Raw genomic sequence first — 144,179 nt, forward strand, 5'->3', positions numbered from 1 at the left:
AAAAAATGAGGGTATAAAAGTCTTTTTATGTATCTTAATAATTATGAAAATGTGAAATGTGACAAATATTTAGGGGCACCCAAAATGGCAAAAGTGACTATCAAATGGGCGGAGGGAGTAGGTTTTTTTGGTCGCATTAGTCAATACATAAATACAACTATTAATATCTTTAAAACTAATGAGCAAAAATTATTGATAATTTTAAAATATATATATCGTGACGAATATAACGAAATCTCACATGACAAAAGTTTCCATTACGTATATTTACTCCATTTTTAAAATGTTGCGCTACACTTGAGTTTGTACATTATTTGCCAAGGAAAATTTTGACTATTAATACCTTTAATTAGATATTAATAAAAATTATAATTATATATATATATATATATATATATATATATATATATATATATATATATATATATATATATATATATATATATATTATAAAAGGAAACATTGTGACAAATTCAGCGACATACTATATGATTATATTTGAATATTTTATATTAGTTTTAAAAAAATTTAAGTTAAAGATACCATATATATATAATGCAAAATTGCAAGTGTAGCATTTATTTTAAAAACTAGGTTAAATTTTTACTATTTACTATTAGTTTAACACTATATTTACTTATAAAAGTATTTATTTCTAATTTCAAAATAAGATGAAATAATGTAATTACAAAATTTTAAAAAAAAATTATATTGTACCAAAGAAAACCGAGGGAGTATTAAATGCACAATTAATAAAAATATCATGGATTACATCAAAGTTAGATATAGGAAAATATTATTTCATAGTATTTAAATATAATTAAGAATGATATTTTTGTTTAATGTGTATAAATGGAATATAATTACCAAGAAGGAAAATATTATTGCATAGTTATAAATATTTTCTAAGAAGTTTTGGGGAAAAAATAAAAATCTTTTGGCGGATAATTTTTAACTAAGAAATGACATGTATCATTTCTAGTTTCACCTTTAATATATAGTTATATAAATAGATGGATAGATTATCATTAATCGTTCACTACTCCATTGTTTTAAGTTATCAAAGTTACTGTTATAAGAGCATTTGTAATTTTTACATTAAAATTATTGAACACACATACTGTTTTGTTATCAAAAAACACAAACTTGTAAAAAAATCGGGTGTACAATAATTATTGTACATTCATTATAAAGATAGCTTAAAGTGATAAAAAGTTACCCCTAAAATGAACAAAAGTTACCCCAATAGGCATAAAAGTAACCTAATATAAATAAAAATTATCTACACTTTATTAGTAAAGAATCACATTTTAAATGACTAAAAATCAATTATTAGTGATTGAATGTTATTAAATTACCTTTATAAAACTTTTCTTGTTGTCTATCTATATAGAAAATTATATTATGTTTAAAGTTACTTAAAAAAAGGCAAAAAGTTACCCTAAAATTAGCTAAAAGTTACCCTAATACTGCTCGATGTACACTAATATTAGTGTAAACCAGGTGTATACAATAAAAGTTTTTCATCAAAAAAAAAAAAAAAGAGTAATATTAAACACATTTTTTTTAATACATATCTTTCATTTACTTCATGTTAATTAAAATTATTTAATTTAAGATATATATTATTTGAAATATGATGGTGAATATTTTAGGCTAAATCTAGTCTAGTATAAAAAGTAGAGAAGATTGTTGAAAAAGAATAAACATACTCTTGCTATAATTGATTTGCTACATAAATTATTGCTATAATTGTTTTGCTATCATCAAGGTTATTTAAATTTTAATTAATTCTTTTTTAACCTTATTAAAAATTTACTCTTAATAGTTTTCACCCAAAAAAAAAAAAAGAATACACCAGGAGATGACACGTGCCATTGATGGTGTGTCTTTTAGTATATAGTTACTAGGTTAGATCCCGTGTCATGCACGGTGATCTATAGTAATATATAGTCATATATTATTGGTTGAGAAGTATTATAATCATAAAGTTACTTGCATTGAGAAATTATATGTGATATCTTGTTTTGGTATTTGCATTTTTAAAGTGTAGCTTCTAATATACAACTAAAAAAACAGTAGACAAAAAATCTAAGTTATGTTTTTTCTTGTTGTAAAACAGGTCACAAATTATTTAATAATATGATTTTGATTTTTGGTTTGTAGTTTTCCAAATTTTTTTAAGAAATATTTGTGAAATCTTTTTATTTTAAATATAATAATTACTACGTATTAATATGAAATATGTATTAAAAAAATAATATTATTTTTGTAAATGATTTGTTTACTTAATTAATAGATAAAAATAATTTTATTTTTGTAAATGATTTGTTTCCTTAATTAATAGATATTTTTTTGAAAAAAAGACACACCAAGAGATGACATGTGTCATGACTGGTGTGTCTTTTATTATATATTATTGATTGATTGATTGATTATTGAAATCACAAAACACAGTCTTAAGTTTTTTTAAAAAAATTAATTATATCCAACAACTAAAATTTGGTAAAACATACCTATTAGGGGATATATAGAAATTATATTGTCATAATCTATATTAAAAAGTCGTTTAAAAGTAATTTCATATATGAATCAATTTTATTGTTATTTATTTTAGCAAAATCTAATAATAATCCTTAAAAAGATATTCAAATAAGAGTTGAAATAATATATTAGGTAAATGTGTATGTAAGAGAATTAAGAACACCAAATAAATAGAAATATACTGATTATATGAAGATATAAAAGATTTGGAATATTATTATTATAGTTGTATTATATACAAATATATTCTACAAAAATTGTCTAAAAAAGAAGATGGAGTTTTGGAAGGAAAAAATAGCACCAGGACGTGACACGTGTCAAGTCTGGTGTCTGTTTTAGTATTAAGTTATTGATTGATTATTGATGATTATTGATATGGAGGGAGTAAATCACAAAACACAGTCTATGAAAGTGTGTGAATAGTGCCTAAGTCAAAACATATCAATTAAAAAAATGGAGGTTATATATACTTTCTCCATTTTTTTAATATTATTGAAAGATATGTCTTCGATAAGTGCAATTACTAGATATATCAAGGATCACTATTATAGAGATAATCAGTTTGTTCTTTTGGGTCGTCATTGTCTATTGCTAGATTATGATAAATGATCTATGGGCTAGTCAAGTAGTCCAAAGCCCTCTAGAATGGATCCTATGAAGTCACACAACAAGGGTATTGGGTTAAACAAGTAAGAGGCCCATTAATGGGCCTCATCAGGATATGAGTAACCATTAATAGCATTGGGCTACAGTAGTTAAATTAGGATTAGGAATTTGGGCTTGACATGGACTCTTATTTAGAGATGTGGTCTATAAATAAGATCCATGGGGTTGCAAGTAAGTCACAATTAACTTACAGTAGATTGTGAAACAAGGCAACCAATCCCAAAACCCTAAGCTATCTCTCTCTCTCATGCTCTCACGCACACCCTCCCTCTCACCCCTCCGTACGGCCGGTCACCCTAGGTGGCGCGTGGTGTCTCGTAGTGGTGGTTCTTGGTTGGCTCATTCCTCTCCTCTCCGTAGAAGGTTGATTGAAAGGTTCAATCACGACTAACTAGCATTAGTGGAGGTTTAATCTGTGCCCGTGGACCAAGTAGAGGAATCACGCTTGAGGTTCTTTATCTCCCATTGTTCTTGCTCGATCGCACGTGGAATCACGCTTCAAAGGTACAATTACTTGTTCTTTATGTGTTATGCAATGATCTTGGTTATTAGATGCTTATGAATATGATTCATGAAATTCCGCTTAGAGTATCTAATGTCCTACAATGGTATCAGTTAGCCTATTGCATTTACGCATATTGAATTATTAATTCTTTGAATGTCCACAATTTTAGTTCAATTAGGAGGGAGAATAATTTAATTATGGTTCAATCTTTATATTAAATGGAGATTTAAATTTTGAATATGTTTAAATATGATTTAATTGCTCAATTTTTCCTAGCAAAATCCGAAATAAGCCCTAGTTTTTCGAAAATTTTGATTGAAATAAAGCCCTAAAATTTTGATTTTTATGCTTAATTTTGATAATTTTTGAATATATATGCTTCATAAATTTGAATTAATTTTGTGAAAAACCCTAAAATTTAAATTGAATTATGAATTTGATTTCAAAATTGAATTATGCATAAATGTTGTGTTTTAATTCAAAAGACCCAATTTAATCTAATTATACAAAAGTTTTTTAATTAGATTAAAACTTAAAAAATAAAAATAAAAAAGATTTAATTTTTGGGAGGGGGCAGCCGTGGCTGGGTGGGCGAACCACCGTCAGGTGGCAATGGCGGCTGCCTAGGTGGTTGAAGAGAAGGGCAGGGAGGGCGCAGGCGGCAACAGCGTAGTGCAACTGTTCTACTGCCGCCTGCGGTCTGCTTGTGGCTGGGGTCCAACCTAGCCATGACGGTCGCCAACAACCCTCAAACAACATACACTGGTGGCAGGGCGCAGGACGCAGGTGGCTGGAATGGTTCACAGCTAGCTATAGGTTGCACCGTGGCTGGGCTTTGCCCCTGGCTATGGTTGTGCGTTGGTTGGGGTTCTCCCTGACTGACGCACAATGCAGATTCTATTGCTGCGTTGGCTGGTTTCCTCCTTGGTGACGTGGCAGTAGACTTTAATAAAAAAAATGTTTTTATTAAAATTATTTGTTTTGTTAATTTAATTTTAGATAAACTGATTTTATCTAAGATAATTTCAAATCTTAAAATTTGTTTTAATCTTTAAAGGATTATTGAGCAAGATTCATAATGTGATTATCCCATAATTAATTTTGGATATAATTGATTTAAAATATGTGATTGGCTAGTAATTAGGATAGAATCTTCTAAGTTTGTTAAGATAATCTTTGAGGATAAATATGATTTATCTTTTAAGATTAAAATAAGATTTGATTCTATCTCATGACTAATTTAAAATATACGATATTTTATTGATGGTCATGAATAATATATGATATTATATAATTGCAGTAATTTAATTAAAATATGAGATATTTAGGTGCCACGTTTCCTTAATTATGAACATTCGATGTTGTAATTTAGAAAAGCATGATGAGTGATTTATTATGTGCCATTTTTATATATGATATTATCTTTGCTATATAATGACTAGTATGGCCCAGTAGATTACTAAATACGATCTGCGCATCGTGATGTATTTTTGTAATCTTAGTACAGTATACGTACCGATAAACTATTTTTGTAATTTTATTTCATTTTATTTAAGTAGTAGATAGAATAGATTAGAATTACAGGTTGCAGTTAATCCAAGAAGCCCATGAAGTGAAGGCCCAAAGGAGCGAGGTAGATGAGATCCATGATTGTTCAAATGGGAGCATTTACTTTGTTAGTTTTCTTAGGATTAGGGGCCATGCTATGTCTTGTTTATACAATCAATTGATTATGCACGTTAGATTTTATTTATGTTGATTGATGATGTGCTAGAGTTCACTAAATAATCACAACATAATGAATCTTGGTCCCGGTAATATTGAGGTTGCTTTTCCATTAAAAACCTAATAAACCTTTGATATTGATGATCGGTCATGACAAACCTGGGTGTCATTTTATATCTTGGGAGATTTGGGGTAAATCAAGTTTTACAATTTTAATTGGTTATACTTAACAAGGTTACCTAAAGAGTTTAGAACCTTGAATCAAAGAGTAATAATTAAACATGTAATGGTTAATTATTCAACCAAGAGTTACAAGATTTGTAATCAATAAAGAGTTTACTCACCTTGAAAATGTAATGGTTGATGGTAGGGACAAAGTCCGGTCAATTATTACACGAATAAAGGGTCTTGGAATCACTTAATTCAAATAGGGATCATTTAAAATTGAATGAAGTTTTTTAAAGTTACCTATTTAATACACTTAAGGTGCTTTAAATTTTATTAAACATAATTGAATTTTGTGTTTACTTATAAGTAACATGTTGTTCTAATTTTATTATTATATATGATCTCCTCGATTGAAAATAAAGTTGAGAAATGTTCTCAAAAGTTTAAAAGATAATGCATAAACCTATATTCTAATTTTGTTAAGATGTCTCTAAAAGGCAAGTTTTAGAAACCCATGTCACATGTCTAAGGTTGATTTCATTGGACTTAAAACGTTTAAGTAAAATGCAAGCACATCTTTATTTTGAAAAGTGTTTCAAGGGATATAATGAGATGGGAGGTACAAACCCTCCAAAAGACAAGTATAAATCCAATAAAATCTCTTATCTTCAATATGATTGAATACAATAAATTGATTGGAACTCTCTATGATCAAAAGTTGATCAAATGACATTATTCTTCATCCATTTAATATAGAGTTAAATAGTTGATTAAACTCTGATATGAATAATGATTGAATAGACTTAGAAATATCACGAAATGTGCTTAAAGTAGTTAAGCAAAGTATCATTTTGAACCTAAAAGAAATGTTCTAAGTGGCTCAAATGGGAAAGATTTAAGAATATATGAGGATTGCATTAAGAAGTTATAGGCTAAGAAATGCAAACAACTTGTTACTTCTCAAACCTAGAACTACTTACATGCTAAAAGTTATTATGAACGACAAATGTTTCAAATTAAATGGACTAATTCCAATTGATTAGAAACTACTTCATACAGTTGGAAGGTAAAAGAATGGAAATGTTCCAATTTAAGAATTATATTATAGAAATTGATTTAGCATATTACCACTTCTTGGACATATGATGTCATGTTTAGTTCTCTCTCATTGAGAATGTGGTTGAACTAAATGAAGAAGTATGGCTATAGGAGAAATAAATCTACAAGTTTAGAAGCAAATTTTGCTACTTCACGAGTAAAATCTACAAGTCTGGAAGCAAAAGTTGCAACTTTACTAGTAGATACTATATTTCACCTTACCTAGTTATTGGCTAGAATTAAATAAATGTTATTTATTCTTATCTATATCAAAACATACAAAATTCAAAGTTTTAATGACTGAGCATTGAAGATTCAAAAAGATGTAGTAAATGTTATTCTATGCTTTATTGAGTCACGATGTGTTTTAAATTGCTAAATAGGTTTAAAGTTCTATATGATAGAAATAATTAAACCATTTCTATATATAAATTGTCTCTAATATGTAAACTAATTCGAATGAAAATGAACATTACATGCGGAAGATCCAAAGGGATGGACTTTCAATATCATTAAATTATGAATCCATTGATATATGTAAATATCATTCTAATTTGAAAATTTTGACAAAGTCACCATTTAGAGAAATGATGATGTGAACTCAAGGTCGAATACATGTCGATGTAAGAAAACCAAAGGTTCAAAGGCTAATGACGGACAATGAAACTTTATTTGTGATATGATCACTTGTGCTTAGTTAAAGATAAAGTGTGAAAATTGTGAAAAGTTCAAAAGGTTCAGTAAGAAGTTCAGAATCAACTTGACAAGATAATAAATACACTACAATATGATTGTAACGGTGAAAGTTTGAGTCAAGACATTTACTTAGCAATATATTCAAAGTATTGCGATATGATCGTAATAACGAGTATTTAAGCCAAGACTTTGATAAACATCCAAGACTTGTGAAATTTTTTTACAACAAACTCCTAAAGAAAACCTTATGAAGTGTCAATAAAAGGAAGCTATCAATATATATGAGATATATTTTGATAATGGATGAAAATTACCTATCTTCCAACCATTATTCTAGGGATATATTTTTAAGATGAGCTACAAAACTAAACAAATTAAAACTACATACGTCAAATCAAAATGTAGCAAAGGCTTCATATGTGATATGGATAAGAAAAGTTCTTATAAAGTTTTCTACAAAGTAAGGAATAAAATGTGTATCAAATCGTTTGATACACGTTCAAGAGCACAGGGTACTACTACACAAGTCATACTTAGCACAATATGTTTGTTGCTCAAGTAGGTGTCCTTATGGAAAATTGCTCCAAAAGGTCAAGTGGGAGTAATATAAATCTCAAAAGAGTTCGAAAAAAGCAACAAACAAACATGGTTCAAACCATGGTTGGTTCACCCTATGCTAAATGTGCCTCATCAAAAAGGCAAGTGGGAGTATAAGAATCTTGAAAGAGTTCGAGAACCTTGATAAGTTCAAGAAAAGTGAATTCGAAAATCTTGAAGAAATTCGAGAAGAAATCGAATGAAAGCAACAATATGAGCATGATTCACCGCTCATGTTACAAATGACAACGCGTGGTCTCATTAAGTGTAATGGGAATAATAACCATGTGTCGAAGGTAGTACATTCCAAGTGCACATCCTCTATTGTCGTTTCTCATTGAAAACTAAACAAAGTTGTTGTAAGTTTCAATTGTTGCATCAAAACCCACTATGATGACTAGCATGTGTAAAACTTAGCCAAAGAAATATGATTCCATATTGACTAAGAGTTCTAAAATATTCATTTTGGAACATGATGATTATGCAAGTAATAAAGATGATTTGATAAGTGATAACTCCAAGTGGTTTAAAAAAAACCAAGAAATCTGAAATAGATTTTAAGTCTGTAAGAAAGTGTATGACACTTGATTAATTTGCCTAATTGGGTGAGACCCATTATAAGCAAAACAGACAAGAAAGAAAAGTGTTTTCTAAACAAAACAAAGACTTGTTAAAGGATTAAACTAATTCATAATATGACTATAACTACGATGAAATCTTTATATTAGTCATGTTGTAAAGATCTATCAAAGATATTTAATGATTTGTGCCTTATGAGATTTGGTAGATGGATTTCAAAACACTTTTTTGAAATTGTTCATGAAAGAAGATTTGTATATGATACAATCAAAATATTTTGAAAATCCAATAATCCTAGGGATGCATAAAACACTACTAGAAAACACCTTATTTCCGACGGAAAAATTTCGTCGGTGAAGGGTCAATTTCCGTCGCAAAACATCTTTCCGACGGAATTCCGTCGTAACGGTTCGTCGGAAAACCCTTCGTAGGAAATCAGCTATTTTCCAACGAAAATTCCGTCGGAAACACCTTTCCGACGAATTTTCCGACGGAATTTAAGGCCTTGGAAAAAACATTGACTTTTGATCATGGTCCGTCGCAAATCTGCGACGAACTTTTTCCGTCGTTGATTAGTCTTTGCGACGGAATAATCCGTCGGAAGATCCGGAATTTGCGACGGAATATTCCGTTGCAAAAGGGGAAAAGTTGCGAGGGAATTGTTCCGTCGCAAATTTCCGACAGATTGTTCCGTCGGAAATTTGCGACGGAACAATTTTCTCGCAAATTTTCCCCTTTTGCGACGGAATTTAAGTGCCATAATTCCGTCGCAAAAGAAGTTTTTCGACGAAATTTTTTTGCAAATTTCCGTCGGAAATTTGTGAAAACAAGGCATCAAATGAGATTATTTTTTGCCATAAAATAATATTAAAAACCTATTCCTGCACCTAGTTCCTGTTTACAAAATTTATCGAATATCGAAAATATTTTTATATATATTTCCACAAAAGCCATGCACCTAGTAGAACATAATAATATTTAGTTATTTCCAAAAGAGCGGAAACATAATCAAAAGCTATACAAATAAACTTAACTACATGTCCGTACTAAATGAGACTACATGTCCATACTACTATAAACAAAAGCTAGGCTACACAATGGCCGGGGTACCCTGACCTGCTCCTCCACTACCCGGGTCATCCCTGGGGTCTCGATGCTGAGGCTGAAAGGTAGAACATGAGTTGTTGCTAGAGAATCGACTCATAAACTCATCCCACCGCTCCTTGTTTTTCCTCTCTATTTCAGCCACTTCACTTTAAATTCGGAGTTGCATCTCAGTTTCCATTTCACTTCTGATTTCATCGCGAAGAGCCTGAACCCTATGCTCCATCTGATCCTGCATCTGAGAAACAACGGACGGTGTGTACTGCTGTGACGACCTAGAAACTCGACCCATCCGGTTGCTGTAGTACAACTCCGCACTTTGACCAAGACCCCTTACTCGACCCTTCTTGTTGCGGCCACCCACACTCTCCCAATACAACTCATTGGGACTCTTCTTAATCCCTTGAGTACTTGCTTCTTCAGCCTTCTTCTGGTAGGTTTCCTACAAGATATTCATTATACAAACATATATTAAATAAAAAAGACATGAAACAGCATAAGTTAATAGTTTTTAAAGGTGTCCATGACTAGAAATGAAATAAAACAACCAAATACTTGAAATTAGGCACCACTTTCACCTACACACAGCCAATTATGGGCAAAAGGCCTTCTAGTTTGCCTATTCTCTACATTTCTAGGATTATGAACTCATTCTTTCTCAAATTACTTCACATTTACATAGTTATAGGTGATCATAGCTTCAAATGACATTAAATGATGTATTTGCTAAGTATAGGAGCCATTTTACCCAAAATAGAGCCAAATAAGGCCAAAAGGCCTTCTAGTTTGCCTATTCTCTACATTTCTAGGATTATGAACTCATTCTTTCTCAAATTACTTCACATTTACATAGTTATAGGTGATCATGGCTTCAAATGACATTAAATGATGTATTTGCTAAGTATAGGAGCCATTTTACCCAAAATAGAGCCAAATAAGGCCAAAAGGCCTTCTAGTTTGCCTATTCTCTACATTTCTAGGATTATGAACTCATTCTTTCTCAAATTACTTCACATTTACATAGTTATAGGTGATCATGGCTTCAAATGACATTAAATTATGTATTTGCTAAGTATAGGAGCCATTTTACCCAAAATAGAGCCAAATAAGGCCAAAAGCCTTCTTGTTTGCCTATTCTCTACATTTCTAGGATTATGAACTCATTCTTTCTCAAATTACTTCACATTTACATAGTTATAGGTGATCATGGCTTCAAATGACATTAAATGATTTATTTGCTAAGTATAGGAGCCATTTTACCCAAAATAGAGCCAAATAAGGCCAAAAGGCCTTCTAGTTTGCCTATTCTCTACATTTCTAGGATTATGAACTCATTCTTTCTCAAATTACTTCACATTTACATAGTTATAGGTGATCATGGCTTCAAATGACATTAAATGATGTATTTGCTAAGTATAGGAGCCATTTTACCCAAAATAGAGCCAAATAAGGCCAAAAGGCCTTCTAGTTTGCCTATTCTCTACATTTCTAGGATTATGAACTCATTCTTTCTCAAATTACTTCACATTTACATAGTTATAGGTGATCATGGCTTCAAATGACATTAATTATGTATTTGCTAAGTATAGGAGCCATTTTACCCAAAATAGAGCCAAATAAGGCCAAAAGGCCTTCTTGTTTGCCTATTCTCTACATTTCTAGGATTATGAACTCATTCTTTCTCAAATTACTTCACATTTACATAGTTATAGGTAATCATGGCTTCAAATGACATTAAATGATGTATTTGCTAAGTATAGGAGCCATTTTACCCAAAATAGAGCCAAATAAGGCCAAAAGGCCTTCTAGTTTGCCTATTCTCTACATTTCTAGGATTATGAACTCATTCTTTCTCAAATTACTTCACATTTACATAGTTATAGGTGATCATGGATTCACTATAAAAAAAAGTTGGGAAAAATAATAATGCTCGATTGGTAGTAAACATGTGTGCATTGTTAAATTTCATTTAAAACATCTTTTAACTTGATTTTAATATTCTCTTTATAGTAAGCAGTTTGTAGCCAATTCGTTTATAAGCGGTCCGGTTCATAAATGATTCGGTTTGCAAGCGGTTCGGTTTACAAACGATTCTGTTTATATACAGTTCGGTGCAAACGGGTCGCGGGTTGAGTTGTTTGGTGTAAACGGTTTTTATCTAGGTTCAAACGGTTTCGGGTTAGAAACAGTTCGGTTCTTTTTTGGTTCGGTTTTATTTCAGTTCGGTTTAGAACTTGTTTGGTTCATTAACGGGTTCGGTTCTTATACGGTGTAACGTTATTCGGATCGGTTCGGTTTCGGGTTCATTCACATACTGTTCGGGTCGGTTTTTGATTTAAAAAAAACGGTTTCGGTTTGAAATTTGACAGCACTAGGTTTAGTGGTCTAGTGGATGTTGTTGCCATTTGTGCTACTACGTTTCTACAGTTTTACTACGGTCATACCGAAGCAAATTACTCTTAAGTCGCGGGCTGCCCTTGGTCAAGTTGTTTAGCATGATTTGGATATATTTTGTTGGCTAATTAGGTCCTGTTGCTAGTTGATTTCCTTGATAATCATGCTTAAGTATATAGCATAATCCCGGAAATGTCAAAATGGTAAGGATAAGTACTGAACTAAAATAAAATTTATCCTCTTATTACCCTGTGAATTTTACTTATAGAGTGGACTAGTGGAGTAATATTTTGGTATGCAAAGTTTTATGGGCAACAACTCACAAGGTATCAAATAAAGTTTTTGCTGAATATCCTATGAGCTAAACCTTATTTCACAAAAAAAAAGTTATTACTCCATACCAAACAAAATATATCATGGGTGACAGTCAGACAACTAACATGGTCTGCAAAATTTTCGGTACAAATAATATTGATGTGACCCATGAATGCTACCGGATAGAAAAAATGTACATTTCTATTTCTTATTTTGCATGAGAATTAAAAAAGTTAAAAATTTGTTAAAATTAATAATTGGGCATATGAATATGCATGTGGGGTTAGAGATAGATAGAGAGAAAGAAAAAGTGGTTGGAAATTAGGAGAGAGAAAGTATTGAAAATTGATGTTAAAGTACAAAAAAGAAAAAGAAAAAGGGTGACAAATCATCAAAAAGAGAATAATATTGTAAAAAAGTACAACCTATAAATAGAAATAGGCACTTAATTTTGGTTACCCCAAAAAGAAATACAAACATGTAATAAAAGGACAGAGGGAGTATAATTGAAGGGGACACGGATGACTGGATGACTGGATGACTTTACTTTTCTGTATTTCAAGTCTTACTATACTTATCTTTCCAACTAGTAATGCTATTACTGTAAAATCAGTTTGATAGTTCGGTTTCGCTTTGGTAATCAGTTCAAGTGTTTTACAGGTCGGTTTAATTAATTATCGGTTCGATTCGGTTGCGGTTTATTCTTGAGCGGTTTTAATTTGGTTCGAGTTGTAAACGGTTTGGGTTGTAAAAGATTCGATCGATACAGACGGATTGCAGTTTGTTAACGGTTTGGAGTAAATGGTTTTTATATCGGTTCAAACAGTTTCGAGTTAGAAATGATTCGGTTCAGTTTTATTTTAGTTCGGTTTATAACTGGTTCGGTTTGCTAACGGGTTCGGCTCTTATACGATTTAACGTTATTCGGATCAGTTCCATGTCACGTTTACTAAATTATGGTTCGCAATGGTTTTTTATTTCAAAAAGTCGGTTTTTTATCGGGTTGTTTGGATTCGGGCAGTTAAACAATTTTGGTTTGAAATTTGATAGTACTTGCTAACCTTTTGCTGGTTAACAAGTTTTATATTAAGCCGAGACTTCATCACTTCATATTTAGGCATTATATTATATACAAATTCTCATCGATTTTATAAATACATATCATGTTATTTTCAAGTTTAGTCATACTGATCTTAGCTTACTAGTTTATTACGAAGTAGATTATAAAAGTTTAGTGTATTAATGTATTATTATTGTTTTACTATCAGGTTATTAGCTGCTTCTTATTTAATCATTTAATTGATACGGAGTATGTCATAATCATGATTTGATAAGTTGTTGTGATATCGAAATTACAGTTTAATTTATAAACGGTTCGGTTTGTAAATGGTTCGGTTTATACACGGTTCGATGTAAATGGTTTTCACCTCGGTTCAAACGGTTTTGGGTTAGAGATGGTTCGGTTCTTTTCGGTTCGGTTTGATTTCAGTTCGGTTTAGAACTGGTGCGGTTCTTATATGGTTTGACATTATTCGGATCAATTCGGTTTCGGGTTTACTTAAATATGATTCAGGTCGGTTTTCGATTTTAAAAAATCGGTTTTTAATCAGTTCGGTTCTCATTTGGGTCGATTGATTTTGGGCAGTTAAACGGTTTCAGTTTGAAATTTGACAGCACTAAATAATGTTGTACGAATTTTTGACAACGAGTTACCATACAACCAAAGCAAAAGCACAAAGTTTTTTTAATCTTTATACACTACTCTCTATATGTTTTAATAAGTGTTACACCTTGATCGTCACATAATTTTAAGCAACTTAATTGACTTACATGCAATAGAGGCGAGTGGGGTAGTTGGAGTATTACAAAATCGTAAAAAATTGTAAGAGTAATAATTTATTGAAAAGTACAAAATGTGAGAGGAAATAAATAATACTCCCTTCGTGCTTTTTCAAGTGTTACAGTTTGACCGACACATAGTTTTAGGCAATTTAATTGACTTAAATAAAATAAGAGGTAAGTGGGGTAGTTGGAGTATTAAAAAATTGTAAAAGAAAGATAGTGGGGTTAAAAATTTATTAAAAAGTAATAATGAATGTGAGAGGAAATATATAATAAAAAAAGTAGTAGTGGGTTTGAGTGGGGACCATAAGAGGAGAGAGATATAATATTTTAATGTAGCTTTTTTGCCAAAAAAGGAAGTGTAACACTTGTTAAAATACGGCCGGATTTGGTAAGTGTAACACTTATTAAAACACGGAGGGAGTAACAAAAAAAGTAACAGTAAGTTTGGGTAAGGATCATGAGAAGAGAGACATATAATATTAAAATATAGTGTAAAATTTGTTAAAACACGAAAGGAATAGTTTATATTTTTTCCGTTTGTCAAGTACCTTATTTTTCAAAAACTATGTATTATATTCTCTACGTTTTTCAAGTACCTTATTAAAGGCCCTTCATTTACAATTTTCTCGCATTTTTTAAAATTTTTTTATTCCTAATCATACCCACTTATCTATAATTTTATTTTTTTGCCTAAAATTCCATGCACACCCCTATGAGGCACTTAAAAAACGGAGGGGGTAACATAATGTTTTCCGCAATGAGTTCCCTTTTGGTTTAACGAGTTCTCTCTAAATTTCTCTTTGGAAGGGTTTTTCTTCTTCTTTCTAGGGTTTCTCTCCCTGTTAGGATTTTCTAGCTAGCCTCTATTACTAGATTTTTTTTGATTTTTTTTTAGGTTTTTCTTCGCTTTTCTCCTTTTCTCTCTTTCTCTTTCATTTCTCTTTTTCTGGTCTTATTTGTAAATTATTGTAGGAGTTTCCATTGGTTATTCTATTAGGTTTAATTTCTTTTTTGTTCCTAATGATTCAAGATTTAGGATTTTGTAATCTCCGAAAGTATCTAGAAGACCATGTGAGCATTTTTGCTCAAACAACTATTTATCAGTAGATCTCTTAAGCTAAATTAGTGCTAACTTACATATTATATTGCTTTCGAATCTATAATATAACTAGTTATAAAGTGATCTGTACTTGTGTTGGAATTTTAGAATTCTTAGGAATTGTTTGCAAGTAACGTTTGACTATCTTTTATTAATAAAATAATTTTTCAAAATAAAACTAAAAAAAAAAAAAAAAAAGCGTTGGTAGTGGAAATGGATTGAATCACTTCTCTATTTAATTAAGAGGACCACTTCTCTATTTAAAGAGGGAAGTAGAGCTAATAGTTACTACACTACTCCGACCAGAATAACAAAAAACTTGTTAGCCTTCATACTTTTCTTTGCTCTCTAAAGTTACATTCAGCAATCAGCATGGACGCGGCAACGGCACTGAGTGTTGCTCAGACACTATTTGCAACGCTGCAGTGTGAGGAAGTGCGTAAGTTATGCTCCATGTTGAATTACAAATCCGAGCTTAAGGATCTGCTTGACACTGTCGATACCATCAAGACCCTCCTCCTACAGGCTGACTCTGAAAGCCTGGAGCTCAGCAGTGTCGGTCAAGACTGGGTCAACAAGCTCAAGGATGCTGTCTACGACGCTGATGATTTGTTTGATGAATACAACACCATTGCCGAGCAGCATAAAAATAAGAAGCCTGGTCGTAATATCTCTAAGAAGGTACGCCTTTTCTTTTCCTCTAAAAAGTTAGCTTTTAAGACGTCTGGAGAAATAAAGAAGCTTAGGGAGAAGTTGGATAAAATAGCAAAAGATCATAAGGATTTTGGGTTTAGTAAGCTGTATAAGCCTGTGAAAATCAGAGAGGAAACCTGTTCTTATGTGTATGAGCAGGATATTATTGGGAGAGATGATGACAAGGAGGCCATTGTGGATTTGTTGTTAAAAGATGAGTCGGAGAAAAATATTTCTTTTGTGACTATTGTAGGGATTGGAGGGTTGGGGAAAACCGCTCTTGCCCAACTTGTGTTTAGTGATCTTAGGATTAAAGAAGCATTCGAAAGAAATATGTACTGGGTTTGTGTCTCTTTAAATTTTGACACGAAAGATATCCTAGGTCAGATGATCAGTGGGAGGGAGCTTGGATTCGAGGATCTGCAAAGAAAAGTTCAAAATAAGATAGAAGGAAAAAGGTATTTTCTTGTTTTGGATGATGTGGGGTATGATGGAGGTATAAAATGGGATAAGTTGAGAGACTTCTTGAAATTAGGTGGAAAGGGAAGTAGAATCTTGGTGACCAGTCGCAGTCAAAAGGTGGCAACAGCTATTGGAAATTATCCAATGCACAAGTTGCAAGGTCTTTCTGAAAAAGATTCTTGGAAATTATTTAGAAAAATATCACTTGGAGTTAAGGAAGACGAAGTCATTGCTGGTTTTGATGTAATCGGCAGAGATATTGTGAAAAAATGTGCTAATGTGCCTCTCTCTATAAGGGTGGTCGCTAGTTTGTTGCGTGGTCAAGATATAAATGCTTGGCAGTCGTACAGAAGAATTGATTTGGCTAAAATGCGTGACGATGAGGATGACTACTTGATGCCAACTTTGATGTTTAGCTATTACCATCTTGATCCCGCCCTAAAAAGTTGTTTTAGCTTTTGCTCGGTCTTCCCTCAGGATCATAGAATATATAAAGAGGAGTTGATTAGGATATGGTCAGCACACGGCTATCTTGTTCCTAGTGGTACAGATAATAGCATGGAAGATACTGGCGAAAGATACTTTTCAATTTTATTGCATAGGTGTTTTCTCCAAGACGTTCAGAAGAAGAAGAAATACTCTGATGAAGTTGAGTCAGTCAAAATGCATGATCTCATACATGACCTTGCTCGAAAGATAGCTGGGAAGGAATCCTTGACATTGAGTACTCGTAGTACACTTGAATTTGAAGGAAACGCTCGTCATCTGTTTATTGATAGTGAAGAATGCCCGGCTAACTGGTCAAGTTCAAGTAATTATACCTGTAAACCATTGCGTTCTTTTTTCCTTGAGTTCAGTCTAGTTTTGAGTCCTGAGGGAGCGAGTGAGGGTATTATGCACGCAGTTATTTCAAAATGTAGTCGTTTAAGGGTATTGTCTATAAAACCTTTTCATGCCTTTAGAACTTTACCAGACACACTAGGTAGATTGTTACATTTGAGGTTACCTTAATCTCTCATATTATTATAATTTGGAGATGCTCCCTAAATCGATCACCAAGCTTCACAACCTGCAAACTTTAAAATTGGTTGATAGCATGAAACTAAAGGAGTTGCCTAAGGACACTAGCAAACTGGTAAATCTTAGGGTGTTGGATATAAGGGGATGTAGGAGCTTGACCCATATGCCAGCAGGGATGGGTAAATTAACAAGTCTTCACACACTAACAACATTTGTAGTGTGTGAGGATGATGAACTCAAACAAGATAGAAAAGGCAAGCTCATAGACTTGGAAGCTGTTATCAATAACCTCAGAGGTAAACTTTGCTTTGGGGATGTGAACGCAAGCAATATGCAGAGTATGTTTGTTGAACTCGATTCTTTGAAAATAGAGTATTTCTATTCTTATCATGAGAAGAAATTGCTGGAGTTCCTGTTCTCTAACAGCCAATCTAGGGAGTTATCGATTAACAACTATCATGGTACCAAATTGCCAAGTCAGGCGTCAGTTCTTGTGAGTATCCGGTTGTTAGAATGTAAGGAGTTGCTAAATCTGCCATCATCACTGAGTCAACTTTGGCATCTCAAATATCTTCAGCTTTCTAATATGGAGAGTATGGAGTACATAGAGAGTGATGCCGATGCACCATCTCCATCTGCGAAATTCTTCCCGTGTCTTGAGGAATTAACGCTAATTGGTATGCCGAAATTGAAGAGATGGTGGAGAGATATAACATCATGTATGGAGAGGGAAACTGTTTTCATTCCATCATTTCCTCGGCTCTGTGACTTGGATATTTTGGATTGCAAGAGATTGACATACATTCCTCAATGTCCACATGTAAAAGAACTGTATCTTACCGAAGTCAATGAAGCACTGACATTTTATAAGAAAGGAGGCGGTGTTGAAAGCAATCCAATCGATTTGGACAGTTTGATAATAGATAATTCATTCGTTTTCAATTCCCTAATTAGGGAGTTTGTGGGAAGCGCTGTTAGTATCAGTTTCTGTAATATAGAAAATCTGGGTACAATTAGGGAGACATTTCAAAGCTGCTTTCCTTCTCTTCAACGCCTCAGCATTAGCGATTGCAGGGGAATAGAGAATATGGGAATAGAGCATCTCACCAACTTGAAATCACTCGCATTAAAAAAAAAAAATACAGAAAAGATACCATGGAAATCTTTTCACTCTCTTTCTACCCTTTAGTTAAAAAACCATTGTGACCCTCAAGATCAAGGAGAAAAAGTTAAAAAATAGAGGGGGATACTGACTTGAAAATATCTGTCTTCTTTTTTGTATAGATGGCTGTAAACTTGACTGATTGTCTGGTTTGACATTGGTTGACGTTTATATTGGAATAATGAGAAGATGGAACAGTCTGAAGGTATTTCGGTTACAAAATTTATCAAAAATCAAAAGCTTTATATTTTAAGCCTGAAAGGATTTCTAACCTTACTGAAAAACACAAACACGCATAATTAAACGACTTTTAAGATATGACGGGGGAACCTAGAAAATCATATATGCACCGTAATAAGCTCCTATTATCTGTTCAACTGTTCTCTGTTGTGTAAGTGATTATTTAGTAACTTTTATTTTTGCGAGCCTTTGTAGAAACATTATGTTGCAGTGGTTTCTTGATGCAGTGGTATTCCGTTTGTAATATGAAATGAAGCCTTAAAAACTGGAGGAAAATGACACTTATTTCTTGCAGGTTGCTCTTGTGATTATAATTATTCCAAAGAGAAAGAGTTGGAGATGCAGGTAAATATATGTTTCTTCCTTACATGTAGGCTAGGCTTCTCTTTCTTAAAAAATTGATTGCAGCAACTAAAAATACTTCATACTAAATAAATCTCTAAATTTTGCAGTGCCTTAAACCAGAGATGCTCCTGTATGCTCAAAACCTTTGAGCTTATTTAAGTCCAAAGAACATGTACTTTCACTTGAATTTGGTTTTCATTTGTTTACATTCACTCTGATTTTCTGGTCACTTCTGCTACATTCATCTCCGCATTACGGCGTATAACTCTTGCAAGTACTGGTTTGTGGATGTCTCTACCATACTTATATTGGAAGCCCTGAAGCATTGGATTCTTATCGGTTTTGCTTATGCTCTTTCCACATGATAACTGGACGAGTTGAAATTTAACATTAACGAAAACATGCAGGTTAAGAAGCTCTCAATGTTTGTTTTTTCCCTGTCTAATATTTACTTTACAGTTATAACTTGTATAATGTGAAATATGGCTAATTATTTACATGCGTTTGTACAATGGACAGTCCAGCTGCATGGAGTGCATGCACACAGAAATCCCTGACGACTCAGCTGATAGATAGCAATTTCCTTGCCCTTGACAGTTTATATCGGAATGGAAGTGCTGGTTACTGCTCTGTGAATGACCTAGGGGATCATGTTGCATACTTGAGACTATAATGTTAACAATTTTAGACTCAGCAAGTCAGCAACTTTGGCTCTAGCAGCATGTTTCTGACATTAAATGCTCATGTTATTGGCCGGCTTGCTCGTGTTGATGGACATTGTGACCTGTTCCTACATGATGCAATTGTACCTGATGAAGAGATGGTTCACTGATGCACGTTAACTGTTTTCATTTGAAGTGGATCATGGTTGAGCTGTTGCTGCATGATGCTACCATATCAGTCCCTATCGGATGATGCAGAGCTACCTTAGCTTAGCTTTCTGTAATTTCTTTGCAAACTTAAGTGCTTGTATTCTAGTTTTACGCTCTTACCTAAGCACATGATGTGGGGGCAGTTGACTACCCTTCCTAGAAGGTGGGTTTTCTGTCCTTCTGATGCTTTGTACAGGTGAGAAGATCAATACAGCAATGTTGCTTTATGTAATGCCTGATGTTGAATTTGTAGTGTCTAATGGTGTAGATATGTCTCGAACTTGTAAAGATTACATTCGGGCTATGTTGCTATGTATAACCTATCATGATTCACGAGCATCAAATTGAATAGAGAGACCCACAATTGCATTCTATCTATGACTATCCAAGGTTTTCCTATGTTTTTTCTATGTGCTTCCTAAAATTACTCCATCAGAAGGATTCAGAACTGATGGATTTTGCATTCTAGTCTGATTGATTTTCTATTGTATTTCTATTAAAAATCATCAACCAAGGCTACCAAGCCCTATGTTAGTACAGACATATGTTACTCGTACTATTTATCTTACTTCAGGTTCCCATGTCCTATCCCCAAAAAGTGTACTTAGAATCTTGGATGTTGTTCTAAGTGAGCTACGATGTATATCTACAGAGTATATCATGATTCAGAAAGTTGAAAATGTCTCAGCAGATGACAAGAATTTTCGTGAAATTAACCACTCCATGATCTTTAATTATAGGAAAAGCTAATGGGCGCCCCCGAGGCGTTAGATAAGAGAATTAAAAGTGGAAATATTAGAGTAAAACTAACATTAATTATACCAAACAACGCGTGGTTTTGTCATGCATTCCTAACTTAATACTATTTCAATCAAATTTAATTATTCTTTATCTAACGCCCCGAAACGCTCGTTATCAAGATCCTTAATTATAAAATGTTTCAATATTCCATTTCATGTTGTTTATCAAGCAAGGCTTGGTCCACAAGTCCTATACCAAGGCCTTATTTATATCAAACCCCCCCCCCCCTCCCCTATTCTTATCATTTCTTGTTTGAATCTTGCTAGCAAAATTACAATGATAACCTTTCAAACTGAACAAAATCATTTTTGTTGGGTAGGTGATAACAATAAAAATATGTCATAAACAATACAAACCTCATAAATTAAAGGAAAATTTGAAAAATACCACCATCTAAAGTAGTCAAATTTGGGGGTTTTCTCAATTCAACAATTAGGGTTAGTGAAATCAATTTAGGGGTTTTCTCAATTCAAAGACAACAACAAATAACCCTAATTTTTTGAATTGAGAAAACCCCCAAATTGATTTCACTAATCATAATTACACTTGTTCAACCCCTTGATTTTGAAATTTCAATTCGTTGAAGGTTTAATTGCATAATTTAATACCCTAATTTACGAAAAACCGATAAATGAAATCAAACTTGCATGATGAAGAGATAGAAAGAGAGAAGAACAAGGGATATCGAGAGAAGAGAGAGGGAAAATGAAAGGAAGGCCATTTGTGGGACCTAGGATGGCGTCACTCAAAAAGTGGTGGTAATTTTTAGCGTTTTGGAAAAAAATAGGTGGTATAATACAACAAAAAGAACTTGAGGTGGTAATGTAAAAATTGGCTACTTTAGATGGTGGTATTTTTAAAATTTTCCTAAATTAAAAGTAATATACTCCGTATACACGAAGAGAGTGGAAGTTAGGAAAACAAATGTACTACTGTAGTAATATTTCTCTGTTCCAAATTAAATGACACGTTATACTACATAACTATATTTTTTATTATTTATAATTCCCAGAAGTTTGTCAAGCAGAGTATGTAGATAATTTAGAAGTCAAAATATGTTACAGTAATTGATTTGGAACAGAAGTAACACCTTTATCATTTACAAAAATGTAAGCCAGTGATTCCCTGAATGATAAAACCTAAAGTTTTGTTACCCTGTATTTTGGAATATGTGGATCAAAAGTAGAGGTGTCAATTCGGATAATCGGATGGAGTTTGGGTCGGGTCTGTTCGGGTCGGGTCTGCTCGGGTCGGATATGTTCGGATCAAAATTATCCTTTTAACTCGGATCAGGTCGGATCGGGTCAAATTTGGGTCGGGTCAAATTCGAGTCATGGTCTATCGAGTCCGGGTCGGATATGGGTCGGGTCAACTCCAGATCGGTTCACTTTCGGTTTGGATAAATTTGGATCGGGTTTAAAACGGGTTTAACCGGATAACTTCGGGTCGGATGAATTTGGGTCGGGTTGATTTCGGTTCGGTCAAGTTCAGTTTAATTAAGATAAGGTTGATCCGTTGATTCATTAAATGGTCAGTTTCGATTCAATTCCTTTTTGTGTTTGGCTGGATTTTGGTCGAGCCGACCAAATTCATATCCAAATAAGGTTATTTTTAATCTAGAGATATTATTGAGTTTTTACCTTATTATTGGTTCAATATGATTATTAATTATGAAGCACGAAGTTTTAGTTTTCTCATTTGATCAAGTTATGTATAATTTTTATCTTAAAGGAAAATTGAGATTGAATAATTATCGATAACTTATCGTACCTATATAAGTGAGACCGAGCTAGTGATTGATGAGTAATAATAGTTACATATGGTGATGTATACAAAATAGAATATCAATTTTTTAAGGTTATTACAAGGCTACAACTCTTCATCAATTGTACAATCTTGCGAGGTTATGAGTTCTGTACTATTAGTTTAGTTTATTACTAATTCAATTTGTATAAGATATTTGTTAGAGTTGTTAGAATTACTTTATCACTAATTCAATTTTTATATTAAAAACTTGACATTATACATAGTGATAGTTAATTGTTACTATGTACATTCTTTTTATTTGAGCATAAATTATTGCATAGTGTGTATATAACCGTATGATGTATAATGCCTATAATTCTAGGATAATGCACAGTTGTAGAGGAAGTAGTAATGAAGGAATGTTATTTGTAAATACATAACAACGATTAAAATATTCTAAAAACACATGGTAGAGAGAGAAAAAAGGAGAGAGATAGGAAGAGAGGGCTCTTTATATGGACCCCACCTACTTTTTAGTCAGATTGTCTCACGTGATGGGTTTGTAGTAAACTTAAGACTATTTCTTTGTAGTAAAAAAGTTAACTTATTAATAATTAGTAAATATATAGTATAAGAACTTGAATAAAAAGGTCAATAATCAATCATGGTCGAGTTAAATTCGGATCGGGTAAAAATCAAATCGAGTTAAAATCGGGTCGGGTTAATATCAGTTCGGGTCAAAACAGATCGGATCTGATCGGTTATTTGTCGGGTCAATTTCGGATCGGGTTGAGCTTGGGTCGGGTCAAATCGGTTCGGTTTGAGTTCAGGTCGGGTCAAATCGGATTCGGGTTGAGTTCAGGTCGGATCAAATCGGTGCCGGGTTGAGTTCAGATCGGGTCAAGTTCGGATTCGGGTTGAGTTCGGTTCGGTTACAGATCGGGTTTGGGTCTTGAATTTCTCGGATCAAATCGGATCGGTTACAGTTCGAAACGGATAATTTTTTTCGGATCGGTTCGGGTTTGACACCTCTAATCAAAAGGCCTGGCTATTTAACATTGATAATTTGTGATTATGTTCAGTCAAATATGTGGCGTAGATCAAAAGGTATGGACAGTAACAAGGAAATAATCTTTCATTTATTTATCGGCATTAAATTGATATTAACAATCCATAATAACATAATGAAATTTTAAACAGTATTTTATCCTTTCAGTTCTACATAATGACATTCATACAGAAAATGCAATTCAGATGGAAGCCTGCCCCCTGCCAGTTTCAATTAGATGTTTGGTCCTCTACATCCAACTTCCATCGAAATGGCATATCAGCTGATTAGTAGCACGAAAGGATTATATCAATGTATCAGCACACAGCCACAGGCCGCAGCCATCTCGAAACGAGCCATCAGCGATGATCTCCATTGGCTGTTAAATTAGATAAAGCCCTGCAAGAGCCACACATCATCAATTTATATAAAATACTATATGCTACTGTGCATGAAAGGGAAACGCTGATGAAGCCTAAAGTCAGTAGAATGTTACTTGGGCTAAATCATGCCAGACACGGGAATGTATCTAGCTATCTTAAGAGATAGAGAGTCCAAGTACCACAGGACACAGGCCTGATAACAGTCCAACTAATGTGGAATTTATTGCTTTACATATCAAGATTATCAACCATCCATTTCGGGGGTAAAAAAGAACAGACACAAACACACACAAAAGGGTACATATATGAAGTAAGAAGTAAAGGCTATCAACTTTGCTCATCCAGGGACAACCGGGTATTAAATGCAGTCTCTACCACAAACATGGAAATAAAAATCTATAGAAAAGTGTCACAGAAAAGCCCTGACCTATGAAATACCAAGTACCACTGATGGATCATATCAGCATTCAAATGAACAAAATTATCATTGTACTGCCAGTGATAATATCTTGAGTGTAAGGGCATGTGAATACTAGGTAACCATTTATCAACTATAAGACAACGAATTTAGAAGATGCTATTAAAATATGACATATAGAATTGCAAATAAACAAGAGCAGAAAGACATATCAGCCAAACCATAGGATTCCTAAAGCTAGACCACAAACAAGTTGATTAAATTTGACTAAATAATCACAGCTGTCAACCTCAACCAGCACCTTTCAGATTATGTATGATGGGGAGAAGCTCGGGTGAATTGTTCTAAAAGGCCATGTAATACAAGGAAGACTGAAGAGTTGAGTTAGGAAAAGTGAAACTGAGAGGGGTTGGGGGGGTTCAAATTCACAAAATTCAGTCACTTTATAAAAATTAAGTGAAATTAGAATTTGATGTAACAAGAAACACTTTGACTCTCCCTTTCTAAATGGTAGTGTTGATCAGAACATTAAAATTCAAGATGCTGAATTATTGATTAACCAGTCAAGGACCTCCTCAATTATTGGGTTCATCAATGCGGGGTTCAGGTCATGTATCCTATCGGGCTCGGGTCGGTTCAAATTGGACTCAGGTTGACTCAATTCGAGTACGATACGAATTTGTAGCAGGTGATTTTAGGCCAGATCATCATCGAGTTCAAGTCAATTTTGGGTTGGGTCATTGTCAGATCACGTTAAACTTGGATCAGGTCAAGTTTAGGTAGCGTCATAGCTGTCATTAGCATGTTTGTGTTTGAGACATCATCCGTGTACATTTTCATATAGTATTAAACAAATTCTGAAAGGAGCATGTATGTAAGTAATGTAATTGTATAAGATAAAGGCTATGTAGGTTGTATTAGAATTGAGTTGAATACGGGTTGTACTATTGACAAGTCCAGATGAATTTGAGTTGGGTCAATTATAGGCCATGTTGAATTTGAATCGGGTCAATAACAAGTTGAGTAGGTCAGGTTGAATTTAGTATTCAACAGGTTAAGTTTGGGTCATCCTCGAGTTCGGGTTGGGTTTGGTTCAAAACAGTAATTTGGGTTAGGTTGATTGGTCTAATAAGGTTCAGGGTTTGGGTCTCGAGTTCGGAGGACAACCCAGGACTCAGGTTGATTTCAAGTTGAGTCATATTAGGTCCAGGGGTTGGGTTTGGTTCAAATCAGTAATTTGGGTTAGGTTGATTGGTCTAATAAGGTTCAGGGTTTGGGTCTCGAGTTCGGAGGACAACCCAGGACTCAGGTTGATTTCAAGTTGAGTCATATTAGGTCCAAGTCTGGTTTGGGTTAATTTTACAGGTCAGGTCTACTTTTGACAGCTCTACACACTATGATTGTTGGCCTGTATGGCCCTCATAAGTGAATAAAAGAGAGATTCCAGTAGCTACAAAACTTGTTAGATTTTGCCAATATAAAGTTCAGCCTCTTAAAATGTAATGTATTATAGCAGTAATTACCTTATATTACAAGGCACTATTAGCATAGTACAGATATCATCTCTGATCAAAGCAGGCACAAGTAGCACTCAACGGAACCACCATTCTAACATATTACTTCTCATACAAACAGATAAAAGTTGCTATTAACATCAAACACAACTTCTTTTAAGCAGCTATTTCATTCAACAGTTCAACCAGCTGGTGGCTAATGATTGTTTACCACACCAGAGATTAACTTATGAAATTTATCGTACTAATCAATACTCAGTTATTGCATCATTCTTAGTTTGACAGTCAATAAAAAGTATGTCCCTAATTTTAAAAGAATATTGGAGCCTTATCAGGCTTCCATCAATAAGCAGCAACTAAAAGGCATCAATATATCTTTGATTTGACAAGCCCAAAGGAGAATAACAACCTTTCTTTACAGATTGCAAAAGAACATATTCTTTTGCCCCAGGAGGAATGGATAATCCAACAAAGGGGGAAAAGAATAACTTTCAGGCCACCAATAAAAGAGGACAGGAAAACTACAAAGACATAAAAGCTTCCTATATCGATAACATTTGAGAAAAGAAAATTAGGAGATTGGTGCCAAATAAATTATGTAGCACAAAGTATTAGTCCTGGAAAGAAAAGAGTTCTGATGTAAATAATACAAACATGCAGGAACACATCTTCTGATGCATGTGCAGACATATTAAGACTAAGAAACGGAAACTGCATCTAAAAATAGCTAATGCGTCCCTCCTCCACACCCTAATTCAAAATCACATATCCACAGTCACAGACATATGCATGTAAGCACATCCGCACTCACACAATCACAGATACAAAAACTAAGACTAAAAACAGTTACTGCAGAACGCCAGAACCTCCTCCTCCAGTTTTTTCAATGTACAACCTTATATATGATAGGACTAAAAATTTTCTGTTAGTCATAGGCAGTTTCAAATCAAGGATCACCTTAATGGTGCTCAGAAGATGATATATCCTAAAGCTAATAGTTATTTCCAAAAGTTAAGGTACCAAACTCATTCTAGAAATCTGACCTGACTACGAAGTTTTTTCCTAACATCAAGAGAGCATACAGTTTCGAGTCTGACATGTATTATGTAAGACATAAAGAGAAGCTGGAAGCATGATGCCGAGCGTAGAAGCAAACTGGAGATATGACCTTTATCCATACATCATCAAGAGCTAATAGTTATCATTGCCCCCAACCACATTTGATGGCTCTTATTAGTTATAATTACATGATGGTAGCAACTTCCATACTTTATCAAGTCAAACAAAACCATAACCCACCAGGCTCTACAGCAAAATAACCCCAAAGCAATCCTTCATCATCTGCATACCCATTAAATACAACTGTCATATGCCCATAATCAAGTGACTGTGTGCAGTTCATTCGGCTATTATCCCCCTGGATGCTTCATCATACACCAACCAGTTCAATCAATATTTTGACTACTCCATTCTCTGTCCCTCTCATGATCTCATTCCAATCCACAAGCACTCCAACAACTCACAGTTTCTTAACAAGTAGTTAAGATACCTGATCTAACCACCAAATAAAAGATTTCTGACAGTCCAGCCTTGGACCTCAAGAAACAGCCACAATCAAAATCTCAATTGATCGTGCCATCACAGGAAGCAGTAAAAATTGCACACTCAAGAATTTATGTTTCAAGTAGATATTTCAGAAAGTTCCCTTGTATGTCCCTTCCGTTAGTTTAACACCAAGGAGAGCCCTGGTGACTACAGTACTTCACAAAATACAGAGAATCCAAGCTTATATGAGATAACAACAAAGCACATATTTTTAAATATAAAATAAAATAGAGGTCTTAGAATTAAGGTTAATTACATAATTTGTTATATATCAGTGAACAAGCAAAAACAGATTTTTAAACAGCAAGATTTTGACTACACCATCAGAAAAGGGGGGAAAGAAAGGGAAAGGAATTTGTGTTGTTCTTAGACACTGATGGAGCTTATATAAAGGCCATCTCAGGAGACAAAAGGAAGTAAGAGTGAGATAACATCAGGTTTACTTGATAGGTGATGGCCTTGATGGGTGTTGGAATGAAGAACAATGGATGAGCTTGAAGAATATATGGCAGAAGCACAAAGGATGAAAGAAGCATGAACAAAATTATTTCAAGCACAATCTAACTCTAAAATCCCAAAAAACATACAAGGGAACCTGGGGAGCAGTGTAACTGACAGCAATCAAGTTATTACAAACTTGATCCGGATTGGAAATGGAATTGAGAGTGAGATAAAGACAGGTTTAAAAGTAACTGAAGATTGGTGCAATAGCAAAAGCTCATTTGTCATCTGCAGTTCTCTCTGATTTCCACACCAATCACAGGCATAAACACCTTAACTTTAAGGGATAGAGAAACTAACGGTTATTAGTAGTCACCAGAAGTCCACAAATAATTCTAAAATCCAGCAGGTCACAGTACAATAGCCCTAAAGGCCAGTAGTCAGTCAGAACTAATCAACAACTAAACACTTCACTTGAGCACCATTTCTGTTAAGTATATATGCTCTGTAACCTGCTTCTGCAACTCTGTTTTACTATCAACCGACCACACCAAGTAATATAAATGAAAATGATATGCCAGTTAGTAGTTCAAACAACAAAGCTAATGAATTTTTTCGTTTCATTAGACAAAGAGGGCACAAGGGAGGGAATTGTTCACCTAGAATGAGTTAGGCATTTTGAAGACAGAAACAGAAGGCTAAAAACTAACCTACTCAAATGATAATATTGTTTGAACAAAATACTGTAGTTCTCTGACTCCACCACACCCTCTCTGGAATGACTGCAAGTAGAATGGATATGATGATGAAGAATCCAAACATCAATCCTACTGTCATTAATCTACATGGGCTAACAAAACTTTAACCAACAAGCTGATAGCAGATAGTTTCAGTGATGAAATTGCGAAAGCATTGCTTTAGGGTAGTGCAAGACTTTATTGGCCGGACCTATTAGAAGCTTTACATTCTGAGCCTTAACGGCAACTTTGAGATTAACAATACAACTAATGGCAACCCCTATAATTAAACTACACCACTCTACAGGTTACCAAATGAATTTGAACTGGATAAGCTTAGAAGTAACTATGTAACCTATGTAACTATTGAAATACCACTGAACAATATTCATCAAATAACAAAACACAAGTAATGACACAAGTTTCTGGCTTTTTTCATGCTGAAAGCAGGTCAATCATGAATGGATAATCCGCAAAGAATCCAGTAAATGATTGATTTCGAACAAAATCAACAGAGAGAATTCAAGAATACTCAATATGATATTACAACCACATCAACATATATTTCAAAATCATCAAATATAATTTCAATTGGAAAACTCAAATTACTTCCCAAAAAAAAATCAATCAGTACATAATTCTATCAATCCATTGATTCAAACCCCAAAATTATATCAATAGTCAACTAACCAATTAATCAAAATTTCAATATCTAAAACAAAAACCCATGATCAAAAACCAAAAAGAAAGAAATTGCACTTACTTTTTATGCTTTCTCCCTTTCTTAGGTCCCCAACCGATCAATTTGGCAATAGGGCACCCACATTTAGCACGAAAAAGAAGAACAGCACGACCATTAGGCGGCGCCATCTTCCTCAACTCAGCTCTAAGACACTCATAATCAGGATTAGACTCATTCCCACCTTTCCACGGCAATTTATCAATATCATTCGGCCCCGATTTCAAGCAATCCTCAGTCTGCAACTGCAAATCAAATTCCAGAGCCTTCTTCAACCCTTTACACTTAGGGTTATGACATTTCCGGGATCGAAACCCAAATCCGCCGCAGCAGCAAATCTCGAAAGAAACAGCAACGAGTGCGAAAGAGAGGAGAAAACCCAGAAGGTAAATAAGGGGGAATTGGTGGAGGAGAGAAGAGTGGGAGAGGAAGAGAGGGGGAAGGAGGAGAGAGAGGGAGTTGAAGATGTAGGAGAAGTAGGAAGTGAGGAGGAAGGTGCCGGAGAAGAGGACGAGGATGAGGATGAGGAGATCGAGGGTGGCGGTGGCGGAGGGGGAGTGGTGCCGGCAGAAGAGGGTGGAGGAGTGGTGGTTGACGGCGGAGGAGGTGGAGGAAGAGGAGGAGGATGGTTTGCGGGGTTTGGAGAGAGGAGAAGAGGAGGAAGAAGGAGGCATGGTTGTAATGGTGGTGGGGATGGAAGTGAGGAGAGAGAAAATGGGGTGTGGGTTGGGGTGAAGGTGAGGAAGGTGATGGCGCATGTTAGTGTAACAAATGGAGGTGGGGTGATGGGTCAAGGTAGTGGCTTTTTTGGGGTGAAATTATTCACAAGGAAGGTGGTCAGTTTTTTTTTTTTTTTTTTTTTTAATAAATAAAAGTAAAAGGAAAATGATAAACATATACTTTGTATATAAGTGGAATTAATTATATATACCCGAGTGCACCGTATACCCATAAGTATTTTGTTCTCATTTTGATGATTGTTTTTTATTTAATCATCAAATTAAAAGCAAAAACCAATTTTGGGTTAGTCGGTATTCGGCATACCCGGGAGTATATAAAAATCTCTCGTATATAAGAAACTAAAAAAAGAAATAATAAGAATATATTAACATTAATTACACCTATTTGCGCATGATTTTATGATGAATTTCCAACTTGATTCCATTTTAGATTACATATTTAATGCTTATACATAGCTATATATATTATTACCCAAAATAAAATTGGGGGATTTTTTTTTTTTTTTTTTTATATTGGGTGGTTTTTTTTTTTTTTTTCTTTATTTTTTTTTTTTTTTTTTTTTTTGGAGGGATGGTTTACTTATTTTTGTTTTTGTTTCTTAAAATGAGTGATTTTTTTTCCCGTGAAAAAGAAAAAAAAAAAATATATGAGTGATTTTTTTGTCAAGTTGGAGGGTTGAGATTTGTGGTGAGGTTGGGTGGAGAGAGGGGAAAGACATGGGGCGCATGTTAGTGAAAATTTGGTTGAGTAGAATATAAACTGTGGTGACATTTGCAAGTAAAGAGTACACTTTATTTTATTTTACTGTACTTTTAATAAATGGTTTATTTCATGGGATATATTGTTTGTAAAAAAAAAAAAAATATTAAAAAAATTTGAAATTCTTTCATTTTATAATAATCACAACACTTTCTTTTTAGGTTTGTTTTATAATAATGGCAATATTTCTTTATTTGGTAAAAATATATTAATATTTTTTAGGATTAACTAAATTATCCCTGTACGATGCACGTTTTTATAAAAAAAATTATAGTATAGAATTCGAATATATAATGAATCTTTTCAATCATATAACTAATATATAAAGCTAAACTTTTAGCCAGATCACGAGACAGCGACACTTGGCATTTCAATTTTTCGCCAAGTGCCGCGCCACGTTGAATAGATTTAGATAGACTTCATAAGATAAAAAAGTTAGTTTAGAATTTTATTTGGATAGCATTTTAGGATAAAATTGTAGTTTAGAGTTTTATTTTCGATAAAATACCAATATTTCAGATGTACAAATCGAATTATAATTTTATTCAAAAAAAGTTATTAGATTATAATTTTCAAAATTTATCATATAAATTTATTTTTTATATCATAATATTTTTTTGGAGCGAAGGAAGTACTACCTCCGTTAACATTTACTTGCAACTTTGGGGTATTATTTGAGAGACATAAAATATTCCAAAGTTGCAAGTAAATGTTAACGGAGGTAGTAATTCAAAGCGTAAAATATCCATTTATAATATATATTAATCGGTTAAAATAATATACTTCACAATCTAATAGAATTTTATTACTATGTAGACCTGTCAATTAGGGTTGGATCATGAGTCATATCGGATTGAGTCACTTCAGGTTATGAGTCAAGAAATGTTCAACCATTGCCCAAAGTTTTGGGTTCGGGTCAACCCAGCGGGGTTTGAACATTTATTTTATTTAATTTATTTTTTGCTAATTTTTTATATTTATTAATGTATTAAATCGAACATTTCCACCAACATTATTATTAGTCATTACATGCTTACTAGATAGCAAATCGTCACAAAATCACATCAATTCCTAATTAATTTTGTATCAATGATATATTTTAAAATTTGATACATAGATTAAAATTTTATCTTAAAATTCAATAAATAATGGGTAAGTCTTGTATGTAGCTAGCCACACGATGTGACCACATTAGTTTATAAGAGTAATCTTCATTTATATGTATGAGTAACCTCAATTTTTTATAAGAGTAACCTCATGTTGTCCATAAAATTAGCTCAAATTCATTATACGAGTGAATTCAAGTAATTTAGAAATAAGTAACTCCATTTGTTCATTCGAGTAACCCCTATTATTTTGTTTTAAAAAATGAAAGAATAATTCCACTTATTTAAGAGAGTAACCCATATTTCTCATTTAAGTAACCTACATACGCGTTAAGGTAACCCCATTTGCTCAGCATCGTAACACCCAATTAGTGAATTAATTGTCTTGTATGTGATTATGTGAAGTGGCCACATCATGTGGCTAGCCATATATAAGACTTTGTAATAAATAACCTGGGCATCGCCCGGGCACAAAACTAGTTTTGTCATAAATTTATTGGAAGGAGAATTGTTAAATAAAATTCAGTTTGAATATTTTAGGAAATTTCTGAACGTTTGAATATTAGTGTTAAGGAATTGAGGAGAGGGAATGATAGATCTTTCAATCAAAATAAAGGAATGCAGTTGCTATTCAATTTACCAAACTTCGATTTACTAGATTAAAGTTGTTGAAAGAACTTACTTATCTTGTTTCCGATTTATCATACAAAGAAAAAAATAATCATTTCAAAAAAAAAATAAAAAAATGACATCATCAATGGTTTTAGCCTTTTAGCCGGAAAAAAAAATTATAAGAAAGCGACACGTATACAGTTTTGAGTAGAGATACGTCAGCAATATTTTGTTTTAATAATACGTAGTAGTTAATAGACTCTTCTACTAATCCCACTTTCACAATATTTTATTAATTTTCTCTTCTACTAACTCCACTTTCCCGATACCTTACCTTAACAATTTTCACTACTAAAAAAATAATGACATGCAAATCGAGACATTAACGTTATTTTTTGTCAAATCTGAGCTCAATTTGGATCCATAAGGATCAAAATGGCCCCCTTTCTAAAATACAAATCAATAAAAAATTATTAATAAGTGGAGAGTGGGCCCATTAACAGTGATTAAACAACATAACGGAATTTATTAACAACAAGATAACGATAAGGTCATTATATAGTTACCAATTATACAGGTACAATGTGTAATTCGCCATATGCAATGGCACAACGTAAAAAGTGAAATTAAGAGTGTGACTATGTAGAAAAACCCATAAATTATTCAATCACTCACAAATTTATGTATTACTTTCCTTAAACTCCGCACATCACCAAGTGATGTATTTAGGGGGGAAAAATAAAGAGAGGGAATACAAAAGTAACTAGCTGTTGTGGACGCTCTAGCCTCTAAGCTGATGCAAAAACTCAACATATAGTTAGGATTATTACAAAGTCTTATATGTGGCTGGCCACACGATGTGGTTAAGGGTTACTTAGTCAGTATTACAGGGGTTACTTAGTCAGTATTACAGGAGTTACTTTGTTTTTTTATAAGTGGTCGCATGGTGTGGCCAGCCGCACACAAAACACATTGCACGATTATAGAATGGATAAATGGATTGATATCAATAACTAATTATTAAGGGGGTGTTTGGTTCACATAATTAAGGTATAAGGTATGGGATTAGAATAATTTGAACCCATACCTTATTTTTGTTTTATGATTTTAAGAGATTCAAACTCATACCTCAAACCCCCAAGGTATGGGGTTTAGAAACCTTAGGGGGTGGATTTGGCTCCTTCTCATACTTTTACGTATTAAATAAAAAAAAAATTGCATTTCGTATTCATACTAAACATATGCTATTAAGAATCAAGTTCCAAACTCATACCACTATGATTTCATTCCTGATTCCAACCCCATATCAGTTTGCGAACCAAATGCCCCCTAATACTTGTATATTCAGCTGGAGTAAAAATTATTGAAAGGACAAGTTTAATACCCCGATTACATGATTAGATGCGAAATTAACTAGAACTAGTTTAAAGACAGTAACTTGGACTATAAATTATACTCCGTCGTGCTATCTTGATCAGAAGCCATGATCATCACTCCAATATCCCACCCTTTCTTCTCTCATGAATAAATCACTTGAATTTTTCAAATGAATCCAGATGAAAATCCCTGCACTCACCCAAATCGTGCAGATTTTTACCCAGACAGAAGACCAACCAATATCTATAAGATATGGACTATCGGATGAACTAGTCCAACCCGAGAGAAGCATGGCAGAGTGCATGGAAGCGAGGGCAAATATCAGATGAAACTTGGAGTATGACAGACTAACAAGCCATGATTTTAAATCCCTTATGTCTTCAACCGCTTCTGTATCCTCAGAACAGTCAGACAAACTGCTCCATCCCGAGAAGAGCATGTCAGAGTACACACCATGAGCAAGGGCGGCATCTAAGTGAGTTGCACCTGCAGCGAGCAACCAATAATGTGCAAAGGTTATTAGATGGGCAAATACTGTCAATAAGGACATACACGAAATGGTGTAACATAGCATTACAAAATAGTCCTTCCACTTCAATAGATAAGGGAGGGTACAAAAAATTTCACAAAGTTGTAACCTCAACCAACTTCCTCTCATGGTTAGTTTAATGTGAAAACGAGTGCCAAACCAAAATAAGTCTTGAATTGCTGTAAAATAGCTGAATGCATCCATACCTGCCCTTGGATATGATAGGGATGATAGCAAGGCCTTTGTCGAGCCAGCACGAAGAGCTGAATACAAGACACAGAGTATTGTACTGATCAGTCCGATGATAATGGTGCTTGTGGAGACGCCTTTGGCTTTGTTGTCCAGGCCATTGCAAACATAGTCATGGGGTTCGCTAAAAAGGCTAGTAAAACACACATAGGTACAGTACACAGAAATTGCTGAAGCTGGGAAAAGGCTCCCTTGCACCTGTTCACGATTGTACAAAGACATCAATATTACGGAGTAATTAATTGATAAGCATTGTCTCTCTAGTAAAATCCTATAAACTATAAAGGCTATAATGATGAAGCAACTTTTCTCTTTGTTAATAAACAAAAGAACAAAAGATAAAAAAGAGAAATGTTCTTTAGGAAGGGCAAAAAGACCAAACTCAATTGTTATACAGTTTAACAAAATGAGCATTTCTCTCACCTGCAATACAATCAGAGCGAATACAATAAAAAGAATCAAGTTCACGACAATGAAGATCACATTGAGGCCACAGTCGTGACCAGAGGGGTTGAACCAAATGAACAAAAATATGGAGAAAGTAAGAGAAGCAATGTAGCATCCCACCGATATTGCAAACAAGGCATAGAACCTGAAAAATCAATGTTATATTCTTTGCATAAGAATGTAAGAAAAAGGAAGAAATTGCAGCTGCCTAAATGAATTAAGAATATACCATTTCGTATCATCATTCTTAAGACAAGCATCATTCCAAGTGTAAGTGAAATCCAATAGTAAAACAAACTGAACCAACAAAAATAGCCCAGTGCCAAATTTTGACAGAAACCCTGCAAAACACACAATTGCGATTTGAGACCAGCAGAGTAATTGAACTGATCTGATAAAATAAAAGCTAAAAATCGCCCTCTTACTTCAATGGAAATGCAGCAGAAAACTTACTGCGATAATAATAAAATTACAATGAATTGAAGTTGTAGCTTAAGTATATTTATTATGAGAAATCGAGCAACATAGAGAGCTTACCATACACATCTACAATAACGTTTGGCAACAAAAACATAAACATGATCAGTAAAAGCCAGATAATTATCTTTATTGTCCATCGTCCATGGTGCCATGAATCAGGTTGGTCATTTTGAACATTCATAACACTCACTATCAAGGCAAGCACTGTGAAAAAAAGAAAATTCCCTAAACTGACCCGAAGAATTGCATTTATCTGGTACCACTCCTTTGTGTGATCAGCATTATGTATCCCTTCAAGGTCAATTCAAGTTAACAATGTTAGATAATGAACACAACGTTTGTCATCATAGAAGAAACTCAAGCATCTCACTAGCTGTTTCATTCACTTTTGCTGTCCGATGCTGGGAGTTCAGAGAGGGGTGATGAAAGAACATCACTCATATGATAAACGTTGTTAGATGGCCCAAATGGACTAAAACATCAGAATGCATACTACATGATAACATTAAATCCTTGTACTCCAGGAAAAGATTGAAGTCCTAGCTTAGGAACATCAAAATAACAAATATTCCAAGTCGCTGCTCATTTGGACTCACTAGATGATCAAAGCAATAGCTCCCGAAAAGAATATAATGAGAACAGAGCTAACACATTGCATAACTGTCCTTATAGTGGATTATTGCGACAAGGGACAGAGGGAGTAATTAAAATTCCAACTGCATTAACTCAGGCACAGTTGCAATCATTATGAACATATTCTATTGATCTTCCATAAACTACTTCCTCCTATACCCAACTCACAAGCATCATAATAAACCAAAGAAGCAAAGAAAGACAGTTGAACAAACAAAAAGAGCTAAGGATTAAACCCAAAAATGAATGATTTCATACGTAACAAAAATATTCACAAGCTTAAGAACAATTGAGATAAAAGTAAATAAGACAGTAAAGAACATACAAGGGAAAATCTGCATCATAGGAGCTAAAACCTGTGAAAGAATCAAGGAGAGAACAATAAAGCCAGTAAAGAGGCCACAATAGGCGATCCTAGCTGACTTCTTTGTCATCCAAGAGAACCCTGGCATTATCACTCTCTCTATAACAACGATTGCTAAGTATTATTATATTCACCTGAATGTTAATCAAGGACAAAACCGGGGAGTTTCTCGTGTTGTTAAACCCTTCAATTTCCTTGATGATGCGAGTCAACCCTTCATATTGACAATGACAAGTTTGGATTGCCAGGTTGGTAGTTTGGAATCGAATTTTCACCAAAATCATACATAGTAGTACATTATAACTATGAATCTTCATCTTGTCACTATCATGGAAAAAAATATATAAATAAAGCTCTAATCATTCTGTTGATGTTGAACTTCTCCATCTTACAATGTTTTTTTATGTGTCTCGTTATCCATCACCATAATAAATAACAATTATGGTGTGATTCTTGACCATGTTACTGGATTGTGTTAGGAATCTTTTAAGACGGAAGGAAAACCATAGAAAAATAAATAAGCCACAGTTAGTACATATGGTATGAACATTTTGATTCCTGATACGCAAATACAACTTGTATACAAATTGAACCAAATTTCATTCATTCAATACGTCTGTCACCTGGCAACCCAAACTTGTCATTGTCAATATAAAAATTGTCTAAATAATTTCATTCAAAATTTTAAGAACCAAACTATAAAAATGTCTTGCGAAAATTTAAGAATCTCCCACGAAGGAAAATGTCAATCCTTGTAGCGAACCACATTCCTTGCACACTAGATTTATATACACATAGTTATTAGAGGTCTAAGATTTGCTCTACTGGATAGTTTTAACATATGAGGTCTAAAAGAGGGCATAATTACACAAGCCTTACCTAAACACTGTACATGCTTTCTTACCTATCTTAAGTTCCGGAAGCCAAACATTCATTGGCATGAAAGTTTGAGAATCGAGCTATTGATAGGCATGGTGAGCTATATAAGAATTAAAGAACATAATTCTCATAAATTAACTAAAGAATTCGCGATCTGGCATCAGTATAGGCGCCAAAAGAGACCAAATGTAAAGTCCTGCAGTCACCCATTCTGTGCAGATTTTCACCCAGACAGAAGCCCAACCAACATCAATTAGATCTGCGCTGTCAGACGAACTGGTCCATCCCGAGAGAAGCATGGCTGAGTACATGCTAGCGAGGGCAAATATCAGATGAAAGAAAGTGTATGAATAACTGACAGGACGGGATTCCGAATCTTTTTTGTCGCCAGCTTCTGGGTCGTCTGAGGTCAGAAGAGGGGTAGTAGCACCTGCAATGGACACCAAATTCAAGAATTGGTGAATAGTCAAGAAACGTGTCAGAATTCAGTTAAATTTTACTCTAGTCAGCAGAAGGGTAAGACAGCAATGAGAGAACATAGAAGACCAGGTGACTGTAGGATTACTGTAGGATTGAGAAATCCTTATAAGCCTGCAAGATCTAATCATGCGTACATAAAGCATTGAATTTCTGTGAATACATTTGGGTATTTATACCTGCTCTTGGAGATGAGGGGGGTGATAGAAATGCCTTTGATGAGCCAGCGCGAACAGCTGAGTACAAGACTGAGAGCACGGTTGTGATCAATCCAAGGACAAGGGTGCTTGTGGAAACAGCTTTGGATTTGTTATGTAGGCCATTGCAAATGTAATCACGAGGTTCACTAGAAAGACCAGTATAGCACACATAAGCACAGTAGACAGAGATTACTGAGGCCGGCAAGAGGCTTCCATTCACCTGTTCACAATTAAACAACACGTCATTAACTTAATCAGAATTGTCTTTCCACACAAAAATTAATCCTAAATAGATAAAGCAACTTTCGCACATCATGCATAAATACTGATCTTTGGCATCAAGCCGTTAAGGCCAATTGTGCAGAGATCATAGCCAATTCAACATCCACTGTTCAGAGAGAAAGAGAAAGCATACAGTTATACAAACCTAACTAAAGGCCAATTATTTTCAGATGAACTCAAATATTGCACAATACTTTTGCACATCTTACCATGGGAATCTCCTATGGGAATAAGATCACAATTCAAACTGATTCACAAGGATAATTAAAAAAGAAAGTGGTTCCACAAGGGTACAGGTAAGCTTGGCGATCAGGAGAAATAAATCTACCAGGATAAGGGGTTACTAAGAGGTGTAATGCAAGCAATCAAGCTCTTCAGTTTTCATGAGCAAGACAAAGGTTCTATGTCCTTTTCATTCTGATTTGCAGAATGGTCAGTTCCAATGCTGAGACATATGATGCACGTGAACATAATAGCCTGATGCATGAAGACATAAAGAATCTAACCAGAAATTTAGTGGTATCTTTTAGACTGAGTATTTTGATACAAGTCCTACAGTTCTTCAATCCAAAGGGTTTCGAACAAATGTGGAGCTGGAATTAATGCAAAACAAGACACTAAGTCCTGTTGTAGAGTGAAATGTGTAGGATTTCCATAAAGCATAAAACCAATATCGATTGGTCAAAGAAAATTCAAATCAACTATAATTGTTCTGCAACCCTTATCACTAAATAGCTAACAATTGAAAACTGTGACTATAAACGGTTCCATAGCCTTATAATGTGGCAAGGCACATATAAAAAAGTATATAAATGGAGGCTTGGGAGAAAAAAAGGGACGGGGGGGGGGGGGGGGGGGGGTCATTGCCTCCTATTGGACCTTCTAGATAGACCTTCCAAAGCAGTTACAAATGTTAATGTTGAAGTTAAGAGGCATTATAATAGCACAAAAATGCTACTTTTTTTTTAAAAAAAAATCATACATTATATCCATTGACAAATGAGTGCATGTTACAAAAGAACCGAGAAAAGTTTCAAATCTACTAAAACAATGGTTAAAGCCCATACATGTAAAAACTGTGTAAGAATTAGCATTGTGCTTACATAATCCTTCAAATTAGAATGTTTGTAACAGGTCATTTGGCAATTTTTTTTTCTTTTTCCCTTTCCCTTGTTTGACTTGGGTCAATATCCTTTAAGTCAATGTCCTAGGTTTAGGTGATGTGGGTTGTACATACTTGATGGACTTACCTACAATTATTGGGGGAAGGGGAGGAAGAGGGGGGTTTGTGGGATCACATATATAGTAGTTAAAAGCCCATCAAGGTGTGCATTTTATAAGACTTTGCTATAAGGTGCTTTCTCACAAATTTTCTTTAAAAATATTAATGTTTTGAACCTACACAGGAGTGTGTGTGTGTGTGTGTGATAGTGTAAAATCCTAAATATTGCGATTGAAAAAAAATATATAATGGAAATATAGTATCAAGCAAGTACTAGATTCCATTCACATAACTGTGTAAAGAAGATTCCGAACAAATACTGTTATTAATTATTACAAAAATGAAAACTAGAAAAAGACAAATATAAACAGTAAAGTTTTATAAGTCAATACCGGTCCAACAAATATCAATTAGATTAAGAATCTTCCTAAATCAGCATAAAACAATTCACTAAAATAAGTTGACGGGGCTTCTAACAATTTTCACTTTTAATCCAAACTTTAAAAAAAACACTCAAAACTAAAGTGTTTACAAAATTGTACTTATTATTTTGGCTTTAGCCTTAGATTTAAAAGAATTACATTGATATGGGTCAATAACTGATTTGCATCTTGGTTCAACGGATTCAGATAACACGTTGTGACACAAATGGCATCCGATCCCCCCCCCCCCCCCAAACACACACACACACACACACACACATAATAACCTGACTTGTACAAAGCATCAATATACATTAAGTTAATAGGTTCCCGCAACAAGAGGCATTCCCCGTGATAGGAAATATAATTTTTGACATCATATTCATATTCACCGTCTCTCAAAGTCTCAAAATTCATATACTTCCTCTGTTCCACAAATATTGTATCATTCACCTTATTAGGAATTTCATATTTACCTAGTGCATTTACCAATCTACCCGTACTAAAACCCATGTAATACGTCCCCCACCCACTTGCATATACTTATGAATAAAAGTAATTCCTTAAAAGTACAAGGACACTTTTGTCAATTTGCCTCTCTCCCCCATGGTGCAATATTCATGTAACAGAGGAAGTAATACATTTGAGATATAGCTTCTACTTCACCCTTTAAGTTAGTTGCCTGCGTAGCAAGGCTAATTCTGACTAAGACTGGTTCCACCCTTCCGCCACATAACAAGTTATCTAGAATCAAATTAATTGTTATTACACTCTCACAAGTCCATATTATGCTAGGTTCTCCTTCCATCAATATTTCCTAAATATGGAATCGGTTGGAAGAATTCACTGTTGCCAATAATGTGTAAATGACACCTAAAATAAGATCATAGTTGTCTTACTGTTTACTAAGCTTACAGAAAAGTAATACTATGGTTTTGCATATTATCTGTGCCACCTCCAATTAGCCACAGTCTCAACTCTCAAGCCTATAATTGTCAGCATAGTGTCCTTTGAGTTAGCAAATGAAGCTTTGATGCCAGAATTGACCAAATAACTAACATATAACAAACTAAACAAAGCGAATAAAAAGTACAATGTAAGGAAGGGCCAAAAAGGCCAAATTAACTGCCTTGTGATTAAACAGAGAGAGATAGCATGAGCCTCACCTTTGGATGCAAAGCAATGACAGCAAATGCAAAAGCAAGTATCATGGTCATCACAATGAAGAACACATTGAGGCCACAGTCTTGTCCAGGAGGGTTGAACCAAATGAACAAAATTCCAGATAAAGTAAAAGCAGCAATATAGCAACCTACTGATACTGCAAGCAAAGCCATGTACCTGAAAAATCAATAAAATTTTCTTCAGACAAGAATATCAGAGATAAGTAACAGCTTTAGTTGCTAATTTACAATAGTATACCATTTATGCTCATCTTTCTCAACCCAAGCATCATTCCATGTGTAAGTGAAATCCAATAGTAAAATGACCTGAACCAATAAAAACAGTCCTGCACCAAATTTTGACAGAATACCTGCAAAGTACAGAGGAATGATAAGATAAAATTGTGATACAAACAGAACAATGCATGCTGATTCTACACCCTGTTATCACTGGATGTGCCCCTTAACAGACCATTTTATTTTGTCATACCCTGACAAACATGCCCATTTATCCACAAAAGAATATATAAATTGCTTAAATACCCTTTTAATCAGCAGCATTACAATATTAGTTTCCCATAAAATCCTCTATAATCAAATAGCAACCATAAAATAGGTGAATGTTAGAGCATAATAACTTCAAGGAGTTACACAAATCTAAAAAGAAAAAACTTGGTTGAGTCCCACAGTAGATATTCCACTATTACTTAATTTGCAAGTACAAGATTGAGTATATAATAATTTACTCCCTAGTTTAGTAAATTAGGCTAAAATGTACTACTTCGATGTGTAAATTCGTCCTTTATCCGACTCATAGTTGACAGGGTTTTAATACTTTTTCAGACAGATCTCCCATCCCTACAATTTTAATTAAGATCAGGGGAGTAAGTGACGATATTTTAGAAGAGTTAGGAAACTTCACTTGAAAGGCAACAGTAAGTTTGCTAAAATAATGTACTGTAAGTCAAATGATTTGAAAATGCAGCCAAGTAAATATCAGGAGGCAAAAGATATTATAAAATTTTGTTTACCATGATGAGCTTACCATATATATCTACAACGACATTTGGCATAAAAAACATGAGAACAATAAGTAGAAACCAAATAATCATCTTCCCCATCCATCCTCCATGATGCCAAGAATCTCGTCGATCGTTCTGGTCTTTAACACCAATCATTATTATGGCAAGCACCACGAAAAACAGGAAATTCCCCAAGCTGACCCGAAGAACTGTACTTGTTTGGTACCACTCTTTCGTATGATCAGCATTGTTAATCCCTTCAAGGTCAAATCAATTTGATATGTCAGAGTGTCAGACACAGATCTAAGACACAAAGTTAATTCAGCAGGCATGCAGACATTATATCTAGCTCACATCTGCTATCTCGAGCTAAAAATTAAGTCCTAAACATGCACATGGATACATCCCAACAATTTGCCCGAATTATAGTGATTATGCTGATACAGATATAACTCTTCACATTTCCTAGATCTGCATGAAATTTTATATAGTTGTGGTTGTTTTCACCTGCCACATGTTTCTTGTTGTTTCTACTTTTTTCCAATATTACAGTATCACCAAATACTTCCTCCATTTTTATATAGTTGTGGCATTTTTATTTTCACACTTGTCAATGCACAACTTCAACCATTAAAATCTTTAGTTACTCATAAATTTTTAAAAAAAAAAATCTTACCAATGTTGATGGTCTGAAAGTATATGTTGAGGTGTATCTAACAAGATCTCATATGACTATATTTTTCCCTATGTCACCAAATATAGTCATAGTAGAGGTTGCAAATAGTGTAAAGTGCAACTAAAAAAACAGAGGCTTTATGGTTACCCTCATATGTTCTACTTCAACCAATCCCATTCTTGGATTCACGATAAACACATCAACAAATTGCTGAATTCTGAATAATCTTGTTTGCAAAGCCTGGATGTTGGGAAACATGACCATTTACGGCGCAAAAGGGGGAGGGGGTTTCCACATCCCAACTACTGGTGGCCAGGAAACAAAAGACTACTAGTGCCAAAGGAACCCGCCAACTGGTTAACAATCAGAAAGGATCATAATCAAGTTAGAATTTCAGGTTCAACTCTTAAGATTTTAAATCCCCGCATCATTATGCCTACACCCCTGGTATGAGCTCTTGATACTCCATACATCCCTAATATATACTCCTGCTTAATTTGATAATGATTTGCTTTAAATAAATTCAATTGAAATATCATAACTAACCTTCCCTCTTTAAAGTTTCACTTCTCAATCATACCAAAGAAAATTAATCCTTTGCTTCAAGTTTTCAGTTAATGAATTCATCAAGTATAATATGAATGTGGTTGCTTAATGCCTACACCTGCCATATCTATCTTGTTGATCCTACTTTCTACCAGACTTCCAGTGTCACCATATATTTTCCCCGTTTTTAATAGTTGCAAAATTCTATTTTCACACTTATCAATGCATAATTCAACCATTAATATCTATATTTATTGAAAAATAAATTTTTTACAAAGTTGATAAACTGAAAGTATATGTTGAGGTGCATCCAAAAAGATCCCATCACCGATGACAGTCATAATAGTGTGTATGAATAGTGTATAAGTGCAACTAAGAAAATTGGAGGCATTAGTCTATACCCTAAAATGTTCTTCTTCAACCAACCCCGTTCTTGGGTTCACCATAAATCCATCAGCCAAGAGTGCTGAATTCTGAAAAGTCTTGTTTGCAAAGCCTGCATTTTGAGAAACATGCCCCACTTAAGGGTGCAAAAGGGGGAGAGGGTTTCTCAACCCAATCATTGGTGGCCAGGAAAAAAAAAAAAAAAAAAAGACTACTAATGCCAAAGGAAACCCACCACTAGTTGGTCAACAATTGGAGAAGATCATAATTAAGTTTGAATCACGGGTTCACCTCTTAAGTTTTAAAATTCCCGCATCACTATGCCTCCAACCCTGAAAAGAGCTCTATATCTGCAATCCATCTGCCACAGCCAAGATATATAAAAGATACTCCCTACATTCCTAATAAATACTTTGTAAGTCATACTCCGTATTTGATAAAAAAAAATAATTCATTTTTAAGATATTTAATAGATTATCATAACTAACCTTCCCTATATGAAGTTTACTTCCCAATCATGCCAAAGATTTGCTTTGCTAATTTGCTTCAAGTTTTCAGTTAATGAATATATCAGGTGTAATATAAAATTTTAAAAATTTGAACTTCCTACAGAAAATAACCTAATTTTATAAGACGGCTTCAGTTAGAATTATCGCCTACAATATAACGAATCATCTGATCAAATATACAAAATCAATGCCACGAAACCATTCTTCTGTCACAATGCAGATACTATTGTTCCAAACTGCATTAGCTCAAGCACAACTCAAATTCTTCCGATTGTGATAGCCTACCTAAGGGTATAACCCCCTTTTTTTAGCATGTTGCTTTCCTTATGCCTAAGTTAGCCAGCCATATTTATACCATTCGCAACATAAGAAGACTATTATCATCTTCTAAAATCCCACCAAATTGTACTAATTCTTCTACAAAATTTTCCATCTCAAGACTAAATCTTCTATTCCCATAAACTACTTCTTACCCCCTTTTACCCAATCAATGACCATCAAAAATGATTGCAAATTTCAACAATAGATAGCAAAATCAACAGCAAAAAAAATGACAATTCAACAAATTGGGCAATCAACACCAAATTCCAGCACAACACCCATAAAATCAACAACAAATTAAACCCAAAAAAACCAACGAATTAATAAAAAAAAATTGCAATTCAAACATAATTGAAGGAAAATGAGAGATACCCAGATGAAATTAAACAGTAAAAATGACAAAAACATACAAGGGAATTTCTGCAGCAAAGGAGAAGCGACTTCTCGAAGAACCCAGGAAATAACCAGAGAAGCACCAAAGAGACCACAATAAGCAATACGAGCAGACTTCTTTGTGATCCCAGATGCTACTGATGTGCAACACCCGCACGCAAGAGATGCGCAGCAGGAAAACAAGCACGACATCTTTTTCTCTCTCTTCTGATTTCTGGGTTTTGTTTGTGTTTACTGTTTAGCTTTTTGTGTGCTATTTTATGATGAGATGAGTTTCTTGATGGGATGAAATAAGAAGTATCTGGAAACACTGACGAGTTCTGTTTTACAGAGTTTGAATTTTGACTTGAATTATTGGAGGATTACAAAACATGTGGCCTTGTATTTCTTCTTTAATCCATGGAAAATTTGCAAATTGCATTTATTTAAAGTTCGTATTTTGCAAATTGCAACCATTTAAAAAATAAATTGCAAATTACAGCCCAAAAGTTTGTATAAATTATAAATTGCAGCCCGATTCAACTTTTTCATCGGTTTACAAGTCGAAAAATCTTCTATTAAGGTCTTAGGGGCCAATTTAGGCCTTACGTTATTTTTTTGCTAATTCAGAGCTCAATTCGGGTCCCTAAGGACTAAAATGACCCCTAAAACCTTAAACGAAAATTTTTCAACATGTAAACCGATGAAAAAGTTGAATCGGGCTGCAATTTACAATTTATACGAACTTTTGGGCTGTAATTTGCAATTTTTTTTTTAAATGACTGCAATTTGCAAAATACGAACTTTAAATGGCTGCAATTTGCAAATTTTCCTTAATCCATGTAGATTAAACTCTATTACGGCATAGACTAATTTCGACTGTGTCGTGTATATCTATTACGAAGTATAGAGTATTCATATTATTACGTACTTTTATTCCTCTATTGCTTTTATAAAGTACTTGTACTTTGTTATCTATGTTGCACACAAATTACACATATTATCTAATGTTTTTCAATAGGTCAATCTTAATTTCATAGGAGTTGGTATCATGATTTTGGTTATTTTGAGAGGGGGGGGGGTGTTAGGTTTTATGGAGTGTTTGATTTCTTGTTTTCGACACTAAAACCAATTTTGAGAAATTTTGGGCTATTGATGTTTTGGCTTTTGCTGTTTGAAGATGATTAATGAATGTTCACATCTATGGAGTAAGAGGTACTTTGGAAGATTGTGGACCTTGTGATGAAGATTACAATCATGATGTTTGTGATGCTCTTGTTTAAAAAGTAATTAATTTATGCTTCATTTTGCTATAATTATAATTGAATATTTGATGTTTCAAATTCTCAATGATAAATTTCTTTCCTCGAGATAATCAACTTTTTAAGGAAAATATGTTTAGGGTTAGAGTTGTACAGTTGTGGGTTAATGATTGTTAATGCTTGGATTTATATGAAATCTTGATTACTTTTGTAAATGAAAAGTATAGGAGAATATACAAGTTCAGGCTCCATATTGATATATAATTACAAAAGTTCCATGATGATTGGATATTTTTGTTGAGTTATTTACAGTTTTGCCTCGATAAACGAATTTTGTTTATCAAGGTGATAAATTGGGCTCCCTCAAAATACAGAAGAAGTACCCCCCACATGCCTTTTCTCTAATGTGTGCATAAGAATTTTCTAATGTAATTACTAGATATGTGTTTGGTTGGAATTTAAGGTGATTTTGGAGATAGATGGTTTAATTTGTATGAAGATTGAGTATACTTGATGTATTGTGAAAAATTGCTTTCATTTGGTTGTATTGTGTTATGAGATTATATTATGAAACACAGCAACGACGCATGTATTTATTCCTTGTTTTACATGCTAGATGTCTAGTTATTATATACTCATGCTCAAATAATTGTTTGAGGTGGATCAGAGCTCGTTCTCTTGGTGATGACTTCTTTGGTAACTTGTTATACATATATCATAGATGATTTTTTTTTTCCTTCTTTTTGTTGATTTCAAATCAAGGTGAAGAATCATTTTAAATCAACAAAGAATGGTAAAGGGATGACTTTAAATAATGCACTTATTTCTCAATCTAAAAATGATTTTCGAGGTGATTTAAGTTAGACTTGTTTGAATTATTTTCAATAATTATTCATCAGCTCATTTATAGCCTAATACCCAAAAAATGCCAAAGCGGAAAGTTTCTACCCAAACCTTCGAACGTTCTAGGAAGACTATTAATTCCTCAAATTTCCAATTTTATTCTAGATATTCTTTCTTATTTGTAGGGTTTACTCATGACATCTAAAAAAAGGAATAATATAGAATTTATTTAGTGTTTCCTTATTTTATAAAAAGAATCAATAGTTGAACAAAATAGAGCACATGAACTTTATATGCCTGTGAAGCTAATTTAAGTAAAAAAGTAAAAAATAAAAAAAGTCAAAATGTAACTCCTGCTTATTTAAAAGGCAAGATTGGCCTCACCACCCTAAACTATATCTTGGGTACACCCAACACCCCCGTGTTCCTGCTTATAGCTAGCTCAATCAATGCGCTGGAGTTCTATCTCAAATTTAGGAGCCATACTCCACATATGAAAGTAAACCTTGACTAATTGCATCGCATGGCACCAACAACTATATAGTATATATTGATTAGGGTGCAACTTATATCATCAATAGAAAATTTTCGACACTTGAACTGAGATGTACATTTCTGATCTGATTTATTTTAACGATCCAAAATGATGTTTTAACCCAATCACGAGGAGATTTGTGCGATGTGTGCTAAGCCTTTGAGAAGCCATACATCGATTTTCTATTTAATTAATGCCATTAAATTAAATTTGTAATTTTGAAATAAAAAGTTGCCACCAAGTTTTTACTATAAGGTAACTCGAAGACCTATTAGAAAATGAAATGAATATTTCTCCATTTGAATGATCAAATTAACCAAAGAAACAGATTTGGAAATTACATATCTATTTATTTGACTCTTGGATGTTTCTACTTTGTCATTTTTCGAAAAAATGACACCATAACATGATGATGAGTCATGTTATGATTGGTCCTTTTTTTATTTATTTTTAAAAGCCTAAATATATATACTATACATGTATGTATATATAATTGTAAATACATGTATTTTTTTAAAGAATACATAATTACAGTTTTTTAAAATCTATTATTTTCTTATTAAAATCATTTTTGAAAATTAAATTATAATTAAAATTCAGACTTTAAAAAATTTATCATTGTTCTTCATTCATGATAGTAATCAACCACTCCCATACAATCTTGTATAATCTATTCGCAACGCAGACCAAAATTCCGTCCAAATTCGTTTACAAATTTTGTTTTAGGGTTCGATTGATAATTTTGATCAATCTAAAAATCACATTATTTGATAGTTTTGAGGATGAAAAAAGCATTAGGAACGTGTATTATGATGTAAAATGCAGATCTTTCATTTTTTTAAAAAGATGAATGGATAACGAGGGTTTGCTCTTCGATTTAGAGTTCAAGTTTTTTTTTTTTTTTTTCCGCACTGTTTGATCCAGAATCTTGTTTTGCGATTTTTGTAATCAATTTGTTGTTAGGTCATCACCTGTATTTAGTTAGATCATTACCTTAAAATTTTAGTTTTAATTTTGTAGTTGGAATCTACTTTATTTTTTTTTTTTTTTTAACAAATAGTTGGAATCTACTTGTACGCTAATCGTATAACAAAAAAATGATTTATGGAATTTTTTATCATGTAATTTTAGCAAAATTGTTTTTGAGATTATTATCTTATTATATTTTTGGAATTTTTATCATATCATTTTAGCAAAAAATATTTATGGGATAATTATCTTATTATTATATTTTGGAAAATATATCTTTGGAATCTTGGGCATATTAGTTAGTGGCTATAATATTGGGATATTCCTAATTAGCTTTTATTCACCTTTTTTTTAGCTATATATTAGATAATGATAACTTTCTTAAATTACATGTCGTATGCCCGTATACATCTACATCCATAATTTTAGGACCCATCCTTTTTATCATTGTTAAGAAACACGTTTTTTTGCCATTTTTATATATATATCATATATTTATTTTTTTTGCTTACAAAATTATACAAATATAGCTTTGTTATATGATTTGCCCGTTTATGTAGCAATTTTATAGAGAAATATTCCGATTCTCTCTCAAAAAATTCGTTAATGACATTTAAGAGAATATTTAAAAAAATCAAAAAACCTTCACGTATAAGAGTTCACCAAAAAAATTCAAAAATTAGCTTTTATTGTCCACCTTGTTTTTTTTTGTAATTAGCTTTTATTCACTTTTTTTTTATTAGATATATATTGTTCTTTATCAAATCCTATGTAATGACCAAAGATAGTTTAAGTCATTACCTAACCCACAAACAACTTTGAGAAAACTTAATTACATTTATAAGATTAAACAGGGGTTGCGGTAGGTAAAAAAATTCGACCCACTTTATCTTCTACAAACTTGATACTCCTTGTTCTTTGACAAAATTGCACAATTTTAGTCCACATAAATCATATTTTCGAATCATTTAAAACGGAATTTGTCGTTTGCAAATACATATAAATGAGATTGTTATTGAGATTTTTTTACGAACGAAAACCTAAAATTAAAAACCGCAAAAAACAAAATGCAAACACACAATTTTTTTTCGAATTTTTATCATGATTTTAGTTGGGATTTGCGAATTTATCAACAACTAACATTGCATTTGGGAATAGGGGGCTAATCTATGACATGATTGATGAACAATGATGAACGATGACAATCGAACAATGATGAACCATGATGATGAACGCAGACCAACAAAGATCGAACAATGATGAACCATATGATCGAACGATGATGAACGATGATGATAGAAAATTGATGACAATGAACGATAATGATCGAACAACGATGATGATGAACGATGAACAATTTTTATCACCATGATTTCTAATTATAATTATAAATTTGAAAATTAATTTATATTATAAAAATACATTTTCATAATTTATAATTATGTATTTCTAAAATAATACAAAAAAAAATACAATTTTAATACATTGTCAACATTAAAAATAATTCAAAATAAAATAAAAATACAAAATATAGGCCAATTTTATTTTGCCACATCAGCAAATTGTGGTGTCATTTTGAAAGAATGACATTGTAGAATTTTTTCTCTTTATTTGACATAAAACAATATTCACAAAAGTTTAAAAAAATCGGGTTTACAATAATTTATTGAATGGCGGTGGTTGAGACCTGGCTTACATGTGCAAAAGTTTTAAGTTTCTATTTTTCTCTCTCCTCCTGGGTTTCTAATTTCTATCCTCTTTTTCTGCTCTTCTTCTCTCTCCTCCACTCTTCCCTCTCTTCTCTCTCCTCTACTCTTCTTTAGTTTTCTTTCTCTCTCCTTTGTTCTTCAATTTCGTTCTTTTTTTTCGATTTAATCTTGATTTTTAACATAATTTTCTTGTTTTGATCAATAATTCATCATCTACGGCCAATTGAGGTATGTATATTCATCTAATTTTGTATTTTGGTTATTTTAAGGTATGTTCATCTAATTTCTATTTTAATTTTAGTTTTCGATTAAAAATTTATAATGGCAAATGTTAAGCTTTCAAAAAAGGAGAAAGCTTTCAAAAAAGGAGACAATTGCTCCTCCTACTAGTTCAATCATAAAAATTGAAGGTATATTTTCTGAATTTTGTGACCTTTTTTTTTTTCAAATTTGCTGTGTGTTTTTGTTGTTTTTCTATGTTTTTATGTGTTAATGTATTGTCATAAGTGATTTAATAAGTTGTTGATGTTTCTATGAGTTATTGGTGATTTTTATTTGTTATTTAATCGATTAGGTGTTGATGTTTGTGATCTACTTTGTTATTGTTTTGATGTATTGTTGTAAGAATTGTATGGCTTTATTAGTATACTTCGTATGTGATGGTGGCATTATAATAAGTCTTATGGTGATAGTTTAGCTTGGACCTTGAGCATGTTAGGGGTTAGAATTGGGATTGTGTGTGATTTTGTTTTTCATGTTCTTCCAATTACTTCAATTATCAATCTCTCTAGAAAACAATTGGTAGATATGTCAGGCACCCAGGGCACTGTAGGAACTGGAGGTTAAATATATATGTGGAAAGAAAAAAGTGTGTTGTGCAAAATAAACCTCTTATATAGATTCTGTAAAATTCTACTGCAATGCCACTTATGTAATGTATACAAGTATTTGTTTCATATTCATTATTTGCCTTTTGCCATCCTTTTCATGATTTTTAAATCAAACTATTGTTTAGCCTGGATGATCTGGGTTGGTTCCTTAAAAATACTCCTTTCGTGTTTTAATCGTGATTCTAGTTTTCTAACTAAGGGGATGGTGATAGTTTAGCTTGGACCTTGAGCATGTTAGGGGTTAGCTTGCTTCTTTTCACACTTGAATAATTTGTGATAGGATTACATTACTAGCTCAGATCCTAAAATACCTACCTTGGTCTTCTTATAGGCTTGCTCATAAATCTGGTAATGTATGATCGTGTAGCCTTTTTCTGTAAACTCTTGTTCCTCTCTTAGCTTTGTGGAATTTCCTTGACCGTGTGAATATGTGATTGTCTTGTGATGGTTATGATAGAATGACAAAGTGTCCAATTTCAAGGCTATTAGCTCAAATGGTAGAGCGATGTACAATAGTGTGCATGGTGTGGGTTCAAGCCCTACATAGCCCATATAGCATACGTGTATTGGTATATTCTTATTGTTGGTGTAGTAAAAAACATTGTTATAACATATATTGAGCATAGTGCACATAGTTAGAGTCAATTAACTGCTTTTGGTTAGGTTTATTTTTGCCTTGGTTAAGGTCACTTTTGTATTTGGTTAGGGTCACTTTTTCTTTTGAGTAAGGTCAGTTTTATTGTTGGTTAGGGTAACTTTTTACCTTGAGTAAGGTCACTTTTGTTGTTAGTTTGGGTAACTTTTTATCTTGAAAAGGGTCACTTTTGTCTTTGGTTAGAGTCACTTTTGTCTTTAATTATGGTCACTTTCACCCTTAAGGTCAATTTTATTCTTGTGAGGGTAACTTTTGTCTTTGGTTAAGGTTACTTTTTCCTTGAGTAAGGTCACTTTTGTGCTTGATTTTGGTAATTTTCACCCTTAAACAAGGCCACTTTTGCTATTGGTAATTAGGGTCATTTTTGCCTTAGGGTAACTTTTACCCTTAAGAAAGGTCACTTTTTCTATTAATTAGGGTCACTTTTGCTATTGGTTAGGGTCACTTTTTCCTTAATTAGGATCACTTAAGCAAGGTTACTATTGGTTAGGGTCACTTTTCCTTTTAAGTAAGGTAACTTTTGTCTTTGGTTATTACTTTTTTTTTTCTTTTCTCATTAGGGTCACCTTCACTATATTTGCACTTTTTCTAATTAGTAGGGTGATTTTTTTCTTTAAGATAGTGTCACATTTAGGATTAGTTGATTAAAATTTACATCAAAGACGACATTTATATTATTGGAAGTTTGTATTGATTGGAAGCTGGTATTTGAAGTTAAATTGTTAAGCATCAATTGTTATATAAAATACAATAGCCTATGTAGGATTCGAACCTACATCCTCTGTGGAAGCATAGAGTGTTCGCCCAATTAAACTAATAGGCTTATAGACACCACAATATATAAAATAACTTTACGTCAAATATATACCTCCTATACAAGAAAGAAAACCTATATTCAAATTCAAGTAGATCACCCGTAAATTTACATAGCTAACCTAGCATGCAGCCATAAATCCACAATTGATGAGTGTATGCTAGTGTGCACAAATACAAGTATCAACTTTGGCAGGGACTTGTTTATATGTTGTAGTGACATATTAGACGTTTAGAGCTCATTAGTAAATCATCATCATCATTGAGCAAATCTATAGCTTAATCGATGGAATCAGACATCTCTAGTTCTTGTTCCACAATTTGCAGCAACTCTTATTGTGAAAGGGTAACTTAGAGATATAACACAGTAACTTTAGTGAAAAAAGGGTAACCTTTGCAAAAGAGGACATGAATACAATGAATTCATATCAGCATAAATTGTAATAATCATTTCAATCCAAAAAGATTGTAGATTAGCTTATTTATTCATACATGCACAATTCATAACCAAATCACAATAATTCCTAACCAACATCATACACGCACCAACAATTTATAGTGAACTATCAATAAATTCGAAAACTACAAAGTACCATGATAATTGTAATGTAATACACTATAACAGAAGTTTGCTTAAAAATGGAAAAAAGAAATCCCAAATTCACCAGAACAATCATCATAAATGTTTGTAGGAAACACCATAATGAAGACTAACATCGTAGCGAAAAGAAACGAAGATTAATTTGCCATACCAAATAGCCATTTTTGTGCTGCTTCGATAATGATTTGAGATGAAGCCAATCATCTAATTTTTGTGTCTGGAGTTTCATAAATGTTGATAGAAACAATCGATTGAATTTCAATTATATAAATCAAAAACCCAATTTAAACAAAATTTTGAGAAAAAATAGACATTTGAGAAATTGGTTTTAGGGTTCGAAATTTTTTGATTAACAAAAGATCAATTGTAGGTTGAAAAATTCAGAGTAGAGGAAGTGATTTCTTAGGAAAGATCGTGAAAACAAATTTCCATAGATTTAAGGAAAAATTCATTTTATAAATCCCAACTTTGGGGGGTTGACTTTAAAAAATCCCAACTATGCGTTATCCTGGAAAAATCCCAACTTTAATACCCATTTTCTTTTAGAGGACCCATCAGGTCACCAAACCTGTTACTCCAGGTTTCTAGGCCACGTGTCACACTCTAATTGGTTCAAAAAATAAAATTAAAAATCAAAAAATTAAAAAAAAAATCAGAATTTTTTTTTAAAAAAAACAGAAAATTTAAAAAAAAATTAAAAAAAATAAAAACAAAATCAGAAAATTAAAAAAAAAAAACCAGAAAAAAAAATTTAAAAAAAAAATAAAAAAAAAACAACCAACAGCCCCACCCTTGCCCCCATCCCTCGGAAAAAACCCCTCCCTTGGTGGAATTCCCCCCTCCCGGAACTACCTTCCCCGACCTCCCTCCTTTAATTGCCGGAAAACAACCCCCACCGTCGCGAAACCCTCCCCCCTCTCTAGATCTATCTCGTAAAACCACCCTCCCCTAATCCCCCACCCTCGAAAACGACCCCCCTCCTTTCCCCCATCCGGTGGGTCGATTTCAAGGGTGGGGGAAGAAAGGAGGGTGTTTTCGAGGGTTGGGGTTTGGGGAGGGGTGGTTTTACGGGGAGGGGGGAGGGTTTCGAGGGTGGGGGAAGAAAAAAGGGGTGGATTTCGAGGGAGGGGGAGGGCTGGGCGCCATATTCCGGCGCGGCAGGAGGTGTTTACGGGGGGTGGGGGCGAATTACCGGCAGGGGTGGGGTGTTTTTCGGAATGGGGGCTGCTGGTTTGGGGTAGGGGTAGGGGTGGGGGGGGAGGGGCTGGGTTGGGTAGTTGGGTTTTTTTTTATTTTAAATAAATCAGATTTTTTAAAAATAATTATTTTTTATTTTTTGAGCCACTAACTGTGTGACACGTGGAAATTTAAAAAAATTAAAAAGTTAACTTTTTCTTCAGGTAACCGGTCATTTGGGTCCTATGAAAGAAAATACCCCTAAAAGTTGGGATTTATCAGGAATAACGTGTAGTTGGGATTTTTAAAAGTAAACCACCCAAAGTTGGGATTTATAAAATGAATTTTTCCTAAATCTAAAGCTCAATTTGTAAGCTTTATTTCCTGGTTTGATTGAAGAGAAAGGTGAGAGAATGATTTTTTTTTTTCTTTTAAGGAAATAGCTTTTTTTACGTGGCTAGAGGTGTCATCAAAAGCACACCCGACCTGACCCAATCCGAAAAATATCCGATTCAGATTTGGACTCGTGTGGACATAACAATTTAGTATGATTTAACTTTAAAATTGACCCGACCCGACCATATCAGACCCGACCCGACCATATCAGACCCGATCCGATCATCTAAATTGACAACCCTAAGCGTGGCTACGTGGCACGTGTAGGAATTCGATGTACAGTAATAATACTATACACTGGGGGCACGTAAATGTTTTTGAACAATATTTTGCACCAAAATATCTTTGACTAAGACAGTTAAACTTGCTATATATGTTTAATTACGTACGTACTTTAATAATAATTTAACATCAAGACAACATGGTTCCTAGAATTAGTATAAGTTGGCTATTGTGTGTGAAGGGATGCAAGAGAACTTGGTAACTCATCTTCTTTTTATGTTAGTGGTGGTAGGAGTTGAACAATTTTGGGATAACAATTACCTAGAGTTTATCTCAACTTATATATATGAACTAGTCATTCATGTACACAATCTGTGGGTCGATGTATTAATATCAATACTAATACAAAACTACATTTAAGCTATTATATCCTTTAATTGCAGTTCAAGTTGACAATTTTTTTGACAATAATATAGACAAACATGCAAATGTTATTTTTTGTTAAAATAGGAAGGAATTGTAAATAGCTTAATAGGGTCATTTTTAGCTCATTATTGTCTGCTAAGACTCCAAAACTTAGAAATTTAAGTTATATAAGTTGTTTGAAGTCATTTGAGCTCATAATTAATCATATTAGACATGATTTAATTTTTAACTAGTGAGTGACCCCGGGTGTTGCCTCGGATTGCTACTGTTGTAGACGTATAATCGATAGTATTTTAAAGGAAAAATTGCAAAGAATAATACAACATTTGGCCCGTTTTTTTTTTTTTTTTTTTTTTTTTTTTTTTTTTTTTTTTTTTTTAATAATAATATAACCTTTTGATTATATCTGAATATTACAACCTTTAGGGGGTGTTAATTTTAAACAAGACATAACCTGTTGGTAACTTGTTTTTGTAGGTCACTGTGACACGTGTCATTATTTTATTTGTTTTGTCAATTTAATTAATTAATTATTATTTTATTATTAAATTATTATTATTATTATTATTATTATTATTATTAATAACAAAATTATAAAAAAAGAAAAAAACAACCACCCACCCCTTCCCGCACTGGCGCAACCACCTCGCCCACAGTCTAACACGCAGCCCTCCCAGCACCGGTCGGCCAGCGCCCAGATTCCCCACTGCCGACCGATCTACCCTTTCCTTTTCCTTTTAACCCCATCACGCCACCCCAGCCATCGAAACCCGCGCAACGCTTACCGCAACCAGCTCCGCCACTGTAACACCCTCAAATCTCCTTCTACGGAAATACTAGTATAATACGTATAATTATATCGTAGAGGTAGACTTAGGCGTATTACCGTCGCGTGATTACGCAAGGCTACTCAAACTTACTAAACAAACCAATACTTTGCAACGGAATTCAAAACTCTTCTTAATTTAATAATATACCAAAAATAGTAACCATTGTCATGAGTACTCAAAAATAAATACAAGAACCAACATATCCTAATCTAGGTGAACCATTCCCGGGACTCCAAATGCTCATTTATGACTTCACCTGAAATTAGTAAACACTGCTTACCATTAAGGTAAACAGGGCGAACCAAAATAAAATAAGAAATACAGATTAGCAAAATAAGCTAAGTACGATAAGTGTGAGATAATTAAACTCAATTTATTCATAAATATGCTTTTGAAATCAATTCCATCAATTCCAATAATTAAATCAACAATTCCAACTCAAGATTCCAAAACCAATTTCAATAACCAATATTACTATCCAATAAATCCAGTTCCACTTATTTTAAAACCAATTCCAATTATTCAAAAACCAAATCCAATTATTCAAAAACCAATTCCAATTCCTCTCCCAAGTGTGCACACCCCCCAAGCTAGTCTCCTTATGTTACAAGGCTATTCTTGATGAAAGACTCGGTCATACAAAGTCCAAAGTCTTATCAAATAAACCAAATCCGCATAGTGGGATTACTAACATGCTTATAAAGCTTTAATAATAATTCAATAAATCCTCTTTAAATCCAATACTTCCAACTTTTAATAATAATTCCAAAACTCTTTTTTATTAAATTCAACATGCTTCCAAAATAAAACCCTTTTTAAACATGAATAATAATTTTAATTATTAAAAACATGATAGAAAATTAATACTCCAATTTATTTATTAAAACCAATTTATTTAAACATACTTTTATTTCATAATCATAATTCAATTCAATTTAATTCAATCATCACAAGAAATCATTCAAACATGCTCATTCAAATCAATCTTTTTTTCAAGGTATCTAACCACCTAACGTACCTTGATACTTGCTTAGCAAAATCACACACAAAGAACCTCAAGAATCTTGATCGAACACACCCTACAAATAAATATAACCTTAATCAATATAAGGTTAACAAATAATCACAATAATTAAATTAAAAACCCCTAACTATATGTACATGAACCTTTTAAATTAATTTTCATAAACATCATTAAAAAATCTGATTTTTATATAATTAAAACTACTTATAATAATTTTTATAATTCCCCATAATAATAATAATAATAATAATAATAATAATAATAATTGAATAAGAGAAGAGAAGAAGAAAAGATAAAAAACCAGGGAGAAGAGAAGAATTGGATTTGCGTTGGAAAGAATAGGCAGAATTTGCAGAGGCTGTAACTCCTTTGATATAACTCCAAATTGGGTGATTCTTGAGCCTAACCACAAGGAATTTTCAAGAGGAACAATCTTATGTGAAACGTTAATACCCCAAAAACTGACCAGAAGTGCCCGAAAATTGGCTTCAAAGATAAACGGGATGATTTGTGTAAAAAGAGGAGAAGAAAAGAAGAGAATTGATGTGAAGAATATGAGAGGTATGGAGGGGTATTTATAGGCTAGCTCATGTAAGAATTATAGCAAGAGAATGTGGGAAGAATTATGGCAAGTAGGGTTTAAGGGATTACTTGGAGAAGTGAGTAAAAGAATTAAGGAAGGTTTTTGATATCAAGGTGATTGTGTATAATTAAATATGGAAGGTATGTATGTCATGAAAAATAATAAGGAAATTGAAATTCCTTGGGGAATAATTAAGAAGAATGAATAGCAAGAAAATATGATGATTAGATATTAAAAAGATGGAGAAATAGAATTAAGGAAAATAATAGATTTTGGGAGATAATTTAAATACAATTTAACCAAATAAATTCCCCCAAAATAATTCAAAAGGGCTGAAAATATTGAGCTTACCATAGCTCAAATTTTCGGATTCCTCTAGATATATTTAGGAAGATTTTGCTCGGTTTTTAAGGAATAAAATAATTATATAAATAATGTAGAATAAATAATTAAATAATTAATTATTTAAATACCAATTATTCACCAATAAATAACCAAGAAAAATAAGATTTTCCATACATGGAAAAGCCGAAATTCCTTAGCTCATTATTGAGAATTTTCGGCCATAAAAATTAATTAATAAAATTTTACTTTGCTTTAATTAAAATATGCAAAATATGTAAATAATTCGGTTTTTAAAATAAGATAAATGGATGATAAATCTTATCCAAAATAATGATTAGTTTTCAAAATACTTTTGGCGCCAAAATTCAAATATTATTTTGGCTCCAAATAATAAATTTACTAAAATACCCTTTTTATAAAATAATTCCTAATTAATTAATTAGAAATACGTATGAAAATACGGGATATTACAGCCACGGCCAACACCGTACCTTCAGCAACACACGCAACAACAACCACCACACCAACGCTCCAATTCGAACAACCAAATACATCAAACGCTCCAAATCGAACAGCAGCCGCGGCAAACGCTCCAATTCGTTCGATTCAATTAATCCAATGGCCGTGATTCTTGATGCTCGTTGATGTTGGTGTTGATTGATGGCGATGAACAACGATGATGCGGTGGGAGAGTTGGGCGCCGGCTGTAACGCCGCTGGGGAGGCTTGCGTGTGGGGAAGGGGAAGAGGAGGTGGCTGCGTGGTGGGGAAGTGGTAGCTGCGTGGTAGGGAAGTGGTGGCTGGGAGGGTTTCTTTTATTTTTTTTAATTTGTTTAAAATTTAAAGCTAATGACATAAAAAAACACAACTTTTATCACAAATCAAAATTCTAAAATTAATTATATTAAGTTTTTTTAAAAAAATAATATTTAGACCAATTACATTACGACACGTGTCCTAGACAACCGGTTTAATAGGTTACAAGTTTTTTTTATCTTGTTTAAAATTAAGACCCCCCAAAGGTTGTATTACTTAGGTATAATCCAAAGGTTGTATTATTAAAAAAAAAAACGAGCCAAAGGTTGTATTATTCTTTGCAATTTTTCCTTTTTTAAAAGGCTTTTCAAAACTGCAATTGTCATTGTCAAACCAAAATTGAGTTATTCTTCGAATATAGTTTTTTATTTTTTTTTTATTTTTTTTATTTTATTTATTTATTTATTTATTTTTTAAATTGAACCTTGTGGTTTGCACTTATATAAATTTTTTTTCCATACAAATACCATAGTTGATATTGGCTAGATGGTTAAATAGTCATATGTGGAGTGAAGTATAAGAGTGGGTACTCAACTTTGGCAAAAGTTGCAGATTGGGTACTCAACTTTCATTTGTTGCAGTTAGAGTACTAAACTTTGTACTCAACCTATTTAACTTATTGTAGCCGGTTATTTAACAGTTAATAATTGGAAAAAAAATAATTTCATTGGCCTTGAAGTATGTGAAGAGCCATAATTGTCAGAATACATTTTGAACCAATAAACTGAGCAGTGCAACTGTATTTCAAAAAATGTAGCCGTTACAAATGAAATAGCTAAGCCAAAATAACATAAAAGGGTGCTTCTGATCTTTGGTTACTCCATAGCTTGGTTTCTGAAATTTTTCCCCAAAAAAAAGTGCTTCAGCTGGGTGAATCTGCAAGTATTAGTAAGAAGAAAGACCAGTTACACAGTTACCATGTCAAGATTAAGTTCAGGTTTTAGCTCAAGCCCTAGGAGGTGTCACTGTGGTTTGCTTGTGTCAAGGACAAGGGCTTGGACAAAGGACAATCTTGGAAGAAGATTCCTTGTATGTCCAGATTATGATGCAGACATTGAAAGAAGAGGGTGTAAGTTTTTCAAGTGGACGGATGTTGAACCACCAACAGATTGGCAGACTGAAGTTATATTGGGTTTGGTGGAGGAAAAGGAGAGGTTGAAACATGAGATAGTGGCCATGAGGAAGCAGCTTTGTGAAGCTAATCAGTATGCAAGGAAGATGAAGGCAGAAAACACCTTGATGAAGTTCAAAAGGGGTGTAAGAGTGAATTTGAGTTGCCAAGTGTGGGGCATTATTGTAACTGCAGCTATTGTGATTTACTTTTATTTTAGGCAAAGCAAAATGTAAGCAGTTGTAGGTAGTATGGTACCTTAGTTTTTGTTGCTGGTTTTTCTCTTCCTAACTAGGTCTCGTAAGTGCAAAATGTACTTAGATGATGCTATTTGGCAAAGGAAATGAATAAAATTTGCTTTATTAACCTACCTGTAGTGCTTGTGATGTTATAGTTGTTAGTTCATGCTGGCTTTGTTGTGATGAAGGGGGGTTTTCTTGACTCAAAGAATGCACAGTCTGCTCCCCATCATAGTCAGAGTAAAATGCCCTTTGAACAGGTTGTCTTGGTGCAGGAACAGGATATTAGTGGGTGTAGCTACCCTGCAGCAACAAAAAATGGTTAATACATGAATGCAGAAAAAATGACAAAGTATTAAAAATTATAATTTTTCTTACTGTTGCGACTCTCTGAAACCTATTTGGGTAAGTGTAGATCCCCACTCCCCTCATATGCATGGGTACTTGAGGTTCACTAGTTGCTCCAGTTGCTGAAGTGGAGTTGACGCTTCTGTCTTCTACAGCAACATTTTTGCAGCCCCTTGCATTATGAACTTTGACACCACACAGTCTGCAGGTGATTATAACACCTTTCCTCTTGAGCTTCCCTGCTGCAGTAACTTCTGCTGCCTGCATTCTTCTCTTTGTTTTTGGCCTGTGATTAATCTTCTTGAGCTTTGGTGGAAACACAAGGTCATTACTTAATGGCCATTCCTGAGGGCCATTTAATGGCTCTAACAAGTGCTGATATCCCTTCAAATAAGTGGATTTTGTGAAATATTCATTCACATATGGCTCAAGATGGTTTGGCTTGTTCCACACTACAACTACAACAAGTTTCCAGGGGATGCCACTAATTTGCCAAGCTTTACAGCTACAGGTTCTTTGAGCTAGGTTTACAACAAATTTGTCTTGAGTAGCACCTTCTCTAACCCATAACAAAACCCACCATCCCAGTATGCATTCCAACCCTTAGCCCAAACCTTGCATCTTTCCAACTTTTGTTGGATCCTAGGACACAAAACCATTTCTTTGTTGGCAATCTGATCCTTTTTCTTATGTAGCCTCTCCATTACACTTTCCCTTATGTCTTCCAACACAGTGATAATGGGTTTATGCCTTGAATTGAGAATGTAGGCATTAAACACCTCACTCATGTTGTTGTCAACACTGTCACAACATGAAAGACGGGTGTAAAATGCCCTGCACCATTTTTTTGTAGTTTCTGTTCATGAGGTCCTCAGCTGCATCTTCTGAAATAGCTCTCATTAGCTCAATGTTTGCATTGAATTCATTCTCAGTTGCACTTTTGGCAATCTTCCAAAACTGCTTTCTAAATTCCAAACCCCCACCAAACACTGATATGAAATTACAGTAGACATGTCTTGCACAAACCCTTGTCTCAGCTTCAAGGAATGTATTTGCAACTGCAGCAAGCAATCCCTTCTGTTGGTCTGACATAAAGGTGTATCCTGCCCCACCACAAGTACCTAAATCAAAACCTAAAAGCTCTAAGAACCAAGTCCATGAATCTGTGCTCTCTACCTCCACTACTGGCCATGCTATTGGGAAAATTTGGTTGTTTCCATCCCTCCCTACAGCCACTAATAGCTGACCACCAAAAGGCCCCTTGAGAAAGAATCCATCCAAGGAAATGATCCTTCTACAGCCATCAAGGAATCCCTTCTTTAGAGCTTCAAAACATAGGTAAATTCTTTCAAACACATTGACATTCATCTTAAGCTTTACTGTGTTTGCTCTATTGCTTCTCAGAATTTCAGCTGCATATCTAGGAAGCAAACCAAACTGTTCCTCATATTCACCAACAATGAGTTTATGTCCCAGTTTTCTTGCTCTGTATGCTAAGTACCTACTAAACTTCAACCCTTTTGCAAGCCACACAGTCTCAATGATGTCATGCACCTTCATGTATGGGTTAACTTTGAATTTGGTTGGAAAAAACCTAGTTACCCATGAAGCTGTTATTTTCTTGCTAGTTGGTGCCCTACCACAAGTATGCTCACCAACATGAGTTTTAACCATGAAATTCCTCTTCCCTTTCTCCCAAGAAGCCCATATCTTCCAAGGACAACCTTTGTCCTTACTCTTGCAACGCCCTTCAACCCTATTTTTGTCATTCCTACTGAAATGGATGTCTCTACCAGTCTCAATACAGTAGTCACTCATAGCTTTCTTGAATGTTGTAGAATTCTCAAATGACTGACCTACAAAAAACTTGCTTCTGCTCCCTTCACATCCTCCTTTCCTAACATTCATTCTTTTCCTCTCAGGTTGTACTAGAGACCCATAGTCTTCCTCATCAGATCACTCATAAGGGCTGTTTTTCCCACTAAGTCCATCAGACTCACTTGCATACCCTGATGGAACTTTCCCCTTTGCTTCTGCTAGCTTTCTCAACATCACCAATTCATCCTCATAGGATTTCTCCTTCTGTTTCTCTTCACTCCACCTTGTTCTAGCATTCACAATCTCTGCATCATCTTCATTTGACCCCTATGTGTCATAGTCTATAACTAGATCACTACACCTAGGCACACCACTATTTAGAAGATCAACAAAGGAGCCATGTCCACCTAGTCCAACACCTATGTCTCTTGAGGTACATGTCCAAGTTCATGTTCTGTAAAAATCTCAATAACCCTAAACTCCAGTAACAGTGAAAGAAAGGGATCACAGGTCCTATTATCAAACCCCAAAAACCTTATACCACATTGAAAATCCTTTTTGGGGTCCAAGTAATGCACTTTCACTATGTCTGTATATCCTAAACTGTCAATTACTTGTTTCACATAGCTAGAGTCTACATCTTCAGGTATATCATCAAATGTATTAACCCTCTCCCCACTGTATATCAGTTGACCATCATCTTGAACCCATTCCCAACCATGATGAACTGTTATGCAAGGTTTCAAATGCATCATATCTATTATACAAACATGGGAATATTGTTCAAATTTTGATTGTCTTAATCTGTCAGTTGAGTATATATATTTATATATGCATACAACAATGTTAAACTAATTAAAGCTGTAAGATTCACACAAGTGCATACGTAATTAATAATTCCATTCATTTGATATGATAATTCCATTACATCCATTCAAAATATAGGCTCAACTATAGCCTACAATCAGCAATACACTGTCATGGCATAGTGACAAGTACTAACATCTTAAAACTTGTCACAAAAACCTAACACATCCACAAAAACCTACACATGCCATGACAGTAGAAAGAATTAAAAACCACTTAAATAGAGATCTTTTTTACATCAGAAAAACTAGCAACATCTCCAAAAAAAGCCTAAACATGCTGCACCTAGACACCTTGGCTCCCTCCACCTACTCCTCTTTGAACAGGAGTGGGAAACCGTCAAAGTACACAGTCATGTCCTTGTTAAGCCACGCATGGAGGTCGCGACCATCATTGTACAGCACATCCCAAAGGATCCACTCTTGTATCGCAGCCCTAGGGCCATGGAAAGGGTAACTGAAGTTCAAGTGACGAAGGCGCCACCAGACCCGCCACTTCTTGCAGGTCATTTCCACACTAGCATGGTCCTCCCAGAATAGGCGGTGAAGATGTGGGTCACCAACACATCCTGCTGGATGAAGAGAGGGTGTGCATCAGTAAGGGCGTCCATATCTAAAGGCCAACATTTTTTTAACCAAGTCAGTGAGGTCTACTTAGACTATGCCTCTGTTTAACAAACTACAAAACACCTTATTTTCTCCATTTTTAACAACAAATTCAACACTATAATCAAGATTAACACCTTCGTTTAATCTAAGTCAAACACTTTCACAACAAAATATAGAAAAAAACCATAACTTAATCATGCGAAAAAGACAAACTAACACTTTTAAGAACAACACAACAACCAACAAACACAAGATTCATGAACAAAAGACAAAGAATAAGAATAAGAATATACCTTCTCTAGAAGTTCTTTTTGCAATTTTGTTGTCTCTTTCTTTAGCTAGATCGATGGCTGGCCAACTCACCAGTATTAAATATTGCAACTTTCTTCTTTTGGAAGTTTTTTCTATGGAGTAAATGATGAAGGTCCCCCCCCCCCTTTCTACTTGCTTTTATAGGAAAATGGGAGATAAAAGGTTGTCTGAAATTAGGAGGGAGGGGTATTCTTGGGAAGCTTGTAACAGAAGCTTCATGAAGATGTATTTCCCGCCACAAGTTGCTGTTCCTTGATAAAAGAGAAAGCATCTTCGCTCGTTTACCAATGCACCATCATCATTACTCTGTATTTCAAAATTTAAAAAAAAAAAATTTGCCTTAAACCAGTTGAAATCGGTTAATACAGGTCAGTAGACCGAAATATTCCCTCCGATTAGTACTCTCCCAAAGTTGAGTACCCAAATTGCCACTTCTGAAAGTTGAGTCCCTTATTTGCAACTTTTACTAAAGTTTAGTACCCACTATTATACTTCACTCGTCATATGTGTTATAGGAGGTTGAGGGTTCGAACCTCCTTATCCTTATGTTTTTATATGGAGTAATGTTAGTTTCTTAGGTGATGTGGCATTGTTTAAGTGATGATGTGGCATCATGAGATGTTGGGAAGATGACGTGGCGCAACAAAATAGGGACTACGTGGCACATCAACGTTTTTAGGAACGCCTTTTAATATATTAGTATAGATGAATTGACTTGGTTGAAAATATGCAAAATGGGAAGGAAAATAGCTAAGTATGGCCACTTTAGGTCATTTTGGGCCATTTAGACCTCAAAACTTAACTTAATGTACTACCTCCGATTTTTTTTAGTTGGAACTTTGGAATATTTTATATCACTCAAATAATACCCCAAAGTTGCAACTAAAAAAAATCAGAGGTAGTATATTAGTTGTTTGAAGTTATAGAAACTCATAACTAATCATATTTGACATGTTTTAAGTATTAGCTAGTGAGTGGCCCTGGGTTTCTAGTTTGTACTTTTTTTATTTGATAATATATGTTTGATTGTTTGTATATATATAGCTAGGGTGTGGTTCGGGCGTTGGCTTGAGTGTTATTGCTTTTTTATTTTTATTTTTATTTTTATCTTATATGTATTTATTTTCTAATCTTTTGAAATTAAATAATTTACAACCTCTAATTTACTTAATAAATGAAAGGAATTAATATATAATGCTAATTATGTCATGTGAAATTTAAAACATTAATAAAAGTTAGTTGAGATGGTAAATGTATGACCTTTATGTGTTGGAGGTTACGACTTCGAATCTAGCTCAAAGCATAATCTATACTAATATATTAAAAGGCGTTTTTAAAAACATCTCTACGCCACATAGACCCCCTCACTGCGCTACGTCACTCACTCAACTCTTTATTATGCCACCTCAATATGCCACATCATCCGCACTACTAACAATACTTAATGTTGCCTCAACTATATTGGAAAAAAATATATGGATGAGAAGGTTCGAACCCTTGACCTCTTTGAAGAAATGTTCTTGTTTAACCATCTAGGCAAATAGTCGATTATGCTTTAATGTTGCACACTAAATAATACTCCCTCCGTCCCCTTTTGATAGTCACTTTTGGTAGAAAATCACGGGAATTAATAAACATAAATAAGAAGTAGCAAAAGTACATTGAAAAAGTAAATTTACATTGGGTATGCAAAAAACTAGAGAGAGAAAGTAATTAAAGTACATGGGAAAGTAAAATTTACATGGAAAAGTTAAATTTGCACAAATATTTTTGCAAATAGGAGAGAATTTTGGTAAAAAAATAATATTAATGGTACTTAAAAAAAGCAAATGTGACTAACATTTTGGAATGGTACTTAAAAAAAGCAAATGTGACTAACATTTTGGGTCACCAAAAAGGGCATAAGTGACTATCAAAAGGGGACGGAGGGACTATTATACTATTAAAGAGTGGAATATACATACTACATATACACTATTAAATGCTCTTAAAAATTAACACTTGCATAACTACAGAAAGTTGTATCCCGGGGCAACACCCGGGCTACTGACTAGTTTATTCACTTAAATGAAGTGGTTAGCTTACGTGACATGTATAGTTTGAATAGTGATGTGTCATTGTAACATGGTACATATACTTTGAAGAATGTTACGTGTGTTGTAAAATTGGAGTAGTCTAGTACAAATAGTATGAAAAATTATGCAAGATCGAAAAGGTGATCTTATAAACAAATGAACAATATCAGTGTGTCGTGATGCAATTCACTGACTTAAAAATGAAATTCCGGCGCAACTACGGTGCTCAATTGTATTCGCCAGCACGTTCTTAAGGTTAACACACCACTTCCACACAAAGGCACTTTTGGGTGGAAGGTTGGAGCCAAGTATCTTATGCCCAAAGGAGATTGTGTTTAGCTATTGTATTTGATGTCTATATTTAAGTGAATAAAATCAGAAAAATCATCCTTCAATTTATAAAGATGGATAGAGGAAGATAGAAGATCATAGAGGAATATTTTCATTAATGGGGGAATAAAATCAGAATAAACATAGTGATTTAATCCCCATAATCAAGCTCTTTAATGGGGAGTTACAAAGAATCAAACTAGAAATTAAGAAAGAGAATCCAAGAAAACTGATTGAAATCAAACTGACGGATACGCGCCCGGTCGGGCAGACACTTCCCCTTTTTCAGATGTCCTCTCACGCCCGGTCGGGCGGCGGAACTCAAAAAATTTACGACTCTTCTCGCGCCCGATCGGGCGTCCATATCAGACTTCTTTGAATTTCTTTTCTTTATTCCAACAATCCCTGTAAAGGAAGATAAGAAAAGCCAACAAAAGATGAGGATAAGTAACATATAGGGCATAATAGGAGATTAATACATAACACTTAATTAGATATTATATAAGTAAGTTGAAATCTAGTGTTTAGTGAAATGAGGCAATGAATTACAAGTATAAGGGTAGACAAACCTTGAAACCCTTAGACCCTTGATCAAAGAGTGGATAGACCTTAAAACTCTAAGATTTAATTCAAGACCCCCACATCACATACATAACTCCAAAATATACTTGAACTCCGTGAAGAGATTTACTTATTTATAGCTAAGCACATTCACCTTAGGTCTAGTGGAGGCTCTAGAAAATCGGCCAAAGTTTTCATAAAAGATGACTAGTCTTCACAACCACATAGATGAGTCCTTTAGCGTGCGTCTCAATAGCACAAGGACCCATTAAGAGTTAAACAACTCAACCTCACAAACAAAAACAAATATTGCAAACATTATCACCATAGGAATTGGGACAAATGTAATGTATCATAGGGCTTAAGTCCTATTCCCCTCGATGATTCATCAATTTATTTTCTTGCTAATCCTTTCGTCAAAGGATCCGCCAAGTTCCTTTTGGACCTCACATAGTCCAATGCAATCACTCCATTTTTGAGAATGAAATTGCCTCACCACTTTGTATCTCATGCAAATATGTCTCTTTTTGCCATTATAGTTGCTATTATTGGCCACAACAGTTGTCGCTTGAGAATCACAATGTATGGACACCGGTGATGAACTCTTCCCCCACAATGGTATGTCGTCTAGGAGATTCCTAAGCCATTCCGATTCATGATCTGTCAACTTAAGAGCAATAAGTTCAGCTTCCATGGTGGAGCGAGCTAGACATGGTTGTTTTGAAGACTTACATGAAATAACACCTCCACCTAAAACAAAAACATACCCACTAGTAGAAGAAATTTCATCATTATTGGTTACCCAATTAGCATCACAATAACCTTCCAAAACATTTGGAAAACGATTAAAGTGTAAACATACATTCATATTACCTTTGAGATACCTGACGAAGTGCAACCCAATGACTTTGACTTGGATTGTGAGTAGATCTACTAAGTCTACTTACCGCATAGGCAATGTCGGGTCGTGTGAAATTCATTAGAAACATCACACTACCAATTACCCTTGCATAGAGATCTTGAGATACACTTGGACCCTTGTTCTTCTCAAGCTTTAAGTTGGGATCATATGGTGTATTGTTAGGCACCACATCAAAAGAATCAAACTTCTTAAGTATTTTTTCCACATAGTGAGACTAGCTCATGAAAAACCAACTCTTGGTCTTTCTTAAACGATTCCAAGAATCACATCGGCTTCTCCCATATCCTTCATTTCAAACTTAGTAGAAAGCAAAGCCTTAGCATCATTCACAACACCAAGATTAGTACCAACAATAAGCATATCATCAACATGTAAACAAATTATAACATATGATGATCCAAAGTCTTTAGAATACAAACAAGAATTCGAAGAATTAGCCACATATCCACAACTCCTAAGGGTGCTATAAAACTTTTCAAACCATTGCTTAAGAGCTTGCTTAAGACCATAAAGAGAATTTCTAAGCTTACACACTTTGTGTTCTTGTCCCTTTACCACAAAACCCTCTGGTTGAGTCATATAAATTTCTTCATCAAGGTCTCCATTAAGAAAAACCGATTTGACATCCATTTGGTAAACCACTAATTTAGTCATGAATTGCTGCAAGGGCTACCAAGGTTCTAACAGTGGCAATCTTAGTCACGGGAGAGTAGGTGTCAAAGAAAACTATACCTTCTTTTTAGGTGAAACCTCCAATGACAAGTCTAGTTTTGAATTTTTCTATGGTCCCATCCAGTCTAAGTTTCTTATTGAAATTCCACCTACAACTTATAGGTTTTGGAACCCTTAGGCAAGTCACAAAGACCCCAAGTGTGATCGGTCATGATAGAATCAAGTTCACTCTTAATGGCCTCTTTTCAAAAACTAGCATCTATGGACCTCATTGCCTCATCATAAGTCTTAGGGTCTTCTTCTAAAAGAAACAAAGACACAACATGCTCATTTAAAGAATCCACATCAAAGTCTTTTACAACAAAAGAAGTCAAGAAATCATGTCCAAAGGAAGACTCTACTCCAGGTCCCTTACTTCTCCTAGGTTCAACTTCTACCGCTTTGGTAGAGGAAGATGGGAGACTAGAACTAGGGATAGAATCAACAAAAGGCACATTCATACTCGACTCATTAGCATCCATATCAACATTAGAAGACAAGGATTTGTTCATAGGAAAAATATGCTAAAAAAATACCGCATCTCTAACTTCACAAATTGATCTATCACTTAATAACATGAACCTATAGGCTGCACTATTATGAGCATATCCAATGAACACACAATCAAAAGTTTTAGACCTGATAGTGGATTTTTTAAAATCCGAAAAATCCACCTTAGCCAAACACCATACTTTCAAAAATTTTAAATTTGGACTATATCTCTTCCAAAGTTCATAGGGAGTTTAATTTAACTTCTTATGGGGCACTCTATTGAGTACATAATAAGCAGAAAGAACCGCCTCTCCCCACAAGTTATTAGATAAATTGGAACTAAGAAGCATGGCATTCATAGTCTCTTTCAAAGATTTATTTTTCCTTTCGGCAATACCATTAGATTAGGGTGTGTAAGGTGGACTTGTTTCATGTATGATGGTAACACCATAGAAATTCCTTTCTTGTAAAATACCTGTTTTGCCCTATTTAAAACTTTAAATAGGAAAATCTAAGATATTACCGCCACCGTGAAAACGGCTAAGGCAACTATCAAAGACACACAACGGAAGACTCTCCTTCAAAACATTTAAAACGACTCAACTTAAAAAGTCAACCAATCAAAAGTAAAGTCAAACCAAAGTAAAATAAAGTCAAACCTACAACTTGGAACCACTGTAGGCCCTTAACAAAACCAATTCAATTTAAAAACCTTTACATTAATCTCGCAACAGAAATATCATAAAATAATTAAAGCAATAACACATCATAAACATATGGAAACTAGCATGATTTGCTCTTCACTCATCCCCATCATGAATATGCTTTATCACCTAAAAAGCTTTTCTCTACTTGTTTCCACCACTCTCCATTAAAAATGGGTCATCATAGGGCCAAGGTAAAGATAAGGCCAACAAACACACAATCAACAAAGCTGAGTACATAAGCATAATTAAACACACTAACATGCTTTTACCTATCAACACACAACTTACCTTGTTGCCCCTGTTTTCAAGCACACAACATACAACAAAACTTCTCACTAAGTAACTAAATAAATTATTTAGTTTTGATTACGCATTGAACGGGTTTCCCCCCTAACCTACCCCAATAAAGGGGTACTAACACGGGAGCTAACCATGCCAATATAAAAGAACCAATCGTAAGTGGCGGAATTCCTGCGCATAATAAAAAGGAAAATACAGCGTCCAGTACTCCCAGTAGAAGTTATGGTCAACTATAAAGTCGCATAACTCCCCCCATATGTTCATACTCAAGGTATATACGTTCCAAGAGTTTTGGTGCGTAATCTCTTTCACTTTACGTTCTTTACATATTATTAAACTCGGTGATGACTCTTAAATCATAATAACATCAAACATTATAATTATTCAAACAGTTAAACACTCCAATTTAATTCTTGAATAATTAGTGACCACATAATATTTAATGTTGAACCCTTTTTAAATCTACCTCGGTGTCAAAGACACCTTAAACGCTTAATGTGCCAAAAATCCTATCCCTCGGTGTTAAAAACACCTTAAGTGCACTAAGACACCAACATACAATTTATTACTCGTGTACATAGACACTTACATAGCTCCTTTTCCATGCTTATAGCATCAATAAAAATTATATGAACCATAATAAAATTCCCTTTTAATTTTCCAATCCAAATTAAACATTTAGTTTAATTAAACATGCTTTCCATCATGCCATAAATAAAAGTGAGGTTCATATTCAACATAAAAAACTATTATTTTCCAATCATTAATCCATCACAAATAAATCATGCTTCATAATTCAATCACCAATATCAACCAAATCACAATTTCCATTCATAATCTAGCATGATACTACTTTTAATCAATTAATCACATCTAGCATGCTACTACATCATCAAAAATATGCTAAGTACGCAAACATACCTTGAATACGATCTTAATATCGCCACGACTAATAGAAATTACTCACTTCAAAGTCTCCTACAAATTAAAATAATAATAGAGCATTAAAATCCACTCTACACAAATTTCCAGCAATATATACTCTTATTAAACCACTCATAATTTAATTAAAACAAGCTGAAATTTTATTTAAAACCTCATACTTTAATCCCAATTAATGGGTAATTAAAATTCCTTAAAGAAACTTGATTTTTAATATACTACCAAAAATTCCAGCAATATATATATATATATATAAAAATTTGCTGTAATTAGGCTTTAAAACACTTAAATCAACGGTTTAAACCACTCTAAATCATAATCCTTCAATAATTAATTATTTATGAATCTAGGGTTTCAAAATTGGGGCTTTTTAACTAGAATTAAAATCTGAAAATTAAATTGCATCGTACATAATACCAATCATCATAATATTAACACAAAACCCTTAATTTATAATTAGATCTAAGGTTCAATCAAAAATTAAAAAAAGCAAAGATTGAGTTTTTTTTTTCGAAGGGGAGAAGGCCGGAATGCAGGCCGGCACCACTGCCGGTCGCCGCCGCTGCCGGCTGGTGCTGCTGGTGGTCGTTGGCCCACCGGTGGTGGTGGTGGCCGGCGATGGTGATCCGAAAACAAGGGGAAGGGGAAAAAGAAAGAAAGAAAAAAGGGAGAAAAATAAAGGAGTAGAGAGAGAAAGTTTACTTAGAGTTTTCTCCACTCTAGGCAAAGTTTAATTTGCCCAAGTGTTGAATATTTATACCCCTTTCTCTAAAAACCCTTCTTACCTAAACTTCCCTTTTTTAATATTTTCTAATCCCTTTCCTAATAAAACTTTACTAAAATAAAACTTTCCTAAAATAAATTCCAACTTAATAAAATAATTAATTTATATAAAACTTTCCTTTTATAAAATATTTCCAAACTTTTTTAAAATAAATAATTAAAATATCATAAATAATTCATTTCAAATATTTAAATACCCCACGAAATACTTATTTTAAATTAAATATGTATAAAAATACGGGGTATTACATGATGCCATTGGCCTCAAAAAAATCTTTTAAAGAATCTTTACCATATTCACCACCTCTATCGATTCTAACTCTTTTGATCTTTAGGTCCAATTGATTTTCAACTTCGGCTTTGTACTTTAAAAATGCACTTTCAGCTTCATCATGTTTTGTTTTAAGCGAACAAACTTTGATGTAGCGACAAAATTCATCAACAAAAGTAATATAATAGTTTTTTCCACCCATAGTAGTGCATTTTTTAAAGTCCGCTAAATCCGAATGAATCAATTCAAGTAATTTTATACTTCTTGAGAGCACTTGCTTAAATGGTTTCTTAGCGTGTTTGGCCTCAACACAAATTTGGCATTTGTAAAGTTTGTCATCCATTGAAAAATTAATCAAATTCATGTCCTTTAACTTTTTCAAATAAGAAGAATTTAAGTGACCTAAACGATTGTGCCAAACATCCAAAGACTCAACAATATAAGCAAAAGAAGTACTTTCATTCTCATTCATAACATTCAAAACGAACAAGCCATTATTGAGGTAACCTTTTGTAATACTCCGTATTTTTATTATATTCTTATATATATAAATTAATTATTTTATTTATTTTATTTATTAAAATGATTTGTTTCATTTTAAAAAGAAATTATTTATTTAAATAAATTGTAAGTGTGTATAAATTAAATGAATCATGAATTGACGCAAATTATAAGATGCACCATGGTGCACCTTAAACTGTGTGCTCCACCACTAGTTTGACGCCACATATTGCTGTAACTTTCTTCTTTCAAATCTCAATGTTCTTCCCCTTTCTATTTCACGCCTTCATTCCTTTTTCTATTATTTCCTTATTTCTCAATTTCTTCTCTTCAATTCTCTTCTTCTAAAACTTTTCTAATTTTTGAATCATCATGCATAATTTCTCTCTCCTCTATTTTTCTCTCTTCGTTTCTATTGTTGATTCCTATCTTTTGATTGAATTTTTTCATTACTGCTGTTTATTTCCGTGGATTTAATTTCTAGACCTGAAGTTCTAGACAATGCAGGTTTAATTTCTTATTTCAATTGCTAATTTTTGCTAATTAGGTTTTTGTTGTTAATGCTATTTGTTGATTTTACATTTTCTATTGATTCTATTAATGTTTTTGAGCAATTGTTGATTCGAACTCATCGTATAATTATTAGGTTTAATTATTTGTAATTTCATATAATTCAATTGGTTAATTGATGAACTAGTTAAATGATTGATTAATTTTAATTAAGTTGCTGAAATTTGAGATTGTATTTTAATTTCTCATTGTATTTTAATTTTGTGATGAATTTGATCACTTGTTGATTAAACTATTGATGCATTCTGTTTGAGTTTAATATGATTCTGAACATGGCGTAATTGTAAGGTTTAATTAGTTGTAATTTCATATGACTCAATTGATTAGTTGATGAACTGATCAAACGATTATCAATTTTAAATAAGTTGTTGGAATTTGTGATGAGATTTTGATTTCTCATTCTGTTTTATTAATTTGTGATGAATTTGATCACTTGTTGATTAAACTATTCATGAATTTTGTTTTATATGATTCTGAACATTCGGCTCATATGATCTCTGAACTTGATTTTGATATTTGATTATAATTGCTTATTTTTTCCTGTATTTGTACTTTGTTGTTTTATTTTTGAACTTCTGTAATGGTTATTATGAACTGTGTTTGTTTATTGCAGTTAGAACGTATGAAGTTGTTTATAAGGAAAGTCTGAAGGCTGAGCAGCATTCTGAGCAGTGTCTTCAGGCGCAGAAGTTTTTGAAGGGTGTTCAATGGTTTGTGTTTGGGGTTCAGAAGTTTTTGTAGGGGGTTCAGAGGTTTTTGTAGGGTGTTCATTGGTTTGTAGGGGGTTCAGAATTTTTTGTAGAGTGTTCAGTGGTTTGTGGTTGGGGTTCAAAATTTTTTGTAGGGTATTTATTGGTTTGTAGTTAGGGTTCAGAAGTTTTTATAGGGTGTTTAGTGGTTTGTGGTTGGGGTTCAGAAGTTTTTATAGGAGGTTCAGAGGTTTTTGTAGGGTGTTAAGTGGTTCGTAGTTGGGGTTCAAAAGCTTTTGTAGGGGGTTCAGAGGTTTTTGTAGGGTGTTAAGTGGTTCATGGTTGGGGTTCAGAAGCTTTTGTAGGGGGTTCAGAGGTTTTTGTAGGGTGTTTAGTGGTTCGTGGTTCGTGGTTGGGGTTTAGAAGTTTCTGTAGAGTGTTCAATGGTTTGTGGTTGGGGTTCAAAAATTTTTATAGGGTGTTCAGAGGATTTGGTAGGGTTTTGGTTGAGGTTCAGAGGTTTTTGAAGATGGTTAAAATATTTTTGAAGGGTGTTTAGTGCTTTGTAATTGGGGTTCAGAAGTTTTTGTAGGGGGTTCAGAGGTTTTTGAAGGTGGTTATGTTTTTGAAGGGTATTCAGTGGTTTGTAATTGAGGTTAAGAAGTTTTTGTAGGGGGTTCAGACTTTAGAGGTTTTTGAGGTTAGTTTAGTGTTTTTTTGGTGGCTTATCAGAAAATTCTAGGGGCTTATCAGAAGTTTATGGGGGCTTTTGTGTTGCTTCTGGTGTCTTATTATATATTTCTGGGGGAAATTCAGAAGTTTGTTGAAGGTGTTCAATAGCTGGTTTATAATTAAATATTAAACAACAAAAGAAGAAAATACACAACATCGAAATAAATTATTATTTCATACCAAAATACTTGATAAAATTTATACACAAATTATTACTTCATACAACATATATATATGGACATAAAAGACCACATATATGAACATCAAATAAGAAATATATTAACAAAAATATGAAGGTAATGGATATGGAACTATTAAATCAGATTTTTTAATTTTATTGCACAATCCACCAAAATTGGTTAAAAGCTCAAAAAAAAAAAAAAAAAAAAAAGAAAAAAACAGCAAATCTCCATTTTTTTTAAACAAAATACAAGAAACTTTATATTAAAGTGGATAGAGAAAGTAGAGTTTTCCCCATTGTTGAAAATTTTAGAGCTTCTAGTAATTTAGAGGTAAAAAAGGGGAGATTCATAATTATCAATGAGGGAAACAAAAATAATCTTCAAAAAAAAAAAAAAAAAAAAAAGAGGAGAGAGAAAAATAAAAAATGGTTGTTGAAAGTTTTAATTTAGGTTTTTAAAGAATTTAGAGGTAGAAAAAAGAGAATATCAAAATTCAATGGTAAAAACAAAAAAAAAATGGCTGGGCTTCTTCTGTTGGGCGCAGGCTCGCTAGGCTGGGCGGTGGATTAGGCCTTCTAGGTGCACCATGGTGCATGTAATACTAATTGATGAATTAAGGCAACAAGAGTATTTTTAATTGGGTCAATCCTATTTAAATAAGTGGACCCACTTATTGGGAATTTGAAGGCCCAATAAGTTGGCCCAAGTGAAAAGTTGAGGGGGGGGGGGGTAGGAATTAGTAATGACAAAGTTGTAAATATAAGTTTTGTTTCAAAAAGAGTAGTATAAATACCTTAAAATCTCAAGATATTTCCACTCAAGTTTCATAATTGTTAGATTCCACAAAATGTTTCAAAGGTTTTCTCTTTATTTTCTCTCCTTTTTTCCTTATTTTTCTTCTCTTTTTCTTCTTTTTTTCTACTTTTTCCCATGCCACTATCTCCTCTCCATTTTCTTCCTCCCTCACGTCGGCAACACCATTGGCGCCACCACCACCACCACCACCACCACCACCACCGGCGCACCACCGGCAGCAGCAGCAGCACCGACAACCCGTCGGTCGTCCCTGGCCTCTCTACTCTTGCAGTTTTTGTTTTTTTTAAAATAAAACTCTTTTTCTTCTTAAAATTAATTCTATTGATTTATTGTTTTAAAGACATGATTTTTATTATGTTTTGGTTTGATTTTGGGATTTTGATGTTGTTAAATTATTAATATAAATTTTAGATTTTTATTTAATCAAGAACGCCAAATTATAAACCCTAGAAATTGGGGATTTTGTATAATTGGTTAGAGATTGATGCTAGGTGGTTGTTATATATTGTTTAATTCATGGTCTTAACATGTTTTTAATGAGTTTAAATTCCTCAATTTAATGCTGGAATTTAATTATACACATTACGCTTTAATTATTGAGTTAGGGTTTGATTACCCATAAGAAGGAAAAAAGTTTTAATGATTTAAATATGATTTCCTAGTCTAAAAGTGATGTTTTATACTACCTCTGTTTTATTTTACTTGACACGTTTTGAATTTAGCACTATTCACACACCTCCCTTTGACCGTGTTTTGTGCTTTATAAGTAATGAAAAATATAGTCATGTGGGATCTTGTTAGATTCTTCACGTTATATATTTTCAAAATATCAACTTTTTATATTTTTTTGCTTATCGATAATTAAAGATATTAATGATTGAATAAGTGCATTGGCAAACGTGACTAAAGAAACGTGTCAACTAAAAAGAAACGGAGGAAGTATTAAATAATTATGCTGAAATTTTATTGGACATGTTATGAAAAACTACCTTATAAAACACTTTTTTTACGAGAAACTGCCTAATCAAAAAAATGTTGTAAGAAACTACCTTATACAAGGGTAAATGTTGTAAGAGACTACCATTAGTCGAAAAGTCACCGTTGACTTTCATTTTTCGGCGTTGACCATATCACGTGCCAATCTCGTGACTTTTAATTCACCCTTTCCTTCCTTTTTTCTTAATTGGCACGTGACATGGTCAACGCCAGAAAATAAAAGTCAACAATGACTTTTCGACCAAGGGTAATCTCTTACAACATTTACCCTTTTATAAGGTAGTTTCTTACAACATTTTTTTTATTAGGTAGTTTCTCGCAAAAAAAGTGTTTTTTAAGGTAGTTTTTCACAAAATGTCCAATTTTATTTAAGTCGTGAAAACTAAGTTTTTTTGTAAAGGATTTGAAGTACCCACTTAAAGAAAAGGTTTTATGGATTTTATGTCATTAAATTGGATTGATTAGTAAGGTTTAAAGAGTATTATAATTGCTGGAAATTTGTGAGAATGGTGAATTAATTATAGTTATGTATTTTTTATTTGTAGGAAGTTTCGAGCTAAGTGATTTCTAGTGAGTGTGACTGATTTAAGGCGATATTTGTGTATGCGTAGTATCATGTTAGGATTGTGAATTATGATTGAAGTGATGAATTAGTAGCATGTTTGGTTGATTATACGTTTGGAATTAATGTTGGATGAACATGGATTATTATGCAAGCATGTGAATATATATTTGAAGCATGATACAAGTTGAATATATGTGAATCATGAAAGTATGTTTTATTTTCAAATATCAAGAAACCATGAAATTCATGAATCATGCTCAATAATAACCATGAAAGTATTGAGCATGGTTCATGATTTTAATTCTCACCCATTTGTTATTGGTGTTGAGTCAAGGAATTTAGTTTATTTATTTACTCAATCAAGTAAGTTGAGATTGAGTCAAGGAAGTTTATTAGTGCATTCTATGCACCAAGGTAGTAATAGTGCAATTTTGTGAACAAAATTAGGCAAGGAACCTAAATTAAAATAGATAGTATATGCTCACTAATTAATTCAAGAATAAATTAGAAGTATGTGTTGAATGTTGTTTTGTTTGTTCTTGATTGATTGGTTGGAGTCATCACATGTTAAATTGGTAAATCACGTAAAGTGTAAGAGGATACGCACTAAAACTCTTGGAACATATATACCTTGAGTATGAACATATGGGGAGAGTTATGTGACTTTATATTTGAGCATCGCTTCTACATACAAGGGTACATGACATTGTACTTTCTTTTATTATTTATGCGCTGGAAATCCGTCACTAAGTGTGACATAGTAGGTGCCAATTGGGTATCTCCTTGATTGGAAGCTCCATTTTTAATGGGCTATTTTTAAGGAAAGAAACCCGTTCAATGCGTAATCCAAAGTTGTTATTTAATAACTAATATTCCTAGTTATGAGTCAAAGGTAAGTTGACTTGTGATTGTATGACAAGCATGTTTTATTATCTTTATTGATGATAGGATGTTCATGTTAGTATGGTGCATATGTACTCAGCTTTTGCTGATTCGTAATTTTGTGTTTGTGTTTGGCTTTCCTTTGGTTGGCCCTACTATGACCCATTTATATGGTGAGTAGAGGGTTGAAATAAAGGGGAAGTGATAGGTACTTGAAGCATGAAGAGCTTGGTGGGAATGAGTGCCGAGAGTTACTTATTATGCATTCCTAGTTTTATATTTTGAATTATTAATTATGGGACTAACTTTGTTATGTTTATTTTAAGTTGGATTTTTAAAAGGGCCATTTTTGAATTGGTTTTAACTTGTGGATTATTTATTTCTATTTTGTTTTGAGGTTGTGAACTCAAATTTTATTTTGAAAGTTGGTTTTTAATTTAGACTTCCACTGTGTAACTTTGAAAAATAGCCTTAGCCGTTGTCACGGTGGCAGTAATGATTTGGATATTTCCTTAAAAGAGTTTTATTAGAGTGGAAAATGTATTTTGAAAAGAAGGAAATTTCCAGAATATTACAAAGTGAAATTTGGGAGCTTTGGTTGGATTTTTATTACCACTAAAGCCAAAAATGTTTTTTTAATTACCTATATTTTTAAAGATTGGCCAAGTGCTTATTCAAACAAGTTTGAAATTGTTTTAAGAAATCCAAAATATATTTTTTTTATATAAATTAAGTGGTCCGAATTTTTTTTTAAATATAAGGGCTGATTTTATTTTATTTTTTTTTAATTTTTTTTTAATTTTTAATTTGTTCAAACAAATAATTTCGAAAACTTTTTCGAATTTCTATTAAATTACGTGTGCAGGTAAGCAAAGGCCATTGCGGTTTTGGCAGCTTCTTCCGCCTTCTCGAGTATTTCGATGACATCTTCATTCAAAACATATTCTAGTTCTACTTGTCTAAATAAGATTAGTAACTTTTGTGACCATCTCTTATAGTTGTTACCATCAAGAGGTTCCAACTTAGAGAGGTCGGGAAGAGACTTCACAATACTATTAGGCACTAGCAATAGACATAATTTCGTTTTCAAAGTGTTGTAAAATTGGAGTAGTCTAGTACAAATAGTATGAAAAATTATGCAAAGGTGATCTTACAAACAAATGAACAATATCAGTGTGTCGTGATGCAATTCACTGACTTAAAAATGAAATTTCGGTGCAACCACGGTGCTCAATTGTATCCGCCAACACGTTCCCTAAAGTTAACACACCACTTCCACACAAAGACACTTTTAGGTGGAAGGTTGGAGCCAAGTATCTTATGCCCAAAGGAGATTGTGTTTAAGCTATTGTGTTTGTTGTGTATATTCAAGTGAATAAAATCAGAAAAATCATCCTTCAATTTGTAATGATGGATAGAGGAAGATAGAAGATCATAGAGGAATATTTTCATTAATGGAGGAATAAAATAAGAATAAACATAGTGATTTAATCACCATAATCAAGCTCTTTAATCGGGAGTTACAAAGAATCAAACCAGAAATTAAGAAAGAGAATCCAAGAAAACCGTTTGAAGTCCAACGGACGGATCTCGCCCGATCGGGCGAGAACCAAATGAAATCAAGGTTGCTCTCGTGCCCGGTCGGGCAAGTACCCAGTCAAAAAATGGGTTGCTCTCGCGCCCAGTCGGGCGGCGGAACTCCAAAAAATTTGCGACTCTTTTCGCGCCAGATCGGGTGGTGCTTGCCCGAGCTGGTCGGGCACCCATATCAGATTTCTTTTAATTTCCTTTCTTTATTCCAACAACGTGGCATCGTTCTATATAGATATAAATATAGATGAACTAATTTGCTTCAAAATATGCAAGATAGGATGGAAAATAGCTTAAAAGAGTCGCCAGGCGAGCTGTTGGCTTGTTTAAGGTGTTTAGTTTGGGCTTTACATGGGAATCTTTCGTCCATACTAATGCATTATTTAAACTTTAAATAGACTATTTCAATTATGGGTTAAAAATTTATGAATCTATTTTATTGTTTCAAGTTTAGATGCCCTTGACAATGTCTGATAGTGCACATCAATTGTCCTCCAGTTGATAAAATCATGAAAGACGTACTATTTCATGCACCATATCTTTGTCACTTGCATGTTTATTATCATCATTATTTTCCTTAGAGAACATTATTGTCATAAACATCTTTAAAGTTTAAACATAACATGAAGTACAAATATTGTGGACCGAAAAAGAAAGTACATATAATGTGAATTATACTTAAATTTCTGTTAGTCACATCAAACGAAACTGATAGCCAAGTTATAATTAATCAGCTTGTAACCCTTCAAGATTTTTGTTTCATTGTTTGTCATCACCCAATTAGGTTAAGGCCACATTAGCTAGCTGGATGTGTTGGCTTACTCAATATTATGTTTTGTTTAGTATCTCATCTTTTAACTATAGTCTATAATAATAATGATGATGATAAGAAATAAATTAGTCATTTCAATTGGATAGCAAATTAAGACATGGTAATCCTTCAACCACGTGAATATGGGACCTCTAACAAGATTTTTATAGGTGGATAAGGAACTGGTATATTACTCTATATAGTAAAATGTGTGCTGGGATAATGCACTATTAATATTAGTACGAATTTGAATTTTTTGTAATGAACTATCTACATTGAAAAATTCACTCTAATAAATCTCAATTTTTAGAAATATTTTGAATAATCTCAACTTTCAATCATTATTTAATAATCCAAATTTTGATGGGTGTTTTTTCTCCAGCAGGCCCAATTGATTAACGACATGTTAAATAAGTAACCTTAACATGATAAACACGTGATTGATCTAAAATTAAAAAAAAATTTACATAAAACCCAAACTTTCCTAGTCACCCTCCCCTTTCCTCACTGTTAAACTCTAGCCTCACTGGTCCGACCAATTGCCCCCCTTAACCCTAGAAAACGGTTTGCCGGCCCCTCCTAATCCCTGAAACCACCTATCCAACCAACCCCCACCCCGTAAACCACCACCTCCCTTCGCCTACCCTTGAAAACAATCGTACGTACCCCCTCCCTTCCCCCATCGTCGAAACTGTCCCTCCTCCAATCAACTGCTAAAATGGTTGGTTTCAAGGGTTAGGGAGGGAGGAGGGGTGGTTTCGGTGGTGGGGGAAGGGAGGGTGGTTTAGGGGGAAGGGGTGGGGTGGGGTGGGTTGATTTGGTGGTTTCGAGGGTTAGGAGAGGCCGGACGACCATTTTCAAGGATCAAGGTGAGGGTATGGTGATGTGGTGGCGGTGAGGGGGAGGATATGGTAGTGAGGGTGTTAATAAATAGTTAACCATGATTAATCATTAAAGACTTTGTAAAAAAAGAATATTAATCATTAAAGGTTAATTATATTAGAATTATTAAAAGGCAAAAGCTAACAAACGTTTCGGGGGCGTTGGATAAGATAGATAAATATAGAAATATTAACTTGAAATAAACATTAATTACACTGATCGACGCATGATTTTGACATGCATTCTCAAATTAATACCATTTTAGGAACTATTTAAAGGATTATGTAACGCTCCGAGGAATCCTTTAGCAAGATCTTTAGTAAAATAAAGCTAGACTAAAGAAATATTATAAATTTTAACCAAAAAAAAAAAGAAAAAATAGTAGAGAAAGATTATAACTTCAATGAGAATTTTTCTTAAAAAGAAAAAGAAAAAAAAATTGTTACAATTGAGAATTCGCAATTTTATATGGCTATCATTAATAATTTCCTTATTTTTTTTTATAAAAAATTTAGAGGTATATAGCTCTCACATTATCCAATTTGAGAAGGTTTTGTGTAAGTCCGTTTTACGTGAGTCCACCACCACTCCACCACCACCGACCCAAAAGAGCCCAAACCCAGACCAACCCTCCTCCACCCTCCTCAACCTAGAATCACAACAATTAACAACCCACCTTCCTCAAATCGCAGTAAGGTTTGGAAGAAGAACAGGAAGAACATGTAACTCTTCGACTTCTGCATCTCATTCGAGACTACAATCACAACGAGATAGCAATGGTGGATCTTCTGGCAAGTTAGACAGAAGAGTATCAGTCTTGAAATCCAACAATAAGTCTATGTTAATGAGAAGCCAAACGGGGGATTTCGACCATAATCGATGGCTTTTCGAGACTAAAGGCAAGTATGGGATTGGGACTGCCTACTGGTCGGATGAAGAAGCTTAACCTAGAGCTGTCAAAAACTGACCCGACCCAAGAACTCGACCTTAATCGGCTATGATCTGAATCTGATCTGTACCCGAATAATGGGGTGAAACTAGTGACCTGTAACCCGACCTGAATCGACCTGATGTTAACCGACAACCGATTATACTTTATGACCTAAACCCGAACTTGCACCTGATCTGATAGTAACCGTCAACCAATTTAATCCGACCCGACAACAATCCGAACCCGAATTAGTACGCGACCCGATTAGAACCTGAAAACGATTTTAACCCAACACAACCTGTTATTGACCCGAGTCATGAAAGGTTTAATAAAATTTTACACACCTTTCGTTCTGGTAAACCCTTAATCCTTAACAAAATATTGGTACAATTTGTTCAACTTATATACCTTTTGTTCTCTATTACTTCGTAGATAGGCTTAATAAAATCTTGATGATATTTGATCAAATTATAAAAGGCGTAATTATATAGGTTCAACTTCACCACATCGATATTTATTCGAATTGAACTTGAACCAAAACCAAGAATGATCTAACTTTAAGATTATCCGACCAAATAATTATCTAGCCCAACCCTAACCCGAACCCGAATGTACCATCTATTAACCCGCCCAAACCCGACTCAACACAACCCGAACCTGAAATTGAATCCGATCTGAATTTGACTCGAATCGAACCCGACCTATACCCGAAAAGGTAAACGACCCGGAATAATCTAAACCGAAATTGACCCGACCGGAACCTGAACTTGATCTGAGGCTAAATTGACCCGAGATAAATTGATCCTAATTCAACCCGAAACATGATTTGACTCGACCCGAACCCGACTTGAATACCCAAATTGACAGCTCTAGCTTAACCTGTGGGTTATTGAGGAGAGAGAAAGAGAGGAAGGAAGGAGGGGTTTTAAGACCTGACTATTATAATCTAATTTCTGATATATTTAACCTATTTTATTTCTGATATATATAACCTATTTTCTGATATATTTAAACTATTTTCTTATATATATATATATATATATATATATATATATATATAAAACCTATTTTCTGATATATATAACTTATTTTCTGATATATATAATATAGTATCTGATATTTATAATCTAATATCTGACTATTATAATCTAATTTCTGACCATTATAATCTAATATCTGACTATTATTATCTAATTTATGACCATTAAGATTTTTTTTTTCCTCAAATTTTTTTTTTCTGTTTGTATGACTGGACTCACGTAAATCTGTTTTACACAAAACTTTTAAATCCAATTTTGTTGCTGAAACTTTTTCTAATTTTTTTACATAGACGAGAAAGATGCATTTATCCCGGTATTTTTAGTGTTGGTAATGATTCATTACTAGTAGTTTTTTGGCAGTTGTCCTCGTCCATTCCTTTTTGTCTTCGTCACCTTCCCGCTTATTCATCAAACAATAGACGCATATTAACGAACAATGAAGTAATTTAAAAAATAATTTAATCATGTCTACCAATATAGATAAAACAAACTCATGGCCAACTTTGTCCCTCATATATAAAGCTCAATAACCCACATTGCTACATACTACTATGCTACACCTTTGTGCATGTTTTTATAACACCAAAAAAAAAAAAGAAAAAAAAATCATGATATCATGACATCATATGTAGGTGACGTGCAACTTTTAACTTAAAATTTTCACTATCGTTTATTATTAGACGTGTAATATTTTAACTTTTGTACTATTCACATACTTTACCTTTTTTGAATCCGTGTACAAATCTTCATGTAAAAAAACAAGTTAAATTAATGTAATAGGAAGGAATAAAGTTTGAGTCAGTTAGGTATGGGCGGCAAAAAGAAAGGGCAGACCCTCAAACTTATACCAAAACAAAAAACGAAGTACAAAAGACATACAAATAGTAAAGGAGATATGTATATATATGATACATTGATACTTCATCAATGGCCTCATCAATTACATAGTAGACTAGTATTTTTCAACTTTGTTAATGCTTTGGGTTCACACTTGTTTATGAACAGGAACTTTACAACTTAACTTGCTAGTGATCAAAATATCACGTCTCCATCCACTAACTTTTTGGCAAACAAATTAAAAGATAATAACTTTGCTTGTCGTCAATAGTGAAGACGATTAAGCGATAAGGTGGGGTTAATGTTTTGACAATTAAAATTGATAGATAAGACTTTAGTAAGAGCCGAGCCTTACATTAACCTTATAACAAAACTGCAAACGTGAGGGAAATTACTGAGTATTGTCTAAGTAGCGAGTTTTGAATGAGACTAACTCACATTAATGTGAAAACGACATTGAAAGTTAACCATAGAAAAGGTAATACGTAGTATAATTTTATGCATAGTACTAGATACTATGAATTCAAAAACTTAACTTGGGAATTCAAATTAAACGGCAAGGTCTAGGCCGGGTTAAAAGGGGTAGATAGGCCTTCAAGCTTGAGATTGATATCCGAAAATACATTTGTAACATATTCAATTTGTAACTAACCTATCTATGTGCCTGGTGCACGTACTATTAAGTGAAAGTATTTCAAACACTGTATATATAATACGTTAACATAACAAGCTAAGAAACATTGTGGAAGACAATTAATGGAGCCTCTAAGTAATATCACACTTGTAGTGGGGACTTATAACATCTAGTCCATAAGCTAAGTAAGGTCCATTCCATGTTAAAGTAGAAAACAGTAAGCTTATCTCCTGATTTGTGATGTTTTCCTATAAATAGAACAAACTTCATAGAACAAATCTAGACTATTTAGTAATTAGTACAGATTTAGGTAGGGAAATGGGAAACATGAGTGAGAGGTTTTTCAAGTGGAAAAAATGGGCAAGCCAACAAAGAGGAAAGCTTTGCATTATTAAGATTTGCATCTCCATGCTTTTGAGTCGGCACAACCACTCTCATTGTTGATCACTTGCTGTGGTACGGCAACAAATTTTTACTTTTTTTTTTTTTTTTTTTTTTTTTTTTTTTTTTTTATATATATATATACTTCCTTCATCTCTAAAAGTTCTTTCTGTTTGAACTATGATTTTCTTGTAGAAAAGAAAAACTTTTAAATACGGAGAGAGTATAATTAGTCCATAGAAAGCATAATATAGTCCTTATATTGTAGTGTAAAGAGCCAATTATCTTATGAGAAGGTAGGAAAACATAGAATACGTACATACGTATGCAATGTAAAAAAAATATTAGTAGATGTACTGATGTAGTGAAATTAATTGGTACTTAAACTCTTGAAGTGTGTATCTACATTTTTAATTTACCAAAAAAATGTTGTACAATTTTCATGTGGCATAAATACATATAGCTATTGATGTTGTGCTGATTTTTACGCTTGGATGTATATTTTGTCTAAATTTTCCATCTAATTATGCGTCCTTTGCCTCTAGCTAGGCTCGATGGAATAGTGTGTTTATTTATAGCTTTGTAATCCTCAACATGAACTCTTTGGTGTCCAAGAAGATCGAAGAGGCTTAGTCGCACGTTTATGTACCTATGTATAATGCATAATGTCTCTTTGCGAAGCTCCATATATGTATACTCAATCCCTAGATCATGAAGAAGCGAACATAATAAACTTCTATTAATTATTGATACAAATAATTTCATTCTCTATATTTACAAGTATTTTCTTGGCTTGGAAAATCCATATATTTCAGCTTTACGTAACTATATATAGTGAGCAATGAAAACATGATTATCAATCTGATCTCTAAGTGCTTTTTAGAACGAGCTCAGCATCAGTTTTCAAATATGGTCAATATAACTTTTTTTTTTTTATTTTTTTTCTGAGGGGTGGTCAATATAACTACTTAGTTTAAAGGGAGATGGTAAAATAATATGAATATTTTCACTAATATAAGTTGCAAGAAATAGACAAAGATTTCCAGGAATGAAATCTTAATAAATGTACTTTGTCTCGAACAATATATGAGGGGTGGTAGTGGTGTTTACTATGTTATCTTAAAATGTTGAGAATTAGCTTTAGTTGCTTTCTTGTCTACAGTTTGATGATATAAGTAATGATTTGTATTCTTCGCACAATTTAGACAAACACATCAATTTATAGTAGACATAGAAAAATTTAGATTAATTTAGATCTCTCTCACATTTATTTCTGATAGATTATAAAATATATTCTTAGGCCTCAACCATAAGCCAATAATTAGTGTGAACACATGAACTAAATAGGGCCTAATGGATTAATGGGTAAATGCTTAAATGTAGCTGATGAGGTGGGAAAATTTTGATGAAAATAACTTAATTGGTCGGTGTGGAGTATGGACTTGTGTGTTACTCTGTCTATACTCACTGTGTGAATGTGTGATAGTTCAGTTTTAGGTTTGGATTTGGCCATGTCCAATCCACTCCAAAATAAAATTTCGGTATTTGGATTATAGGTCCAGTCCAATTCAAATTTGCACAAAGTTGAATATGTCCTAATTCAATCCAATATATGATAAACTAATTTAGATCCAATTCGATAATGCAAATTAAATAAATTCATCCTATTTATTTTACTAATTTTAGCATAAGGCCATGTTAGCCAAGTCTACAAATAATCTATCTATATTACTCGTATATACTACAGTAGAGTAATATATATAAGCCTTAAAAATCTACCTTAAGAGTTTAAATAATATTCTAGATGTAGAGCACGGTACCAGCGGTTCAGCTTATACTCTTAAAGAGGATTGATTATCTATATAATTTCAGTTTGTTCGGATTTTTTGGATCCAATTCCATCCAAAAATCTGAATTTTCATAAAAATATGATGCGTCCATTCCAATTTGATAAATTTCTATCCCCTACACAAACACTTTTCGAGTAAAATGCATGATTTATACCTTCCATCGTTGACGAGAAAATGCATGACGCATTGGCGCATATACAAAAACTCCCCAGGAGGCCAGGACCCCCACCCTAGGTCCCTACGTGAAGCTAATAGCCACATAATAAGATTTTTCTATGATGTGAAACTTTATTTATTTTTTTTATTTTTTAATTTATTACGAGTACTATTTTTTTTTTTTTTTTAAAATAATCCGCATTTCTGTTTTATAGTGTGAAATTATGACAAATTAATACGAGGGAAAAAAGCTTACTTCATTCATATGAGATGCCATGAATATATAAGCGTACAAAATAATATGTTGGCTTTAGGTAACTATCTAGCTAAGATCAAATGTTACCAAATTCCTATCATATGCCAACTATGCAACATAAGATAATATCAAATCAAATCATATGCTATAACATATTTCTATCTTAACACCCCCCTCAAGTTGGAGCACGATGTGGATCGAAAGTGCCCAACTTGGACAAAAGGTAATCAAACTGTCATTTACCAAGGATCTTGGTAAAAATATCCGCCAACTGAGAATTTGTAGAAACATGAGATGGTTCAATTATACCTTCGAAGTAGCATCTTGCACGAAGTGACAATTTACCTCAATATGTTTGGCGCGTTCGTGAAACACCCGATTCTTGGCAATGTGAAGTGCTGATTGACTATCACAAAATAATGGAATAGCCTTGGGATGTTGAATTCCAAGACTAAGCAATAAGCCCTTTAACCACTTCAATTCACAAGTAACATCGGCCATAGAGCGATACTCTGCCTTTGAGGAAGAAGTGGAAACTGTGTGCTGCTTCTTTGTTTTCCATGAAATAGGCGACTGACCTAAGAAAACCAACCAACCAGTCAAAGAATGAGGATTGAGGGGATAAGCTGCCCAATTTGAGTCACACCACCCTTGCAAAGTCAAATTACTATCAGCTCGAAGAAGAATCCCTTGCCCTGGGGTTCCCTTCAAATGTCTAATAACCCGTAGAGCTACTTCCCAATGCTCCACTCGAGGTTGTTGCATAAACTCAGATAAAATGTGCACTGAATATGCAAGATCAGGACGAGTCACAGCAAGATACACAAGCCGGCCAACTAGACGACGATACATTTCTGGGTCTGAAAGTATGGCACCTTGTGCATGACCCAAACGATGATTTTGCTCCATAGGAAAACCCGACGGTTTTGCACCAGTCAAACCGACCTCTGAAATGATATCAAGAGTATATATTTTCACTGGCATAAAAACAATCCAGTTGCACTCCGAGCAACCTAAATACCAAGAAAATATTTCAAAGCACCTAGGTCTTTCATTTTAAAACAATCTGACAAATAAGCCTTAAAAACACGTAACGCAGCGGAATCATTTCCCGAAATTATATGATCATCAACATATACCAAAATATTAATGTGAATAGACCCCTTTGTGAATGTGAACAAGGAATAATCAGAGTAAGATTGGAGAAAACCATACCTTTTCAAAGTTGTGACCAGTTTAGCGAACCAACATCTAGGAGCCTGTTTCAGACCATACAACGATTTTCTCAATCGACAAACCAAATTCGGGTTATGAGTTTCAAACCCGGGTGGCAATTTCATGTAGACTTCTTCATCAAGATCACCGTGAAGAAATGCATTGTGAACGTCCATCTAGTGAAGTTCCCAATTCTTTGAAGCAGCAATAGCTAAAACATCCCGTATTGTAGTCATTTTCGCAACAGGGGCAAAGGTTTCATCATAGTAAATGCCCAGCTTTTGATGATTGTCGAACACCACTAATCTTAACTCGAGACATTCAATATCTCCATTTGAGAGATATTTTGTTTTGTATACCCACTGGCTACCAAGGGCACGTGTCCCCGGCGGCAATTCTTTTAATGTTCATGTCCCATTATCTTCCAACACTTTTATTTCCTCTTGCATTGACTTCCTCCACCCCTCATGCTTCATTGCTTCTTTAAATGATTTCGGATCTTGACCCGAAATAATAGCTACCAAAAAATGACGATAATGTGCAAAAAAATTGTCACAATTAATATAGTGTGCAGTAGGATAGGGAGTACCTGAGGAACGCTGTGAACGCGGAGTAGACGTTGATGAAGATGGACTTTTTGCTAACACTGTGTGCATTACACAATCGCGCAATTTAACTGACGGAATTTTGTCACAAAAACATCGACCCTAGTTGTTGTGATTGATCTGCCGTGGGTTGGGAGTCAGACACAGGTTGATGGCCTTGCTGCTGTGATGTGTACTGCTCAGTCTGCGGATGCGGAGCTGTGGCTACAGCCTCGTGCTGCACAGTATGCTGTTGCTGGACAGTGTCCTCCGCAGCCCCCCTTGCGATCAGCAGCAAAACGCCGTAGGGTGCCTGCGGAGTAGCCTACCTGGTTGCGGGTAGGCTGGTCGTACACGGACTGCTGGGCATCATCAATATCTATGTCCACACCTACCTCTTCTTTAACATTATGATTCACAACAAACTCTTCCTCATCATTATGTCCAAAATATTGAGCAAAATCCGGATTAACCACAACCTCGTCTTCCATGGGCACAACATTTTACGGCACAGTATTAACCTCATTTGAGTCACAAAATGGGAACACATCCTCAAAGAATTTCACATCTCTAGAAATAAAAATCTCTTTCTTATCAAGATCATACAATGTCCACCCCTTTTTGCCAAAAGGATATCCAAAAAAAACACATTTTCGACTTCGACTCTCAAATTTCTCACCCTTGGTTTTCTGATTATGTGCAAAACATAAACACCCAAATGTACGAAGAGTATTCTATGAAGGAGGAAAGACAAATAAAATCTCAAAAGGGGTCTTGTTGTCTAATAAAGGAGTTAGAGTTCGATTAATTAAGTGTACAGCCGTAAGAACACACTTCCCCCAAAAATAAATGGGCAACTTGGCTTGAAACGCAAGGCTTTAGTAGCATTCAAAATGTGTTTATGTTTTCGTTCGACTCTACCATTTTGTTGGGGATTCCCAACACAAGACGTATGAAACAAAATTCCGGTGGCACTGAAATAATCACGCAAATAATTAAATTCCGTACCATTTTCACTTTGAACTATATTAATGGATTGAGAGAATTGACGGTCAATCATTGCAACAAAGTTCATAAAAACACGAAAAACTTCCGTCTTATCATCCAAGAAATAAACCCACACAACATGGGAAAAATAATCAACTATTGTCAAAAAATAACGAGCTCCACACGAAGAAGCATGTCTATAAGAGCCCCACAAATCACAATATATTTTCTCAAAAATGCGGGTTGCTTTATTATCACTCGTAGGAAACTTGTCCCTATGATGTTTAGCCCGAAAACAAACCTCACAATTCTTATCTAAGCTACCCTTAACACTATCAAGAGGAAGTAACTTCACCACATTTTCCGACGGATGACCAAGTCTCTTGTTCCATAGTTCTAACTGAGATGTTGCTCCATTTACCGAGATATGTTGCACTGAATTTCCTTCGAAGTAGTAAAGTCCATCTCGTCTAGTTCCCGTTCCAACCAGGGTCCCCGTTTGGTCCTGTATAACACACATAGAGGAATTAAATTTGACAATACAAAGCAAATCATCGTTTAATTGTGAAATCGAAAATAAGAGTTGTATCAAACAACCAAGAGACATTGCCCGTGACATGATGAGTGGCTCCTGTATCGATAATCCACAAATTATTATCGAATTTACCATTCAATCTACTATCCGACATCTTAGTATTACCAACCACAGCCGCAATATCGTTGGCCATTGATTAGGATTTAAAAAAAACGTGGCTCCGATACCATGACAAATTAATACGAGGGAGAAAAGCTTACTTCATTCATATGAGATGCCATGAATATATAAGCGTACAAAATTATATGTTGGCTTTAGGTAACTATCTAGCTAAGATAAAATGTTACCAAATTTCTATCATATGCCAACTATGCAATATAAGATAATATCAAATCAAATCATTCTATCTTAACAAATTAAATGCAAATATATATAGTTTATACTTATAAGATAAGTTCAAGGAAATTATTTATTTCAAAAAAAAAAAAAAAAAAAAGAAGTTCAAGGAATTTTATTGAGGAAAATAGGATATATTTTCCAGAAATCTATCTTGAGATATCTTTGATAGCATATTTTTGGTAGTTTATAATATCTTTTGTTACTTCCCTAATTCTATCTTGTTAGGGTTGTTTTAGCTTGTATTATATATGGTTGAACATGGATTAATGAGATTCAAGCTTTTGCCTTCATAAATTCTACATGGTATAAATTCTACAATTCTTTTTTTTTTTTTTTTTTTTTTTTTTTTTTGTTTTTTTGAAAGAAAGTTCAAGGAAATTATTTGAATATTCTACAAATAATCAATCATATTATTGTTCCGATAAACAAATGAAATACACAATTATTTTTTTCCCCTCAAATAAAAAAAATAAAAAAAAAAACGAGAACTTTCACTAAATTATTGTTAGACAGATTAAAGTTATCCCAAAAATATTTAAATTTACACTAATATATACTACAAAAATTACTATTTTCCAACTTTGTAAAACATTTTACTTGTTGTAATTGAATTTTTTTTTTCTTTTTTTTTTTTTTTGTCAAAAATTCTTGATTTACTAGAAACAATGGAGTAGCAACTCTTGAGAATCTAAGAAAAAAAATATTAAGTTAGAAATTTACTTGGAAATTCACACATCAAAGATGAATCTAATTGCAACGAGTTTTGCATGCCCCTAGCCATAGGGTGCGGTAGGGTGCCATATCAGCAAACAAGTAACCCCCAAAAAACGTAACCCATGACTGACCTAGTAACTCCTGACTGACCTAGTATCCCTTGGTAACCCCTAGTAACCCCTGACCTAGTAACCCTTAACCAACCTAATAACCCCTAACCGACCTAATAACCCCGGATCTAGTAACCCCTGACCCACCACCAACGAAAAACTACCACCTACCCAAAACCACAACCAACGAACCACTACCAGCCTAAACCACCAGTGTACCACTACCAACCTAAACCACCAACGAAACCAGATCTAGAAACCAGAACCACCACCACTACCAATCCACGAAATTACCACTACTCACCCACGAAACCGCCACTACCCACCGAACCACTTCTACCCAGAAACAAAACCACCACCAAACCCACCCACGAACCTAGATTTAGAACCCAAAACCACCAAACCACAACTACCAACCCACGAAACCACCAAAAACCACCACCAACGAACCACTGATGGTTAGAGAGAAGATGACAAACACCACAACGAAAACGAGGAGATTTGGGTTGGAGCTTCGAGGAGATCAATTTGACGAAGACGACGTCGACGTATGTCGGTGCTACCATTGATGGTTGGAGAGAGAAAGTTAGAAAGAGAACATGGAGGAGAGGAGGGAGAGGAGAGGAGAGGAGAGGGAGAAAATTAAAAATAAAAAAATTGCGGCTGGTTGTACAGTGCGGCCAACCACATATAAAACTTAGTGATCTAATTATTCATATGATTCATATTAATTTGTGCATGAGATCCTAATTAGATGATAGAAAAGCGTTTCCTGAAATTTCACTAATTGCATTTATAAGTTCTCATTGATGTCACTAGTGACATTGGCCGGGTGGTAGTAATTGGAGGGAGAAGGTGGAGATTTGGGATATCCATCATCATAATGAGCCATTATTGTTAGTTCACGAAAATAAGGAAAACCAGATGATGTAGTGAGGAGAAGGTAAATTCATCCTTGTGGCAAAAATTCCAACAATAGGTACTCCGTAGCAAGCAAAATACAAGTTGGGTTTGTTTTTTCTGATTTTGTAAAGAGCCACGAGGGCGGATGATGAAAATCGATCCTAAAATCTCTTAAAATAGGTGGGAAAGCTCTAATCTACTTAAGCATACCCCTCACTTTGTAGTCTCTACAAATTGGGTTTGTAATATGTCAGGAAAGTAGGTGTAAGAATTTCTAGTTGATTGGAATTTCCATGACGCGAAAGAATAAATATAAAGAAAGACGCACGGAAGATTAGTCTTTCGAATAATATTTGTTGAAGTTAAAAAAAGAAAATAGGATGCGATACCATATTAATGTATACGACAATCCTAATTGTGTTAAAAATCTTGCATTTATACTCCGCAATGTTTATATTTAACACCCTAGAGGTTAGACCTTACTTTCAAACATTGACTCATCACATGATACTCATATATGAAAACTTAAAACATATACAAAGTATAAGAGTGAGGGATATTTCAAATGGTTAGAACTCTTTTCCTGGTTCCAGGTAATCCTTGGATCGATTATTCTCATCACTTGTCTTTGTGACTCTCTAAACAACCTATATAAATTATAATTTTTTTTCATAAACCTTCGTTTAAAATTGAATTTTTGTTATAAATTACTCGTAACTTTCAATTTTTTATTTGGTAAGAATACAACAACCTAATCATAATTTTTTTTGTCAAAGATCTCATGTAGCTCACTTCCAATCTGGCCTCTCTTTGACGGACACAAAACTATTACACTTTTTCACGATTAATAGGCATTAGTAGAGCCGGAATGTGACACAAAGACACACTGTAACACCCTAGAGGTTCTCAAAATTTCAAGTTGGGCATTAACATCAAATCTCATGTCCAAACCCGTAAAAATGGTGAGTTTGTCGGTTTAAAGTGGGCTTTTTTTTGGCTTTTTCCGGATCGAGTTTGGCTTTAACTAAATAAAGTGCTTTTGGCTTGTCCTAACCCATCTTTTTTACAATTTTTTTCCCTAGACCCAGGTGTACCTAGTACTACCTACACCCCTATGTAGGTGTCGTTCGAAGTGCGCCTACGTTAAAAGCATGTGGTGAATATGCTTGGCACTCATAGGAAGTGGGAATTGACATATACGATTAGGGACAAGGAAAGTAGGGAGCCGCCAACAAGTTTTTAAGGAACTTGTAAACCGTTCACGGATCATAAAAGGCAACCACAAATAAAGGGACAACGATAGGAAACAACGATTGACCCGTGAAGCTTACACCCCATTCATAATCCATGAGATTACTAACTCCATAGGTTCGGAACCACGAAAGGAGGATCGGGGATGATGGTACGAAGTGAGTCATGGAGTCACATTCGCCCGTATTGGCCTCTACTCGATTCTTATAGTGAAAAGTGATTCCTACGATCTCAAAGGCATACAAAAAAAATATTTAATTTGCTCCAAACTATTATTAGGCTAAATTGGTTGAATATTAATGCAACATATAATTCTAAAATATTAGTGATCACTTTAATTAATAACAAGATTAAAAAGATACCTAAACCGGTTGTCCAAATTATCTTATTAGGCGTGATTTTCAATTACATCTTCCCTTTAAACATGCAATATGGTGATCAATAAATAATAGAATTAACATTAACATTGGAAGCAATTTAATTAACGATAAATCCAACAATATAAAATCGTTAGGAAAATAATAGAAATAAAAGGAACATAATTCTTACTTTGATTCTGTTTGCTTGCAACTATAAAATAATAAACGAGTTAGTAACTTCAAGGAAAAATAATAAAACAATAATTAAATTAAATTAAATTAAATTAAATTGAGTTGATTTGGTGCCAAACCCTCAAATAGTTCTACCTTTCACGCCTTGGCTTAAGGACATAACCTCGACTAAAGTATGGACTCCTCGGAGTGCTTGAAGAGGGAAGTTTGAAAGAAGAAGGGTAGGCTAGTGTTTAGGCTAGAGCATAGAAGAGAGAAAAAGAGAATTAATTGATGCCCCCTTTCATCAGAAATGAGGGGGTATTTATAGGGAAAATGAGTAGACGGAACACACGGAACCCTAAAAAGATAAAAACTCTAAAAAATAACACCGTGACACGGTAGTGCACACCGTGACACGGTGCCAGGCACCGTCAGACGGGGCAAACTCCCGTGACACGGTAGAAAATAGAGTGACACGGGAAATAACTAGGTTATGGGAGATAAAATGCGTGAAGGGTTTACGCGGAAAGGACTCGGAGATGCCCCGTGTCACAGCACTGGCACCGTGTCACGGGGATGCACACCGTGGCGCCGCATTGTGCCCCGGGACGCGGTGCTTTTTGCCGTGACATGGGAAACCGTGCGTCCATTTTTCCGTCGAAATTCATTTTTGCCCTAATTTCGTTCAGCCTTTTTAAGTGTCGATTGATAATTTAGGGCCATTTCTGATTTATTATTTATTAATCGGTCCAAAATAATAAAATAAATAAAATAAAAACGGTTTGGGCCAAATTAATAAATAAAATAAGGTTTGGGCTAAAATTAAAAATAAAGTATGCTTTGACCAAACATCAAGACTGATCCATGGATGATTAAAACTGATTTTAATTAAATACGATCTTTTAAGCACTCTCTGGATTAAATACTGAACTCGGCCAATAATGGCGGTGAAAGATTGTTCATCATCGGGTTTGGTTTCGGGGAGACATTTTTAGGTGTCTACACCCTATCAAACTACACCGTTTTAATTAATATTCCCAATCCCCCTATGTACTCATGAGTATTACTCCAATGATAAAACACTGCTTTCCATCGCCGCTTATCAACAATCAGCAAATCATGAGTATAATCGTAGCAACGAAGCAATTTCAAAAAATAAACACAATAATCGTTCAATAATTTGACCCGAAATTGTCTATTGTTGTTGATTTGTTGTGGTAGTGATGATGACGAGGCAACAATAGTTGACGTTCAAATATTTAATTTGCTTATTATAATTATATTTGTTTTTATTTAGTTAAATAGTAGGGTTTATGATGGGTAATTTCACTTGGTTGAAGATGTGGTTTTGATTTTAAGGTGTATTGACTTCCATGGGAGGTAGCATGCTTTGAGGTGCCCCTCGATTGAAGAAATTATTGACGAAATTTTAAAGTGAATATTATTGATTAAAATCTAGAAGTTAGTGTAATTGAGGATTGTGGTAAATATTTGGATATGTAGTTACTCCCTCCATTGATGAATTTTTGTGGTATGAGTATTATGAGAGAGAAATATAAAGCTTCAAAAGGTAGCTATGGTGTTGAAGAAAAAGAGAAAACTTATGGATGTGTTTTCCCTTTAATTTTTTTTCTCTTTTTAATAATTATTGATTTTTCCTTTTTTATTTTTTTTTATTTTTTTAATAATGGTATATAACTCTTGAAATTGAACGTATTTAACTTTATAAGTTAACATACAATATTTTGTAAATGAACATTTTTTTTAAATAATGGTTATAATAAAATATGTAATTATTTCATAGTTCAACATATAATATTTTTCAAATGAATATATGATTATTTATAATTGAACATTTAATTGTGAACCATTATTATAGAAAAAAATGTATTAAAAATTTATATATTTTGTACTTATTTTTTAAATAATTTGTGGGTAATGGTAGAAGTTCATGGAAAAAAATATTGATTTATTAGTTCATTTCAAAAAAATTCTTATGGTAATTAACATGTCGTCATTTGCAAATTAATGAACAATAGATTGGTAAACAAACAAGTTTCAAATGATCATTATTGGAAAAACAAGCATCTGGTCTAAAGATGTAACATTTTCTTTTTGAAGAATCTACAATTAAATAACATAATAAAAGCAATAACATATGTTACACAATTAGGGTATTCAATATTCCTCAAAAAAAAAAATTAGTGTATTCAATATATGAAAATGAACATATAGAAGTATGGTTATGTATTAGTTAATTATTCATTTTTGTATACGAAAATTATATTTTTGTTTATAAGAAGTATTATAGTCAAATTTACGATTATCTTATAAGGTTTAAAGTTTTTTTTTTAGTTTCAATATGTCTACAAATTCAACATTAAACAAAATTAGTCTAATCAAATATAAAAGAATAAAATTGGGCATTTATCAATGTGAAAATACACATTTATATATAATAAAAATGAATTTATCTTTTTGAAAAGTTAATAAGCGTGTTATTAGTATTGTTGCTTGTATCTTTTTGAAAATACACGTTTATTGTTGCATGTCATATTTGTTGTTGAAAAGTTTATTTTTTTTATTTTTATTTTATTTTATTTTTTTTTGACAAAGTTTGAAAAGTTTATTGTTGCATGTCATATGTGTAATAATAAATGAACATTTTTGTATGTAGCCGTGTTTTGGTAATTATTAGGTGTTTGATTTTTTGTAATTGATCTGATCATATGCTTTTTGGTTCATGAACATTTTATCATTTATTATTTTATTATTACATGAATGACTATGTACTATATAAATGAATAATTATACTAATCATCTTTAAATATATGAATGACAATATACTAATATATAACAAAGAGTAGTGGTGGTGGCATTGGTAGCCGAAGAGTACGAAAACAAAACATTCATAAGAATTTGGATTTACTTATGCACAGGCCCGTAGATAGGGGTGTGCAAAGAGTGCAAAGGCACATGGCCCCCAAAATTAGGGGCCAAATGTTAATGACCTGATTTTTTCATTAATGGCTGGATTTTCTTTTCTTTAATTATTCTGAATCAATTAACTTATGACTTTCTCTCCCTCCCCCCCCCCCCCCCCCCCAATTTAACTAAAGTATCATAAATCCTAAAATCATGCTTAATAATAATTCCCAATTTTCCAAACCAATTCGACTTTCTTAGTTAATGATTTCTTCATTCTTTAAATCTCTAAGTTTTCATTGTCTACCTTAAATTTAACATTTAATTTTCTCCTTTTTTTCATGTAAAGATGTCAAATTTGGGAATAAAAAAAAATTCTCCTTATTACGACTAATCTGCATTAGTATCCGGTATGAATGATTAAAATTCCAATTATCTGAATCAGAAAAAAGAAATTGGCTGAATTTCTATGAAACATGAATTGTCAAATCTGATAAATTCTACTATCTTGATTCACTGTTGTTATTGATTCATTTTGCCGTTGCCGCTCAATTTCACTTCAACTTTTTAAGGTAAAGCTTAGTATTTCATTTATTTATTTATTATTTTTTTAGAAGTTTAATTACTTTGACTTCTTAATAGATTATTTTGCTTCAAAGAGCTTTAGAGGGATAACACTTTTTAAATAGAAGAAAGTTGATGAATATATAGTTTAAGTTGTATTGGCTATTGAGTTACTATTACAATTTGTGATTATCAATACAAATAAAATACGAAGTAAAATAGCATAATTGGAAGATATTCCATACTTTTTATATTGTTTATCAAATTGTAGCTTACAAAATTATTAATTTGTTGATGAAGGGCCTACATTATTATTTTGCACAGGGACCCCAAAATCTGCGAGACGGCCAGCTTATGCATTCAAAATTGAAGAATTATTAAAACCCATAACAATGTGTGTGTGTATATATATATATATATATATATATATATATATATATATATATATATATATATATATATATATATATAAAATCTTATATAGTAATAGAGTGACCTTTATTACAGAGTAACCCATTGTTAAATTTATTGAGTACCCTTAAATAATAGAGTAACCCATACAACACTGGTAGAATGACCTCTATAGTAAGTAATCTCATAACACTAAACGAGTAATCTCATGTTGGCTGGTCATATCGTATGGCCAACCACATATAAAAGTTAGTATAAACCTATTCTAGCATAACTAATCCTAAATATACAATCATTACAAAAATTGATTCTTTCAATAATTTACGTTATTTCATATTCTAGCACCATGTGTTCATAAGATCATTTTTTGCATAATTGATAGATTCTTGAAAGTCTTGGGTTTATTTTGGATTTATTTTATTTCTAATTTTTTTTTAAGATGATTATTCATGTCTTTAGTCTCTTGATTACATAACTTACATTCCAGATGGCTTTCATCATATATATTGCATTATTGCTTACTATAATCCTACAAATAATAAACAAATTTCTAGTACTATGGGTGCTTGAACTTAATGCAAGTACAAAACACTTGGAATAAAATACGAAACCAAATATGGGTCAAACAAACCATGAATTTCAAAATTGCCGTATTTTGAATCAAATGAGTCAAAATTCCTAGAATTTTATTTATTTATTTACTTTTTTAAAAATTATAGAAAATAATTACCAACAATACAAAATTTTCTACAAATAAGAATAAATAATTTGAGATTTTCCAAATTGATGCGACAAATCAATGGATGTCTAGTGAGCAAGTGGATATATATTAATGCATTATACTTCGTACAATACTTACTAGTACTAGTAGTTACAATACAATATTTTGGAAATACTCCGTAGAACAAGTTGCCAACTTGGAATGCTGATGATCAAAACCAGCCAGGCAGCCAAATTGGAAAATTCATATTTTGATTTTATAAATTTTGTTGTGCTCTATAATATAATTCTACAAAATTTTTGTTGGAGTAGTAGTTGACTATCTTAGTTGGAGCATAAGCCTATACAAGTAAAGCATATATATAGACGACATAGGATTAGATGGTAATATGGTATGAGTGTATGACCATTATTTTCCACTAATTAAACACCCTAGTAAATACATCACTAATGACTTCAATAAAATGCTAAAGTTATGAGTATGAGTGCAATTGTGCAAACAAAATTGAGGTACGCACAAAGCTAGTATACCACTTACAGAATTAAAAATAATTCTACAAACAATGGGTATTTATCAACTAACCAGTAATTACCCAATAAATTTAAAGAACATGAGACTATATACATAAGTGTTAAAAAAAAAAATTTCCTTTAGTAAAATACATACTCCCTTCATTTTATTTTATTTTATTTTTTGTTTAATATATAATCCATAACGAACCAATTGAGTATTGTATGATTCATTTCAAAACAATGATATAGAAATATACTGCGTGTCTTTATAATTTTTACAAATAATCAAAGGTGGTAATTGAAAAATGTAGTACCAAAAAAAAAAAAAAAAAAAAAAAAAACTGATGATGGGTCCAATATTTTAGTTATATTTTGATAGGCAACCTTATTAGGCCGCAATTTAGGGTCTGTTCACATTTATTTAATTTTAGTTTAGTTCAGTTCAGCTCCAATCAGTTCAGTTCAGCTAAGCTCTAATCAGTTCAGTTCAGTTCAGCTCTTAATTTCCCTCTCTCATAAAATATTCATTTCAGCTCAGCTCATTTCAGTTCAATTCAGTTTAGTTCATCTCTAATCAGTTCAGTTCAGTTCAGTTCAGTTTAGTTCAGTTCAGCTCAATTCAGTAAATGTGAACAGACCCTTAACAACTTTCATGGCTATAAACATTACCGCCTTTATTTTATTTTATTTTTAAAATTATGTGCCACACTTGCTAAAATTTACAACGATTATTGTCAATACTTTGTTTCTACACTCCAATACTCTATATAAACGAGGCACTATCATTTAGTGTCTCAGCCTAGTGTTTCCAAAGAAATCCTAATACATACATTTGGGAGCCGAAAAGATGTCTAGTGCAACCTCTGCTTCTCAATCTATTGCATACTTTCATCCAACCCGTTGGGATGACAAATTTTTAGAATTCACTCCTCTCGATAATGTTCATTTAATTTATCCTTACTCTTCGTCGAGTCTTTCAATACTATAAGTCAATCTTACATGAGACTTAAGTCTTGTTCTTCGCAACTTATTTGTAGTGACTGTATTTTAGTAATATAATAGTTTATATTTTGCTTATTAATTTTACGTGTTGTTGAACCTAAGAACATGGATACAACTAGGTATTATATAGTTCTTGTCAAATTTTTTACTTAAAAGATTGAAATCCTATACAATTTTTAGTTACAATAAACGAGTTGAAGAACCAAATAAAAAAAGAAAAACAAATATGAGTATTACGAATTGAACCTTATATACATTTTTTTTTTCGAGGGGTATATACATCTATTATAATGTGTATAACAAATTAAATTGGATGATATAGGCAACCAACCTTGAAAAGGAGCAAGAAGTTGAGCATCTAAAAGGGGAAGTGAGGAAAGAGCTACTTGCAAGAGTTGCAAATGTTAACAAGCAATCGGAGCTGCTAAATTTAATCGATGCAATCGAACGCCCTGGATTGGCATATTACTTAGAAAAGGAAATTGAGGAAGCTTTACTTCAAGTGTATGAAACCTACCATGATTGATATGACAAAGATGATTTGTACCATGTTTCCACTTGATTTCGAATCCTTAGTCAACATGGCTATCATGTATCTTGTGGTACGTAACAATTTAAACAAATCGTTCTTTTTGAGCTTTTTTTTTTCTTAATCACCATATATATAATAGTTACAGTACATCCGAATGGGTAATGGACATTCTGTAAGTACTGACATTCTACTTAACTTTTGGTGATGTATCATGAAGACGTTTTCAAGAACTTTAAGAATGGCCAAGGAGGCTTTGACGATAGCATACTCAACGATACTCGAGAGATCCTAAGCTTGTACGAGGCATCCCATGTTCGTATCCATGGAGATGATATCTTAGACGAAGCTATCGCCTTTACAACTACTCATCTTAAACTTATAGTCAATAAGTTAAGTTCTCCTTTGGCTGAACAAGTAGTTCACGCCCTTCACCAACCACTTCACCTAGGCTTTGTTCGATTAGAGTCAAAGCATTACATCAGATTTTATGAACAAGATGCTTCCCACAACAAAACTCTTCTCAACTTGGCTAAGTTAGACTTCAATTTGCTTCAGTTATTGCATCGAAAGGAGTTGCAAGATATAGATAGGTAATTTGTAAAAAATATTTTAGGTGGAATAATGGTCTTAAAAATATTCATAAAAAATATTTTAAGTGGAATAATGGTCTTAACAATATTATTGATTTTGTCGACATATCCTATGATTTTATAAAATTATTGATTTTTATCACGCCTAGAATTATGGTAATATGTATCTTTAATAATGCAATAAACATGGAATATTTGATAAACAATCGTGAAAAATGAATTTAAAAAGAGGATAAAATTTGGTAAATAAAATATTAATAAATCTTAGGAAAAATAGCTGATTTACTTTCCCTCAAATTTTAATTTTTCTTGAGATTTTGTTATTTCTTCACGCAATTTGGTTAATAGAATATTAACAAAATCTTAGGATAATAACTTACGTATTTTCCCTCAAAAAAAGATAAAATTAGGAAAATACCATAATTTAATTAAGGTTTATGATTTTAAATCCATCTTATTTTTTTTAAGGAAATACTTTAAGTCTTTCTTTTCTAAAATAAGATCAGATTCGTTCAAATTTTTTTTTTTTTTTGACATGCTTACTTTAAAATAAAATCAAAATGTTGTTTCCGAAAAAATCATAAAATTGGAATTTTTACAATATCCAAAATACATATGGTCATTCGTCAAACTCTAAACTTTCTTTTTTAGGTAGTAACCAAAGTACACATAAGTTAATTCCTGAGCTATAAACAGATCACAAAATTCATACTTGTGTTCTACGCATCAAACAAGGTTTATGAGAAGAAAATTAAAAAAAATTGCGTCTTCTTCCTCTAATCGATTTGCTCATTATATGTCTTTGTATCCTGAAATTGCGTCTTCTTCCTTTGATCGATTTGCTCATTATATAGGTTTGGACATTAATTTTTGTTTTTTGGTTTGCGTAATTTGAAATTCAAACCATCTTTCTATAAGGTAAAAAACATCATGTATTTAAAGCAACCAATCAAAATGGAAATTTAAATTAACAATGGAATGTGTTAGATTTAAGATCTATTTGGAGAATATTGCCTATATGATGGCTGTTGATTGCTTATTTTTAGGAAATATTATTACCAAATGATACATAAGTTATCCCATATAAATTGTCGTCTAAATCTTTTTCAAATATTCTATTATAATATCTAACGTACTATTTAGGAAATAAATCAATGATATACAATAATGTTCTAATCAGTTATTTTTTATGACACATTAAATATAGACTATAAATTAAAAATGAAACTAAACTAATAAAAAAAAGATACTCGTAGAGTCGTAGTACTAACCATTAGGTAAAAAACTAGATATAAAAAATCACATTTAACATGTAACGCTTTTTTGACAAATAGGAAAAAGAATATTTTCAATTCTCATTAATATAACTAGAATATGTGTATATACAAAACAGAAGCATGATATGTCCTAATTATAAGGAATACAACTAGCAATAGTAGCATGCATTTAGCCTAAATATAAGGGGTTGAATATTGACTTTCCTAATTTATAAATACAAAAATATATTTACTATATTTAACAATTTGTCATTGTATTCTTTCAAAAAAAAAAAAAAAAAAAGTTGCCATGTAATTGCTCACCTCCACATTTTTTTTTCATTTGGTTATTATATAGGATTCGTTCAATATTAGAATATGACATTACTCATATATTTAGAATTGGTTTCAATCTCCTTAATTATTGTAAAATTATAATAATAACCAAAGACGGTTCATTATTTTAATTAATAACAAACTAGTATCCAAGTAATCCAACCATTGGGTCATACCATAGATAAGAAGATAATCATCTAATTTGACAATTAGGTTGCCATTAGAATAGCTCTAAATAAAGGTGGTATGATTGAGAGTTAATTTAATTTTGATAAATATGCATACAGAAATTAAACCACAATAGCTGATATATAAGTGATCATTGATATCAAACTTGGTATATGTACATTGTGACTTGGCTAGTGAATGAGGATTGAGGACCACGATCCTATTTGCTTTCAGTTAAGAAAAATATTAGGATATTAATGCATGCACAATATGAACTAATTATTAGCAATGTCCAAAATAAAGTATGGTCGTAGACCAAATAAACAATAACATTGCGTTTTATTGGTGATGTCCTATTAGCATTTGGGTTAATGCCTTATATGCAAACAGAATTGAAAACTATATCTTTTTTTTTCGGATCAAACAAGTATTCCAAGACAAAAATCGTTGTCTTCTCCAATTTTCCTCACAAACCCAGATTTCGAAAAATTGTTAATTTTTTTATTTTCGCATACATATAATGACTGATTTTGCATCCCTTGTTTGCGATTATCCAATTAACATATATTGTTTTAGGATTAAAAATAATCCCAGATTCATACAAATATGAATCCAAATTTCGAATGAACTCTTCACATATAATATGTAAATCGATGCATATTTTCAATTTTCTTTGATGTGCGAGTGTAAATACGGGACAAAGATTACCATAATGGTGTTAATCTCATCCATGGATTAACAAACTTGAAGAACAATGATGAACATGAAGAACATTGATGAACGATTTTTTGATTTTGATTTTTTTTAATTTAATCTTTTTTTTATTTAAGTAAATACTAATTTTAATAAATGATTTTTGAAAATTATAAAATGATTTTTGGAAAATTAGTAATTAAATTTTGAAAAATAAAAAAAGGATTAAAAAAGGAAAATACTAAAATTAAGGTTTAACCAAGGTAAAAAAAAAAAATAAAAAATCGGCCAATGATATTTCACTATAGTGATGGTCCAAATAAAGGGGACCATAGTAGAAACATCCCGAGCAACATGTTTACTAAGTACTAGAAAATAAAGTGGAGGACGCATGGAAGGATTTAAACCAAGGAACGCTTCGACCATACTCGACCCCAAAGCCTTTATTGGATTGGATCATCAACCTTGCTCGTGAACACAAAATCTTTTATAAAGGAAGAATTAATGGTTTTACTGTTGTCAACCAGATCATACAGGATAAAATTGCATCACTACTTTTTGAGCCTATTCCTATATAACTGCGCGTAGCTTTTAATCAATTTGGTGTCCTATCCTAGCTTGTTGGCCTATTGGTAATCCCATCAAACCTCCTGAATTAAGGCTACATTTCTATTTTAGTTCGTCTCAAAATAATCAACACCATGTTCTCTGATTTTACTTGTAATAACCTGTATAACAAATAAATACTGTAACTATATTCTCTATGTTTTGGCATGAACGATACAAGGGTATCAAATAAACTCTTTTAAGTATTGTAGGGCGATTTGTCATGTAGAAATGTTCAATTCAAGTGTATCAAATAAAATTTGAATCCTTTGAATAAAAAGAAAATATGTTAGTATTCTTTTTACAAAATTCGGAGATCGAATTTTCATTTCTTGGTTTCATGAAAAGGTTCAGTAGTGGTTTCTTGTAATTTCATTGAGACAGACCTCTGTATAAGACTTACGTGATGTCGATGAGATAGAATTTTCCTTACTTGAGTCGTAAGGTAATTGTGAGAGACAATTTTCTACATTAGAAGAGTTCCGCCGATTGTGTCCTTGTTTATTGACTCACCCTACAATTACACATTGAAATATTACAGTCTTTCTTAGGATTGAAGGAATATAACCATATGGGATCATGTTAAAAACTTAAAATCATTTCAATGCATATATCAAATCCTCTCATCAGGTTTTTAGGCCTTTATGTTAAATCTACCATCTTTGTGAAGCATACGGACAAAGATGGTAGATTGTGTTGACCCAAGACAAGTCGCGTCAATGTTACTCTTTTAACCCACCTCAAGTCAGGTCGAGTTAATTTATATTAAGTCAGGTTCAATTTTGGGTCAGGACAACATCAGATCTGTTAATTTTTTGTTTGAATAAATTCGGTAGGTTCAAAACGAGTTTGTCCAGGTCAATTTCATGTCGGTTGACTTTGAATTTGGTTGGTTTCTATTATGTTAAGCTTAGTTAATTAAGATAAGGTTGATTCATTATTTATTTGGTCAATTTCGGTTCAGAATTTATTTTGTGTTTGGATGAATTTTGGTCGAGTTGACCAAATTCAATTGTACATTGGGGATTATTAAACAACGCCCTCAATTCTCTTGTTAATGCCAGCAAAATAAAAATTATTTTAAGAACATACCTTTATTTTACCCATTTCTCTAAACTACTATCATCACCACCTGGCCACCACGGTCTCCTCCCTTATACATACAAACCACCACAATAACTTATTTTTCTTTTTTCTTGAAAGGCAAAAGTGCCCACATTTTTGGCGTTTCTGCCTTGGTAGTTCTAAATAAATAGGCGTTTGGGTTTGTTTATTTAAACTATAAGCACATAAACGCCTAATTTTCTCATAAAACCGCACGATCATATGAAATTTTTCTGGGCGTTTTTTAGAATATCGTGGAAGAAACGCCAAGAAATTTTCTATAACCGTGCGGGTTTATGAATTTTTGTGTGTTTCAACATTGGTTTTAAAATAAAACGTTTTTGGAATTGTCAGAATAAAAAAATATATCACCACATTATTTTCTCCGACGAATGTCCCTTAATTGGTGGTGGTTGATGATGGTTTAATTTGTTAGGAGGAGAGTTTGAGTTAGAGGGGTGAAAACCATAGAGTTATATGAAAGGGTAGATTCGTCCACTCATTTTAAAATGCTGGCGTTACCCGGTAAAATGAGGGCGTTATTTAGTGTTTCACTTTTTGTTTCGTGTCATTAATTATAGAGTATTAGTTTTATTCTCATTTAATTGGTTCTCAGCTCATATCATTTTATCTTTAAGTCAAATTAAAATCGAATTATTGATGACTTATGTATTATCATACCTACATAAGTAGGACGATAAATAATTAACTAGTGATAAACCAATAGATTATGGCCACATATGACAATATAATTAAAAAAGAATGTCATTTTACGGTTATTATTATTTTTCAACTGTAGAGGCTTATGTATGTGCTTAAAATATTGTGTAATATTCTGAAAATTCCTTCTATAAAAATACACTTTCTACTCTAAATCAAACTCTTTTCGGGAAATATCCGAAATATTACTGCCACCGTGATAACAGCTAAGACTATTTTTCAAAGTCACACAACGAAAGTCTAAAATAAAAACCAACTTTTAAAATAAAACTTGAGTTCACAACCTCAAAACAAAATTAATATTAAATAGTTCACAAGTTGGAACCAATCCAAACATGGCCCTTTTAAAACAACCTTAAAAATAAACATAACAATCTTAGTCCATAAACCATAATTCAATAAACCAATAAATCAAAATATAAAACTAGGAAAATATAACAAGTAACTCTTCGCACTCATTCCCATCATACTCTTCATGCTTCAAGTACCTGTCACTTTCCCTATATTTCAACCCTCTACTCAACATATGAATGGGTTATAGTAAGACCAATTAAAGGAAAGCCAAACACAAACACAAAAGTACGAATCAGCAAAAGCTGAGTACATATACACCACACTAACATGAATATCCTATCTTCAATAAAAAAATAATTAAAATTTGCTCGCCATATAATCACAAGTCAACTTACCTTTGACTCATAACTAGCAATATTAGTTGTTAAATAATAGCTTAATATTACGCATCGAACGGGTTTCCTTCCTTAAAAAATAGCCCATTAAAAATTGAGCTTCCAGTTAGGGAGCTACCCCAATTGGCACTTACTATGTCACACTTGGTGACAGAATTCCAGCGCATAAATAATAAAAGAAAGTACATCGTCCTGTACCCCTGTAGAAGCTATGGTTATATATAAAACTCCATAACTCCCCCCATATGTTCATACTCAAAGTATATATGTTCCAAGAGTTTTGGTGCGTATCCTCTTACACTTTACGTGATTTACCAATTTAACTTGTGATGACTCCAACCAATCAATCAAGAATTAACATAACAACATTCAACACATGCTTCCAATTCATTCTTGAATTAATTAGTGAGTGTAGACATCTACTTTTGGCCTCCTGTCTCGACAGGAAGTGCTATGACGATAAAAAATAATCATCTTTATATTGGATCAACGTGAGGAATGCTTATGGACAACTGATTAAGACACAAGAATGCAAAATAACTAGCAGAACCCAAAACAAAATGAATTAAAGACCAAACTAACTAAGCCCGATCATAATTAGGCTTAAGCCCAAGGTTAAAACCTAATTATGACGGATTTGGAGGCGCCTAGGTTAAAAATCAATGTTGCCGCAGAAAAATCCGCGCGCATCTCAATGAGTTGCGCTGGTCTGGCGCGGGCAATTCACAAGGTTGCGTGTGACACCCAGCGTAACGTCTAGTGATGCGCTTGCGAAAGATTGAGAATTTCATAAAAAAGTAAAATCAAATCTTACCACAATACCACGCGCAAGACATCTAGTTGCGCTGCCTTGAGCAGCACATCTAAATCACTTGCGCTGGGCTGTCGCGCGCAACCCATTCTGATGCGCGCGACACCTGCTGCGGCAGAATACTCGAAACCCTAAATGCATCCATTCCCTATAAATAGAGGCTTAATACGAGGCTGAAACAGACATAAATTAACCTAAAACTCTGGCAGAAACTTTGTGAACTTGTGTACTCTTAACCTTCTTGTCCTAAACACTCACCCTCCTCAATACTTGTTACTACGGTGGAGGTTCCCGAATAAGAAGGAGTCCATAAGTGTTCTAAACAAAAATCTAGCAAGGAGAAGTGGTACATTCCCGAGCACTTAGATCAATCACCTTTGTTTTCTTGTTTAAATAACCTTTAATTAATTAATTAGTGTTGTTTGATCACTTTAAACGAACTTTTAATTCATTAATTCCACATAGTATCTTGTGTTAAATAAAGAATAGAATTGAATAATTAATTGTTGATTGATCACCTAAGTCAAGGCGAATCTTGTTTATTTATCATTCTTTTCACGAATATTGGTTAAATAAGAATAACGACCTTTACAATGTAATTCCTACATGATTGATGCTTGAAAATAAAATCAACTAACTTAGTGTTTAGTTATCACGTTGCATATATTATTTGGTGATGAAATTTTGAAAAAAGGAAAAGCTAGTAGAGGCCGTACTAGGGCTAGGATAGCGATTCCCCCCTAAAGGGAACATTATTTTAGTACCCTCACTCCCGAACTCATTTCTAGTACATGTAGACCAATTTGGGCATGGGTAAACTTACGATTCGTGCTAAATATCCCTTGAACTCTACTTGGGAGAAAGGCATGAACGAGGTTTAAGAGTTTTCCTAAAACTCATTGGCGACTCCTACTTGTTTCTTACAAAAAGCGTAATGATAGTTACAATTCTAATTCAAGGTCCCCTAAACAGTCAGGAATTCAAATCCTAATACACCCTAACAAGTGTAAAGTCCTAGGCTTTTAAAGGGCCATGGGCATTTAAAGAGAAGGATCCCCTAAGATGGGCACACCCTCCTTACAGTGGCTACTCCACTGGGAACTTAGAGGTTACAAGATTAATTTTTAGTTATGGTCCAAGGTTTCCAACACTAGGTTGCCTATGGGTTGTAATGGGAATTAACTTGGATAATCTCTAGTTAGAGAACGAGACTTGAACACATAATATCTTCCTTTTTCACAAAAGTAAAAACGAAACAAGCAACATTGCATCATGCATAAATCATAGCACACTATAACCTTTGGGGATTGGCTCATTGACTAGGGGTTGCCAACACTAGGCTTCTATCCCGAAATCAATAAAAATCATCCCACCCATATCACCAACAAAATATTGGGAGGGCTATGTCATGAGTCAACACGTTGAGTGATTGATTTGTGCATCGTTCCTTAAGATATGGTACCTTTGGACACCCAAGCTTTTGACCTTAGAAAGGCAATATGTAAATCTTGGCTTATGGTATGCTTATGTGATTATATGACTATATGCGACGTGTTTAGGATAGCTTTTTTTAGTTTGGTTAGGTTCAAGTTGTCCCTTCGTAATTTTGAGTCGCATTCGAAGGGCATCATAAAAAAAATTGTTAAAAAAAAAGAAGACACTGCTCGTAAATTTTTTTTTTTTTGCACGAGCAGATGGCGGGCGCAACTCATGAAGTTGCGCGACCACGACCAGCGCAAGAGCCAGGGATGCACGCGCCTTCTGCGCGCAATCTGGTTACTTGCGCGTGCCTATTGTTACGAGGTCCTTTTGATTTCTCAAAGAACAATTGACTCGTACAAACAATATCATTAATAATGAATTGTTTAAAGGTGATATTATCCATTCGAATGCATCTTGCGTCTTTTTCTTTTTTCTTTCTTTAGTTTTTCTTCATTTTGTCTTCTAAACAAGCGTATCGATTTCCTTAACCTTTCATACCTCCTTTAGGGCCGGTTTCCAAGCTTGGGAACGAAGACACCCGGGCACTCACATTCTACGTTTACCATCAAACAATTCACCCCCTTCAAACCATCTTCCCTCAACAACTCACTCTAGTCCAACAACAATGTCAACCATAGAGCAACTCCAAGAAGAGACTGTTCGTTTGAGAGAAGAAAAGGCTCAAGAGGCCGAGGAGAGAAGAATTAAGAAACTAGAATAAGCTGAAAAGAAAAATGTCAAAGCTTTGGCTTTGCAACAAAAGATGGATGAACTTTCCATAAAAGAGAAGTCATTAGAGAAGCTTATTCTTCGTTCCAAAATGGAGAACAAGTACTTTGATGCAGAAAAGTTTGCTCCTCCTATAGGACTCACTTTACCAGAAAAGTTCGTAGCTACGGACTTGCCAATATTCAAGGTGACCTATAATCCAAAAAACCATTTAATGAGTTTTACTGGCACCATGGCTTTAAAGGGAGTTGATCCTAAGCTTTATGCTTTGACTTTCCCTTTATCTCTAGACCCAGCTGCGAGAGAGTGATACTATGGGCTAGACGCTAAGTTTAAGACATCATGGGAAGATGTAGTTTCGGCTTTCATCACCCAATATGAGAGTAATGTAGATCTCAAGTCAACTTTACGTGAACTTGAAATGCTTAAGCAAGGCGATGATGAAGGTTTCCTTGCTTTCTATGGTAGATGGCGAGAAAAGGAGGCCCACTATGCCTGAAGGCCACCTGAACTCGAGTTAGTACAAAAGTTTATTGACAATTGTCATGAAAAGTATAAAAAAACATCTATGCTCCTTGGTTTAGACACTTTTGAAAAGGTCTATTCTGTGGCTACTAGGATTGAAGATGATCTTGCTAAAGAAAAGGACAATAAGTCTCATCATCATCAACCTAAGAACAATTACAAAAGGGGGAATGATAACACTTCATCCTCTATTGATGTATTTACGAATTCCACGCAATATAATAACACAATGCAATATCATAATAATGACCCTCGGAAAAGATAAATAAGAAAAAGAAGATTTACACAATTTCCTGTGAGCTATAAAGAGTGGCTAGAAAAATTAAACGAAAAAGGATTGCTCGCACTAACAGGGCCAACGCCGCCCACTTCTCCAGATAAAAAAAACTCTCAATGGGATGGCAATGCCTAGTGTGCTTATCGTAGAGGTGTTGGGCATGATACTGAACGTTGCTTTGTCCTAAAGCACAAAATTCAAGATCTAGTAGACGATGGGAGGATTCCCACGCCAAAACCCAATAACAATGCCTATTGGGGACATTTCACATTGATGAGGATCATGTGGGAAATGATACGTTTAATCCTTTGAATTATATCACTCCCATAGGGAAGCCTCTAACCACAACACTCATAGGGGAAACTAATGAAGTGTATGGGTTATGGGACGACGACTTCCAAGACTTATATGTTTCTAAGTATGCCGTCGTCCCACCTCCACCTTGTCTAGAAAAAGAAACAAGTGGAGCGCTTAATTGGGATCATTTCTTGGGGAAATCATAAGATTTATCAAATCTCTCCCTGGATGAACAATGGCATCAAGCAAAACTCATGGAGCATCTTGAAATGGAGGCGCACTCAAAGCCTCTAGAAGAAAGTTGGTTCACGAGTCCTACAACTAACCCAAACGAGATAGATCATCTAACTTGTTCTAGGCGAGCTTATCAAACACAACCAAATGGATCATCGACCACTCAAAATCAAGTTTAAAATCCAGTACCACCTCCATCTGAGGTGGAAGATCCATTGGTCAAACAACTTTGCCAATCTAAAGCGAATATTAGCATTTGGGAACTCCTAAGTACTTCTAAAGAACATAGGAATTCTCTTATGAATGCTTTAACGGCTTTGTCTGTAAGTACAGACACAACTCCACAGTATCTCGCTAACTAGCAAAAAATCCGACAAATTAATCACCTTTACTAGTGATGATTTTCCCTCAAAAGTCACTACCCACAACAATGCATTATACCTAACTGTGGGGTGCAAGGGATACAACATCCCTTTTACTTTAGTTGACAATGGGTCTGCCGTAAATGTATGCCCATTACGAACTGTGAAATATTTAGGCCTTAATCCAGAAAAAGACTTTCAATCAACAACACAAAGCATCAGGGCCTATGAGAATTTAAGGAGATCGGTGTGTGAGACTGTTAAGCTACCAATTACCACAGGCCCAATACAAAAGATGGTTGAATTCCATGTTATGGATATTAAACCTACATTAAACCTTCTTCTTGGACGTCCTTGGATACATGAGCTTGGAGAAGTACCATCCCCGCTCCATCAAATGATTAGGTTGAACTATCAAGGTCTTCCTATGACTATACATGCTTCTCCTCTTAAAATAGCAAAAAACGATCAATCACTTTTTGAAATAAACCATGATAATGATGAAAAGGATTGTGAGGATTCGCCGTGGAGGTAATTTGCACACTAGAAATGGAGTAAAGCCTTGAAGAACCATTCAAGCTTGATCCATATTCGACCCCAAAAGTAAACAACATCTTGTTCAAGAGTAGTTACTTTCCTAGGAAGCCTTTGGGAATATAAATAAAGAAATCTCTTTTACTTCCTATCCCAAAGAAAAGATTTTCTTTTGGATTGGGATATAAACCAACCAAAGAAGAACTTGAGTCTCACGATGCTAAGATCAAAGCACGTAGAGACAACAATAAGAAAGGGATAATACCTTTACTCCCATCCTATAATCAAACCCTTAATAGTCAATTCATTAGGGAGGGAGAAGATTACCCATGCTATGACTTTCCAGAACCACTAGTTCTAGAAGGTATCAAGAAGCCTGGATTCGAAATATTCCACGATTGCTACTTCTTGAATGACGATTTCGAAATCGTTTATTCAAAACACCCAACTCCAGGGTGCTATGATAGACAAGCATTTAAATTGCTATTTGGACTAGAGCAAAACCATGTTGCTACAATGACTAATCAAAATGCCATCCAAGATGAAGCTTTTGACCTAACCTCGTTGATCACCCTTTCAATTAAACTTTCGAGCATGGATGGAGGAAGACTTTCAAGTGGATTAACCATAAAGGTGATAGGCTGGAGATCACCACAGGCAAAAGGGAAATGTTTGAAGAATCTGATGATGAGTCTAGTCTAGATTTTAAGGAAACTCAAAATTTAGGCCTTGTAGCCAATATTGAGTCTTTATTTTCTAGTTTCAAGGATGAGGATCCCAAAAAGGATTCTCCTCTTGATGTACTTTCTTTTTATTTCAATAATATGAGCTCTATTTCCAAGTATATGCCTTCTCTTGAATCTTTTGAATGCTATAATATTAATCAATCTGATGAAGATGATAACATTAACAAATTGGTTTAATTAATGAATGAACGAGAACAAAAGAATCTTGTAATTTAAGAAACTGAAACAATTAATATAGGAACAAATAAAAACAAAAAGGAAGTCAAAATTGGCTTAACCTTGAATCCGGAAGAGCGATCGATCCTCATATCGACGCTCAAAGAATTCAAAGACGTGTTCGCTTGGTCATACAAGGACATGCCTGGAATAGATAAGGAAATTGAGGAACATACCATTCCCTTGAACCCTATCTCTAAACCAGTAAAATAAAAACTTTGACGAATGAAACCTTACGTCTCTTTGAAAATAAAAGAAGAAGTACAAAAGCAATTAGACGCAGGCTTCATTCGCATATGTAATTACCCAGAATGGGTAGCAAACATCGTCCTAGTCCCTAAAAAGGATGGACGAGTTCGCATGTGTGTCGATTTTAGGGACCTCAACGAGGCTAGCCCTAAAGACGATTTTCCTCTACCTCATATCGACATATTGGTAGATAACACGGCTGAACTTGCGATGCTATCCTTTATGGATGGATACGCAGGTTATTACCAAATTCTAATGGCGAAAGAAGAAGAAGGAAAGACATGCTTTATTACTCGTTGGGGTACATATTGCTACACCGTCATGCCATTTGGTCTAAAAAATGCAGGAGCTACGTACTAAAGAATGGCTACGACTCTCTTACAGGATATGATGCATAAGGAAATAGAAGTATATGTGGATGACATGATTGTGAAGTCCAAAGATAATGGGACACATAAAAGCTTTACGCAAATTCTTCACTCGCATAAAAGAATATAAAATGCGATTGAATCCACAAAAATGCGCCTTTGGAGTTACTTCAGGCAAGTTACTCGGATACGTAGTTAACACACGTGGTATTGAGATCGATCCCTCTAAAATAAAGGAAATTGTTGATATGCCTCCCCCTCAAACAAAAAAAGAAATTAAGGGATTCCTTGGCAAGCTACAGTACATCAGTCGATTTATCAATAAGTTGACAATGACTTGTGAGCCAATATTTAAAAACTTGAAAAAAGAAGAAAAACATGAATGGGACGATCAATGCCAAGAGGCCTTTGAAAAAATCAAAGATTATCTCAAAAGTCCACCAGTTTTAGCACCACCAGTATCCAAACTACCTCTTAGGCTATACATCACCGTTACAAAAATGGCCACCGGAGCCATGTTAGCACAAGAGGTAGAAAAAGTAAAGCGTGCAATATATTATATAAGCAAAAAATTCATCCAATATGAAACAAAATATAGCACTTTGGAAAGAACAAGTTTAGCATTAGTGTGGGAAACCAAAAAATTGGGACATTATATGCTACCACACACCACTCATGTGATTTCAGAACAAAATCCGATAAAGTATTTGTTTGAACAACCACCCATAAAAGGAAGAATATCCAAATGGTTGGTAATGTTAGCCGAATTCGAACTAAAATATATTCCTGAAAAATCAATAAAAGGAAAAGTAATATCCGATTTTCTAGCTCAACATCCTATTCAAACAAGTCATGCAGAAACTACTCATCTTCCGGATGAAGAGATTCTCATGACACAAGATGACAAGTGAGTAATGTACTTTGACGGTGCATCCAATAAAAAAGGATGTGGTGTGGGAGTGTTACTCATAAGTCTAGAGGGAGCACATACTCCAATCTCTGTCAAACTAGACTTTGAGGTTACTAATAATGCCGCAGAATGTGAAGCGTGCATTATTGGACTAGAAGCAGCAGCTAGCATCGGTGTGCAAAAATTAGAGGTATATGGAGATTCCAGCTTGATAATAAATCATATACTTAAAAAATGGAAAATTAACAATTCCACAATGATATTATACCAAGCACACCTAGAGCAATTCATCTAGCATTTTGATTATATTGATTTCAAATACCTCCCAAGGGATGAGAATCAATTTACCGATGCATTAGCATAATTAGCCTCAATGATCAACATTCCAGATCACTTAAATATGATGCCATTGTGCGTTGATAGAAGAGACGAACCAGCTTATTGCAACGCAATAGAGGAAATAAATGAAATCGACGGAGAAAGTCATTGGTATGATCATATCCTCCAATACATTACTCATGGCACATATCCTGCAAATACTTCATTGAAAGACCAACGAGCTTTAAGAACACTCACAACCCAATATGGTTTATTAAATGACCAATTATGCAAAAAAGGACCTAATGGTCAAAGCTTATTGTGTATAGACTACCCAGAATCCACACGCCTTATGGAGAATACTCACAAAGGCGTTTGTAGACCTCACACGAATGGAAAAATGCTTGCTAAAATAATCTCACAATAAGGGTACTTTTGGTCCACAATGGAACATGGTTGCAAACAATACGTCAAGAAATGTCCAGAGTGCCAAATGTTCGCTAATTTACAACACCTTCCACCATCCGAACTATATAAACTCACTTCCCCTTGGCCTTTCTTGACTAGGGGAATTGACATAATTGGAAAAGTTTCTCCAATAGGAGCAGGAGGACACGAGTACGTACTAGTAGCCATCGATTACTTAACTAAGTGGATCGAGGTCGTTTCTTACGTTAATATCACTTGTAAACATGTCACAAAGTTTCTCGAACGAATCATATTTTGTAGATATAGAGTTCCACATGAACTAATTAGTGACCAGGGATCTCAATTCAAAGCAGAAGTTAAGACCCTCTTAGCTCGTTATAAAGTAAAACATCATCATTCGTCTCCATATAGACCCCAAATGAACGAAGCAGTAGAATCTGCAAATAAAAACATAACAGTCATCATTAAGAAAATGGTAGAAAACTATAAGGACTGGCCGAACAAACTACACTTCACTCTATAAGGTTATTAAACATCCATACGAACATCAATAGGAGTAACTCCATGCTCCTTAGTTTTCGGCATGGACGTTGTTCAACCAGTTGAACTAGAAATACCATCCATACGCAACATACTCGAAAGTAAGCTACCGGAAGCTGAATGGCTACGAGCAAGGTATGAAGAGATTTTATTCCTCGATGAGCGACGATTAAAAGCGTTGCATCATGTACAAGTCTACCAACGATGCATCTCGCGACACTTTAACAAAAGGGTACGACCCCGTAATATTAAAGAAGGTGACTTTGTACTAAAAGAGGTTAGGGGTCCACCAACCGATCCAAGAGGGAAATTCAAACCTAATTGGATAGGACCATACCGCGTAATTGTAATTCTATCGGGAGGAGCCGTTCGATTAATGGATATTGGTGGCGATGAAATCCGTCAATTAATAAACATTGATTGACTTAAAAAGTATTACATATTGTAGGGAATATTTCAAGCATCCCACACTTGAGCCCTACTGTGATCATATACTTAAGCATGGTGGCGACCAAAGGGAAGGAAGCTAGAGTAAAAGAGTCACCAACAAGTTTTAGGAACTTGTAAACCGTTTACAGGGTGAAGGTTACACCCCCTAACGATCCAGGAGATCGTTAACTCCAATAGGTCTGGAAACATGATTGAAAGTTCGGGGATGAAGGTACAAATCCAATCTAACAGAGATTGAACTTGCCCTAAAAATAGGCCTCTAATTTATTCTTCTCGTATTCATGTGCGCTTTCTAACTAACATACAATCAACAGATTAACCCTGAACCTGTTTAATCTATGTTGGTTGAATTTAATGCACAAACAAAACTATTATTGGCGATCACTTGAATTATAATCATATTAACCTAAACAATATTATTAATTATCTTATTAAGCGTGATTACAAGTACAAATTCCCTTTAAACATTCATAAAAGGCGTGATCAAGCAATAATAATAATAATATATATCAAGCAACATAACAACAACAATCATCATCATAATATTAACATTCTCAATCTCATGAAAGCATAATAATATTAGCAAGATCCTTGGCATGATACTAACAAGATTAATAACAAACCCTAGCATGTCACTAAACATTAAAGATCAATTAGCCCTAACATGACACTAACATGATATAAAGAATAGGAAGCATCATGATATTAGAAATCTTAATTATTACCCTAAACATGATACTAGGAAGCAATAAAACATCCTAATATGATACTGGGAATCAAAATAATCTAAGCATGATTTCTATATCAAAATAACAATTAAATTACTGACTTCGATGCCTCGTATCTCTTTATAATAAAAAAAAATACACGCGTTAGTAACTTCAAAGAAAATAATAAAACAAGCAATTAAATTAAATAATTGAAATAGGAATTTGAGACCAAACCCTCATAAATTATCAACCTTTCACGTCTAGGGAGTAGGCAACTTTGAACTTGGCTAGGTGTGTCTAGAACTTATGTATGAGGAATTTTGTAAGAGGGAAGGTTTAGAATAAGAAGAGAGAGAGAAAGCTTCTAGCCTTAGAGAGAGAAAGAATAGAATTAGATGATTGAAGGTGAATTGTTGATGATTAAAAACGGGGAGATACGACCCCCTATTTATAGAAAAATAGTCCGGAAACGATAGAAAAGAGTTTGAGTCCCATTCGGAATAAAAGACCTCCTGTCGCGAACGACAGGAGTTAGCGCCAAACGATAGGTATTAGCGCCAAGCTACAGGTATTAGCGCCAGGCAACAGACCTATCGTTTGGCGCTAGGAAAGTATTTTGCGGATTTTGTTTTTATCATATCTTTTGATCTAGAAGTCCAAATAAGTCATATAATATGTCTTTGTAAAGATCTTGAAGTCTAATTTCCAACAATTAAAATCAGCTTAAAATCTTTTGTAGATAAAAAGATATGGCCGAAATAGTGGAAGAGTGTTAGTTTTTGATAGAGTTTCGTATTCCTTTCATATCTTTTTCATTATAGCTCGGAATTAATATTATAATATATCATTGGAAATATAATTTCAAGATCTATCCAACCATATAAGATTTGGATAAAGATTGTGAGGCACGAAAATAATATCTGAACCAATTCCATTTTACACAGAACAAGGACTCTCAAAAAGAAAAGTTTTATTCAATTTCGAATTCTTTGATCTTATCTTTTCAAAAAATGATAATTAAGATCTTTTAGAAACTTATAGAAGCTTCTAATAAATCCTAATTAGTTTAGGTATGGGATTAAACCTTTGGACCCTCCACATGATCATTGGGTCGTAGGTAAAATCCGGTTTGGGCCCAATTTAGTATTTTGGCCATAACTTCCTCATTATTCATCGGAATTGGGCTGGTCTTTTCAAACCCCATCCAACTACACCATTATTGGACTCTTATCATGGACCAAAATCAACTGGATTGGACATTTTTCATAAATAGAGTAAGAAAAGGAATATTTTCGAAAACAGAAAGAAGAGATATTTTAATAAAAACATCCTAATCACTAGACTTTTCACACTTTCACTTCGTTTGATAATCAAGAGACGTGAAAAGTATTCATTACTGGGTTTGGTTTTGGGGAGACACATTTGGGTGTTTACACATATAAAAATCCGAATAAACTCGTTCATTCATAATTAACAATCATGTCTATTAGCATTCAATTAAAGATTCTAAGTGTTATGCACTTTACCGAATCACCCGGTAAAACTCATAATACTGGGGGGGAGAAATTAAAAAAAAATATCGTTCAAAGTGTTCTGATTTTTTCGAACATCACGAAAAAACACTTCACACTTGGGGGGGGGGTAATAATGATTAAAAAAATTTAAACGCTCGTAGCACAGGTGTTGCACGCGAATGTCACGAGCAACAAAATCAGTTGCGCACGACCTTGGACGTTGCACGTGCCACCTGATGACGAACTACGAACCCTAAATTTTACACTTGAATAGAATTTCAATTTTAACTAGCGATAAAATAAGGGCGTTTTTTCAAACAATATGTGTACTTGGAAAACAACAAAATTAAACTTTGATTTAAGATTATTAAACAAAGTTTGATTAATTTTTCATTTGATTTCTACAAGTGGGATTAAAGAAAAAATTTAAAAATAATATACATAACTCTTTTTTGCAAAAGAACTACGCAAAGACCTGATTTCGTAATACAAATACGTAGGCAATCTTTATGATTTGGTCATATAAAAAAAAGAGCTCTTTATTATTCTAAACAAAATTCAAAAAAAAAAAAAAACAAAACAAAACATCATATATAGAACTAGATAATAAATAATTTTTTTTTTTTTAAAAACAAAAAAAACATAGTATTGATTACACTTTATTCAAAAAAAAATATTAAACTACTAATATTGTGTAACACTCTAAGGTTTTACTATGTCCTCAATCGTCACAGTTGACGGAGGAGTAGTTTTCATTGTAGTACTTTCGGCAACCTTAGAGCTTTCCCCTTCGCCCTTCTTTTTGACCCAAACATTATTCTTCAACTAAGGAATAGGGACCTTTTCAATTCTCTTTCTTTTGTGGTTTGTATTTGTTGGAGCCTTCTTGCGAGGATTTGGTGAAGGTTCCTTAATATTCACGCCTTGTTGCGCGGGTTTTGGGGGAGCCTTTCTTTTGGGTTCCCTTGAACGAGCCTTAGGTGATGAGGAGAAGTCTAACTTTCTTCTCACTCCTTTGTTTTGCACATTAGAAGGAGTAGTAGTGGCCGAATGCATTGAAGGTTTGGGTGGATTGCGAGCCGAGGCGTCTTGATTTTGTTGACGAGCCTTATTTAACTCTCCCTTGTCCACCGCATTCATCCAAGCTTTGTAAAAGGAAGATAGTACTATGCTCGTCGTGGGGTTTTGCACCACCCACTTAGGAAGACTAGACCAATATTCCATCCAATGGGGAATTCGTTCAGGTTTAAATTCACGTCCTTAGAGGCGTCACAACCCTGTGGAGGGATAATTTGTTTCATCCCATACTGTCTCATCACCCTGTAAGGAAAGATGTAAGTAGTACTAGAGAGGCCTAAAAGCCTAATGTAAGGACAATTAAAACTATTCCCAATTATACTATTTATGTTCCACCAAGGAATCACAAAGCGTATGTTAGGAACCCTATGACAGAAAAAAGACGTCCATTCTTCCTCATTCTTATGTTTGTAAAGAATGCGACGACCAGGGAATGTTCTCACTCCGTTAGCCTCAAGATTTTGTGGCTGATCAATAATTCGCAAACGCTCCATGAGCCAAATCTGAAAAAAAAAGGAAGGAAAATTAACTTACGACATTACCAGCAAGTGGAGTGCGCATGACGATCAGTCGCGCGCGCCACCCGCGCGCATCTCAGAAGATTGCGCTGGTCAAACCAGCGTAACTTTCAAGATTGCGCTGATGTATGACGTAAAAAAAACTTACGTGTAATAGGAGTGGACTTCCCGTGAAACCGTTCTCGTTAGGGTCTCCTCTAAGGCGATTCAAGCACAGTTAATTTCCCTCCAGAGCTAAAGGAGTGGGTGAATGACACCCCTCTATTTGCTGCACTATGGACACCATAGAATAATCTCCGTATTCTTTACCTTTCCTAAGCAAACAATTGACAACAAGACAAAAATATAAAGCACGAATTTTAAAACGTTGTTTAGTTAAATTGTCACTAGGGGCGACAAAATGTTCAATAAATTGAATTAAATTCACGCTTTCTTCTGTCCCAATTTTGGCCATATCATTGTCATTCAAGCCAAAACATCGTTAAAATATAGGTTTGGAATCTGACAAGTTAGGGGCATATGTCACGGGGAGAGTATTTGTAGGGAAGCCTAGTAGAGCCTCAAACTCGCCAGGTAATTGGACAATTTCATCCCCTTTAAAGAGGAAAAGATGGTGGTTCGAGTCCCAATGATTAACTGCAGCATCGAGAAAATCAAAATTTATATTAAGTTGCATATAGCTTAATAGGGGGTCAAGGTAGTATATTTTAAAAGCTAATTTATCCTCGGTTGAAAGGGAAGTGACCCATTGTTTCAAATGTTGCTCAAAGGTTTTTACCATTGTTAAAAAAAAGACAGAACGAGTAGAAAGAGAGCAATACTTTTCTTGATACTATTACTAGCGAATGAATGTGAGATGATCAAAATCCTACACAAAACCGCGTTTAAATAGACCCAAACGGAGTAATTTTTTGGCAATTTTCGCCCAAAGGAAAGTTCACCCGCAGGTGGCTAGCGCATCTCATGAGTTGCGCACACCAACCACGCGCAACCAATTTACATGCGCGCGACAGTCGCACACAACCCATCCAGTTGCGCACACCCTGTTCTGTCGTGACATGTTGGTTGGTTTATTTCCGTATTTCGGACTACCAAATAACGGAATATCAACGAAATCTTATGACTAATCCATACGCTTGCCTTTGTTAGTTTTGTTTCCCTTCTTCATCCTTTTTATATTATTTTTTCTTTTTCTTTTCTTTTTTCCTAACTTAATTTTTTCTTTTTATTTCTTATTTTCTTTTAAGTTCTTTTTTATTTATTTATTTTTATTTTTCCTTTTACCTTTTTTCTTTCCCCTTTGGTTTTCTTTTCTTTTTTTTTCCTGTTCTTTTCTTTTTTTGTTTTTTTTTCAAGGGGGGTAAGTCGGGAACCTTTTCCCTCCCTCGGAAATATTTTCTTTTTTTCTTTTTAACACTTGTAGAAAAAATATGATATATACAAAAAATGTGTGTCATATGTACAACAGTAAAAATAAAAAATATATATGTATATGTACATTTTCCATAAGCAAAAAAACAAAATATAATAAAAGAGGAAATCAGGATGCTCGACGACTCTCAGAAGGCTGCTGTACATCTTGTAAAATCCGAAACAAAGATTAATACACGAAATGTGTAATAACTTTGAACAAAAAAAAGTAAACAAACTTACCGCGACCATCCGATGATCATGGCATAACAAAGCCACGAGGGCTCTTCGATAAGCAGCCCGGAAAGCACGCATAGTCCTCACCATGTCGTTCACGGTCTCTCGCGAAACCTGTTCCAAAAAATAAACATACGGGACAGTTATAAAACAAATGTATATGATATATGAAAAAAAGAAATATACATGTACAGAATAAACATACCGACTCAACCGTCTCCGGTACAAACGATATGTCCTCATCCTCCGCCGCTGGAAGAATCTCATGAATTACCGACCTAAAAGCATTCGTATATGTGATCTCCGCCGTGGGAGGCACCCAACCACCCAGCTCGTCTTGCTGAAAATACGATAACAAAGGAGTCAAGGTTCCGAAAAATAAAGAAAGAAAAAAATAAAAGAAAAGGAAAACACTAACCGGAACGAAAGCTGGAAAAGAAGTAAACCTAGATGCGACGAACGTCGGGTAATATACACCCGGCAACACTAGCTGCTCTGATGGATAACCAAGGATCGCCTGAGCTCGATCCTCGATAGCCAGCAGGTCCGGACGCAGCATCCGGATCGGAGGGTCCGTAGGAACCAAAGGCTCCTTGGACGAAGACTGCCAGAGAACGCGCTCGCCTAAGAACAAAGCGTCCGTCCTCTGGAGCACAAAGAGTCCCTGATAAAGGGCCCGGAAACGGCAACGTACCAAACCTCCCGGACAGCCTCAGGGACCCCGACGATCAAACTCCAAGGACGGAGATCGATCTACAAAACACAACCACATGAGAAAATCATTCAAAAATAATAAATGTACATATGAACATGTGTGTTGTCAAAATACTCATTGACGCACGAGTCGCCGTAAGAATCCTCTGGCGAAAGTCGCCGGCTGAAGTTTCTTGTTTCTTCCTAATCATGACCAAACGATGGCCGATAGGAAAATTAGCCTCCCTAAGTATCCTGGGGGCTAAGAAAGGCAGGTACGAGTACCCCCAAGCTTAAAAGAAAAGAGAGAAAATAATAGGATCAAAAGGGCTAAAATGGTGATTAAAATAAAAAGATCAAGGCAAATACGCACCTTGAGGATACAACCATGCCACGAAATGGAGATTCGAGGCACCTCAGTAGTTTCCGCGGAATCCATCACCCGGGTCGCCTTGCCCATAGCTGTAAGCATACGGGCATACGACACCTCCGCCCAACTCAAGTTACTCACTTGCTCCAAATCACTAAGGCAAATGAATAACCCGATAGCGAAACGTTCTCCCCGATCACTCAGAATAGTGACGGAAAGAACACACATAAGCCTTGCTTTTTAATTTCATGCTTCCTTGATACTTGGAAATAAAACATACTTCCATGATTCATATATATTCAACTAGTATCATGCTTCAAATATCATATTCACATGCTTGCATAATAATTCATGCTCATCCAACATCAATTCCAAGCATATAATCAACCAAACATGCTACTAATTCATCACTTAAAACATTATTCACATTCCTAACATGATACTACGTACGCATACACAAATATTCTTGTGCACATACGTACCTTGAATATTGCCTAAAATCGGCCACACTCGCTAGAAATCACCTAGCTCAAAGCTTCCTACAAATAAAAATACATAACTATAATCAATCCACTATTCTTACAAATTTCAAAAAACTATGATACTCTTTAAACCTTACTAATCAACCCAATTTAATTTAATGACATAAAAGCCATAAAACCTTTTCTTTAAGTGGATACCTTAAATCCTTTCAAATGACTTAAATAAAATTTCAGCATACTTATTTAATATAAAACATCAATTTTTGACTAGGAAATCATATTTAAATCATTAAAACCTTTTTCCCTTTTATGGGTAATCAAATCTTAACTCAATAATGAAAAAGTAGTGTGTATAATTAAATTATGACATTAAATTGAGGGCTTTAAACTCATTAAAAACATGTTTAAACCATGAATTAATCAATACCATCAATCTCTAACCAAGTACATAAAATCCCCAATTTCTAGGGTTCATAATTAAGTTCTTGATTAAATAAAAATCTGAAATTTATATGAATAATTTAACAACATCATAAACCCTAAAATCAATACCTAAACATAATTAAAATCATGCTTTAAAAACAATAAATCCATAGAATTAAATTAGGAAGAGAAAGATTTTTTTTTTCTTTTATACCGAAAACTGAAAAGGAGGGGAGAGGAGAGAGAAGGTGGCCGGTGGGGTGGTCGCCAGTGCTGCTGCTGGTCGCCAGTGGTCAGTGGTAGTGTCGTGGTCCTCCAGTGGCACCAGTGGGAGAGAAAAAGAGAGGGAGAGAGACGTTGGAAAGAGAGAGAAAAAGGACAGGAAAAAGAGAGGAAAAATAAAGATAGAATTTTTGGGGGTTTTTTCTAAATCTGACAATTATGAATTTTGAGTGGAAAAATCTTGAGGTTTTAAATTATTTATACTCCCCTTTCAAAACAAAAACTCATAACTACAAAACTATCATAATTAAATCTTACTCCCCCTTAACTTTTCCATTGGGGCTAACTTATTGGGCTCTTAAGTTTCCTTAATTTCCCAATAGGTTGGTCCAATCATTTAAACAAAATTGACCCAAATCAAAATACTTTTATTGCCTCAATTCATGATTCATTTAATTTTATACACACTTACATATTGTTTAAATAACTAATTTTTTTTTTAAAAAAATGAAATGAATCATTTTAATAAATAAAATACATAATTTATATATATATAAAAATATTATAAAAATATGGAGTATTATATACTGTTAGTTTGGTATATTAGTAATTCAATTCGTATAAGATATTAATAAAGTTTTTAAGTTATGGCTGGTTTAATTGTCGATTTAAAATAATGTGATAACACGATATTATACACTATTTTTATGTTATACTTTATTATATTTTATTGTGTTTTCTCAATTCTCTTACTCGCTATTATTCTTTATATTTCGATATTGCTCTCCTTGGTATGTTTTATCTTGTTTTTGTTGAAAAAAGGCTCGATTTGCTAGATGTTTGCTTTGATCGTGGTTTGATTTGCTAGAGGAAGTTTTTAGTGTGAAATGGAAGGCGTGGCAGCCTACTCCACAACTTGCTTGTGGCAAATTATTCCCCGCCATAACCTGCTTGTGGCCATTCTTTTAACTATGTGTTTAGAGTCCTAATAAGATAGAAATACCTAGTTTTAACATGTTTTAGATAGTCTTTTATCTATCACTTTTACATACATTATTTTAGAATTTTTTGGGTATTACGTTCTTCCATAATATTTTCTAGGGTTTTGCCTTCAAAATTCAACATTTCATAATTAATTCCAAGTATTGATTTCTTCTCTCAATTCTCTTATTTTATTATTGTTAATTATGTTTTCTTTATTGAAAATCATTCTTGATTTCATGACCATGTGTGAGTGGTTTCTTTATTCCAAGATCTAGCGGAACCCGAATATGATTAATGCTTGATTACATTCTTTAAATTCCCTAATGATGATTGTGATTTATATGCTTAATCCATTGTTTTAATCGCAACGGGAGTTGGGTTTTGACGGGTTTGAATAAATCAATTAAGGGTTTGAAGTTCATCACGGGAGTAGTTGAATGGATGATTAGGAAGTTAGGGTAATGTGCTCAAAGTCTTTAATTTATATGATTCCACGGAATTAGACTTGATTGTGATTAGGGAAGCCATTGATAACTCGGGAGAGACCATTGGTACTATATAAGGATTACTTTTCCTCATTAATCAATTGAATTATATGTTAGGGGTAGAACGACTATTGCATTAATTGTATTCATGGTGATGCTTGATCTTGGATGTTTTTAGAATTTGATTTGTCATATTACTTAGTGTTGGGAATATTTCAAGCATTACCCCAAACTTGAACCCCACTGTGATTAGACACTTAAGCATGGTGGCGTCCAAAGGGAAGGAAGCTAGAGCAAAAGAGTCGCTAACAAGTTTTAGGAACTTGTAAACCATTTATAGGGTGAAGGTTACACCCCTTAACGATCCATGAGATCGTCAACTCCAATAGGTCTAGAACCATGACTGGTGTTCGGGGATGAAGGTACAAATCCAACCTAAAAGAGATTGAACCTGCCCTAAAAATAGGCCTCTACTTCATTCTTCTCGTATTCATGTGCGCTTTCTGACTAACATGCAATCAATAGGTTAACCCTAAACCTGTTTATCTATGTTGGTTGAATATTAATGCACAAGCAAAACTATTATTGGTGATCACTTGAATTATAACCATATTAACCCTAAACAAGATTATTAATTATCTTATTAAGTGTGATTACAAGTACCAATTCCCTTTAATCCTGCAAGAGAGGGCGTGATCAAGCAAAAATAAATAATAAATATCAAGCAACATAATAATCACAATAATAATAATCATAATCATAATAATCATGTTAAAGCATAATATTAGCAAGATCTTAGGCATGATACTAACAAGATTAATAACAAACCTTAACATGTCACTAAGCAATAAAGATCAAAGCTTTAGCCCTAGCATGATACTAACATGATATTGATATGATATTAGAAAGCATAAGAAGCACCCTAAACATGATACTAGAAAGCAATAATAACATCCTAACATGATGCTAGGAATTAATAAATAACAAACATGCTTTCTACAAGAATAGAGCAATAAGACTAAATACTTTGATGCCTCGTACCTCTTTCTAATATAATAACAAAATACACGCGTTAGTAACTTCAAGGAAAATATAAAATCAAACAATTAAATTAAATAATTGAAATAGAGATTTGGGACCAAACCCTCAAAAATATCAAACCTTTCACGTCTAGGGCGAAGGCAACTTCGAACTTGGCTAGGTGTGTCTAGATCTTGTGAATGCTGAATTTTTGTTTGAGGGAAGGTTTAGAAAGAGAGAGAGAGTATCAAGAAATTCTTGATGAGATTTGATTTTTTTTATGATTAAAAACGGAGGATTAAGGACCCTATTTATAATGAAAACAGTCCGGATATGATAAAAAAGGAATCAGAGTTCGAAAAGGAATAAAGCACGACTCTGTCGCCACAATAGTCCCTGTCGCCGCGCGACAGGCCTGTCGCCAGGCGACAGCCTGTGGTGCGGCGCTACAGGCAGTTTTTCCATACGTTTTCCTATTGTTGATAAAATTAAGCACACGAGGGGTAAAACTGTAATTTTATTTAAAACGCTTCTTTTTATTCTAAATAAAACTCATAAGACTCAATTATCAATGCTAATCACATTAGGATTCAAAAGAAACTTCTAGAAGATTCTAGAAGACTCTAATCAATCTTAATTGCATTAGGAATCATAAATCATAATGGGCCCTCCTCTAGATCATTGGGCCGCATATAAAAGTCAAACCGGGCCTAGTTTAGTAATTTGGCCATAACTTCCTCATTATTCATCGGAATTGGGCTTATAATATATCGTTGGAAAGCTCTTTTCGAGCCCAATCCAACTACACTATTATTGGACCCTTTCCATGGATCAAACTAAATTGGATTGGCTATTTTCATAAAATAGGTTTTCGAAAACAGAGAAAGAAGAGAAATAAAAACTAACCGCAACACCAGACTTTCCACACCTTCACTTCATTCGATTATGATTCGACGTGAAAATTATTTATCACCGGGTTTGGTTTTGGGGAGACACATTTGGGTGTCTATACTTAGATATAATCGTTTTAATTATTTTTAGTTATTAATTCTCGCTATTAATTTGGTTACTTGTTTAGTATTAATTTGAGTCTGTTTAATTAGTTAGTCCTTAGTCTCTTGGGATTCGACCCCTACTTGCTCAACTACATAGTAGAGTTAGTTCGGTTATTTTAGTTAGGTATGCGACACGCCTATCAAATTTTGGCGCCGTTACTGGGGACTAACAGTTTCATTCTAGTTATTCGTGATTCATTTTTACTAAGCATATATTTTGTTGCTTCGGCTATTGTCCCTTATGTCTTTGATCTCCTGTTTTAGTTTCTTTGCTGCATGCAAACTCGAAGTTCAGGTTCAGAAGATTTAGCACCTTTTGATTCTGAGATCGAAGCTACGGCAAGAAGACGTAGAGGTAGAAGAAGGAGAAATCGAAATACAAGAAATTAAACATGGTCGACCTAGGGACAAAATCTCTTTTGGAGTATGGTATTCTTGATACAACAACCGGATTCCTCTCTAGTAGTGTTAGACCACTTGTCACTGCTCAGAGATTTGAATTAAAGCCTCAGTTCATACAATTCATCGATCTCTAGTGATTGTTTTGTGGGCTCACCTAATGATTGCCCTATGACTCACATAGAGAGTTTCTTGGAGAAATGTGACACTATGAAGCTTAATGGTGTCACTGATGATGCTATTAGACTATTCCTTTTCCCTTTTTCACTATAGGATAGAGCAAGGGAATGGTTACAAGATGAAGGTATTGGTTCCTTTGATACGTGGGACAAGCTTGTCAAGGCCTTCCTAGTCAAATTTTTGGGGCAAGAGAAAACTGCAAAATTAAGGAATGTGCTATCTACCTTCCATCAATCGAATGACGAATCCCTATACGAGGCATGGAGAAGGTTTAAGCGATTGTAGAGATAATGCCCTCACCATGGTATTCCAGAGTGGATGTTGATCCAAACGTTCTATAATGGTTTGGCCCATGAATTTCGCATACACATTGACGCTGCGTCCGGAGGCTCTATCATGACTAAGAATCTAACCGATGCGAAGGATTTGATTGAGAAGATGGAAGCCAATGATAATTACCATCTAGGGGGATGAAATGCTACCAACAGAGATAAAAAACATGATGTTGATGCTTTAACTATGTTGACTAGTTCTATGCAAACATTAACTCATAGAGTCGATCCACTCCAAGCCGGGTCTTCTCGATCCTTGATGGAAACTTGTCAAATGTGTAGAACACAAGGCCATACCGCACGAGAGTGTCAACACAATTATAATGGAATGACGATTGAGCAAGTTAATGCCTTCTATACCACGACCTCCACAAGGCCATTTGATAAAGGGTGGAGAAATCATCAAGGGTTCTCATACATGAACAATCAGGCTCAAGTGAATCCTCAACCACTACCTACTTTTCAAGCAAGGGCACCTTTCAATCATCAATCCACCCAACAACCACCACCCCAAACCTCAACATATGATCTTGAATCCGCTATGAAGGCTCTTACTACTTCCCAAATTCGACAACAAGATCTTATATCAAAGCAATTTGAGCTACAGGTAAAGCAAAATGAATACTTTGAAAACTCAATCCAATTGCTTACCGCTCAAAATAAGAGGATAGAAATTCATCTTTCTCAGCTTTCACAACAAGTGAGTCATTTAACAACACTTCAAGGATCAAACAAAAGTCCAAACGAAACAATGCAATGCAATTTTCATAAAGAGAGGTGAATTGGCTACAGGAGGATTAGAAGATAAGGTGTGTAATTTGGAGTCAAGAATAGAGAAACATTAGAAAGAAGGTCCTAAATATGTTACTCCACAGGCATATGAGGAACCGGTGCCTTTCCCGCAAAGGTTATCAAAAGCCGTGCTCGATAAGCATTTGGGAAGTATTCTGAGACTCTTAAGAAGGTATATGCTACCATTCCTTTTTCCGGTCTTGTAATTCAAATGCCTCAATTTGCAAAATTTGTGAAAGGTATTCTAGATCATAATCACGATGATAAGGAATTAGAAAGTTTGGTAGTAAAGGAGCAATGTTCTAATCTTCTACATGATAGCCTACCACCTAAATTGCATGATCCTTGTAGTTTTACTATCCCTTTCATGATAAATGAAACATATTTTGATAGGATCTTGTGTGATCTAGGTGCTAGTGTTAATTTAATGCCTTCTTTAGTGTATTACAATTTAAGTCTGAAAAACCTTAAACCCTCCTTCGTGTCTCTTCAAATGGCTGACAGGACTGTTAGACTCCCTAAAGGTGTAGTTGATGATGTATTAGTTAGGGTTGGTGAAATTGTTTAAGCTCTTTAATGGCCATAGTTTCACTTTTGATGGTAGTACTTGTTTGAGAATTGATGCTACTAACCCTTTAGTTGATAAGTGTGTATCTAATAGAAATCTTGGGAGAAAAGAGGACGACATTCCAATACATGAAGGCTTTAGTTACATGAAAATGAATTTGGATACAAATCATATCAACTCCAATATGATGGAGTCAGGTAGAGGTGGTGATCCGGGATGAGCTACTAAAGGAGGTCGAGCTTATGACCTTAAACAAGCGCTTTTTCTAACTCTTAATTTTGTTTACTTTAGTTAATACTTCTATTTCTTTTTTTTTCTTTAAAAATAAAAAAAAATCCAAAAAAAATTAGCATTTAACGATTAGGTGGAGTTGTGTTTTTATTATTGTTTTCTTGTTTTATTAAGGTTAGGTAGTATTCTTGTCAGTAGCCTAGTTAAGCCTTTTCACCTTTTTATTTTTTTTTTTATTAATTCTTTTAACTTTTTTTTTCTTAGTTTTCTTTGTTTTCTTCTCTAGTGGTCTGTAATTGTAGGAGGAAGAATGCATAGTGGAGGCTAAAATTTTAACATCACAGTATAGTCCACAAGCAGGTTGCGGTATACTCGTTCCCTATGCAACCTAGTTGCGGTGATACTATGAGTGTGTATAAAAACTTTGAGCAAAACAATTTACTCCGCAACCTGATTGCAGTCAAGACCCAAACGCCACAATTAGGCTGCGGCACTTCCTACAATCAGCATTCTTATATTTAAAAAAAAAGAGAAGATAAAAGAAAAGGGAGAAGAAGTATAATTGCAAGGCAAAGAAAGGGCACTTACAGATCAGTGTATCCCTTCGACCTCCATTGATCTCTGATTTGTCTTGGTGCATACCCATCCAGAACTCGCAAACACTTTTGCTCTATTCTTGATTGGGAATCGAACTACTGGGTTTGAAAATTTCAAAGATTCTTACTGTTATTCGTTTACTGTTTACCATGGGTAAAGTTAGGGTTTTTACCCGAAATTTTTCACCCTTTCTATAAATAAGAGTTGACCCCCCCCCCCTCATTTTTCACACGTTTACGAAAAAACTTTGAAAGTGAATCTTTGAATTTTGAGAATTTTTCATTTTCTGTGAAAGTATCCACCATCCGTCACCCATTCCGCATGTTTAGCAGACGTCCAAGACTTTCAAGCGGCTCTTCCTACCTTCACTCGTAAGGTAACCGTCTGATTTCCTTTCTTTTAGTTTTATTTTTGCTCTTTTCTTTTGAAAAATGGTTTCCCAAAAGTGCGTGGCATGGCCTAGGTTAGCGATTAGCCGGTCACCGGGGACGGCTGAATCTAGAACTAGGAGTGTCAACTGCTCATTCTTGGACTCTGCTTTGCAAACTTCTCTGAATTCGACTGTATTTGTGTTTGTGCAGGACACCATGGGTAGAAAAAAGCAGACAAGCAGAATGTATAATCCGGATGGCTCCTGGTACCATTTGGAAAGTTCTACAGTCTATTCAGACGGCTCCATTAGGGCGGCTGTTGATGAAATTTCTAACCATCCGCCCAGGTCTCCTAGTACCCCGGGCTCTTCGATTTTGGAGGAGTTTGAGGATAAGATGCAACAAACTGTCTTTGAGCTGATTGATTTGGCTTCGGATGAGGAGAAGGGAGAGGACACTGCTGGCCCTAGCCATTAGGTTCAAGCCCCCGACTCATACTCGGAGTCCGAGAGCTTCGATGACGACTCTGATTCGTCTAATTTTGATATCGCCTCCATAAATTCGGAGGAGGCGCACTCTTAGCTGGATGCAGCAAGGGAGTCCCTGTCAGTTGACAAGGGCGAAGGCTGGGCCAAGCCATCTGCTTCACGCCGAATGGAGTTCTCTGCCTACTATCAGCATGTTCCCCAAGTCAGACAGACGACACTGAAAGATAAACTTGGGAAATTTACCTTTGACCATGTCATGGGACATGGCTTTCTTCTAAGAGTCCCGGGCACCATTGACACGGTGGTATGGCCAGAAAGGTCTAGCTACCATGACGAATGTTTTGGCTGCTATGAGGCAGCCATCCAAGTAGGTCTTAGATTCCTTCTCCTTCCGGCAGTGGAGAGGATCTTAGATGGATACAAACTGGGTGTATGGCAACTTGCCCCAAACTCCTGAGTTAATATCTTGAGGTATGTTGCCGCCTACGAAATGCTTGAGGTAGAACCGAGCTTTGAGGCATTCGCCCATATGCACTATCTCAGCTAGACCCCAAAATCAAGTGGGACCGGATGGTTCACCCTTACCAGCCATAAGGGTTTCATGATGACTGTCGGGAAAGAGTCCAAATGGAAGGAATGGAAGAGAAAGTTTTACATAACCTCTTCCCCCGACCGACTGCGGAATAAAAGATACAACCGGTGGAAATAGAACCCTCCCCTCCTAGCTGGTAAGGAGGCTTTGCCGCCTGTCCCTAGGAAGGCGAGAGAGCAAATATTAGATCGAGGCCTATTTACGGTGGTCATATGATCCAACTAAAGAACGGTGGAGAAGGAGGTCACCCCCCAAAGCTATATTCCCCGCCATGAGTGGCTATTAGACGGGATGTATTTGGTCGCTTGCAGTCTAAGCATTGATAGGCCGAAAGGTAGTTGGCCGATTGTTCTTTAATACTTGCTAAATTTTGATCTTTACTTGTTTGTTTCCAACACTTGTTTCCTTATGCAGACAAAGCCATGGAAAAGCTCTCGGCCTCCAAGAAGTCGGTTGCCCTCTCAACAGTGTAGTACTGTTCGTCTATTCTGGGCAAATGGAGGAATGAGGAGTCTGAAGAAAGCAGAACTCCTAAGGTAAAAGGTTTTTTAACTTGATTTGAATAAAAGATCTTATTGTCGCCTTCTTTATAACTTTGCTTTCTTGGTGTAGGGCGATTTATCCAAAGCTTCCCCTTCTACACAGCCGGACCCGAAGCTTTAAAAGAAGACAGGGGGTGATGTGTCTAGCAAGTCTAGAAAACACGTCGCCTACAAGCCTGGGAAGAAGGCAGGAGACGACTCCTACCTTACAACTGGTAGGACCCAAACAAAGCCGGATGCCCATGGGGTATTGAAGAGTGGCAAGCCACTCAACACTACTGTCTGCCTAGCAGAGGGTGGGAGTAAGGCTCCCCTTGAGCAGGAGACAGAAGGTATAACCACCTTTGACCCTTTACCCTATCCTTGTAGGGTAAAGTTCAATAAACAATCGTCTAGCACCTCAGAAGACACCCGATCATTCGGCCGGATTAACAACATCTATTTACGAGATGTTGAATGTGCATGTGCCCCTCAGAGGCCGGATGTCCAGCAATTGTCCAAGGCGATGCTGAGGGCGATTGCCCCGGATGACAAAGAATTCGTCAAAGGGGTCGACTCCCTCAATCTTGACGCTATCTTGGCGCTTTTTTGCGAGGTACAATACTTGTAAAATATTTCTATCCTACATAATGTGTGTGGCCCCTTGATGCTAACGGTTCCCACTTTTTGCCGAATGTAGGCTATGATGTGCGTTCCCAGTCTCAAAAAGCCGTTTAACGAGAAGTCCAGGTTATAGGAGGTAAGCTCTTCAACCACCAAAAACCGGACGACCATATGTCGCCTTTTCCCTTTCTCTCCCAGCCGGATGTGCAGGTCGATCTGTTCGACTGGGTGCATGACTCCTCCAAAACCAATGAGAGGGTGGGAGACGGTGCGTAGGCTGTCTTCCTTATACTTCAGGTTGGACAGGCACTTGTAGCTGATGATGTTAGAGAAGCTACCCGTGTCTTTAAGGATTGGACCAACCAGTTGGTTGGCGACCTTACATTAAATGACAACTAGGTTGTCATGCGGCCGTCGGACCTTGCCCCGGTCTCGTTCGGTGATGACGACCTCTGGGAAGGTGATGTTGGTAGACGCCAACCCTTCATCAACAGCATTGACCATCTTCCTCAGATGGTCCTTGGTGCCCCGGATGGTCGGGCCACCTCCAGCGAATCCTCCTGCTATGGTGTAGACCGACTCCTCATCAGTGCCCGAACTACTAGCAGGTTGGGGAGTCTTTTTGCACGACTACCCAGGATTCGTCTTGGAAGTCACTTTGGACTTCAAAACATAGGATTTCAGCGCTCCTTTGTTAGCCAGACGGTCAAGCGGCCGCTTGAGGCTATAGCAGTCGTTGGTCTTATGGCTGACATCTTCATGGTAGTGGCAGTGTTTGTTTTTGTTCCGATTTTCAACGGAACCTTTAATTAGATTCGGCTTCTCTAAAGTCAGCCGGTCCCTTATCTCTGTGAGGATTGAGTAACTGTCATTGTTAAACTCATACCTTGGAACGTACGGTTTAAATTCCTTCTTCTTCTTCTTGGACGGCTAATTAGAGCCGTCAACCGCCCATATCTCTTTTCTCTTTTTTCTCTCTTTAGAATTCTTAGCCGGTTGAGCAGGCCGACTCTCTTTCTGCTTATCACACTTTTTTGAGTTCGATTGCTTGTTGGAGGAGCAAAGTTCGGTCGCCTCTATATAGGCTTTCGCCTCCATCAGAGCTCGCTAGAGAGTAAAAAATTTCTTTCGGACGAGGTCGAACTTGAAGGTCGACCCATCCTTCAGACCCTTAAAGAAGTCTGTATAGGCTACCTCATCAGACAGCCATTGAATCTAGATTCTCACCAAATTGAATCGCCTGATGTAGGAGCGCAGTCCTTTTTCTTTGAAGGGATATTCATAGAAAAGTTTGAAGCAAACAAGAACACAAGCGTCTTGAAGATGTTTATTCATCCAGCTGGAAAATTACCAAACCACTATTGGGCTATGCCGTTTAGGGTAGTTGCGAAGCATCGACACCAGGAAGCAGCATCCAACCTTTTTAGATACATGAGGTGGGTGTATGCCAAAAGGTGATCTTCTGGGTTGGTGGTACCATCATAGGTAACCTTGGCCGACTCTTAGGCCTCGGTTATTTCCCTGGAGAATGGTTGTTCTCCAAGGTTTTGCAGCCGGAGCTGCCAGTCCATAGGTTGAAAATTGCTGAATGTAAGGCAATGTAAGCGGCCTGTATAATGGCTAGGCCGCATATTGAGCCGAATTAATTACATTGGGACCCGTGTGGACGGAAGGACCGCCTTACGGAGTTCCATATACAGATTGTGAATTTCTCACTAAGGTATTCTTGAAGCTATCTGGGTAAGTCGACGTGGAGGCCGACTCGGACAGCTGCTGATTCTTCTTTTGCTCGATGTAAAGTTGAGCATCAGAAAAGGTCTTTTTGCTGCTGTCCAGCTGAACATGCCGGATGGCTTTTCTCTTTGCCGTTTCGAGGAAACGGAATTTAGAAAGGTCAATCAAAGGCCGAGCCTTCTCCTTATTTGCAGGGTAGGGAATAGGTTGTCAATCTTTGACTGGCTTAGCTCTCTCAAATTGAGCAGGTTTTTTGGCCGATTGCTTTTTTCTAGGAGCAAACGTCTTTTTGGAGATCAAATCCTTGATTTCACCCTTGAAACTCATCATCATGAATTTCATGAGCTCGTCTCGGGTGACTTAGGCAGATCTTGCTGCCTATGTCTGAAAAGACGGCTATCCAGGGGGCTTGTGTGTACCCGCCTGGTTATTGTTCCATTCCAGTTTGTCCTAGTGACGAATGCGTTTAGAGATGAGTGACCCATCACGGGCCACATAGGTTTCGACTTCACAATCATTATCAGTGTCATGGTCTGTATAGACGTCTCCATCGACCGGAGCCCGATTGGTTTTTAGAGGCGGTATAGGTTCTTGTGAAACCATCTTTAAGGTACTCACCCCACAGACGGCGTCAAATGTTTTGAGGCTTTTTATGTCCCTTAGGAGATTTATAGCTCACAAACTGGATCCAAGCCGCCTGTACTTGCAAAACAACAGAACTCCGGATGTTCGGAGGTCCACCTCCGATGGTTAAGTTAAAACGGGATCAGAGTAAAAATGTGCGGAAAGTAAATATCTTTTCGGATTTCGAGATCAGATATTTTCTCTGTTTTCGAGAATAATTAATGATGTAATGATTATAAGGTGCCCCAATAATTGGGGAATCTCCCTATTTATATGGTCCTAGAAAGGTGTGCCCCTGCCCTAGGGTTTGATGACCTAGGGATTTGGGCTGCGCCGTTTTGCGGCTACCTCGGAAATTGGGCCTTGAAGGCCGTCAATTCCAAGGGCTTATTTGCTTGACACGTGTCAGGCCATGGGAGGTTCACTTGGAGACCTTTTCAAGTGACACGTGTCGCGCTCTCATTAGGCCATGTGGCGGGGTAGAAATACCAAACAAGTGTTATTTCTCTAGTTGGGTTATACTTTTTTGTTATAATGATTATTATTCTTTTTGTTCCTCAAGCTGGTCATATGTAGCACAATGCTTAATTATGTTTTGGAAAAATTATCGGGAATAATACAACCTTTGGCCGGTTTCCCAAAAGTAAAACGACATTTTGATTATTTCCTAATAAAACGACTTTTGAATCTTTCGTAAATAGGACGTAACCGGTTGGTAACTAGTTTAATAAGTTAAGTGTGACACGTGTCACTTTGTAATTGGTAGGTTGTTTTTTTTAACGATTTTCTTATTAATAAAATTGATTTTTTATTTTTAAAAAAAAACCCAACAGCCCACTCCGTCAACAGCTACCCTACCCTTCCTACCATGAGACTGCATACCCTTCACCCGAACCCATTTATCGGCCGCCAACCTTGCCCCCACCAGCCCGGAACTCCCATCCTAGGCCACCACTAGCTGAAAATCCTTCCCCACCAGCACCATAATTGAAATTCCCGATGATGGTCTGAGCGAGGGTAGAGATTCGGATTATTGAGGGTCAGGGATGTAATTGAGGGTCGGAGAGGGGAGGTTGCGTGGTCTGGTGAGGGTCGAGGGTCGGAGAGGGGGGAGGGCTTCGCGAACTGGCGGAGGGATGACGGTCTAGCGCGGAAAAGGAGGGTTGGAGGGGCTAAGGGCGCTGCGAGGATGCTAAATGATGGGCTGGTGGCGTTGCAAGGTGGCTGAACGGGGGGCTGATGGTGCTACCATGTTGAAAGGGAGGCTAAACGGGGAAGGGGGGCTATGGAGTGGTCAGAGAAATGTTGTGGGGGTGCTCAACGGGGAAGGGGGAGGTGTTTTTTTAAGTGTTTTTTATAAATTAATATCATTTTTTTAAAAGAAATATGTTAAAATTAAAAATTAAAAATTCTAACCAATCGTAATGTGACACGTGTCATTCTTTAACTTATGAAACTGATTATCGGTTTTTTTATCTTATTCGCAAATCGGTATTAAAGGTCGTTTTATTAGGGAGTAATCAAAATGTCGTTTTATTAATGAAAGACTGGCCAAGGGTCGTCTTATTCGTGACAATTTCATTTATTTATTTTGTAATGATCAACTTGGAACACTTGGAGTTGATGTTGATATCTCCAAGCTTAAAGAGCTACTATGATCATTCAAATATCCACTAATGTCGCTTATTTGCTAATTATAAACCCTTGTTATCTTGGAACCGGTTTTTCTATCATCCTTCACTAGTTGTGAATTAGTATAAATACAATTTATTTCTTCCCCACTAGCAAATATTTTTTTTTCAGGAATTTTCTAAAGGAATTTTTGTTATAATATAGTTTTTGTGAAGGTATGAAGTGTTGTAGAAATTAATTTCTCTTTTTAGCTTTTTTTGTGTTACTACAAATAGCTCTTAGAAATGATTATGGCTTTTACTCCTTTTTCTCATCATTTAAGGAGCATTGCATGTCCTTTGGTCAATAGTGGAGGAACAAGGGGGGTTTTATAATATATAGTTGTCTATTTTTTTATGAAGGTACTAGATGCTGACAATTGATTTTTCATTGTCCTTAGAATTGAATATGGCTTTTACGCTTATATCCCTTCACTTAAGGAGTATGTTTTGTCATTTAGGTCAATAGTGGGTAAACAAGACAATTTGTTTAGGGAAGAAATGATTAACTACTATCCTAGATTAAGGTTTATGGCTGTAACCTTGCATCCATGGTGAGACAACTAAGCTACTTGCAAATCTTGATGGAGACTCCTTAATGTTGTCGAACTTAAAGATGTCAAAGCTTTTCTCATGAAATGTCTGTCAACTTTAAGGTATATGGAGCAAAAGTCCTAGATAGATGAACTTACGAAACTTTACCGTTTATGTAGCTGAATTAGAATTTAATGAAAGCACAAATTCAGAAAAGTGTATCTTTTCTTCTTCACTCAAGGGGCATAGCAAAAGACTAAAGTTTAACTACATTGTTATATTTGGTGTACTTGGTTAACAAATTTTTTTTTTCTTTTTTTTTTTTTTTTGAACTAGTTCTTTTTCTTTATTGGGTATTAAAACTAGAGTGACCTCCTGGTTCTATTTTCTCAAAATATCGCACAACATTATAACAATCTATGTATAAATAATTAAATATAGATGAACTTATTAAGAATTTGTTCTTGCAAATTTTCTTACAAACTCATTCCTTATTCTTGTTAATATTTGATCACCATTATTATGCACACCAAACTTCCCTGGGAATATTAATTTCTGTTTACTTATTAGTTAGGAAAATTTGTGAGAAAGGTCCTTTTAAGTAGGTCTTTTTGTTGTAAAGGTCCTTTTTTTTAAAAAAAATGGAACAAAAGGTTTTTTTTGTCACATTTAAATTGTGACGAGGGTCCTTTGACCGAATTTCGATTATTGACTTCTTTATTTTTAGCGAAAAAAGTTACGTGCGTCCTGTACTCCTAATAGAAGTTATGTTCAAATATAAAGTTGCATAACTCCCCCAATATATTCACACTCAAGGTATATACGTTCCAAAAGTTTTGGTGCGTAATCTCTTTCGCTTTACGATATTTACATATTATTTAACTTGGTAATGACTCACAAACCATAGCAATAACAATAATCAATACCATTCAAGTAATCAAGTATACCAATTTAATTTTTGAATGATTAGTGACCACATAATCTCTAATGTTGAACCCTTTTTAATCTAACTCGGTGTCAAAGACACCTTAAATGCATAATGCGCCATAAATCCTATTCTCTCGTGTTGAAAACACATTAAGTGCATTTAGGCACCAAAATGTAATTTAACCCTCGTGTACATAGACACTAAAATAGGTCTTTCCTCATGCTTATGGCATCAATAAAAATTATATGAACCATAATAAAATTCCCTTTCAATAATCCAAACCAAATTAAACATTTAGTTTACAAAATGTTTTGTGTGAGACAGGACTTACGTGAGACCGGGCTCATAATCAAAAAGGCGCGGGCCTAATAAACTCTACCAAAGCCCGCGCATTATTTTATAAAATGCGTGAATTTTTTCATTTTCATCATTTTCCTCAAATTTCGAGCGCCGTCATTTCCTCAAATTTTAAACACCTTTATTTCCTCGAATTTTGAATGCTTTCATTTACTCAAATATCACAGCATTCAAATCTTCAAATTTTATAGCATTCAAATCATAAAAATGGAGAAATCAAACAACACGATGTTAATTGAAGGAGAATCTGATTCACCTATAGAATCAATTTCGAGTTCAATTACTGCTGAAAAAGGTATAATTTTTTTTAATAATTTTAGATCATATTTAATTACAGATCGTATTGAATTTGTACAATTAATTTCGAGTTTATAAGTTTTCGCAATAGTATTAATTCAATTTTGTATGCGACTTAAATTTGCATGCAATCAATTTTTATTGTGTATTGATAATTCTAAGTTGAATGGAAGGCTAATTTAATTTCAGATCGTATTTAATTTTGAGTTAATTTTGACTTATAATTTGCATGCAAAGGTATTTTAATTTCAGATTGTATATATAAGGTGTTGCAGTAAATTAATTTAAATTTGATTCCAATTTATTGTGTATTGATAATTCTAAGTTGTGAAATTCAAATATACTAATATTAATGATGAATGCAGCAGATAATGTAACTATTGAAGAGAACACCAATCAAGATAGAGACGAAGAAGAAAGAGATGAAGATGCTGCAAATATAATAGGTATGTTTGTCTGAAAATTATAATAATTACAAGTATAATACTCTAATAATTAAATGCTCTGAATTATAATGATGTAATTGTTGACAATTAATTTAATATAGTCTAATTTCTGACAAAATTAATTTAATTCCTGACTAAATTAACCTAATAATTGAGAAAAATAATGCAATACCTGACTAAAATAATCTAATTCGTGACTAAAACATACTAATTCCTCTAATATTATCTTAAACCTCACTAAAAACTATAAAATTCATGACTAATATATTGTAATGGATGGCAAAAAAAAAAACAATACGTGACATAAATTATTAAATTCCTGATTAAAATATTGTTATTCCTGACAAAAATTGAATTGTACTTGAGAAAAATTATATAATTCCTGAGTAATACATGTTAATTGCTGATAAAATTAAGAATTAAATGCCTGATTGTTTTAATCTAATTCCTGACTAGTTAAAATAATCTAGTTCATGTATGTAATAATCTATTGAACAAAGGAACTTGAATTTTAAAACATAGCAATTCCTGACTTATATTATCTTATTTCTGACTTATATTATCTTAAACCTGTTTAAAAAAGTATTTAATTCCTGACTGAATATTGTAATGTCTGATAAAAATAATTCAATACCTGACATAAATTATCTAATTTCTGATTAAAACATGTAAATTCCTGAGACCTATAGATTTCAAAAGAAGTTTAATTACTGGCTAAAATATTGTAATTCATGACAAAAATAGACCTAAACTTGACATAAATTATCAAATTTATGACTGTATTTATCTAATTCCTAACAACCTAAAATAATCTAATTCTTGATTTAAATAATCTAATTTCTAAATGTATTTATCTAATTCCTCACAGGCTAAAATAATCTAATTCCTGATTTAAATAATCTAATTTTTGACTGTATTTCTCTAATTCCTGATTTAAATAATCTAATTTTTGACTGTATTTCTCTAATTCCTGACAAGCTAAAATAATATAATTCATGTGTGAATTAAGTGAAAGTGCAATCATCATAAGATAAGGACCTTACACCATTTACATAATTTTTCAAAGGATCACAATAGTGAAGCTTTATCACATTAGAATATCCTAATGAATTGATTAATGACTTAAGAAATGTACCATCAAAATCATCTCCCAAATCATTAATCACTTTCAATTCCCCACCAACATATGTTAGATTTTGGTCATCATTGATCCACTTCCCACCATCATGTAGTATTATGCATGGTGAAACATCCATATCCATACCTAACAAAGAGCAAAACAAGAACAAGATTCACTATAATGTACAACATATGCTTAAGAATATGAAGGAAAGTAAAGAAACAAATATACATACTACCCTACAGCTTAACAACCCCCAAAAACTACCCTGTCCAACCCCAACTTACAACCTAGTTCTCCCCAAACAACACAGGGAACCCATCACAATAAGGTGATCAATCCTTAGTGATATAAGCCCAGAAATCCTTCGCTTCATTGTTGATATGGTCATCAATAACCCATGTCAAGTAGTTGTTGCTTCGATTGTTGTAATGATGCCAAGGGATAAATGCACAGTCAACTATCATCCTCCTCTAATCTTGACAGACAAAAGAGGCAATTTTTGCTCAAACCAGTTCAATTTAGAGAAGACATGGAGCACCATTATCTGCTCCGTGCCCAGAACAGGGTTGGCTTCCTCTAGACCGAACCGAATCACTCTCCTCCACCTCCTACAAACTTTGATGCTGAATGTCATCCTGTTGGATTAAGTTTGGGAAAAACATGGAGAGCAAGGATATCCTCCAACGACAACAAAGGGTGAGCATCCTCTAGACCGTCCATTATCTCCTACATTCACCAAACACATACATATTAAGGTCTTACACTCACACTTTGTTTTTCTGTCAAATCCCTAACTAACAACACTATTTCAAACAAATACACTTTAATGAATCAATTACCAAACTAATAAACATAATCTAGACATAAACAACCACATTTAACAGCCACATTCAAATAATCAAACCATAAATCTAAGAAACGAAAAAAAAACTTAATTACAAACAGTTTAAAATTCGAACTAATTCCAACCCAAAAACAACCACAATGTAAAATAAAGAAATTTACCTCAATTTTATTGAAGAATCGAGTGAGAATTATCGCCTTGATCAACCCAGATTGCACAAAAAATTCGAGAGAGAATGAGGGTTTGGAAGAAGAACAGGGTAAGAAATGAAAAGGCGGGAGACGACCTCTCACTTACCACTATAAAAAAAAGCTTCTGGCTTTCCAAATTCCAATACCCCTCGCACACGTGTCTCTTTCTGGAAGGCCGCCAATCAAAACAGTCATAAAATGCTTTTAGGGGTCTAAGTTTTTTTAGGAGATTAAGTTTTATTTTTGTACCAACTTTCTATGTGACAAAGTTTTTTTTTACCCCTATAAAACATAGCAAATCCTGACTAATATTATCTTATTCCTGACTTATATTATCTTAAACCTGATTAAAAACTATTAAATTCCTGACTAAATATTGAAATGTTTGACAAAAATAGTTCAATACCTGACATAAATTATCTAATTCATGATTGAAACATGCTAATTCCTGAGACCTATTGTATTTCCTAACAAAAATATATATAAACTTGACTTTAATAATCTAATTCCTGATAAAAATAATCTAATATATGACTGTATTTATCTAAAACCTGACAGGCTAAAATAATCTAATTCTTGTATGTAATAATCTAATCCCTGACATAAATAATGTAATACCTGACATAAAATATCTAATGCATGACATATATAATAGAGTTGTTAACAAAATACGTAAATGCTATCTGAATTGATATATTTCCTGACTTAAATATTCAAATTCCTGACTAAAATAATCTAATTTCTTACGCCAAAAATTATTTAATTCCTGACTTAAATAATTTTGACAGTATGATTTATATTTACTTTTGTTGCAGATTATTACAAATATGACAAGGATGAAAACATAAATAGATGAAAACAAGAATCTCTTTTC

At 34.3% G+C, this 144,179-nt stretch overlaps 6 protein-coding genes and 1 non-coding gene across 7 annotated transcripts; 2 read left to right on the forward strand and 5 right to left on the reverse strand.

Moving 5' to 3' along the window:
- The first annotated feature begins 15,707 nt into the window (after positions 1 to 15,707).
- Positions 15,708 to 20,501, forward strand: LOC145580893 (putative disease resistance protein RGA3). Its single transcript, XM_081637977.1, has 4 exons — positions 15,708 to 17,301; positions 19,208 to 19,257; positions 19,365 to 19,664; positions 19,777 to 20,501. The coding sequence occupies exons 1-3, from the start codon at positions 15,708 to 15,710 to the stop codon at positions 19,404 to 19,406; spliced, it is 1,686 nt and encodes a 561-aa protein (XP_081494103.1). The 3' UTR covers positions 19,407 to 19,664; positions 19,777 to 20,501.
- Positions 20,502 to 23,784: 3,283 nt separating this feature from the next.
- On the reverse strand, positions 23,785 to 30,393 carry LOC145583007 (uncharacterized protein At5g19025-like). The gene is made up of 2 exons (XM_081640106.1): positions 29,586 to 30,393; positions 23,785 to 24,123 (listed from the first exon to the last, which is right to left on the reverse strand). Exons 1-2 carry the CDS (start codon positions 30,317 to 30,319, stop codon positions 24,084 to 24,086), a joined length of 774 nt encoding a protein of 257 aa, XP_081496232.1. The 5' UTR covers positions 30,320 to 30,393; the 3' UTR covers positions 23,785 to 24,083.
- Positions 30,394 to 34,253: 3,860 nt separating this feature from the next.
- LOC145580894 (membrane protein PB1A10.07c-like) lies at positions 34,254 to 36,946 on the reverse strand. Its single transcript, XM_081637978.1, has 6 exons — positions 36,820 to 36,946; positions 35,919 to 36,152; positions 35,611 to 35,722; positions 35,358 to 35,526; positions 34,865 to 35,132; positions 34,254 to 34,561 (listed from the first exon to the last, which is right to left on the reverse strand). Exons 1-6 carry the CDS (start codon positions 36,944 to 36,946, stop codon positions 34,254 to 34,256), a joined length of 1,218 nt encoding a protein of 405 aa, XP_081494104.1.
- Positions 36,947 to 37,495: 549 nt separating this feature from the next.
- LOC145581999 (uncharacterized) lies at positions 37,496 to 45,672 on the reverse strand. The gene is made up of 6 exons (XM_081639037.1): positions 45,372 to 45,672; positions 42,549 to 42,782; positions 41,763 to 41,874; positions 41,507 to 41,681; positions 38,394 to 38,634; positions 37,496 to 38,167 (listed from the first exon to the last, which is right to left on the reverse strand). Exons 1-6 carry the CDS (start codon positions 45,544 to 45,546, stop codon positions 37,872 to 37,874), a joined length of 1,233 nt encoding a protein of 410 aa, XP_081495163.1. The 5' UTR covers positions 45,547 to 45,672; the 3' UTR covers positions 37,496 to 37,871.
- A 16,257-nt stretch (positions 45,673 to 61,929) lies between these two features.
- On the reverse strand, positions 61,930 to 63,033 carry LOC145580895 (uncharacterized). Its single transcript, XM_081637979.1, has one exon. It carries the CDS (start codon positions 63,031 to 63,033, stop codon positions 61,930 to 61,932), a length of 1,104 nt encoding a protein of 367 aa, XP_081494105.1.
- Positions 63,034 to 102,227: 39,194 nt separating this feature from the next.
- On the forward strand, positions 102,228 to 102,617 carry LOC145580896 ((-)-germacrene D synthase-like). The gene has a single exon (XM_081637980.1). It carries the CDS (start codon positions 102,228 to 102,230, stop codon positions 102,615 to 102,617), a length of 390 nt encoding a protein of 129 aa, XP_081494106.1.
- Positions 102,618 to 129,642: 27,025 nt separating this feature from the next.
- Positions 129,643 to 129,749, reverse strand: LOC145583556 (small nucleolar RNA R71). The gene has a single exon (XR_014100194.1). It is a non-coding gene; the product is annotated as a small nucleolar RNA R71 (small nucleolar RNA).
- Between the last annotated feature and the right edge of the window lie 14,430 nt (positions 129,750 to 144,179).

Source organism: Chenopodium album, chromosome 15, assembly GCF_948465745.1.
Source record: "Chenopodium album chromosome 15, dcCheAlbu1.1, whole genome shotgun sequence".
Taxonomy (NCBI): domain Eukaryota; kingdom Viridiplantae; phylum Streptophyta; class Magnoliopsida; order Caryophyllales; family Amaranthaceae; genus Chenopodium; species Chenopodium album.

Bases quoted from the DNA above. Each gene is read 5' to 3' on its own strand.
- LOC145580896 (XM_081637980.1), top strand. From the start codon at position 102,228: ATGTATCATGAAGACGTTTTCAAGAACTTTAAGAATGGCCAAGGAGGC.
- LOC145580893 (XM_081637977.1), top strand. From the start codon at position 15,708: ATGGACGCGGCAACGGCACTGAGTGTTGCTCAGACACTATTTGCAACG. The intron at 17,302-19,207 runs GTAATTATACCT...TATTTCTTGCAG, and splicing joins GGCTAACTGGTCAAGTTCAA to GTTGCTCTTGTGATTATAAT. The intron at 19,258-19,364 runs GTAAATATATGT...TAAATTTTGCAG, and splicing joins AGAAAGAGTTGGAGATGCAG to TGCCTTAAACCAGAGATGCT.
- LOC145580895 (XM_081637979.1), bottom strand. From the start codon at position 63,033: ATGAATGTTAGGAAAGGAGGATGTGAAGGGAGCAGAAGCAAGTTTTTT.
- LOC145581999 (XM_081639037.1), bottom strand. From the start codon at position 45,546: ATGTCGTGCTTGTTTTCCTGCTGCGCATCTCTTGCGTGCGGGTGTTGC. The intron at 38,635-41,506 runs GTGAGGCTCATG...AATTGTGAACAG, and splicing joins TCATTGCTTTGCATCCAAAG to GTGAATGGAAGCCTCTTGCC. The intron at 38,168-38,393 runs GTATAAATACCC...TGTCCATTGCAG, and splicing joins CCCCTCATCTCCAAGAGCAG to GTGCTACTACCCCTCTTCTG.
- LOC145583007 (XM_081640106.1), bottom strand. From the start codon at position 30,319: ATGCGCCATCACCTTCCTCACCTTCACCCCAACCCACACCCCATTTTC. The intron at 24,124-29,585 runs GTAAGTGCAATT...TGGCTCTTGCAG, and splicing joins AAAGGGAGAAAGCATAAAAA to GGCTTTATCTAATTTAACAG.
- LOC145580894 (XM_081637978.1), bottom strand. From the start codon at position 36,946: ATGCCAGGGTTCTCTTGGATGACAAAGAAGTCAGCTAGGATCGCCTAT. The intron at 36,153-36,819 runs GTATGTTCTTTA...TTGACCTTGAAG, and splicing joins TATGATGCAGATTTTCCCTT to GGATACATAATGCTGATCAC. The intron at 34,562-34,864 runs CAATTCAAGACT...GTTTGTCTGACT, and splicing joins TGCATTCAGCTATTTTACAG to GTTCTGAGGATACAGAAGCG.